Source organism: Halichoerus grypus, chromosome 7 (assembly GCF_964656455.1).
Source record: "Halichoerus grypus chromosome 7, mHalGry1.hap1.1, whole genome shotgun sequence".
Classification (NCBI taxonomy): domain Eukaryota; kingdom Metazoa; phylum Chordata; class Mammalia; order Carnivora; family Phocidae; genus Halichoerus; species Halichoerus grypus.
The window spans coordinates 109,406,234-109,550,412 of NC_135718.1; the positions used below are offsets into that span (position 1 = coordinate 109,406,234).

The 144,179-nt window shown below is 37.6% G+C and overlaps 1 protein-coding gene and 1 long non-coding RNA gene across 2 annotated transcripts; one reads left to right on the forward strand and one right to left on the reverse strand.

Annotated features, from left to right (window-relative positions):
* The first annotated feature begins 16,853 nt into the window (after nucleotides 1–16,853).
* PTGS2 (prostaglandin-endoperoxide synthase 2) lies at nucleotides 16,854–23,932 on the forward strand. Its single transcript, XM_036070941.2, has 10 exons — nucleotides 16,854–17,075; nucleotides 17,853–17,969; nucleotides 18,089–18,232; nucleotides 18,919–19,062; nucleotides 19,485–19,666; nucleotides 20,308–20,391; nucleotides 20,497–20,743; nucleotides 21,043–21,329; nucleotides 21,569–21,716; nucleotides 21,857–23,932. Exons 1-10 carry the CDS (start codon nucleotides 17,024–17,026, stop codon nucleotides 22,264–22,266), a joined length of 1,815 nt encoding a protein of 604 aa, XP_035926834.1. The 5' UTR covers nucleotides 16,854–17,023; the 3' UTR covers nucleotides 22,267–23,932.
* On the reverse strand, nucleotides 20,598–99,144 carry LOC144382593 (uncharacterized). Its single transcript, XR_013449856.1, has 5 exons — nucleotides 99,000–99,144; nucleotides 77,171–77,354; nucleotides 75,314–75,452; nucleotides 21,290–21,342; nucleotides 20,598–20,736 (listed from the first exon to the last, which is right to left on the reverse strand). It is a non-coding gene; the product is annotated as an uncharacterized LOC144382593 (long non-coding RNA).
* Between the last annotated feature and the right edge of the window lie 45,035 nt (nucleotides 99,145–144,179).

Genomic DNA, 144,179 nt, shown 5'->3' on the forward strand with positions numbered 1-144,179 from the left:
CTGCTGGTAGGTACTTAATTTTGTAGAGCTGGAAAAACAAAGATGTAAATAATTCACTAGGTATGTGGTCTTAGTCCTCTCTGAGACCCAGTATTATTACCAATAGAATGCACTTTAAATTATGCATCTGTTAGAGCTATTGTGAAGATAAAATTATGCTCTATACTATGCTTCACCTCAAATAGATATTCAATAAATGGTATAATGGGGGTGCCTGGTTGGCTCAGTCAGTAGAGCATGTGACTCTTGATCTTGGGGTCATGAGTTCAAGCCCCACATTGGGCATGAAGCCTACTTAAAAATAAATAAATAACAAACAAACAAATAAATAGTATAATGAAATTAATAATCACACAAGTGTTCATGAAAGCACTATGATCCTAACTTCTTTAAATTATTTTAAATTGCTGGAACACAATAAACATTTTATACTGGATATTTTTCTCTATCAACAATTACTGGCCTAGAGAAGAGTGACGACTCCATGACAATAATGTTTTAAGTGTCTTCTATGAAACAGTATGAAAGAAGGAATGATGTTTTGTGACTTAAGTTGATAGTTTTCTTTGTCTTCTAACTACATAGCTTCTTACTATAAATTTAGTTCAAAAACTTTGTATTAAAATGGCCACATATAGTGTGTTTCAATTGCTCATCTATTCATAATACAGTTCACCAGAGAACAAAGGTGTGTTATCATCTGCATAAACAGATCATCTCTGACCAACCTGTAATTCTCAATCACTGAAACTTATTCAAGGTCTTCATATAGCTTACTTTAATTTGTAAATATATGTATTTCTTCCTTACTAGTTTACCTTCTGCCTTCCCCTCCATAATATAAGCTGGGCCCTTACTTTTGATAACAGTGATAATCGAATAGATGACTGAGTGACCATGGTTCCAAGAATAAATACAGAAGAATAAAAGCCAACATAATCTCTTATTTGCCAAACATCTATTGAGTAATTACAAAGAGCCAGAGATTTACAACTACCCACCTCCCCACAGGCATATTTATTCATAAAAGCAGTCCTTCACTGTCTGATTGATTTGCTGGATTCAAAACCAAGCTCTGAATTTTGACTTAGATAAAAGCTTTGTATCTCCTTTGCACATAATACATCTCATAAGTATTTTGTGAAAATATATACAGCAATCAAAAAGAACAGATATTGCATACAATAAAGAAATATAAAATAGATACAAGATTTAGCTTACTGTGTTAGGATTGCTTGAAGTTAAATTTTGAGAGTGGCTAATAAATGGTCTCATAAATATGAAATGTACCCATTATGTCACTTTACCATTTTTGTTTTGTTTTCCTAAATTATTTTTTACATAACAAAAATTGGTAAGGAAGTTGGGGGTGGACATCTTCTTTAAATAGATTTTTTCCATTTGCTTCTAAAATAGATTACATGCATCACTTATAAGTGAAAACAGCTGGTATACAGAGCAAGTTTTTGCTTAAATGCCAAATGAAGAATGTAAATTTAAAAACAGTATTTTCAGCTCTTCAAATAATACTAAAATGGAATCAAGTTAAACTGCAAAAAGGAGATATGTTCTGGACTGTTGAACATCATATCAGCCTATGATCATCTCTGTAGAAGATAAAATTTTTTACAACAGCCAGCAGCCCAAGGATTGATCTGAGAATAGTTCAAGGTATAAAATTAAAAACATGAAAATGGAACAGTGGAAATGCAAAGGCATGTAAAGTCTCAATGGCAGGGCACAATAATAACCAGATTGCATTTGAAGAAAAGGATGTCAGAAAACCTAAATGTACTGGAGTTAGATGCCTTCTGATAATTCAAAGAAGTCCACATATTTTATCTATCTTCACTACCAGCTTATGAGTAGAGGAAGAACTAAGGACTAACAAACAAAGATTTGTTCAAGGTTGTAAGGCCAGTCTCTAAAATTAAATGCTTCTTTCATTAAACTGTGTTGGAAATAATGATGGGGTCATTGCTATAAAGAAGATTTCAATATTTTAGATCACATCAAATTAGGCAATGAAAATAAGGAATACATGATAAGATGGAAGGACGAAATGTAAATATACTGCAAAGAATTGCCCAGCATTAAAGATTAGAGCATGATATTATGAAAAATTATATGCCAACAAATTGGACAACCTAGAAGAAATGGATAAATACCTAGAAACAGATAACCTCCCAAAACTGAATCAAGAAGAAATAGAAAATTTGAACAAACCAATTACCAGCAATGAAATTCAATCAGAAATCAAAAGAACTCCCAACAAACAAAAGTCCAGAACCAGATCGCTTCACAGTGAATTCTACCAAACATTTAAAGAAGAGTTAATACCTATTCTCAAACTATTCCAAAAAATAGAAAAGGAAGGAAATCTTCCAGTTTTATTCTGAGACTAGCATTACCCTGATACCAAAACCAGATAAAGACACTACAAAAAAGAGAACTACAGGCCAATGCCTCTGATGAACATGGATACAAAAATCCCAACAAAATATTAGCAAACTGAATCCAACAATATATTAAAAAAATTTGGGATTTACTCCTGGGATGCAAGAGTGGTTCAATATTTGCAAATCAACAAGAGAAAGAATAAAAACCATATGATCATTTTAGTAGATGCAGAAAAAGCATTTGACAAAGTACAACATCTATTCATGATAAAAACCCTCAACAAAGTAGGTTTAGAGGGAACATACGTTAACACAATAAAGGCCGTTTATGAAAAACCTACAGCTAACATCATTCTCAGTGGTGAAAAACTGAGACTATTGGGACTTCATCAAAATAAAGCTTCTGCACAGCAAAGGAAAAAAATCAATGAAACTAAATGGCAACCTGTGGAATGGGAGAAGATATGTGCCAATGATATATCTGATAAATGGTTAGTATCCAAAGTAAGTAAAGGACTTATAAAAGTCAATATCCAAAAATGAAATAATCCAATTTAAAAATGGGCAGAAGACATGAATAGACATTTTTCCAAAGACATACGGATGTACCCCTACGTTTATTGCAGCATCATTTACAATAGCCAAGATATGGAGGCAGCCCAAGTGTCCATCAATAGATGAATGGATAAAGAAGGTGTTGTGTGTATATATTACTCAGCCATAAAATAAGAATAAAATCTCTTGCCATTTACAACAACACATGGATCTAGACGGTATAATGTTAAGTGAAATGAGTCAGTCAGAGAAAGACAAATACCATATGATTTAACCCATAAGTGGAATTTAAGACACAAAACAGGAGTGCCTGGGTGGCTTAGTCAGTTAAGCATTTGCCTTTGGCTCAGGTCATGATCCCAGGTTCCTGGGATCGAGCCCTGTGTCAGACTCCCTGCTCAGCAGGCAGCCTGCTTCCCTCTCCCTCTGCTGCTAACCTTGCTTGTGCTCTCTCTTTGTCAAATAAATGAATAAAATCTTTAAAAAAAAAAAAGGAAACAAAACAAAGAAAAAATAGACAAACCAAAAAACAGACTCAACACTAGAGAACAAACTGATGGTTACGAGAGGGGAGGTGGGTGGGGGGGTGGGTGAAATAGTTGAGGGACATTAAGAGTACACTTATTGTGATGATCACTGAGTAATGTATAGAATTGTTGAATCATTATATTGTACACCTGAAGCTAATATAACACTGTATGTTAATTATACTGGAGTTTAAAAAATTCCAGTGTATATATGTGTATCCAATGAGTGGAACCATTCAAGTCCATTACCATGAAAAATTATCCTTGCAGCCCAATAAAGATGCAATTACCCCACCCCTCAAAAAAAGAAAAAGAAAAAGAATTGCCTATGAGGAAGAATAGAAGAATTTCTATGAAGAAAATTAGGCATTCTTAGCATCTAACAGAACACAATCTACTGTGTCACACTCTTTTGATGATATTTCATTTTTAAATAAATTTTTCTTAAAATACTTATTTCTTATCATAAAAGTAATATGCATTTGTTTAAAAAATATATAAAAAGATTAGCAAAAAGATAAAAATTAAAATTACCTTCAGTAGCACCACTAAGAGATAGTTACTCCTCAAACCAACATTAAGTGCTCACTGTCTACCATATATAACCTATCTCACAGACCTCATCTCCCAAGATCTCCTCGACTCCCTGCCTGCCAGGCATACTGGCCTTCTTATTGTTCCTTGAACATTTCTAACAGCGACCATTTTCTCTCCTTTACAGATATGTATGTAGGGATGCCTGGGTGGCTCAGTTGGTTGAGCGTCTGCCCTTGGCTCAGGTCATGATCCCAGGGTCCTGGGATTGAGTCCCACATCAGGCTCGTTGCTCATTGGGGAGCCTGCTTCTCCCTCTCCCTAATGCTCCCCCTGCTTGTGCTTGCTCTCTCTGACAAATAAATAAATCTCTTAAAAATTTTTGAAAAAAAGTTGCTTTCCTTCTAAAAAAAAAGGTATGTATGTAAAAATAGAAAAAGACTAATAGCTCTTGGAATATAGTGACAACTCAATACATGAACACTACTAAATTATTAATTTTTCAAACAATGATTTCTTAATTTTATTTGCATTTCTTTGTTAGTGCAAACTATATTTTCTTACGATTACTAAGCAATTCTTTATTGAATTAGTTGATCGTGGCTTTTGCCTGTATACCTATTGGTATGTTTAGATTTTTTTATTCATTTGTGAGTGTTCTCTCTTTACTAAATATTACAATTATGTAACAGATAAAATTTCCTTAGCATAATTTTTTTTTGTTGTGGGCATTTAAAAAATACATTAAGTGTTTAAAATGATTTTATCTAGTTAACATGTTTTTCATATAACCTTTGTCTTGATCATCACATATTATTCATTTGTTCAAAAAATATTTTGAGCACAGACCATGAATTGGATACATGTATTAGGTGTTAGAGATACAACGGTGAACTGAAGAGACAAGGATGATACTCTTATAATGAGTATATTTGAGAGAGGAAGACAATAAGCAACTAAGTAAATTTAAAAAGTTAGATTGTAAAAAGTACAATGAAGAAAAACAAGAACATATAATGGAGAAAGTAACTGGGGGTACAATATTTGAGCTGATAGCTGAGAATTAAAAAACCCTCCAAAACTCAGCCATATAGAGGAAAACCACTCTGGGTAAAAAACAGCAAATGCAAAGGCTTTTGGGCAACAAAGTTAGATGTGGTTAAGACACACAAAACCAGTGAAACTGGATCATAGTGAGTGAGAGTTTATAGGCCATTGTAAAGAGTTTAGATTTTATTTCAAGAGTAATGAAGAGCTGTGAGACTTAACAGATGGGACATGATGGTTATCATCACTTTTAAGACTATACATTTAAAAACAAGGAATAGGGGCACCTGGGTGGCTCAGTCGTTAGGCGTCTGCCTTCGGCTCAGGTCATGATCCCAGGGTCCTGGGATCGAGCCCCGCATCGGGCTCCTTGCTCAGCGGGGAGTCTGGTTCTCCCTCTCCCCCTCCCCCTGCTTGTGTCCCCTCTCTCGCTGTGTCTCTCTGTCAAATAAATAAAATCTTTAAAAAAATAAAAAATAAAAAAAATAAAAACAAGGAATAGTAAAATTGATGTATGTTGAGCTCAACACAATTCAATTCATATGTGTAGCTATTGGAACTCATTTAGCAAGAAATCCAGTGGTAGGGCAAACTCTAGGGGAAATCGACCAGGACTCTATCTCAGTAATGCCATCAAGGACCCAGGTTCTTCTTAACCTTCCTTTGTTATATCATTAATATATACTGACTTGTACAAGACGGCCGAAGCAGTTCCAGGTATCACACAGCTAGATGACTCCCCCAGTGTCTGCCATAACCATTGCATTTTACAAAGAGCCTTAAAAATGTAGATTCCCTTGATTTGGAAACTCCAACTTTAGGAAATGATTACAAGACGAAATAAAGGTCATCTCATTTTTAAAGTTGATTTCACAGAAGATAGATTCACCCATTTATTCAACAAAAGATTTATTGATCACTAGTAGCACCGTTCTACACATTTGAAATAGAACAGTGAAAAAAGCAGACAAACATCTATATTCATAAACTTCACATTCTTGGTGGGGGAGAAAGACAGTAAACAAAATATTCAAGTAAAATATGTAGCATGTGAGATGCTGATTAATGCTAATAAATAATAACTCTGGGTGGATTGTAAGCCTGTTAACTCCAATGGGGAATATGAAAGGAAAACAACTTTTTGTTGAGGATAAGTTTGGCTTTTAGTATGGTCAAACGAAAAGATCCAATTGGAAAAGTGGGTTTGAGATTCGGCTTCGATTACAGGGTACAGCTATAGCTTTAGAAGCAAGAGACTCCTGTCGAAGCAATTGGAAAGGAAGCAAACCTCTAAGATGAGAGAATAGATTTTCAACAATGGGAGAAAGGGGCCTTTTGTGAATGCTATCTCTGGATAGGAAAGGAATGAAAGAAGGAACAAATTCTTCAGATATTTGCAAGGGAATCATTGTCCCTAGGGTAGAGAGAGATCTTAGTTAAGAAATGAGCATCTGACATTATTCATCCTGCAACATTCAACCTTGAAGATGCTTACCAATGATAATGAATAATCAGTAAACAAATATGCATTGCTTCCAGCAAAACAGTCTTGTGGCTCTTGTGGTGGAGGATGTTTTCTTATATCACTAAAAATGAGGTGAAACATCTGTGAGGTGAGTAGAATTAATATGTTAACAAATAAAAAAGAAAACAGCTAAAATCAAAAGCCCTTATTTATAGGCTGAGGTTCTTTTTTTTTTAATTAATGAATTTTAATTTTTAGAGCAGTTTAAGGTCACAGTAAAATTGAGCAGAAAGCACAGAATTCCCCTATACCCCCTGTCTACACACACACACAATCTCCTCCACTATCAACATCCCCCGCCAGAGTAGTACATTTGTTACAATTGATGAACCTACATTGAGACATCCTTATCATCCAAAGTCATGGTTTACATTAGGGTTCATTTTGGTGTTGAAGGTTCTATGGATTTTGACAAATGTGCAATGAATGACATTAATGAATGAATCCGCCATTGTAGTACTATATAGAATAGTTTCACTGCCCTGAAAATCCTCCGTGCTCTGCTTATTCATCCCTACCTCTTCCTTAACCCCTGGCAACCACTACTCTTTTACTGTTTCCATAATTTTGCCTTTCCAGAATATCAGATACTTGGAATCTTACAGTGTGTAACCTTTCCAGATCAGTTTCTTTAACGTAATATGCATTTAAGTTTTCTCCATGTCTTTTCATGGCTTGATAGCTTACCTCTATTTAGCAGTGAATAATGTTCTATGGTCTGGAAGTACCATTCAATTACTGAAGGACATCTTAATTACTTCCAAGTTTTGGCAATTATATATAAAGCTGCCATAAACATCTGCATATAGTTTTTGGGTGGACGTAAGTTTTTAGCTCAATTTGGCAAATACCAAGGAGTGTGATTGCTGGATCATATGGTAAGGGTATGTTTGGTTTTATAAGAAACTGTCAAACTGTCTTCCAAAGTGGCTGTACCATTTTGCATTCCCACCAGCAATATATGAGAATTCCTGTGGCTCCAGATCCTTGCCAGCGTTTGGTGGTCAGGATTCTAGATTTTAGCCATTCTAATACATGTGTACGGGTAATCTCACTGTTGCTTTGATTTGCATTTCTCTGATGGCATATGATGTGGAACATCTTTTCACATGCTTATTTGCCATCTGAGTATCTTCTTTGGTGAGGAATCTGTTCAGATCTTTTACCCATATTTTAAACTGGTCATCTGTTTTATTATTGATTTTTAAGACTTCTTATTTTGGATAATAGTCCTTTGTCAGATGTGTCTTTTGGTAATTATTTTCTCCTAGTCTGTGGCTTTTCTTCTCATTCTCCTGACAGTGTCTTTTGAAAAAGCAGGAGTTTTTAATTTTAGTAAAGTCCAGATTATCAATTATTTCTGAGTTCATGGATCATGACATTAGTGTTGTATCTAAAAAATCATTGACATAAGAGAGGTCATCTTGATTTTCATTGACATAATAGAAATCATCTCAGTTTTCTGCTGTATCTTCTTTTGTATCTATCTTTTATAGTTCTGCATTTTACATTTAGCTCTATTTTGAGTTAGTTGTTTTTTTTTTTAATATTTTTATTTATTTATTTGACAGAGAGACACAGCGAGAGAGGGAACACAAGCAGGGGGAGTGGGAGAGGGAGAAGCAGGCTTCCTGCTGAGCAGGGAGCCCCATGCGGGGGCTCGATCCCAGGACCCTGGGATCATGACCTGAGCCAAAGGCAGATGCTCAACGACTGAGCCACCCAGGCGCCCCTTGAGTTAGTTTTTGTGAAGGAAATTAAATCTGTGTCTGGAGTCTTTTTTTTTTTTTTTTCTTTCTTTCTTTCTTTCTTTCTTTCTTGCATGTGAATGTTTAGTTGTTCCAGCCTCATTTGGTGAAAAGACTATCTGTTCTCTATTACATTGCCATTGCTCCCTGTCAATGATGAGTAGACTCTATGGGGCTCTGTTCTGGGCTCTCTATTTTGTTCTATTGATCTATTTGTCTATTCTTTTGCCAATATCACACTGCCTTGACTACTATAGCTATATAGTAAGTTTTGAGGGCCAATAGTGTTAGTCCTGTGACTTTGTTCTCTTTCAACATTGAGCAGGCTAGTCTGGGCCTTTTCCTTTCCATATAATTCTTAGAATCAGTTTGTCTACATCCACAAAATTACTTTCTGAAATTTTGATTGGGATTGCATTGAATCTATGGATCAAGTTAGGAAGAACTGACTAATTGACATTAATAAGTCTTTCTATCCATGAACACAGAATATTCCTCTATTTATTGCTTTTCTTTTATTTCTTTCATCATAGTTTTGTAGTTTTCTTCATACTGATTTTGTTTAGATCCTAGCCTTGCATATCTGGGATAAATTCCATTTGGTCATGGTATATAATTATCTTATATGTTGTTGGACTTCATTTGCTAATATTTTCTTGCAAATTTATGCACCAATATTCATGAGAGATATTGATTTGTAGTTTTACTTTTTTGTAATGTTTTTGTGTGGTTTTGGTATTAGGGTAAAGTGGGCCTTATAGATTGAGTTAAGAAGCATTTCTTCTGCTTCTGTCTTGTGGAAAAGATTGTAGAGAATTTCTTAAGTGTTTGGTAGAAATTATGAGTGAATCCATCCGGGTTTAGTGTTTTCTGCTTTGGAAGGTTATTAATTATTGATTTGATTTCTTTAGTAGATATAGGCCCATTCATATAGTCTAACTCTTCTCGTGTGCGTTTTGATAGATGTGCCTGTCAAGGAATTTGTCCATTTCATCTAGGTTTTCAAATTTGTGGTCGTACAGTCATACATAGTATTCCTTTATTCTCCTTTTAATTTCCATGGGATATGTGGTAATGTCCCCTTTTTCATTTCTAAAATTAGTAATTTGTGTCTTCTCTCTTTTTTCTTAGCCTAGTTAGAGACGTTGATTTCATTGATTTTTAAAACAACCAGCTTTTGGTTTCATTGACTTTCTCTGTTGATTTCCAATTTCCAAGTTCATTGATTTCTGCTCTAATATACATTATTCCTTGTCTTCTGCTTACTTTAGATGTAATTTGCTCTTCTTTTTAGTTTCCTAAGGTAGAAACTTAGATTATTAATTTTAGATCTTCCTTCTTTTGTAATATATGCAATCAATGCTATATATTTCCTTTTAAGCACTGCTTTTGCTGAATCTCACATTTTAAATTGTATTTTCATCTTCATTTACTTCAAAATATTTTTAAATTTCTCTTGGTATTTCTCTTTTGACTCATATGTTATTTAGAAGTATGTTGTGTAATCTCCAAGTATTTGGGGATTTTCCAGTTATCTGTTATTGATTTCTGGTTTAATTCCATTGTGGTGTGAGAGCACACATTGTATGATTTATATTATTCTAAATTTGTTAAGGTTTTTTTTTTATTATTTATTTATTTGAAATAGAGAGACAGAGAGCATGCGCTACAGAGAGCACAAGCAGGGGGAAGTGGGAAAAGAGAGAGAGAGAGAGAGGGAGAAGCAGGCTCCTCACTGAGCAGGGAGCCTGACCCAACCCGCTATGCAGGGCTCCATCCAAGGACCCCGGGATCATGACCTGAACCAAAGGCAGATGCTTAACTAACTGAGCCCCCCTGGCACCCCTGTTAAGGTGTTTCTTTATGGCCCAGAATACAGTCTATTTTTGTGTATTTTTCATGTGACCATGAGAGGAATGTGTATCCTGTTGTTGTTGGATAAAGAAGTCTATAGATGTCAATTATATTCAGTTGATTGATGGTACTATTGAGTTCAGCTCTGCTCTTACTGATTTTCTTATCTATTGGATATCTGTTTTCAATAGAAGATTGTTAAAATTTCCAACTATAATAGTGGATTCCTCTATTTCTCCTTGCAGTTCCATCAATTTTTGCCTCATGTATTTTGATGCTGTGTAGTTAGGTGCATACACATTAAGGATTGTTATATCTTGTTGTAGAATTGACTCCTTTACATTATGTAATGTGCCTCTTTGATCATGATAATTTTCCTTGTTCTGAAGTCTGCTGTGTCTGAAATTCATATAGCTACTACTGTGTCTCTCTTTTTTTTTAATAGTATCTTTTTTTTTTTTTTTTTAAGATTTCACCTATTTATTTGACAGAGACACAGCGAGATAGGGAACACAAGCAGGGAGAGTGGGAGAGGGAGAAGCAGGCTTCCCGCAGAGCAGGGAGCCCAATGCGGGGCTCGATCCCAGGACCCTGGGACCATGACCTGAGCTAAAGGCAGACGCTCAGTGACTGAGCCACCCAAGCACCCCACTACTGCATTCTCTTAATTAGCATTAGCATGCTGTATCTTCCTCCATCCCTTTACTTTTAACCTATATGTGTGTCTTTACATTTAAGATGGATTTCTTGTAAAAATTACATAGTTTGGTCTTCTTTTTTGATCTACCCTGATAATCTCTGTTGTTTTAAGTAATTATTGATGTAGCTAGATTAATATCTGCCATATTTGTTACTGTTTCCTACTTGTTGCCTTTGTTTTGTATTCCTATATTTGTCTTCCACTCTTTTTTCTGCTAATTGTGATTTTAATTGAGAATTTTACAGGATTCTATTTCCTCTTCCTAATGTATCAATTATGCTTCTTAAAAAATTTTTTTAGTGGTTGCCCTAGAATTTGCCATGTACATTTACAACTAATCCAACTCCATTTCAAATAACATTATACCACTTCATGGGTAGTACAAGTGCTTCATAATAACAAAATATTCCTAATTGCTCCCTCTCATCTCTTGTATCATTGCTGTCATTTATTTCACTTTTACATAAGCTCTGATCTTCAAATACATTTTTGTTATTATTTTGAACAAACTGTTATCTGTTAGATCCATTAAGAATAAGAAAAATAAAAGTTTTTATTTTACCCCCACTTACTCCTCTAATGCTCTTCCTTTCTTTATATAGATCTTTATGTAGATCTGAGTCTCTGACTTAACATTTTCCTTTTCTCTAGAGAACACTTTTTAACATTTCTTGGAAGGCAGACCTATTGATCACAAATTCTATTCAGATTTCGTTTGTCTGAGAAATCTTTTCTTCCTGACTTTTGAAGGATAATTTCTCAGGGTACAGAATTCTAGGTTGGTGATTTTTTTTTTTTGTTTCACACTTTAAATATTTTCCTGCATTCCCTTCTTGTTTACATGGTTTCCTAGTAGAAGTAGAAAGTAATTCTTACCTTTGTTCCTCTAAATGAAGGTGTTTTTTCCTCTAGCTTCTTTCGAAATTTTTTCTCTTTTATTTTCTTCAGTCTATGATATGCATAGGTGTAGTTTGATTGGCACTTTCCTACTTGGTGTTCTCTGAGTTTCCTGGCTCTGTGGCTTGGCATCTGACATTAATTTCAGGAAAATATTCCCATTATGCATATGTTACATTTTTTGCAGTTGTCTCTCAGTTCTTGGATATTCTGTTTTTTGTTTTTTTTTCCAGTATTTTTTCTCCTTGCTTTTCAATTTTGAGAACTTCTATGACATATCCTAAAGCTCAGAGATTCTTTGCTCAGCCATGTCCAGCCTACTAATAAGCCCATCAAAGGCATTCTTCATTTCTGTTGCAGTGTTTTTTGATCTCTAGCATTTCTTTTTGATTCTTTTTGGAATTTATTTCTCTCTGCTTATATTGTCTGTTTCTGCATATTATCTACTTTTTTTTTTAAATGAGCAACCTTTGCATGTTCATCATAGTTGTTCAAATTAATAATTTGTTACTTCCAACATCTCTATTCTGTCTGAGTCTGGTTCAGATGCTTGTTCTGCCTCTTCAAACTGTGTTTTTTGCCTTTCAGAATGCCTTGTAATTTTTTGTTGAGAGCTGGACATGGTGTGTGGGGTGAAAGGAACCCTGGTAAATTGGACCTTAGCAATGTGGTGGTGAGGTGTGAGGTGAGGAGAAGGGGTGTATAGTCCCATGATTAGGGCTCAGTATTTTAGTGAATCTATGCCCTTCATCTGTAAATGTCACAAGTGTTTTTCAGGCCCCCAATCCCATATCTTAGGTGGGACGGATTGCCTGAGGGCTGGAGTTGAGTAATTGGATGGGTGGAAGGTTAGAGGCAGCTGGAGGTGGGTATTTCCTTTCCCCCAGCTTAGTCCCACTCTGATACAACCCCAATAGTTTTGGCTCTGGCTCTGATGAAATAGTTTCTCTCCAATGCAGGCCTTATTGAAAGGAACAGAATGCTCTGGCATATTTCAGAATGGTTACTTTTCCTCTTTCCCTATCAATCTCTCAAGGGTTCTCAGTGTCTTCGTTTTTTGTTTTTTGTTTTTGTTTTTTTCTTCTGATGGTCACTGTGGGAACCTGGTAGAGCTTCAGGAAGTGAAACACAAAAGCAGGGGTCCCCTTCTCCTGGAGTTTTTAACTCTCAGACTTATCCACATTGAGCACCCAGAATTTGTCAATTACACCTTGAGTTTTCCAATCCTGGTACTGGTTTCCATAGAGGTTTCTGCCTATGAGTTTCTGCTCTGCTAAGTTGTGCTTCTCTGTATGGACTATCTCTCAAATGTTGGGGGCAGCATTTTATCCTTGTCACCTCACTGCTCTAAGAGATCAAAGAAAAGTACTGAGCTTTCTCTTTGTTCAGGATTTGATTTGTTGTTAGGATGAAGTGGCAACTTTGAAGCTCCTTCCAGCTCTCCTCTGTAACAGACTAGAAGTCCTAATCCTGCTATTTAATTGGTGAGTGTGTTCTCACAGTGCCCACCCCTGTTCACCCTGCTCACACTCCCCTGCACTTCCTTAGTCTCCTTTGAGATTTCTAACTCTAACACAAGGACTGTGTTCAGTCTACCTTGGCTCGTCTGAGTACTTAATGCTATGCAACCATGAAAAGTAAAGAAAAAAAATCTATCAGGGACTTGAGTTATTTGACAAAAATAAAGGAGACCAACTTTTTTTTTTTAACAGAACTCAGAAATGGATATTATCTGGTATTTTCTCATTGGTTTATGTGACAAGAATTTTTTTTAATTAAAAAAAATGTTTTAGAGCTTTTGAAACTTCTATCTTATATAGCCAGGAATGGGTGCACAACCAGGATTTACTAAAGGCTAAACTAGAGGCCTTTTGTAAGTAGCATTTCTGTCTTTCAAGGTACAGATATACTCTGTGGCATAACTTTGCTAAAATATCTCCTAAGAATAACCCTGCTGCAGGATGGCAAAACTCTTCTATCCAACATGCCATGAATGAAAAGACATGGGGCAATCTCCACTCCCTCTGAATAAATCACTAAATCAACCAAAGCAGAAGGGAGGGAAATGGGAAGAGGCTCCATGCCTGAGATAGTGGATCAGAGAATTCTTGCATGTCTGAGTGGTGGAACCCTGCTCAACAATAAGAAATGTCTCTCTCAAAAATGTTAGCTCATTGGGGGTGCGCCCGGGTGGTTCTGTCGGTTAAGTGTCTGCCTTTAGCTTAGGTCATGATCCCAGGGTCTGGGATCTAAGCCCCCCACATAGCTGGCTCCCTGCTCAACCAGGAGTCTGCTTCTCCCTCTCCCTCTGTACGTGCCCCCCCCATGCTCTCTCTCTCTCTAATGAATAAATAAAATCTAAAAAAAAAAAGTTAGCTCATTTGGAATTTGGGGTATTAAGAGTCTTTATTTTTTATTTTCTTTTAACTCATATAAATGGCTTATCACTTCAATTAATATTTCATTCCTTTTCAGTATATTCATGAGTTAAATCTAAAATGAGCTCTGCACATGTAGACTTTTGTGAACATTATAACCTCAGACCCAAAATCTACCTAGCAATCCTCACAGCATAATAAAGAAAAAGAAGTTGATAGAAATTAAAGCAGCAGAAGGGGGCAGTAAAACTCAACAGAATGCTCTGGTAGATTTTTAATATGCTTTCTTATTTTTCCTTCATACAGAGAATTTCCCAACACATTTTAGAGACTAATTAAAAAAAAAGACTGTACCATAGATATATATATTTATCTAAAATATACACAGAAACACTAAATGTATATAAAAGTGAGAGCTATGATTTTACATAATCAAAACCTTATTTTTTATGGTGTGATATATCAAGGCACAATAATCCTGGTACTTTTCCACATAAAACAGGTTTAGCCCTTTGGATTTGGTTTGGGACATTTAATATCTCCTCATGACCAGCATCCCCAAATGTACTATCCATTCTATTTCATGGTCTCAGACTTGTCAAAATTATTTAATAAGTCATATCATAATGGTTTTTCCTCAAGCCCATATTTGGACTTCCTTTCTAAACTGTGCCCATCCTTAAAGTGTCATTTTCTCTTTGAACTCTTTTCTGACTGCGTAAGTACATGGAAGCCTCTCCACTCTACCATGTCATTGAAATTACAGGTTTAACCAAGTAGGTTAGCTAAATAGATTTTTTTCATTGAATTTTCACTATGAGAGAGAGTTCAATTTCTTTACATTCCAAGTAGTCTAAATGTGATTATTCTCTACACACTGTTTTGTCCTCACCTTTGAATTCAGTCTGTCTGCGAACAAGAAATGGTACACAGTAAGTATGCAATTAAGACTTGATAACAAGGATATCGATGATGATGACTTCAACATGAATTCAGGATTGCAATGTAGAATTTGAGTGCAGTACCAGAGTCAGAGTATGGAATCTTACATGACACCTAAAAAACTCAAATGCATGGTCCTAAATATCACTTTAAAACTTGAGTAGATACAACTTACTCATTTAACAGAAAATTGAATTATTACAAAAAAATTAGGCTTAGTTAAAATTTCATGTAAGACTTAGCACAATAAATGGGAGTGTCACAAATTGAATGATTAAATATGACTAGAGGAGGAGAAAGGCTTCTTGGATGAGATGGAATTTTAGTCATTTGTGTCTCATGTAAAATCAGATAATGTGTTCCTTAAGCAAAATGGTAAGAAAAAAAAATTTCAAGTGAGTCTTTTTTTTTTTTCTTTAAGACTTCTACAGATTGAGGTATCTGGTGTAGTTTTTCCATTAGAACTAAGAATTTATGGCTTAATTACTTTTTATTCTCCACTTTGATGCTGGTAACTTTCTTTCTTCTTTCTTTCTTTCTTTCTCTTTCTTTCTTTCCTTCTTTCTTTCTTCTCTCTTTCTCTTTCTTTCTTTTTTTTTGAATTTCACCCTCACACCACCGAAAGATACTAAATAAAGGCAAGGGATGATGAAATTCAAAATTGTCAAACTCATCCATGTTTTCCATCCATTCCACTCAATTCCTCATCAAACTATGTTCCAAAATGAAAATAGAAAATTTGCACTATTAAGCCTGGACAATTAAAAAGTAAATGCAATGTTGTAGTTTGATCCATTGCCATATTCATCATCTTGGAAAAGCGGGCAGAAAAGATCTAAAAAAAAAAAAAAAAAACACCGAAACTTTAAAAACCTAGTGTCTTCTTTGAGTATCTCCTGTGAAGGGCTGGTGACCAAAGTGGTAAAAACCGCACAGCAGAGAAAGAAATGCATTAAAGCAGATGTTTTGAACATTTAGCATCCCAGAAAGATCCTGGGCCCTTTCCCTTCCCTTGTTCATCAGAGGAGAGGAAACGTTATAATGGTGGTCGTTCAAGCCTCAGATGGACTATTTACAGGATAACTGGTAAGGAGCTATTGTGGAGAGGAATTCACATTTTACAGATATGTACACCGACGATAGCTATTATAGTTCATTCGGCCAAATAAAAAAAATGTAATGTATGTATGTGCTGCATATACACTAGGTCATGGCTCGTCACTAAAATCATGACATGTTTGAAATACATGACGTGTAAAACAGTCTTTCTTGGCCCAGTCTGTCCAGACTGTGACTCCTCGGCCCCCCAAAGACCTGGGGATGAGACATGCGGACGGCCGCGCAGGGAGATTCCCTGCGCTCTGGGACCTCGGACCGCTCGGATTCCGGGAGAAGCAGCGTAGTATTGTCCCTCCCCGCAGTGGGATCCGCCGAGGCACCGTCTCTCGAAAGCTCCGGGTCAAAGACTAGGAGAAAGGGAATCTGGCACAAATCGCACTCCGGAGCTGAGGAACTGGGGGAGAACCAGGAGATCGCAGCGGGGAGGGGGGCAATTCGCTTTGCACCCCCTTGGGGAATCCGAGGGCAGCTTCCCATGTTTCCGATTTTCTCATTTGCGTGGGTAAAAAATCCTGCCCCCACCCGGGTCTTACGCAATTATTTAAGTAGACAGGGGGAGGGGGAGAGTTGTGGGGGGAGTGGGTAAAAAAAGGCGGAAAGAAACAGTCATGCTGTCACGTGGGCTTAGTTTTCACGCATAAAAGGAAGGTTCTCTCCGTTAGCTTCCAGTTGTCAAACAACTTGTAGCGAGCGTCAGGATTACGCTCGGGGACTTCGCACAGCGCCTGCTCCAGCACCGCAACCCGGAGCCCAAGTACGGCAACGCCTCCGCCCGCCCGCGCTCCTCCCGCCGCCGAGATGCTTGCCCGCGCCCTGCTGCTCTGCGCCGCCCTGGCGCTCTGCCGTGCAGGTGAGTACCTGGCGCCCCGCAGCGGGGACTCCTCCGTTCCGTAATCCCCGCCGAGGTTCCGCTCTGACCTCCCGGATCCTCCCGGTACTTTGAACAGTCCCGGAAAGGAGACGATGTTTGACTGGGTAGAGAGCTTGGACCATTTTGAGTCCAAAAGAACGGGGTGAATACCCCAGCTTTGCCACCAGCTCTGATCATCCTGAGCCAGTTACTTAACCGGTGTGGGTCTCACTTTTCTCATCTGCTAAATAGGAACAGTGTATAATTTGCAGATTGTTATTATGATAAGACAGGATCGATCAATATATGTGAAATGTTTGTGTGTGGTGCCCACTGTTAGGGAATGGGAGTCATTGTTTTAAAATTAGTGCTTTTCTGACCCAGGAAAGCCCAGGTTATTTAAGATAAGCAAAATATTTTAACAATGATCTGTTTTTACACTGAAATTTCCCCTAAATTTGATTAATGTACTAGATACGTCTACTTTATGAAAATGCCACTTCTTTGAGCTCTTTAAAAATGCTAATTCGAACATCTAAAAAGTTACTAAAGAAAAAACTGAGCAACATCACTTCCCTGGTTGAATATTGTTACCGACTTCGGGTATTTTATTCATTATAATCATTCTGTGCCACAGGTTAAAGAAATTGTTTTCCCATGACTACCTGTATATTTCTTGAATTTATTTACGTAAACTTGACCCATACTATGTGAAGCAATTTAAATCAAGATTAAGGAAGTAAAGAATGACTTACTTACTGTCTATTTTTATTGTAGCAAATCCTTGCTGTTCCAACCCATGTCAAAACCAAGGTGTATGTATGAGCATAGGATTTGACCAGTATAGGTGTGACTGCACTCGAACAGGATTCTATGGCGAAAACTGTTCAACACGTAAGTTTGCCCTTGGGTGCCCTTATTTGGACTGGGGATACGTGTAGTATCACTTTACACTCTAGTGTCTTAGAATGGATCCTGTTAATCTTTCCCTCTTTTTTTTTTTCTCTTTGCAGCTGAATTTCTGACAAGAATAAAATTACTCCTGAAACCCACTCCAAATACAGTGCACTACATACTTACCCACTTCAAGGGAGTCTGGAACATTGTCAATAACATTCCCTTCCTGCGAAATGTAATTATGAAATACGTGTTGACATGTAAGTACAAGTCTCTTTCAAGGTTTTCAGTTTCCTCAAAGAAAAATGTTCTTTATAAAACTTGAGATTATTAAACCTAATCCCGAAATCTCTTTTCAACCTTGTCAAAATGACTTACTTTAAACAGATCTTTTTAGTTTGCCTTCTGTCTTAATGGCCCAAAATACATCTCAGTCCCGTTAAGTTTGTAAAGTTCTGTCTCACAGTCAGAATTCTACTTAAATCCTGTACACCTCTTCTAAATTCACTGCTCTTGCCAATCTGTGAAGGAAGTGTGGTCCAGTTTACTGAATGTCCATGGACCACAGAATTGCACCCAGTAAAATAATCTGGTTAATCTGGATTTGGGTCAGCAAGAAAATAACTTTGTTACTAAAGCAAGTGTCTTGCCCAGACATTCCTTCATAGGCCTCTTAAGCGGTAGGTGGATGATTATTTGAAAAATCAAGATGGCTAGATCATGTTTTATGTAAAAGTATATATACTTTATTAAAGATGCATTTTAGTGAATCATTCTGATTTTTTTTAGTAGAAGTGGCAGACTTTGAAGTGTAACTGTTTTACAATAGGTTATCTTTGTTGGTATTAAATTCAGTCTTTCGTGGCACTTTGCACATTTTACAATAAAAAGGAACATTGATGTGGACACAAATAAAACAAAGTTTTTTTTTTTCTTTTAATTTCAGCTAGGTCACATTTGATTGAGAGTCCACCAACTTACAATGTGGACTATGGCTATAAAAGCTGGGAAGCCTTTTCTAATCTCTCCTACTATACCAGAGCTCTTCCCCCTGTGGCTGATGACTGTCCAACACCCATGGGTGTGAAAGGTGAGTGTCGGGAGGCAGAGCGGTATTCACTGCAGTAGGGATTGGATTGCTACCTAGAAAATTCAGCCCTGAACTATCATTTATTTGTTAATAAAAGCATATTGTTGGCTTTCTTAAGGATTATCTGTGGAGATTTTTTTTTGAAAGTGAATCTTTGTAAACTATTCCATGAAAGTGAATGGACATTTTGGTATAATGTCTTCACTTTCAAATTCTTTCATTAAAACCAAATTAATACTAGTTAAACAAAATAGGTAAAGTTATTCAGTAAGAAGGTGTTTCCCCATTTCTTAGAACTTCCATTTATATTATAATCCTGTTCACACTTGTATTTCTCCTGTAAGTGAAGAAGGCCCCATAGGAAATAGCTGCTTCCTTGAATTTGTAAATGAATTCTTATCTTAAGCTTTCTCATTTTTCAGGCAAGAAAGAGCTTCCCGATTCAAAAGAGATTGTGGAAAAATTTCTTCTAAGAAGAAAGTTCATTCCTGATCCCCAGGGCACAAATATGATGTTTGCATTCTTTGCCCAGCACTTCACCCATCAATTTTTCAAGACAGATCATAAGCGAGGGCCAGCTTTCACCAAAGGACTGGGCCATGGGGTAAGACAGAGTTAAACTGAAATTATAGCAAAAATTATAACTGAGTGCTCTGTGTGTGTGTGTGTGTGTGTGTGTATTTGCTATACCAGATTCACCCTCTTTTTAAAAAATGCTCTGTCTCTATAAAAACCTTAATGGAATTTCCATTTTTGATTCATTGGTTTAGTAAAAATACACATGCGTATACATATAGACATAATATTTGTAATTCGGCTCTTACATTTTAGTTTAAAATACTAGCACTGCAAAAAGTGGTGTCTTCAAAAACATTTGTACCCTGATTATACTACTTGAAATATTATGAGATTTTTGCAGCATTATTATCCCTTGGAGTTCAATGACAGTTTCAGTTTGCCAGTAAGAATTTTATATTAATAATATATTTTCTGATGCTTGTTAAAAGAAATACAGTTATAGTGAAGCATATTAGATACTTACAACTCCATATGAGATACTAAATACCTTTTCATTAAATATATACTATACTTCACTATGAGATACTAAATACACAAGAGACATAGGTTTGTAGTGTCAGTGGATAATAAATTTAGTATTTTGTGGCTGTGAGAAACATGTTTATTTAATGATAAATTATAGACACTTCAACAGCAACAAATTAAAATTTTCCCATAATATTCTAGGTGGACTTAAGCCATATTTATGGGGAAACTTTGGATAGACAACATAAACTGCGCCTTTTCAAGGATGGAAAAATGAAATACCAGGTTTGTTCTATTTGAATATTAAGAATTAGTTATGACTCACGACTTACCCATTTTAAAAACTTATACTGATTAAAATTTAACGTTTTTATTACTGTTGTTTTTCAGGTAATTGATGGAGAGGTGTATCCTCCCACAGTCAAAGATACTCAGGTGGAGATGATCTACCCACCCCATATTCCTGAACACCTACGGTTTGCTGTGGGCCAGGAAGTCTTCGGGCTGGTGCCTGGTCTGATGATGTATGCCACAATTTGGCTACGGGAACACAACAGAGTCTGTGATGTGCTTAAACAGGAGCATCCAGAGTGGGATGATGAGCGGCTGTTCCAGACGAGCAGGCTCATACTGATAGGTAAGCAAGAAGAGAAGATAATTTAAATAAAACCCTCTTCTGCTGCAGAGAAAACTAACTTGATATCTTTGATATGTTTTAAGTAATTCTGGGAGAACGTGGTGAATGTAAAATCACATGCTCCATATTAATTCAGTTCAATCCTTCAGCATGATTGGAAATACAAATACCTTCTGTTTTGATGGTACAAAGGACAAAAATAGAAGTGAAGGAAGAGCGGATTCACAGCATCTCAGTTGCGTGAAAGTTGGTAATCAGAGAATTAATGCTCTAAATTTCTTTTTATTTTGTGTAAATAGGAGAAACCATTAAGATTGTGATTGAAGACTACGTACAGCACTTGAGCGGCTATTACTTCAAGCTGAAATTTGATCCAGAGCTGCTTTTCAACCAACAGTTCCAGTACCAAAACCGTATTGCTGCTGAGTTTAACACACTCTACCACTGGCATCCCCTTCTGCCGGACACCTTGCAAATAGATGACCAGGAGTACAATTTCCAGCAGTTTATCTACAACAACTCTATATTGCTGGAACATGGGCTTACCCAGTTTGTGGAATCATTCAGCAGGCAGATTGCCGGCAGGGTAAGCCTTGTTACTGGAAAACAAAACAAAGGACTACTCAGTCACTAGAATTTCCGCCATTGAAATGATTGTTCTCAGACTTACCGATAAGGAGTAATATTTCTAACTTGGATAGTTTAGGTCTCAGCTGGGAACATCAGTCTTCACTACTCTGTACCCAGGGAGTGAGTGCTTTCTTTTAAAATAGAAATCATCATTAAGATGCCTAAAAATCTTGTTCTACCGTTTATTTGCCGCAGGTTGCTGGTGGTAGGAATGTTCCAGCTGCAGTACAACAAGTAGCAAAGGCCTCAATCGACCAGAGCAGACAGATGAAATACCAGTCTCTTAATGAGTATCGCAAACGCTTTCGGCTGAAGCCCTATGCCTCATTTGAAGAACTTACAGGTGAGAGAAACTTCTTTGAAGCATCAGGGGTCAGATGGAAACAACAAAGAAGTTGAAAGGGAACTGAGCAAAGGGTTAAAACTTTTTTTTTTTCCTGTAAAGTTTTTTACATTGGTTGTATGTCTTTGTCACGTTCACAGGAGAGAAGGAAATGGCTGCGGGGTTAGAGGCCCTTTATGGTGATATTGATGCCATGGAACTGTATCCCGCCCTCCTGCTAGAAAAGCCTCGTCCAGATGCCATCTTTGGTGAGACCATGGTAGAAATGGGAGCGCCATTCTCCTTGAAAGGACTTATGGGTAATCCCATCTGTTCACCAGACTACTGGAAGCCTAGCACTTTTGGTGGAGAAGTAGGCTTTGAAATCATCAACACTGCCTCAATTCAGTCTCTCATCTGCAATAACGTGAAGGGCTGTCCTTTTACTGCGTTCAGTGTTCAAGACCCACAGCTCACCAAAACAGTCACCATTAATGCAAGCTCTTCACACTCCGGACTAGATGATATCAATCCCACAGTCCTACTAAAAGAACGGTCCACTGAACTGTAGAAGCCTGTTAATCATACTTATTTATATGGACGATTTCTTTTAACTTAATTATTTAATATTTATGTTAAACTCCTTATGTTACTTAACATCTTCTGTTAAGAAGAGAGGGGTCATACTTGGTGAAGATTTTCATGTCACTACTTTAAAGATGTCTTCAGGCTAAAGGGGAAAACAGTTTTCATTCTGTTTTGTAAATGAGTTCGACATCCTTTTACTTGAATTATATTATTTATATATAATAAGAAAAAAGCGATGATGTTTGGACATTTAAATGTTGTTCCAAGATGGCAAAATGCTGCAAGTTTTTTTCCCACACTATCGGGATTTTCTAGTGTATCTTCCATGATACGTTAGAAGCAACTACCTGCACACTGTTCCTTTTCTTCCGTTAGCCACTGCGCTGGGAGAAACTCTCTTCTGATTAGTTTACTTCTTTGTTTTCTTGGTTTTTAAGATCTGAGTTCATCTTTCTTCGGACTCTCTGTACTTATCTGAACTTTTGCAAGTTTTCAGGAAAACCTCAACTCAGGACTACTAGTAATTTAGCTCCTCTTAAGAGGAATGAAAGGAAAAAAAAAAAGAAAACAGCCCTTAAAGGCCTCTACACAAAGGCATTTTACGTGAAAGGCAGAGAATTTATCATTTTAAACTGTGTGTAACAGAAGAAGCCTGCAATAAGACTAATGCCTTACAAAGAACTGTAGGGGGTTGTTGTAGAAGAAAGCTGTATTTCTATTCTAATGAATGTTCTTTCCCATTTAAAAGCAAAACCAAACAAATCCTGAATAGTTCCCGGGAAGATAATGTTTCTTTTCCACATCTCATTGTCAGCTGACATTTGCTGGTACTGTATACTACTTAATTTATTGAGGATTATTATTTATGTTTTGTTAGGACATTATTATAAATTAGGTTTAAGCTGCAATGATTTTTTTTTTTTTGCATTATGTGAGAATCAGTATATCTTCTTTGAGATAACTGAATTAATATGTAAACTATAAGAAATTATTAGATTAAGATTCATGAATAAATTTTCAGGAACCCAACTCTGGTATATTGAAATATGGAAAGTTGGAATTGAAATACAGAAGATTTACCTATATACCAGCTCACAGAGAAACATTGTGTCTCATTAGCCTAGATGTACCATAAGACTGACCTTTTATACATTTTTAAAGGACCTATGGATCCTTCATTAATTCATTCAGCCTGAGAGACAAGTGCAGAGCACTGTAGGTTTTAATATTTTTTGGGTTTTAATATTTTTTAAATCAAGCACTGATTACAGATAACATCAGTATTTGTAAGTAATTGAAAAAGCAGTGTCTTAGGTAGAGAAAGAATGAAATTTCATTAAAGGAAATAACTCAGGGGAATTTTTAAGATTTTATGCTTCTAAAAACTTTATAGTTAAGAAAGAAATAGTCAATATTAGAAGGGCTTATATAAAAAACTTTAACTTCACTGATTAAAAAACTTGTATTAACATAACCTGCTGACTGAACCTGGGAATTCGGAATATAATATGAATGTTTTGGTGCCTCAGACAAATGTGTATTTAAATTAACTTATGTAAAATGTAAGTGTTGAAACAAATGCCTGTTTATTTTTATACTATTTAAGAATGGAATAATCTCTTCTAAAATAAATTTTGGCTGTTTCCAGATATCTTGTCATATGACTTATGATTTCTCTAAAACACTGTATATGTACCATTGTCTTTATTCTATCTATTCTGGACTAGACTAGCTATTAAATGGTTCTTCCCTCAGTCATAGAGAGGCTTACTAGAGGAAGAGGTAGAGGAGATAGCAACAAACTTGTTTTCATTGCCTAATCTGGAAGAAGGAAAAAACCAAGCACACAGAAGGCAAAGAATAAGATAAAATGGCTAAGGCGGTACAAAATTGTAAGTTCAAAAGAGTTGGGCAAACCATCGATACCTGGCTCATGGGCTTCCATTGTACTCCTAATCTTGATATTTCAGTAATAGCACTATCCACACGGACCACCTATTTAACATCCTGCCTGGCTTTTCTCTTCCTTGGCCTTCATTCCTGTGATGGCTTCTTCCATATTCCTAAGACTATACATACCTTGATCTTATCATCAATTGCTATACCATTACCAAAATCTTGATTTCAAGCATCTTCTTGACTCACCTAACTCACCTCTCTTAGTACTCATACTTTAACATGTAAACTCTAGTTTTACTGAGCCTACTGATCCATTGACCTCTTTACTATTCATTATCCCATTTATCTCATTTCCTTACAATCACACCTTCATTCCCTGTCTACTCTCCCTCCATCACACAACTTCCTTTCAGCCATCCTCCTAATTTGACTTCTTAGTAGCATTCAGCACAAATGTCAATAGTTCCTTTACTGAAAGGTTGTATTTTGTTCTTGGTTTCTTGGTTTGATACTCTCCTCGTCTTTCTCTGCCTTCATGTAGTGCTGTTTCTCAGATTTTTAAAAAAATCTCTTCATCCTCCATTGTATCTATAAATTGAAGTGTCTTCATTCCCCTCTTTATCTGCCCTCCCTTCCAGGTTAATCCAAGCTCATAAATTGAAACATTATCACTCCCAAACTTATTTCTCCAGAACAATCTCAACTGACAACTTACCCACTCAAATACATAAATTTAATGGCTTATTTTACAATCTTTGCCCACTTTGCACCTTAAACCCAAAATAATAATCATCCAAAGTTAAGGACGCCACCATCTCCTTGTTCTCAAGCAGAATCCCCTGTTTTCTTCACGCCCATAGCCAATCACGCAGCAATCTTGTTGACTATAACCTGCAAACAAATTCTGCACCTGTCACCTTTTCTCTAACTCCAATACTACCAACCTAGTTGATGTAATTATCTCTCAATTGGCTTTCCTTCTTGCCTCATTCCAAACCATTCTCCTTATGATGAGAGGGGTCATTTTCAACCATACATCAGATAATGTTCCTCTCCTGTTTGAATGGCTTCCTATTGGCTTCCTATTGCACAATGGACAAACCTAAACTCCTTATCCTGTCCCAAGTGTCTCAGTGATCAGTCCTCTGCCTAACTATCTAATCTCATTTACCATAATTTCCTACCCTTGTTCACTGTGCTCCAGCCACATCTGCTTTCTTCTGATTTGCTTACCAGCAGGGGTTCTCAAGCTGTTGCCCCTGTTTCGAATGTTCCTTCTTTGTATTTCCACAAGGCTAGATCCTTCTCAACATCCAAATCTTCGCTCAAATTTCTCCTTTCAGAAAGGCCTTCTCCAGCCACCTAAAAGCCAACTACTAAAGCTCTTTCATCTTCTTTATGGCATTTATTTCTGTTATTATCTTGATTTGTATGTTTATTTATTATCTGTGTCCTCTCAGAATTTCATGTATATGAAAGCAAGGACCTTGTTTGCATTATTCACTGGTCTCAGAACAATGTCTGGTACTTAAAAGGCAAAGTAGTTTGTATTACAAAATACTCAATAAGTGAATAAGAATAAGCTTCATGAAAGAAGTAGAATATGTGGCGATACTTGAAGAAAGAGTAAGATCTTAGAAGACAGAGATATCCACTCCAGAAAAATAGTTCGCAGTTTCTTTTAAACTAAAAATTCCCTTACCATGTATATTAGTTTTCTATTGATGTTATGACAAATTACCACAAACTCACTGGCTTCAAACAACACAAGTTTATTATTTACAGTCCTGGAAGTTCAGAAGTAAGATATAGATCTTATGAGTTAAAATCAAGGTGTCAGCAGGGCTGTGTTTCTTCTGGAAGCTCTAGGGGAGAATCTGTCTCTTGCCTTTTCTAGCTCCTAGAGGCTACCTGCATTACTTGGCTCATGGTCCCTTTCTCTACCTTCAAAGCCAGCAGGGTAGCATTTTCTAATATCTCTGACTCTGATCCTCTTGCCTCCCTCCCATAAGGACCCTTTTTTATTACTTTGGGTCCATGAAGATAATCCAGGAATATCTCCTTTCCTCAAGATCCATAATTTTTTTTCACATATACAAAGTCCCTTGTGCCACGTAAGGCAACACACTCACAGGTTTTGGAGCTTAGGGCATGGAAATCTTTGGAGGACCATTATTTTACCTACCACATGATACAATCTACAATTGTACTCTTGGGCATTTATCCCAGAAAAATAATCTATATTCATGTAAAAATCTGTATATGAAGCTTCATAGCAACTTTATTCATAATAGCACAAAACTGGAAATAACTCAAATATCCTTCAAAAGGTTAATGGTTAAACAAACTGTGGTATATCCATACCGTGGAGTACTATGCAGCAAAACAAACACAACTAATCACTAATCATACATGCAACAACTTGGATGGAACTCAAGGGAGTTATGCCGAGTGAAAAAAAAAAGCCAGTCTCTTAAAGTTACCTATTCTATGATTATATATATATATATATATAACTCATTCTTTATTTTTTTAAGATTTTTATTTATTTATTTATTTGACAGAGAGATAGAGAGCACAAGTAGGCAGAGTGGCAGGCAGAGGGAGAGGGATAAGCAGGCTCTCAGCTGAGCAGGGAGCTGGACACGGGGCTCGATCCCAGGACCCTGGGATCATGACCTGAGCCGAAGGCAGCTGCTTAACTGCTTAACCAACTGAGCCACCCAGGTGCCCCATATATAAAGCATTCTTGAAATAATAACAAAACTATAAGGTTGGAGAACAGATCTGTGGTTACCAGATTAGAAATTGTGGGATAGCTATCTATAGCTATAAAGGAGTAGCATGAGGGAGCCTTGTGCTGATTGAATATTTTTATAACTTGGCTGAGGTGGTAGTTACACAAAGCTACAGATGTGACATAATTGCATAGAACTGTGCACACACACTCACACAAATGCATGTATAAATGGTGAAATCTGAATAAGCTCTATGGATTGTACTAAGGTAAATTTCCTGATTTTGACATTGGACTATAATGTAAGATGTCAACATCAGAGGAGGTGGTCTGGAGGTTGTATGGTACCTCCCTCTACATTTCTTTGCAACTTCCTGTGAATTTATAGTTATTTCAAAATAAAAAGTTTTGTTTTGTTTTTAAAAGGAAGAGATGCTATTCTTGGTGGCAAGAATAGGTTTATAGGCCACTTTTGTATCATTTGATTTCCCTGACCCTTATCCAAACTGCCACAATAGACTGTCCTAGAACGGACACCCAACCAAGCAGAGAAAAGAAAATTCTCTTTCCAAAAAATTTAGAATTAGGATGGAGATTCTAGATCAGTCTGACAATTGTATAGTTGACAATGGTGGCAATGCAATCTAATGAATAAACAACAAAAAAAGTCTTTTCAATAAGTGGTCTGAGAACAATTGAATGTCCACATAAAAAGAAGGAAACTCAATTGTACCTCACAACACACACAAATTAATTCAAGATGGTTCATAGATCTATAGGTAAAAACAAAAACTATAAAGCTTCTAGAAAAAAATATAGAATAATATCTTCATGAACTGGGGTAGGCAACAAATTTAAGATCCATCAAGTACTAACCCTAAAAGATAAAAAGATTAATGAAGTTTACTTCATAAAATTAGAAAAGTTGCTCATCAAAAGATGATCCTAGGAAAATGAATAGACACGCCACAGACTCAGAAAATAGTCATAACACACGTCTAACAAGGACTGGAATATAGAACATATAAATAACTCTAAATAGTAAAAATAATAACTTAGGAAGAATAAGCAAAAGACATAAGCAGAAACTTACTGAGGAAGATATATGAATATCCAATAAGTACATGAAAATATGTTCAACATCATTAGTCATCAGAAACATGAAAATTAAAACCACAGTAAGATACTACTAGACAACTATTAGGTTCACTAAAATTTAAAAGATTAACTGTAATGGTTAATTTTATATGTCAACTTGGCTAAGATATGGCACCCATTTGGTCAAACACCAGTCTAGATGTTGCTGTGGAAGAATATTTAGATGTCATTAACATTGAAATCAGCAGACTTTGAGTAAAGCATATCATTCTCTATACTATGGTGAACCTCATGCAATCAGTTGAAAGCCTTAAGAAGCAAAGACTGACATTCCCCGAAAGAGAATTCTCCTTAAGACTGCAGTATAGGAGCTCTACTTGAGTTTCCAGCCTGTTGTCCTGAAGAATTTAGACTTGACATCAACTTCTATCTGAATCTCCAGCCTGCTGGCCTGCCCTGCAGACTTCAGATAACCTAGCCTCCACAATCCCTTAAAATCTCTGTCTCTGTCTCTTATTTGTAAAACTGAACTCCTGAGGTTCCCTCACTTTCCTTCTCAATTTTGCAAATTAGCGAGAGATTGAGAAAGAGAGAAAGAAAGAGAGAGAAATAGAACCAATATGTATTATTGATTCTGGAGAACTGCAACTAATACATCGACAGTACCGCGTGTTTGCAAAGACTGGAATAAGTGAAACATTCTCATAATTGCTGATGGTAGTATAAAACATTATAGTTACTTTGGAAACCATTCTGGCAGTTTTACATAAACACAACTGGACCCTATGATCTAACAATTCCACTTCTAGTTATTTATCCAAGAGAAATGAACAGAAGTATACACAAAAGACTTGCACAGGAATGTCCATAGCCACTTTCTTCATAATACCAAAAAACTGAAAACAAGGCAAAATTTCCATCAACAAGAGAAGGGATAAATAAGTGGTGGTATCTCCACACAATGGAATGCTATTCATCAGTAAAAAGTAATGAACTACTGATACATTCAATAACACGGATGAATCTCAAAAACATGTAGAGGGGAAAAAAAAGGCACAAAAGAATACATACTGTGTGATTCCAGTTATATAAAGTTCTATAAGGAGCTATCTAGAAGGAAAGTAATCAAGAATCATGGTTGAGGGAAGAGGGAGTAGCAAGGATTACTTGGGAAGGTGAATAAATAACAAAGCTTTCTGCAGTATATATGGGTATATCTGTCTTAAAAACTCATTGAACTGTCCACATAACCATGTGCATTTTGATGAATGTAAATTATATCCCAATAAAAAATGAAAATATGCTGGGACTGAATGGATAATTCCCAACAATACTTTTTTGGTCTACATTTATTTCCTACTATCTATTATACTCATCACATTATTGTAAATGCTATTTTTATTTTGCATGACAGTCCCATGGAGAAAATATTGTTACTATCATTTTACTAAGGTGGAAACAGGCTTAGACCCATTCTGTAACTTACCCAAGTACCCACAGAGCTCAAATCTGTTTAATTTCAAAGCTCTTTCAACTACAAGGCACAGCGTGGACAAAATTGATCCTTTATTAATATTTAGTTACATAAATATTTCCCTGCCTGAAAAAAAAGATCATGTTTTCACCTTGCATCCTTCTTTTCTTGAGAAATATTACAATTATGTAACTGTATGACTGTATTAAAGATAATTGAATAAAGAGATGACATGACTTCCTTCAGTCACTGGAAACATCGGTTTTTAAAACTTTGTCTCACAAGAGACTTATCAACCCTCAAACCACTTCCTTTTATTCTGCCTTTAGAGATATGAAAAAATAGCTAACAAGGGAAATCAATGAAATGCAAATCTCATATATTTGAATGCAGCTATTATCATATCTTTCTGTTTTCTTCTTATCAGGAGAAATAATGATTTTCCTTTTCTATCTTTTTTTTTTTAGGTTCCATTATGTAAATGTGACTGCTTTATATCCACTTACCTTCCCTAACACAGCTTAACAAACGAGTTAAAACACATAGGCACACACACAGAATTATGTCCTCAGTATCGGCCTTCTTCCAAAAAGCTTAGCTCCATAACTTAAAGTGGGGTCCTACCTTATTTCTCTATCCCTCCTCCTAAAAACATGTGGATTAATATCTGTACTTTATGTGTCCTGGATGTCCTATACACTAAATATCAATTTGGGATTGGATTTGATGATTTCCAGTTTACGCAGACATTTTTTCTTAATGTGAAATATTAGAACTGTAGTATGTTAGACCTATAGCTAAGATTAGGTGGCATGTACATGGGCCACCTTATTCTTTATAAATGGAAATGTTCCTGGCATATTGTAACCAATTCCTGTATATAGATTTAAGTATGCACATCACTTATATGAAAACAACTTATTTAATAATCACAACAATTAAGTGAGTGAATAAGGAAAATTCAAAGCAAACTGTTACAAAGTTAAAATAATTGCTATAAATTTCATGTGCTACAGTTCATGTACTTTGTTCACAAGAAGGCACATCAAGACCCCAATGAAAGGCAATTTCTGTTTGGTTGTGGCACTTGCTGGTAGCCTGGTAGTTAGGAAGACTAAAAAAAAGAAAAGTAAATACACCCTTCAAAATTAAAATCTAGAGTTATATGTGGCTGTTCCATATTTCACACTATCTGCATGATCACTTTAGTAATCAAGAAACTGTTACCTATCACTTTCAAAATTGACCTTCTGATGTTCCCTCACTTTCCTTCATTCATAGATATGGATAGGTATCTTTGACATGTGTTAGAATTTATTTAATAATTATATTTTAAGAACTTAATATCACAGACTTAGGGAACTCAGAGCTGTTTTATTTCCTATATACCTGAGGTTAAAAAAAAAAAAAAAGTTTTGAAATCACAATTGTCCCCCAACTCATCTCTAATTCCAATGTACTATTAAGGACTCAAACTTTTGTGGAGTTTAGCCACAGTCTGGCTCTGAAGGAGAGGGGAGTCGTTTAAGATAAACAGTAAATGGTTTGGTAAATCATTCTGCTTTTTAAGCCAGACATAAATCACTACTTTCAAGAACCCCCAATAAACACAATTGGCATTCAAAAGTGATCAGATTGCTTTCACTATAATAATTAAATGCCTAAATTAAGTAAAATTTATTTCAGCGTTCTATGTAATTCACTCAGAAAAAGAAATGGTCACACTACCTATGAGCTGAAGCCATGGAAAAAACTTTAGAGAAAAGATCGTTATTTGATAAAATAAAGATCACAGGAAGAGTTATCTTCAGTTTACGTCCCCATTTCTTTCGTAGATATCTCATCACTGAAACCAAACAGAAGATGTTTAAGATTTGAGTTGGTCTTGTGCCTGGGCCTCTAATGCTTTGGCTCCCCCTGCCTCCGTGTCTTTGTGTGAGTGAAATCTGTCCAGAGAGCACTCACTTGCTCTTTCATGTTCCTGATTGTTCCTAATAGGTGAAATAGAAGCATCATTGCGTGACTTTCCCTGGCTATTACTCAATACCTGTGCACAATGACAACATTCACAAAACCCAGGGTGGGATATGTTTTACATTCCCTTGAAGGAGTGTTTTCCACTCACACAGTACTCCGAAAGAAGCAAGGAAGCAAGTCCAAGCGGTAAACAATCTTTCTCTGTAAGCAAAACACAGTTGGAGGTGATGCAAAGGACAAGAATGTTTCTTTCACCCACACCCTGAAACCTACCATTAAAATGTAAATTTTCTGTAACATTATCATGGTATATTTTACTTAGACTTGACTTAACACTATTGAGTAATGTTCTAAACATTGGGTTACCTGAAATGCTGTTTAAGTTGGAAGAAGGCTGCTTCAAAGAGAGAGAAAGAATGAGAGGCTTTGAATGTTAGAAACAGTATAATTGTATTAAAAATCCAACTTTGGGGAATTTAACACCAAATAGATTGATGCAGCAGCTCTCCCTTTTCTCATGTTAATTCTCTTTATTATTTAAAATGTGATATATATAATAAATATTCTTAATAAAGTGAATTTGCATAAATAGGTTAATTTAGAACATGATTTCTATTTTATGTTTAGAAATTTACAGCATCAGTTGAAATACCTAGAGATATGCATGGGAATTATAAAACAATTGTGAATTTCTAGACTAAATTTACTTAACTCAGATCTTACAAGCCAAGAACATGACTTTTCACATTCCTGATGATAATGACATGGTGGTGGACTGGCTAGATGCTTGCATCCAGAGCGTGGGCTTTGGAATTGGGCACATCTGGGCTCGGCCACTTTCTGGGCAGTGTGGTTAATAAAAGCTCCAAGTTCCTTACCTTTAAAAGGTGAAATGGAGACAGTAATGCCTACGGTAACTCACTGCAAATGACTGTTCTTTTTTTTTTCATTTCTCCAGTCATATAATAAATAGTGTTAATGATAATATTGTACTGAGAAAATAAATCAGAGAAAGTGGAAGTAATTTGAGGCTCTAACATTGACTATCTGTGACATGAAGAACTAGAAATCCCTCTGGGTTTCATTTTCTTCAATTACACTATGAGAAGTTTTAGAGAAGGCTACATAACTCATCTCACATCTGACTCCTAAATTAACTTAATATCTACGTGTCCTACGGTAACAATATAGTTCTTTGTTTTTCAGTCAGTTTAATGGGTATAAGAGACTGGGGATAAGAAGCTTTACAGCTCAGAAAGGTTTACCCTGTCATATTATTATAGGAAACATTACTTAGAAGGTTTTTTTTTACCTTGGTAGTTGTGGTAGACAGAATCATGCGCCCCACCTCGGCAAAGTTGTCCAAGTCCTAATTACTGGAATCTGTCCTATATTACATAACAAAGGCTGCAGAGGAACGAAGGTTGCTAATCATCTGACCTTAAAATAAAGATCATCCTGGATTATCCAATGTAATCCCAAGAGTCCTTGTATGTGAAAGAGGGAGGCTGGAGAGTCAGTGCCAAAGTGATGCAATGTGAGAAAGACTCAACCAGCTATTACTGGCCTTGAAGATGGGAGGAACAAGGACACAGGAAGTTGGGAAGCCTGTAGGAGCTAGAAGAGGCAAGAAAATTTATTCTCCCATTGAGCTTCCAGAAAGGAAGGCACACTTTGATTTTAGCCCTACATGACCCATTTAGGACTTCTAAACTACAGGCCTGTAAGATAAGAAATTTGTATCATTAAAACCACCAAACTGGAGGTAATCTTGTTACAGCAGCAATAGGAAACTAACCTAGTAGTTAATGAGGACAAGAGAAGATAGATTGGGAGTAATGGGACCCACCTCCTAGACTGGAAAGTATGCATATACATTACTCAACATAGGTATATATAGATGGTTCCCCACTTATGATGGTTCAACTTAATGATTTTTCAACTTTATGATGGTGCATTCAGTAGATACTTCAAATTTTGAATTTTGATTTTTTCCTGAGCAATGCTCTCTTGTGATGCTGGGCAGCAGCAGAGAGCTGCCGCTCTCAGATGTAACTCCGTTGTAAGTCGAGGAAAATATGTACAACAAATTATGTAGTGCATTTTGAGCGCAGTCTCTTTCTAGTACATGTTAATGTTATGGTCCTTTTTGAACCTTCTTCTGGCATCCCAATAAACTGGCAGGGTATGTGAATCTTGCTTCAAGGCCCTTATTACTTATTTGTCTTAGATCTTGTCTTACACATTTGCTTTAAGTACAGTCTTTAGTACAATCATCACTGAATTTCTTCAGAGATTTTCCCCTTTTTTGGATTTTCTCTGCAAATACTGGCTGTAGAGTTGATTAACTATCTTTCTTAACTGTATGCTCATTCTCCGCTGTATCTCTGTCAGGATCAACTCTAGTCTATTGTGTATGAATTGGAGATTTTTATTTTTTTTTTAAGGTTTTATTTATTTATTTGACAGGGGCAAACACAGGAAGAGAGGGAAACACAACCAGGGGGAGTGGAAGAGGGAGAAGCAAGCTTCCCGTGGAGCAGGGAGCCGGATGCAGGGCCCGATCCCAGGACCCTGGGATCATGACCTGAGCTGAAGGCAGACGCTTAATGACTGAGCCACCCAGGCACCCCTGCACTGGATATTTTTAAAAAGAACATATAATTTCTTTCTTGGAATTAAAATTGAAAATGAAAGCTTCTATGTTTATTGCAGCACTATTTATAATAGCCAAGGTATGGAAGCAACTCAGGTGTCCATCGATAGATGAATGGATGAAGAAGATGTGTACATTTACACAATGGAATATTACTCAGCCATAAAAAAGAGACCTTGCTATTTGTGACAACATGGATGGACCTAGAGGATATTATGCTAAGTGAAATAAGTCTGACAGAGAAAGACAAATATCATGATTTCACTTATATATGGAATCTAAAAACCAAAACAAATGAATAAACAAACCAACAAAAAGCAAAAACAGACCCATAAATACAGAGAACAAACTGATGGTTGCCAGAGAAGAGGATGGGCAAAATGGGTAAAGGGCAGTGAGAGATATAGCCTTCCCGTTATGGGATGAATAAGTCGTGGGATAAAGGGTACAACATAGTGAATGTAATCGATGGCATTGCATGGTGGCAGATGGTAGCTACACTTGTGGGAGCATGGCATAAGGTATGGAGTTGTTGAATCACTATGCTATGTGTCTGAAACTCATGTAACATTATGTGTTCAACTATACTTCAATTTAAAAAAAGATTGAAAATGAAAGCCACCAATTGTCCACTTGCAAAATAAGTGCAACACCACTAAATTTCATCCTTTTCCCAACATAATGTCAGCTCAGAATGAGAAAAAAACTGGTTAGATACTTCATGCCCAATTGCCTGCAGCTTTAATAAGATTCAGAAGGAGGAGGCAAGTCAAATTGGGGATTATCATAACATGGTGAAATTAAAAAAAAAACACACACCAGTTTTTAGAGCCAGAAAAACTTGTGTGTTCAATAAATTTACTTCTCTTCAACTCTTCCTTATTCTGTCTTTCACTAAGCCTTTATTACAGAATTGTAGTATTCATTTTTCTATTCTTAGCATGAAGCTCAGTACTTTGAACATCCCAAATACTTCTTACTACTTTGCTTTTGTTGTTTTTTGTTTTGTTTTGTTTTGGAGTTGATATGCCATATCTAGCATCAAAAGAGACTTGTAAATTGGAAGACAAAGTCACTCAGGTAAGAAAGTTAAAGAGAAAGTTACTGCTTAGTGGACGGACTCTTCTGTTATCATCGACTGTTTTTAAATCTGATAAAAGCTACATATCTAAAACAAAAAATAACAACAACACAAAAATTGTCATAAAACTTCAAATAGTTCTTTAAGCCCCTGAACATGATCCAAGTTAAGAACCTCAGAGCAGTGGATTCTCCCGCCATAAATGGGAATCTGCAACAACCTGGAAAAGACTTAAGAGACATGTCCAAGGAGAGAGGGTAGTAATATCACAGAAAAAGTTTTCAACTGAGAATCAAGTAACTAAGTAATCCAGTTTTGCCATGAATTTATTTAACAAGTTATTTAAAAGGTTTTGGTAGAAAACATCAGAGGAAAGGTGAATTTTCATAATCTTTAGGTCTCTTTTAATCTTGAGTTTCTATCATCCTCTTTGGATCTTTTTCTGCTTTATAAAATAAGAGTGTTGGCATTATGGACTGAATGTATTTCCCCAAAAATCCATATGTTGAAGTTCTAATCCCCAACGTGGCTGTATTTGGAGATGGTGTCTCTAAGGAAGTCATTAAAATTAAACAAGGCCAGGGCGCCTGGGTGGCTCAGATGGTTAAGCGTCTGCCTTCGGCTCAGGTCATGATCTCAGGGTCCTGGGATCGAGTCCCGCATCGGGCTCCCTGCTCCTTGGGAGCCTGCTTCTCCCTCTGCCTCTCTCTCTCTCTCTCTGTCTCTCATGAATAAATAAATAAAATCTTTAAAAAAAATTAAATTAAATTAAATTAAATTAAATTAAACAAGGTCATAAAGTTGGGGTCCTGATCTAATAGGATTATAGTTGGTACATCCAGACAACGGAATGTTATTCAGTGCTAAAAAGAGATGAACTATTGAGCCATGAAAAGACATGGAGAAAGCTTGAATGCATAATACTAAATGAGAAGGTGGCCTTCTATAAGCCAGGAAGAAAGCCTTCTGAAGAAACCAAATTTGCTGGCCTTGAACTTCTCAGCCTTCAGAATGTTGAGAAATAAATTTCTGTTGTTTAAAATAGTCTGTAGTGTTTTGTTATGGCAGCCCAAGCTGACTAATACAGTTGGATAAGCCCTAAGGTTTTAGTATCTTTCCTATTTCCATAATGTCACGAATCTCTAAACAGTCCAATTTAGGCCCATTGTAAGAAACAACTAGAGATGGGCATCCTTTGCCTCTTTTGCAGAATGATTCCTTGGGGTATCACGTATTAGGTTTCCTATATTTGGCAAACTTTCCTATCTCTGAGTGTACCTTTACCAATGAGAGAAAAAAAAATGTGTACTAGATTGACTAAAGATGATCATTTAAGGGAGAAGAAAGCATCATTTAAAATGCCTTTCAATGTATTGCTTTAAAACAGTGGTCTGAATAAAGCAATGTGAATCACTGTTCCTCGTTGGCATTTGTGATCAAAAAGTTGAAAAACAGTATTGTTCTTACATCCACAGTCAGGGCTAAGTTAGGACATCCCAATGCCTTAAATTAAGGAAAATATGATAGCCCGAAAAAAGAAAAAGATTATTGTTACAGAAAAGGCATCAATAAAATGAACAACATTTAATATTCTACCAAGTGCCTCCTCTTTTAGCTACTTTGACAGTATCTTAAAATTCTTTTTTTTTCTTTGCATTTTGAGAAAATAAATCTAAAACAAAAGATTTTTTAAATTGCTAAAACACATCCTTGAACTATGCCAACAACTTTTGTGTTGTAAAATGGCCTCAACAATTATATTTTCACCTCCCTAAATCTTTTCAAATTTTGGGTAAAAAAACTTTCACTACAAATTTCCAACCTGATTACAAAAATTGTCCAACTTCCTGAATAAAGCAGTAAGCCTACAGAATATCTTTATACCTTGGACATTCATTCACTCTATCACTCAAAATAAGACATTTGGTTGCCATTACCTTTATAAGACAAGATACTGATTAATTTATAATGTCTATTTATTTTCTCACATAAAATAAGTAAAAGAACATAATTTCACACAAAAATTATAAAACCACTAATTATAAAGACATCTTCATAAGAATAAATGTAAAAATTATGTTAAATGTTCCTGACTCAAGAGTTATAACTATGCACAAAAATAATAGAAGGAAAAGTAAAAAAGGACATACAGCTCTGTTCAAATGGCAGAAAGCACCTCTTAAGTTTGTTGGAAAAATTAACAAGATGCTGTGTCCACATGTGCAATTTTATTCAATATTTATACAATTCAATTTGTTAGAAAAATAATTTGACTTTGTTTTGTCCTATTATAAAAGTTTCATTATACATTGGGTGATATATAGATTTACACATGCTTTGTGTGAATTTTTTTTTTTTAAGATTTTATTTATTTATTAGACAGAAAGAGAGGGCACAAGCAGGGAGAGCAGCCGGCAGAGGGAGAGGGAGAAGCAGACCCCCGCTGAGCAGGGAGCCTGATGCGGGGCTCCACCCCAGGACCCTGGGATCATGACCTGAGCCAAAGACAGACGCTTAACCGACCGAGAAACCCAGGCATCCCTGTGTGAAATTTTTTATAGTCTATATTAATTGATTTAAACTCAACATGTTCCGGGGCACTTGGGTGGTGTAGCTGGTTAAGTGTCTGCCTCTTGGTTTTGGCTTAGGTCCTGATCTCAGGGTCATGAGATTGATTCCCATGTCGGGCTCTGTGATCAGCATGGTGTCTGCTTGAGCTTCTCTTTCCTTCTTCCTCTACCCCTCCAGCTTGTGCTCTCGTTCTCGCTCTCTTAAATAAATAAATAAATAACCTCAACATGTTCCCAAAGATAATTTGATGCCGCTTACAACAATTAGGAATGATGAAAAAAAGTTTAATAATAAGCAAATGAAACTAGTAATACAAGACTAAAGTAAAAAACAGAAAAAGAAAAAGGAAAAAAAACAAAATTAAGCTAACTCTACTCTTCGACAGGATTTTTTCAGTATGTTTTCCATTAAGTGTTTTTTTTTTTTTAAGATTTTTATTTATTTATTTGTCAGGGAGAGAGAGAACAAGCAGAGGGAATGGCAGGCAGAGGGAGAAGCATGCTCCCCACTGAGCAAGGAGCCCGATGTGGGACTCAATCCCAGGACCCTGGGATCATGACCTGAGCTGAAGGCAGATGCTTAACCAATTGAGCCACCCAGACATCACCATTAAGTGGTTTTGAACAACCTAATTTGTGATGGCCTGGGGAAGAGTTTGACCAAAGACAGAGATTGTCCAAAGATAGTTGTTGCTTAGAAAACTTCAGAGCAAAAATTATCTGTATAATATTAAAATTTATTTCTGTTAAAGTAATTCTATCCAGAGCTAGAGTTGTATGGTCCAGGTACATAGATCTCCAAGAATAAACATTTCTAAATTAGGAACAGGTTGATGCCCTATTTCTCAATTATATGAGAAAGGAGTCAAACTAGAAAAGAATTCTGCATTGCTGTAATGAGATGTGGAGCTTCTGTAACATATAAATCTTTATGAAGTATATATGCCTATGATGCTTGGCAAGAAATATCAATGGCTTTACTCTTGCAAAGCAGCAAGTATATAACAATAATAAAGTATCCGAGGTCTTGTGAATCAAATTTGTATCCTCTCTGTTTTAGTCAGGGTTTGCCAGAGACACAGACCAATAGGAAATTATATTTATATTATTCCTGGAGACCCAGGAAAGCCCGTGATGTAATTCAGTCTGATTCCAAAGGCCTGAGGACCGGGGAAGCTGAAGGTGTAAATTCCAGTCTTAGGCCTGGAGAAGATGAGACGAGATTTCTCAATTTAAGCAGGCAGGCAAGAAACATAAAGGGGCAAATACCTCCTTCCCCAGCTTTTTGTTCTATTTAGGCCTTCAACAGATTGGATGATTCCACTCATATGAGGGAGGGCAATCGAAGGAGTACATCAATTCAAATACTAATCTCATCTGGAAACATCCTCATAGACCAGAAATAATGTTTAATCTGGCATTCTGAGGCCAGTCAAGTTGACATATAAAGTTACCTATCACACTCTGTAACACCCTAAAATTTTGAAGAACCAAAGGTACTGAAGAGAGATCCAAGTACTGGTAATAAAGACCACCTTCTAATACCTGCCATGTTTCATAGAACCTAAGATGCTATGGAATCAAAGATGCACCATTATTTTCTGTATAACCAAGAAAATGAAAACAATGCCAGTCAACCATAAAATAAATACTAGTTTCTGGTATGTAAAATGCAAACCTAAAATGTGCATCTAAGAATCTATGAAATACTGCTATGAAATTCATACTTACTGTTTGAAAATTGCTATCTGCACAAATCACTGCAGAAACAAGAAAGCAAGGGCATAGAAATCTCATAAAATATGAAGAAATGGGACAGAAACCTGTGGCCTAATTGATGCTTCTAAAGTACTGAAGAGGCTCTATCAACCAAAGGGATGTGCTCTGTTTATAGTTCAGAAAGAGGTGACCTGACAAGCAAAAACGTGTCTGCAGCATTACTGACACAGTTTTAAGGTAAAACAGAACTCTGACCCACTGGGAAGTTCCCAGAATGCCATATTAATATAATTCCCCTGAATCTGTGCTTCTATTAAGAAACTCAAACTCACATTTTATCAAGGACAAAAATATAGTTGTAATATTGAGGGGATATTGGCAGACTATTAATTTTCTAACTTGCAGAAGCTAAAAATTGCTTTTTGAAAAAGTGTGTACATAAGGGCACCAGGGTGGCTCAGTCAGTTAAGCATCCCACTCTTGATTTCAGTTCAGGTCATGATCTCTGTGTTTCAGGATTTCTTTTCCTTTGTTGCCTGTGGTTCTTCGTCAGCCGCTTGGAAGAATGAAGAAGTGGACCAGATGAAGAGTGGTGGGCAGCAAAGCAAAGTTTATTGAGTGACAGTACAAAGCTCCCTAAGAGGGAGGGGACCGGAGAGGGCTGCCGTTAACACTTCTAAATCTAGGGGTTTTTATGAGAATGTTGGGGTGGGGATTGTCTTAATCTGATTAACCCTCCCTGCACCTGTCACCCAATCAGATTTTTGTTTTTGTCCACATGTTCATCTACCTATCAGGTAGTTATTTACATGGGAAAGAGTGGAGGGCTCCTTCCAGGGTGGTATAGAATAACAGGATGGGGTCTTTTTCCTTTTAAGGGTAGTTTCCTCTTAGGCCGGGGGTGGGGGGTGGGGGGAACCCTTGCCCTGCCCTGCCTTCCTTTCTTCTGACTCTCCTCTATTATCAGGGTTGTGGGATAGAGCCCCATGTTGGGCTCTGCACTCAGCATGGAGTCTACTTGTCCCTCTCCCCTTGCTCCTCCCTCTGCTCCTCCCCTTGCTCACATGCACGCTCTCTCTCTATCTCAAATAAAAAAAAAAAGTATGTACATATGCATGTATGTGTGTGTGTGTATTACATATGAAAATCAGTCTGCATTTTCATGAATTTGGGGGACTTGAAGTCAGTGGAATTGAAAGAATTCCGGTAGCAAATGGTTTCCTCTGGATGTTTTCCTAACTTAAAGCAGGTAATTCAACCTATTTAAACCATACGGGTTCCTGGACCCCATTAGGCAGAATCCTAGTGCCTACAAAATACCGAGTGAATATTAAAGGACTATGGAATTAGAAGAAGAAATGAACTTCAGGACTGAAGGGAGGGGTATACTAGCAGGATCACTTTTACTGCATGTTATGAGAGGAAAAAAACAGTCCTAAACTCTGCACTAATTGTGGGCACTGATCACAAACATAGGACCACCCATGGAGAACCAGAATTTTCATTATAACTCCAGGGTTTCGTGTTTTTTTTGGAGGGGCTGCAGTGTGAACAATTTAGGTAAAGGGTGGGTGTGGAAATATTTATAAAGGAACATAAATAAAATGAGTTCTTAAGTAACTTCCTCTGAATGAATCTGCCTAATCTTGCCAATGTTTTCTTGGCTTCCAAGCAATCTTTATCAAACCAGAAGTGGGTCAGCCAGACCTGGGGCAGACAAGACAATCAGTTGGCATGTAAACAACTGAAAGACTTCTGTAAATCAGTAGGGGACTTATAAAATTTCTTAGACTTGAAAGGTTGCTCATCATATCTCAGAGCCTGTCCCCACCTTTTCATTTTCCTTTACCCTGAATTCATTGATGCAATTAGGTATGCACGCAAATTAAGCGTTTGAAATACTAAAGAGCAATTTAGTAAGAAAGTAGAGATTTGGGACGCCTGGGTGGCTCAGTCAGTTAAGTGGCTGCCTTCGGCTCAGGTCATGATTCCAGAGTCCTGGGATCGAGCCCCACATCGGGCCCCTTGCTCAGCGGGGAGCCTGCCTCTCCCTCTCCCTCTCCCTCTACCTGCTGCTCTCTCTCTCTCTCTGTCAAATAAATAAATAAATAAAATCTTAAAAAAAAAAAAAGTAGAGATTTTCCTCTTTTTTTTTTTAAAGGTTTTATTTATTTATTTGACATAGAGAGAGAGAGAGCATGAGTGGGGGAAAGGCAGAGAGAGAGGGAGAAGCAGACTCCCAACTGAGCAGGGAGCCTGATGTGGGGCTTGATTCCAGGACCCTGAAATCATGACCTGAGCTGAAGGCAGATGCTCAACCGACTGAGCCACTCAGGCACCCTGAAAGTAGAGATTTTCAACACTACATAAAATGTCTACCACATAGATGAAGCTAAACAGAGGAGAAATATAATAATAATGCTTTGTTAAAAATATGATTCTTCCTAGATTGATCCTAAGAGCTGCCACTTACAAACAGCTCATTTTAGTTACAGGTGAGTACAATGGGATATTTCATTGAATAAAGTAGCAAATCCTAGAGGTGTGGTCTACCAACTCTGTAGTCCACATTATCTTTGGACAATTCTTAATTAGACATGAAGTATTTTAATACATGGCTCAGGCTCTTGTACATCTGCCCCACCTACCCCCCTGCCAAAATTCTTGCCCACCTTTTAGAAGATTATAAGGACTGTACAGATAACCCATTCAATGGTCCATGGTTTTCAGTACTACTCCATTTCAGTCACCATCCCCCCCTTCCAAGGCAGCCATTATCATCATTTAGCTCTTACTAGAACACCAGATTTAAATCATGATCTTTCCACTGATTTCTGTACCACTTCTCTCCCACCTTAACTCATACCTCATTACATTCTTACCTCATATAGGCCTCATCCCTTATATCTTGATTTTATTTTGGCCAATCTTCTTTTGAGTTTTTTTTTCCTCCCTGATCATACATTCTCATCACCCAGAGATAACTATTCCTAATATTTTGGTCTATAAGGACATTACAATAGTATCTTAACTTGAACAGAAATTTTATTTCTTTTTTATGAACTCGAAACCATGAATTCTTTATTGCTTATAATTTTAAATCTTGATGAAAACTACCTCAACTGTAGAGTCTACATCCTATCCCACTAATTGGGGTGAGATAGGATTTCACAAATAGGCCTTCAACGCATCAGGAATTCATTGAGAGAAAACTGTTTTGCAAGCTAATAGCTGAGAAGCAACTGAGAAGGAGGTGGCCTAGGGTAGGCAGATTAATAGGACATCAACTGGCTCACTCCCCCACCCTCTGCAGCCGTCCCTCCCTTAGCAAAACCTCTACCTTAATTAATATGCTCAGATGAGAAATTTTGACTTTCTTAAAACAAAAGATAATGCTATAGGATGAACCAATCATCAAATAAAAAAGACTTTGTAAAAACAAACCACATGGCCTACAGTAAAGAATTCAATATGTGTAGAAAGTTAAACTCAAGATAATCTAATCTGGAAAGTAGCATAAAAGATATGTGAGGGAAATGGGAAATAAAAGATGAAAGGATTAGAGAAATCCAGGAGATCCAATTTCTCATAAATAGGAGGTTTGCAAAGAGAAAGCAACAACAATACAGGGAAATTTTACTTTATAAATTTTAAATTATAAATAAAATGTCCTATAGTGACAAGAGGTTAATGAGTGCCAGCCTAGAAATGAAAACAGACCCAAACCATAGTGTTATGAAATTCTGGAATTTCATAGTGATGAAGTGATGAAGAATGAAGTAATGAAGAAGAGAACCTAAAAATTTCCAGAGAAAAGGTGAAAAGTCAAGTTACAATTAAAAGAAAACAAAATCAGGGGCACCTGGGTGGTCAGTTGGTTAAGCATCTGACTCTTGGTTTCAGCTCTGGTCGTGATCTCAGGGTGGTGAGATTGAGCCCCACGTTGGGCTCCAGCCAGGCTCTGAGCTCCAAGCTCCATGCTTAGCGCTGAGTCTGCTTGAGATTCTCTCTCTCCTCTCCCTCTGCCTCTCCCCCTGCTCATGCTCTCTAAATGAATAAATAATCTTTAAAAGAAAAAAAAATCAGATGGCATTGGACTTCTCAGAAACAGCATTAGACACGAGGAATCAGTGGAAACGTACTGTTAACTTCTGAGGGAAGGCTATTTCCAAGATGAAATTCTATAGCTAGCCAAATTCCAATCAAATGTGAGGCTAAATGAGGCTTTTTCAGACATGCAAGAACCAAAAAAAAAAAAAAAACCAAAGTGAAAAAAAAAATGGACCTGTTAAGTACTCCTTTATAAGAAGCTATTAGACAATTGCTACAGTAAAATAAGGGCATAAAACAAGAAAGAGGAATACAATGGGTCTTGTTAAACTAGATATCCAATATAGCAAAATGACAAAATTCAGTTCTACTCTGAAGATAAAGCTTAAAGGGCCAAGATGAGACACTCAGCAGGCCTAGAAGCAACTGCTTAAATTGGAACAAGATGACAAAGGGCTTAGGGGTTGTCTCCAGAAGAAACATGGAATTGAGAGATTATATGACATGTTGGAGATTTTGAAAAATAATATTAATAGCAGTTTATTTAGAAAGGACAGTGAAAATTCAATAAACATAATGGAATATTTACAAAAATGAAGAGTAGATATTTTAAAAAAAAAAGCCTAAAGCAAATGAAAAAGCTAAGTAAATTTGACATAAAAGCTAAATTTGGACCAAACAAGGAGAGCTAATTACGCTGTATGTACACTGCTTGGTTCTGAAGTTTTTATATAGTCACAAAAATGTAAACATTCTGTTGATGTGACCACAAATTGTGATAAAGCTAGATTAGGATGATGGGACTGCATTACAGGAAATTAATAGAAAATGTGTAAAATGATAAACCAAGAAATAGTATAATATCTAGAAATTTAAAGATTAATCCTATAATTAAAAACCAAAAACTAAAAGAGGTTGTTTCAGGGGAGTAATAATGGTTCAGATAGGGACACAGTTTTTCTCTTTGTGACTTCTTATTTGATAAGCAAACTTTGTGCATTTACATTATCAGTAAAACTATACTTAATTTAAAAATGAGTTACTTCAGGAGCACCTGTTTGGGTCAGTCAGTAGAGCATCTAACTCTTGATCTTGGGATCATGAGTTTGAGCCCCACGTTGGGTGTAGAGAGTACTTAAAAAAAATTTTTTTTTTTTAGTTACTTCACATATCTTTCCACTCATAAGATGGTGAAACCTGAATATATTGCTCTAGAGTAACGCAGAAGGAAGAGCAAGGGCAATTTTAGAGGAATGGTGATGATTTCACTGGGGGGCATTTCACAGGTTGGAATTGTTGGACATGACAGCAAAATCTAAATCTGCAGACCATGCCTTTGACCTTCACCCTTATATGTCCAGTGGTCTGCTGACCATATTTCCTCGAATGTCTTCTTCACCATTATCTCAAGTCTGTCTTGCCAAAACTAACTTGATGATTATCACCACCTGCACATCACCCCTCTTGTATTCTCTCTCTCAACTGGTAACATTATCACCAACCATTCACTCCAACCTAGAAATATGGAGTCACTCTTAACTATTCCCTTTAACTCATTCCTGACAGACATTTCCCAAGTTCTGTTGATATTACTACCTACATTTTAAAAATATGCACCTTTTCCATTTTCACTTGTCTAATTCAATATTTATTCATTCAAAGCTTGAATTACAACAGTCTGTTAACAATTTTATCTCCCTCAATTCTATCCTTCATTTAATCACCAAAGTGTTCTTAACTATGTTTACCCTTCTAAGAAACCAGTGGCTCTTAAACCTGTGTATGGGTGTGTGTGTGACTGATTTTAGAAAATGAAAACGTTTAGTGATGTTAATTTAAGAATAAAAAGACTCAAAGAACTTCTGAATAATTCAGCAATAATTACAAATCAATTATTAGCAATTATCACAATGAATATCAAATTACATTCATTTATCCAATCAAAGAGTAGTTACCGAGCACTTACTACTATGTGCCAGAGGATTGGGGAAGGGGGTGGGGATCATGGCCAAAGCAATAGAGTCCTTGCTTTTATGGAGCTTACATTTCAGTGAAGGGAAACAGACCATTAGCAAATAAACAAATAGGTAGTGATAAGTACTATAAGGAAAATAGTGCATAAGTTTGGGTAGGTTTTTTATTTAGGGAGGACAGTAAAAGCCTTAAGGATTTGGTGACATCTGAACAGATACTTGAAAGATGTTGAGAGTGCCATGTGGGTATTTGAGAGAAAGGTGTTTCAGAAAGAGGAAACAGAGTGTACATTCTGAAGTAGGAGGGCTTGGAGTGTTTAAGAAACAGCAAGAACCCAGTTGGTTGGAGTGGAGTGGGCAAGAAGGAAAACAGTAGAAGATGAGGTCAGAAAGGAAGCCACAGACTTGATCATCTACGGCCTTGTAGGACATGGTGAAGACTTTGGATTTATCCTAAATGTGATGGAGAGTCTCTGGGGGCTTTGAATGGAGGTGTGACAAGCACCAGTTACACACTGTGGATCTGTCTACTTTTTTCATTCTTACAAATCACAGCCTCTGACATCGCTTCTGTCCTGTTTCTGCTGACTTTGTAAAGCGAAGGATCTTTGTTGATTTAATAGGGTGAGTTTGGAGGAGAGAAAGAATGGTAGATGGAAGTCTTCAGTCCAGATGGAGGACCATTTTGTCTTAATGCACAAATAGCTCAGAATAGAGAAGACAGATTTTCTTTAGGGAACTTATTGCTGATTGAGAGATTCTACCCATTTACAAGTCTTTGACTTTATATTGTGAGTGCTAATATTAATATGCCTCATGTAAGTATGAAAAGAACATTCATTCCATCTTTCCACCCCTGCTCTAGGTTATATTACAAAGCATTCTTGAATTGACTGACAATAAAGAGTGTTACACCCAAATTATTTTTTTCCCATTGTGGACTAGTTTTTCCATGTGGCAAGAAAGATGATTGATGGTATTTCCTGATTATATACTTCCATCTCCAAGATCCAGAAGAGAAATCCTCTTCTCTAGTTTCAATAAAAAACTCCCAAGTGAAAGCCTCGGGTTGGCCTGGCTGGGATCACATGTTCATTTTTGGCTCAATCACTGCAGCTAGAGGAATGAATGAGTCACTCTGAGAGGCCAGGTACAAATCAGGTACCCAACCCAGCCCTGGGGAGAAGGTACTATGATGGATAGCTGAGCAGGAAGGGGAGGGAAAACGAGACAGATGAAATATATAAGCATCTACTATATATGGCATACAAAATCTTTGACAATCTGAAGACTGCCTACCTCTATAGCCTTATTTCCTTCCATTCCAGAATTATATCATACTCTGGAAGTACAGCAGAATAGTTCATGGAATGTGGTTTGAGATGAGCAAATCTAGATTTGCATCAGAAATTTGCAATTTACTATTTATGACTTTAGGTAATTTTTGTAACCTCCCTAAGCCTTAGTTTCTTAATTCATTAAATGTGGTAAATAATTGGACCAAATGAAATGATGCAAGAAAAACACTTGGCATGGGGTCTTCTAGGTACCAGGCATGAGATTTTAGGGAATTGATAAATAGCATCCTTTTTTTCCCCTTTTAAGTTTGTTTAATTTAAAGAGATATTAAGGAATCATAAAATGGAAATACCTTAAAAAACATCAAGTCATTTTTATGCTTAAAAGCCTCAGAGATTTCTCATCTCAGCTAGAGTAAAAGCCAAGTCATTATAGGTCTACACAGCCTTAAATTCATCCTCCCTACTCCCCAATCTCTGTTACGTCTCTGTCTCTCTGCCTTCATTTCCTATGGTTTCCCTTGTGCTCACTTTACACAGATACACTGGCTTCATTACTCTTCTTCAAACTTCCAAGAAATCTTCTATCTCAGATTCTTTGTCCTTGCTTTTCCCACTTTTGGCCAAGAGCACTGTAGGCCCATGCATGCACATGGCTTCCTCCCCACTTAAGGAAGGAAATAGACAAGGTCTCTGTCCTCATTGGGCTCATGGTTTAGTGAGGAGATGAGCCTTAAATACATAAACAAACAAGTATGATATGAGTACAAAATGTGGTGAGTGTGACGATAGAAAATACCTGTACTCTTACTCCAAGAGAGAATGATGGGGCAGAATTGATGAATTTAGAATGGTAAACAAAGGAAAGGCCCTATAAGGAAAGGCCATTTAAGCTGGGGATAATATGCAAATAACATAATCAGGAAGTACAGACTTTGTACTTTCCATTATCCAGCCTAGTAGAGATGGAACAATAATAAAGCATCAGCTGACAGCCAGAGATGAGTGGTCAGGGTCTGGAATGTTCAATCACACCCAGACATTGGCAAATGGAAGTTTGGGAGCAGAAAATTCAGTAAATGAGGGAATCCAATTAAAAGGGAACCAGTCTAATAGGATCAGAGTGTAACCAAGAGCAAGATTCATTCAATGCTCTACTGAGAGCTATTCTCTGCACTTTCTTATAATCTTAGAGAGAATTGTTCTTAGAACAGAGTGGGGCCCTTTACCTTTCAATCAGAATGAAAATAAGTAAAGATGATATTATTTTAGAAGTAATCTTAACTCTTTTTAAACTGACTTGTAAACTTTTTTTTTTTTTTAAAGATTTTATTTATTTATTTGACAGAGAGACACAGCGAGAGAGGGAACACAAGCAGGGGGAGTGGGAGAGGGAGAAGCAGGCCTCCCGCCGAGCAGGGAGCCCGATGCGGGGCTCGATCCCAGGACCCTGAGACCATGACCTGAGCCGAAGGCAGACGCTTAACAGACTGAGCCACCCAGGCGCCCCCTGACTTGTAAACTTTTAAAAAAATAATTGTAGACACAGGAAGTTGCATAAATAGTACATACAGTCCTGTGTAACCTCTGCCTAACACCCCCTAATGGTGACGTCTTATATAAATATCTTACATACACAATATCAAAACCAGAAATTGACATTGGTACAATACTGCTGTGATGGCTAATTTTATGTGTCAACTTTATTGAGTCACAGGATGCCCAGATAGCTGGTTAAATATTATTTCTGAGTGTGTCTGTATTAGTCTTTCTGGAGGAGATTAGCATTTGAATCAGTAGGCTGAGTAAAACGGATGACCCTCTCCAACATAAGTGGGCATCATCCAATCCCTTGAGGACCTGAATAAAACAAAAAGATGGAAGAAGGTGGAATTCACCCTCCCTCTTCCTGACTGCTGATTGAAGACAAGACCCTCCTGTTCTCAGTGCTCCTGGTTCTCAGGCCTTCAAACTACATCACTGGCTTTCCTGGTTCTCCAGCTTCCATACATATATGTGAAATATATAAATACTGGTTCTTTCTCTGGAGAATCCTGACTAATACAACTGCTAATTGGACTACATCCTTATTCAGTTTTTACTAGTTTTTATATGCACTCATTTGCCTGTATGTGTGTGTTTATGTGTGTGTGTTTACTTCTATGTAACTTTGATACCATAAACAAATTTATGTAGCCACTGTTAAAATCAACATACAGAACTACTCGTACAACTCAATTCCCCCCCCAAAAAATTTTTTTTGATTAAAAATGTGCTGAGGATCTGAATAGATATTTTTTCAAAGAAGACATACAGATGACCATTGTCATATAATGATCTCAGCGTCACTATTCAGTAGGGAAATGCAAATCAAACCCACAATGAAATATCACCTCACACCTGTTAGAATGGCTATTATCAAAAAGATAAGAAATAACAAGTGTTGGTGAAGATGTGGAGAAAAAAGAAGCCTTGTGCACTGTTGATGGGAATGTAAATTGGTGCAGTGTTATGGAAAACAGTATGAAGTTTCCTTAAAAAATTAAAAATACAGCTTACCATATGATCCAGCAATTCCATTTCTGGATATTTATCCAAAGGAAGCAAAGATACTAACTCGAAAAGGTATTTGTAGCCCCATGTTCATTGCAGCAGTATTTACAATGGCCAAGACATGGAAACAACCTATGTGTCTAGTGATGGATAAATGGATAAAGAAAATGTGGGGGGTGCCTGGGTGGCTCAGTCATTAAGCGTCTGCCTTCAGGTCAGGTCATGATCCCAGGGTCCTGGGATCGAGCCCCGCATCGGGCTCCCTGCTCAGCGGGAAGCCTGCTTCTCCCTCTCCCACTCTCCCTGCTTGTGTTTCCTCTCTCGCTGTGTCTCTGTCAAATAAATAAAATCTTTAAAAAAAAAAAAAAGAAAATGTGGAATACACACACACACACACACACACACACATATACATACACACGCAAAATGGAATATGATTCAGCCACAAAACAGGAAGGAAAAATCTGCCATTTGCAACAACATAGATGGACCTTGAGAGCATTATGCTAAGTGAAATAAGTCAGAGAAAGACAAGTACCATATTATCTCACTTATATGTGGAATCTAAAAAGAAAAACACAGACCTCATAGATACAGGGAACAGACAGGTGGCTGCCAGAGGGAGGGGGTAGAGTATTGTATATTTGAAAGTTGCTAAGAGAGTAGCACTTGAAAGTTCTCATCACAAGAAAAAATTTGTAACTGTGTGTGATGATGAAAAACAATAAGATACAAAACTGTTCCATCAGCATGTAGGAATTCTTCATGCCCCTCTCTCATAGTCATACCTCTCCAACTCTCTCCCTGTCCTTTAATTTATTCTCCACCTTCATAGTTTTGTCACATGGGGAATGTTATGTAAATGGAATTATAAATTAGTATATAGGCTTTTAAGACTGGCTTTTTTTTCACTAAGCACAATGCCCTTGAGATCCATCCACATTGTTGCATGTGTCAATAGTTCATTCATTTTTATTGCTGAACAGTATCCCATTGCATGGATATACCAGTGTTTGCTTAACCATTCACCCACTGAAAGACATTTCAGTTGTTTCATTTCAAACTTATTTTTTAAAAAGTAAATCTTTTGTAAACCTTGGGTCTTTCACTTTTGTAAATAACTTTCAATCCACCTCAGGAGTGATAGATTCATTAAGAGTTTCTGAGCAATGGGATGCCTGGGTACTGCAGGCAGTTAAGCATCCAACTCTTGGTTTTGGCTCAGGTCATGACCTCAGGGTCGTGAGATCAAGCCCTGCACTGGGCTCTATGCTCAGGAGTCGGCTTAAGTTTCTCTCTCCCTCTGCCCCCCACCCCCAATAAATAAATAAATCTTTAAAAAAAAGTTTCTGAGCAAGAGAAATGCAGTCAGCAGTGGGAGCATCAGATGGGATGTCACTCTGAATAAATATGACTTTATAGGGATTTTAATTCTCTAAGCACCAGTTAGTTGATAGCTTAATCCTAAACTATGTGTCAAGTCTCAGGATGCTGTGCAGGGAGTGGACCAGAGATGGTGGGCATGAGTGAAAGAGGGCTGGTCCAACTGAAATGTTATATAGGAGTAAGGAGGAGGGATGACAGGGAGAAATGTGTGCAAATGAGCAGAGCATCATCTTTCCTGTGGTTCTGAAACAGGAAAGATGACAACATGGGAGTCATTTATATTTCTCATTTCCCTCAAGTAACAAGTGGCTAGACAGTCACTACCTTTCAGTGCCACACCCCATTGAGTCTGCACTTTATGCTGAGTAACAGCCATTGCATTATTGATTTTACGAAGCCATGTATGGAAAGAAAACAAACAAATGAAAAAAGGAAATGCTCTGTGTTATAACAAATTCAGAAGAACGTGTTCTCTTTTAATTCAATGAAGTTTCTATATATTTGAAGTTAGCTTTAGCTCACCTTGGGTAAATAATTGACCCCATCTAGACCTTTAGTTGCTAAAGCTGCAGAGAATATTCATATCTTATCATCCTGAAGGCAATGAAACAGGTAAAAAAAATTCCCTTAGGGGCGCCTGGGTGGCTCAGTCAGTTAAGTGTCTGACTCTTGATCTCGGCTCAGGTCTTAATCTCAGGGTTGTTAGTTCAAGCCCCAGCATGGAACCTTCTTTAAAAAAAAAAAATTCCCTGAATTGCCATTTTCACTATTTTATTAAAATATTATTCTTTCAACTACAGGCCAATATCTCTGATGAACATAGATGCAAAAATCCCCAACAAAATATTAGCAAATGGAATGCAATGATATATTAAAATATCATTCACCACGATCAAGTGGGATTTATTCCCAGGGTGCAAGGGTGGGTCAGTATTTGTAAATCAATCAATGTGATACATCACATCAATAAGAGAAAGGATAAGAGCCATATGATCATTTCAATAAGTGCAGAAAAAACATTTGACAAAATACAACAACCATTCATAATTAAAACCCTCAACAGAGTGGATTTAGAGGGAACATACCACAACATAATAAAGGCCACATATAAGGAATTCACAGCTAATGTCATCCTCAATGGTGAAAAACTGAGAGCTTTCCTTCTAAGATCAGGAACAAGACAAGGATGTCCACTTTTATTCAACACAGTTTTGGAAATCCTAGCCACAGCAATCAAACAAGAAAAAGAAATAAAAGACATCCAGATTGGGGCACCTGGGTGGCTCAGTCGTTAAGCGTCTGCCTTCAGCTCAGGTCATGATCCCAGGGTCCTGGGATCGAGCCCCACATCAGGCTCCCTGCTCGGCGGGAAGCCTGCTTCTTCCTCTCCCACTCCCCCTGCTTGTGTTCCCTCTCTCACTGTGACTCTCTGTCAAATATATAAATAAAAAATCAAAAAAGAAAAAAAAAAAGACATCCAGATTGGTAAGGAAGAAGTAACACTTCTTTGCAGATGACATGATACTATACATAGAAAAACCTAAAAATTCTACCAAAAACTACTAGAGCTGATAAATGAATTCAGTAAAGTTGTAGGATATAAAATCAGTGTGCAGATATCCCTTGATCTCGGGGTTGTAAGTTCGAGCCCATGTTGGGTGTAGAGATAACGTAAAAAAAAAGAAGACAAAATCAGAGAGGGAGTCAAACCATAAGGGTGGGGAATGGGGTAATTGGGTGATGGGCATTAAAGAGGGCACTTGATGTAATGAGCACTTGAGTGTTATATGCAACTGATGAACCACTAAACTCTACCTCTGAAACTAATAAAATAAGTAAATAAAATTAGAACCTCATCTAAAAATAAAATTAGAACCTCATCTAAAAAATAATAAAATAAATTTTAAAAATCTAAAAAAAAAGATATGCAATGGGAAAAAGACAGTCTCTTCAACAAATGGTGTTGGAAAACTGGAAAGCCACATGCAAAAGAAGGAAACTGGACCACTTTCTTACACCATACACAAAAATAAGCTAAAAAAAAAAATTAAGGACCTAAATGTGAGCCCTGATATCATAAAAATCCTAGAAGAGAGCACAGGCAGTAATTTCTTTAACATTAGCTGTAGCCACATTTTTCTAGATATGTCTCCTGAGGCAAGGGAAATAAAAGCAAAAATAAACTATTGGAACTACATTGAAATAAAAAGCTTCTGCACAGTGAAGGAAACAATCAACAAAACTAAAAGACAACCTACTGAATCAGAGAAGATATTTGCAAATGACATATCTGATAAGGGGTTAATATCCAAAATATATAGAGAACTTATACAACTTAACACCAAAAACCCCCCCAAACAAACCAATTAAAAAATGGGCAGAAGACATGAATAGACATTTCTCCAAAGAACACATGCTGATGCTCAACATCACTCATTATCAGGGAAATGCAAATCAAAACTACAATGAGATATCACCTCATACCTATCAGAATGGCTTAAAAACAAAAAACACAAGAAACAAGTGATGAGGGTGCCTGGGTGGCTCAGTTGTTAAGCGTCTGCCTTCGGCTCAGGTCATGATCCCAGGGTCCTGGGATCAAGCCCCACATCGGGCTCTCTGCTCGGCGGGAAGCCTGCTTCTCCCTCTCCCACTCCCCCTGCTTGTGTTCCTGCTCTCGCTGTCTCTCTCTCTGTCAAATAAATAAATAAAATCTTAAAAAAATAAAAAAGAAACAAGTGTTGAGGGACGCCTGGGTGGCTCAGTCAGTTAAGCATCTGCCTTCGGCTCAGGTCATGATCCCAGGTCCTGGGATTGAGTCCCACCTTGGGCTTCCTGCTCAGCGGGGAGACTGCTTCTCCCTTTGCCTGCCGCTCCCCCTGCTTGTGCTCTCTCTTTCTTGACAAATAAATAAATAAATAAAATCTTAAAAAAAAAAAGAAACAAATGTAAGCAAGGATGTGGGAAAAAAGGAAACCTCGTGCACTGTTGGTAGGAATGCAAACTGGTGCACCCGCTGTAGAAAATAGTACGGAGGGTCCACAGAAAATTAAAAATAGAACTATCCTATGATCTAATAATCACACTACTATTTACCCAAAGAACACAAAAACATTAATCTGAAGGGATACACTCCTATGTTTATTGCAGCATTGTTTACAATAGCCAAACTATGGAAGCAGCCCGTGTCCACTGAAAGATGAAGGGATAAAGGTGTGCTATGAGTGTATATAACATGGTGGGTGGAGGGATGGGTGAAATAGGTGATTGGCATTAAAAGTACACTTATGATGATCACTGAATAATGTATAGAATTGTTGAATCACTATATTGTACCCCGGAAACTAATATAACAGTGTATATTCAGTATACTGGAATGAAAATTTAAAAATTAAAAAAATGTAGGGTGGGCGGAGCAAGATGGCGGAGGAGTAGGAGACCTGGATTTCGTCTCCTCTCAGGAATTCAGCTGGATAGGGATCAAACCATTCTGAACACCTACAAACTCAACAGGAGATCAAAGAAAAGAAGAGCAACAACTCTCTGAACAGAAAAGCGACCACTTTTTGGAAGGTAGGACGTGCGGAGAAGTGAATCCGAGGCGATATTCGGGAGGATAGACGGCGGGGGAGGGGCCTCCGACGGCCGCTTCTGGCAAGTGATAGAGCCACGGAGCACAAAATCGGAACTTTTAAAAGTCTGCTCCGCTGAGGGACGTCACTCTGGTGGCGAAGTGGGGGGTGGAACCCTCGCGGGACAGTGTGGTCTCAGGACCCTCGGGGTCACAGAAAGACCGGGGGTGCCTGAGTGCGGCAGAGCTCCCAGGTATCGGAGCGGGGAAGCCGGCTGCAGAGACGGAGCCCAGGCGCAGGCTCTCAGCTCGGGGTTGCCATAAACCGTGATCCGCGGCACAGTCGGGCCACTGCTCCTCCAGCAGGGACCCAACAAGCGGCAGATCCGGGGAGACTCACCTTCTTCCCCCGGGAGGAGAGGTGCGGGAGTGCACCGCGGGGATCTGCTGGGCTTGGAGACTCCACCCGGGGTCGGGTGCCAGATAGAAAGGCGCGGTCACAGGCCGGGTGAGCGCGGAGTGCGGCCGGAGACCGGGGAGACGGGAGTGACTGACTGCTTTTCTCTGGGGGCTCGCTGAGGAGCGGGACCCCGAGTTCTCGGCTCCGCCGGGGCGGAGACTGGGAGGCCGCCATTTTCACTCTCTGCCTCCAAAGCTGTACGGAAAGCTTGCAGGGAACAAAAGCTCCGGAGAGCAAACCCGAGCAGATTACTTAGCCCGGACCGGCAAGGGCGGGGCAATTTTGCCTCCGGCAAAGACATTTGGGAACCACGGCAACAGGCCCCTCCCCCAGAAGATCAGCGAGAACAGCCAGCCAAGACCAAGTTTACCGATCAATGAGAACGGCAGAACTTCAGCGCTAGGGGAACACTGCACATAGAATTCATGGCTTTTTTACCATGATTCTTTAGTCTTTCAAAGTTAATTATTTTTTTTAACTGTCTTTTTTTCTTTTTTCCTTTTTTCTTTTTTTTTGAATTTTTCTTTTTCCCTTTTTCAACCAACATCTTATCAATCCCTTTTTTAAAAAAAAACATTTTTATTTTTCATTTTTAAAGTCATATTCTATCCCTTCATAGTAGTTACCCGTATTTTTGGCATATATATATAAGTTGTTCTCTCTTTAAAATCTTGAGATAGTTTCTTCTAACAGATCAAAATATACTCTAAATCTCTAGTGTATGGTTTTTTTCTACTCCCCTGCCTGATCACATTCTCTCCCTTTTTTCTTTCTTTTTTTTTTTTTTTTTTAATCCTCTTCTTTCTTTTTTCAAACAACTTATCAAATCCTTTTTTAAAATTTTTTATAATTTCCATCTTTACAGTCATATTCCATCCCTTCATCATATCAACCCTTATTTTTGTACATATATAAGTTTTTCTTTCTTTAAAATTTTGGGAGGGACTTTCTTTTAACAGACCAAAATACACCCAAAATCTAGTGTGTGGCACTGATCTATAATCCAGCCTGATCATATTTGATCACATTCTGTTTTTGTTTTGTTTTGTTTTGTTCTGCTTTTGTTTGTTTTTATCTTTATCTTTTTCTTTTTTCTTTTTTTCTTTCCTTTTCTTTTTTCTCTCTTTCCCTTTCTTTTCCCACTGCTTCAGGTCTTTTCTGATTTGTTTAGAGTATATTTTCTGGGGACGTTGTTACCCTGCTAGCATTTTGTTTTCTCATTAATCTATTCTCCTCTGCACAAAATGACAAGACGGAAAAAATCACCTCAACAAAAAGAACAAGAGGTAGTACCGACTGCCAGGGACCTACTCAATACGGACATTAGTACAATGTCAGATCTAGAGTTCAGAATCATCACTTTAAAGATACTAGCTGGGCTTGAAAAAAACATGGAAGTTATTAGAGAAACCCTTTCTGGAGAAGTAAAAGAACTAAAATCGAACCAAGTAGAAATCAAAAAGGCTATCAATGAGGTGCAATCAAATATGGGGGCACTAACTGCTAGGATAAATGAGGCAGAAGAAAGAATCAGTGAGATAGAAGACCAAATGATGGAAAATAAAGAAGCTGAGAAAAAGAGAGATAAACAACTACTGGATCACGAGGGCAGAATTCGAGAAATAAACGATACCATAAGACGGAACAACATTAGAATAATTGGGATCCCAGAAGAAGAAGAAAGAGAGAGAGGTGCAGAAGGTATAATGGAGCAAATTATAGCAGAGAACTTCCCTAATTTGGGGAAGGAAACAGGCATCAAAATCCAGGAAGCACAGAGAACCCCTCTCAAAATCAATAAAAATAGGTCAACACCCCGACATCTAATAGTAAAACTTACGAGTCTCAGAGACAAAGAGAAAATCCTGAAAGCAGCTCGGGAGAAGAGATATGTAACCTACAATGGTAGAAACATTAGATTGGCAACAGACTTATCCACAGAGACCTGGCAGGCCAGAAAGGACTGGCAGGACATATTCAGAGCACTAAATGAGAAAAATATGCAGCCAAGAATACTATATCCAGCTAGGCTGTCATTGAAAATTGAAGGAGAGATCAAAAGCTTCCAGGACAAACAAAAACTAAAGGAATTTGCAAACACGAAACCAGCCCTACAACAAATATTGAAAGGGGTCCTCTAAGCAAAGAGAGAGCCTAAAAGCAACATAGACCAGAAAGGAACACAAACAATATACAGTAACAGTCACTTTACAGGCAATACAATGGCACTGAACTCCTATCTTTCAATAGTTACCCTGAATGTAAATGGGCTAAATGCCCCAATCAAAAGACACAGGCTATCAGATTGGATTAAAAAACAAGACCCATCGATATGCTGTCTGCAAGAGACTCATTTTAGACCCAAAGACACCCCCAGATTGAAAGTGAGGGGGTGGAAAACCATTTACCATGCTAATGGACACCAAAAGAAAGCTGGGGTGGCAATCCTTATATCAGACAAATTAGATTTTAAACCAAAGACTGTAATAAGAGATGAGGAAGGACACTATATCATACTTAAAGGGTCTATCCAACAAGAAGATCTAACAATTGTAAATATCTATGCCCCTAACATGGGAGCAGCCAATTATATAAGGCAATTAATAACAAAAGCAAAGAAACACATCGACAACAATACAATAATAGTGGGGGACTTTAACACCCCCCTCACTGAAATGGACAGATCGTCTAAGCAAAAGAGCAACAAGAAAATAAAGACTTTAAATGACACACTGGACCAAATGGACTTCACAGACATATTCAGAACATTCCATCCCAAAGCAATAGAATACACATTCTTCTCTAGTGCCCATGGAACATTCTCCAGAATAGATCACATCCTAGGTCATAAATCAGGTCTCAACCGGTACCAGAAGATTGGGATCATCCCCTGCCTATTTTCAGACCACAATGCTTTGAAACTAGAACTCAATCACAAGAGGAAAGTCAGAAAGAACTCAAATACATGGAGGCTAAAGAGCATCCTACTGAAGAATGAATGGGTCAACCAGGAAATTAAAGAAGAATTAAAAAAATTCATGGAAACCAATGAAAATGAAAACACAACTATTCAAAATCTTTGGGATACAGCAAAGGCAGTCCTAAGAGGAAAGTATATAGCAATACAAGCCTTTCTCAAGAAACAAGAAAGGTCTCAAGTACACAACCTAACCCTACACCTAAAGGAGCTGGAGAAAGAACAGCAAATAAAGCCTAAACCCAGCAGGAGAAGAGAAATAATAAAGATCAGAGCAGAAATCAATGAAATAGAAACCAAAAGAACAGTAGAACAGATCAACGAAACTAGGAGCTGGTTCTTTGAAAGAATTAACAAGATTGATAAGCCCCTGGCCAGACTTATCAAAAAGAAAAGAGAAATGACCCAAATCAACAAAATCATGAATGAAAGAGGAGAAATCACAACCAACACCAAGGAAATACAAACAATTATAAGAACATATTATGAGCAACTCTATGCCAACAAATTAGATAACCTGGAAGTAATGGATGATTTCCTAGAGATGTATCAACTACCAAAACTGAACCAGGAAGAAATAGAACACCTGAACAGACCTATAACCACTAAGGAAATAGAAGCAGTCATCAAAAATCTCCCAAAACACAAAAGCCCAGGGCCAGATGGCTTCCCAGGGGAATTCTACCAAACATTTCAAGAAGAATTAATACCTATCCTTCTGAAACTGTTCCAAAAAATAGAAATGGAAGGAAAACTTCCAAACTCATTTTATGAGGCCAGCATTACCTTGATCCCAAAACCAGACAAAGACCCCATCAAAAAGGAGAATTACAGACCAATATCCCTGATGAACATGGATGCAAAAATTCTCACCAAAATACTAGCCAATAGGATCCAACAGTACATTAAAAGGATTATTCACCACGACCAAGTCGGATTTATCCCTGGGCTACAAGGTTGGTTCAACATCCGCAAATCAATCAACGTGATACAATACATTAACAAAAGAAAAAACAAGAATCACATGATCCTCTCAATAGATGCAGAAAAAGCATTTGACAAAGTACAGCATCCTTTCTTGATCAAAACTCTTCAGAGTATAGGGATAGAGGGTACATACCTCAATATCATAAAAGCCATCTATGAAAAACCTACAGCGAATATCATTCTCAATGGGGAAAAACTGAGAGCTTTCCCCCTAAGGTCAGGAACGCGGCAGGGATGTCCACTATCACCACTGCTATTCAACATAGTACTGGAAGTCCTAGCCACAGCAATCAGACAACAAAAAGAAATCAAAGGCATCCAAATTGGCAAAGAAGAAGTCAAACTCTCACTCTTTGCAGATGATATGATACTTTATGTGGAAAATCCCAAAGACTCCACCCCAAAACTGCTAGAACTCATACAGGAATTCAGTCAAGTGGCAGGATATAAAATCAATGCACAGAAGTCAGTGGCATTCCTATACACCAACAACAAGTCAGAAGAAAGAGAAATTAAGGAGTCGATCCCATTTACAATTGCACCCAAAACCATAAGATACCTAGGAATAAATCTAACCAAAGAGGCAAAGGATCTGTACTCAGAAAACTATAAAATACTCATGAAAGAAATTGAGGAAGACACAAAGAAATGGAAAAACATTCCATGCTCATGGATTGGAAGAACAAATATTGTGAAGATGTCAATCCTACCTAGAGCAATCTACACATTCAATGCAATCCCCATCAAAATACCATCCACTTTCTTCAAAGAAATGGAACAAATAATCCTAAAATTTGTATGGAACCAGAAAAGACCCCGCATAGCCAGAGGAATGTTGAAAAAGAAAAGCAAAGCTGGCGGCATCACAATTCCAGACTTCCAGCTCTACTACAAAGCTGTCATCATCAAGACAGTATGGTACTGGCACAAAAACAGGCACATAGATCAATGGAACAGAATAGAGAGCCCAGAAATGGACCCTCAACTCTATGGTCAACTAATCTTAGACAAAGCAGGAAAGAATGTCCAATGGAAAAAAGACAGTCTCTTCAACAAATGGTGTTGGGAAAATTGGACAGCCACATGCAGAAGAATGAAACTGGACCATTTCCTTACACCACACACAAAAATAGACTCCAAATGGTTGAAAGACCTCAATGTGAGACAGGAGTCCATCAAAATCCTAAAGGAGAACACAGGCAGCAACCTCTTCGACCTCAGCCGCAGCAACTTCTTCCTAGAAACATCGCCAAAGGCAAGGGAAGCAAGGGCAAAAATGAACTATTGGGACTTCATCAAGATAAAAAGCTTTTGCAAAGCAAAGGAAACAGTCAACAAAACCAAAAGACAACTGACAGAATGGGAGAAGATATTTGCAAATGACATATCAGATAAAGGGCTAGTATCCAAAATCTATAAAGAACTCATCAAACTCAACACCAAAAGAACAAATAATCCAATCAAGAAATGGGCAGAAGACATGAACAGACATTTCTCCAAAGAAGACATCCAAATGGCCAACAGACACATGAAAAAGTGTTCAATATCGCTCGGCATCAGGGAAATCCAAATCAAAACCTCAATGAGATACCACCTCACACCAGTCAGAATGGCTAAAATTAACAAGTCAGGAAATGACAGATGTTGGCGGGGATGCGGAGAAAGGGGAACCCTCCTACACTGTTGGTGGGAATGCAAGCTGGTGCAGCCACTCTGGAAAACAGTATGGAGGTTCCTCAAAAAGTTGAAAATAGAGCTACCATATGATCCAGCAATTGCACTACTGGGTATTTACCCCAAAGATACAAAAGTAGGGACCCGAAAGGCTACGTGCACCCCGATGTTTATAGCAGCAATGTCCACAATAGCCAAACTGTGGAAAGAGCCAAGATGTCCATCAACAGATGAATGGATAAAGAAGAGGTGGTATATATATACAATGGAATATTATGCAGCCATCAAAAGGAATAAGATCTTGCCATTTGCAACGACGTGGAAGGGTATTATGCTGAGCGAAATAAGTCAAACAGAGAAAGACATGTATCATATGACCTCACTGATATGAGGAATTCTTAATCTCAGGAAACAAACTGAGGGTTGCTGGAGTGGGGGGTGGGGTGGGAGGGATGGGGTGACTGGGTGATGGACACTGGGGAGGGTATGTGTTCTGGTAAGCGCTGTGAATTGTGCAGGACTGTTGAATCTCAGATCTGTACCTCTGAAACAAATAATGCAATATATGTTAAGAAAGAAAAAAAGAAGAAGAAGAATGTAGCAGGAGGGGAAGAATGAAGGGGGGGAAATCGGAGGGGGAGAAGAACCATGAAGAGACGATGGACTCTGAAAAACAAACTGAGGGTTCTAGAGGGGAGGGGGTTGGGAGGATGGGTTAGCCTGGTGATGGGTATTGAGGAGGGCACGTTCTGCATGGAGCACTGGGTGTTATGCATAAACAATGAATCATGGAACACTATATCTAAAACTAATGATGTAATGTATGGGGATTAACATAACAATAAAAAAATTAAAAAAAAAAATGTATATTGTTCTTTCAAAGTATTCTATGGGAAAGATGTTTTGTGAGGCTCTAGATGAGCAAAACATATTTTAGACACAGACCCTGCTCTCAATAGGCTCACAATTTAACAGGAGAAAACTAATATTGGATGTATAAAGCAATGAGCATACACACAAGGCTTTATCCCAGCAATTAGAAATAAATATTTCTTGATTCCTTGACATTCTCTTCTTCAATAAATTTTCCTCTACCTGAGTGGCCCATTTCCATAATCATCATTTAAAGTCCTTGTGCTCTGTGACCATATATCCCTTCTATCCTTCCAGATTGCTTATCTCAGTGCCTGCCATGGGGATCACTCCTGAATCTCTTTGGGCTCTCCAGTCTTTTGAGTCTGCTGTACCCCTTTTCTTCAGCTCCCTTCTGCCTTTTGTTCTCCCTTTTCCCAGAATATAATGGTTTGCCACCTCAATAATTCTTTTGCCAAAACCTCAAGCTCTCTTGTCCCTCTCCATCCCCCTTTTTCGAAGAAACTAAATATCCGCTTTCTCCACGCTTTCTTCACATTTTCTCCATGCTAACTCCACACTTTCTTCATACTTTCTCTGCACTTACTCCACACACTCATGTACCAGAATTCAAATGAAAAAGGTACACAGGAGAGAAAGCTGGTACCCTTACAAATTTATGATTACTAAATTTAAAGGTGCCTTCACTATTTCTGGTAACCCCATTGTGTTTCTTTGACCACCTTTCTCTCTCCTTTACAAGAGGGCTTTTCTACACCTTCTCTCTCCTCAAACTTCCGCCATAGACCTACTTCACCCCCTTCCTCCCTGAAAATGACCTACCTTCATCTTAACAGAGAAAATAGAGGTCAGTATAGGTAAGCTCCAACAAGTTCCTGCACCTAGAAATCGTCCCTGCACCTCCTTCTTCACTCCTATTTCAGCAAATGTGCCCTGCCTCCTATTCAAAGCTTAGCCTCAATCTAGGTTCCGACTCTCTTTTGAGCTCAACAACATCCATTATCTCTTCTTTCTCTGATCCTTTTGTCTCTGCATGTAATTTAGTCCTTCCTATCAGCGTTTATCTCAGAACAGAACTCTTCCCTTACTCTCACTCTCTACTTTTCAGTTACGATTCTCCTTCTTCCTTTCCCTAATTTATCATGAAAAAATACAAAGCTATTTTTTACTATGATAACTGTAGTTTCTGTCTCATAGCTGTCCTCTAGTGCCATCTTTTTCTAATAAAAGATCATGCTCTCAGCTACAGAAGTCCCAGGCTTGACCAACTGTGGTCACTCTCTGGCTTTAGCAATTGGTGATTGGCCCCTTGACCTGTGTAACTCAGAGGCCAATAAAGTAATCGGAAACCACACTGGGTATTTCAGAGAGAGAGGAGTTAAACCAGAGAACTCTTTCCATAGCATGGAGCAAATAACTCTTGGTCTGCAGAAGCAAAAAGTGGTGAGGAGTAGAGACACAGGAGTTCACAGGAGGAAACTTTGTAGACCTGGTGCTCTAAGCTGTAGGGGGAAGATCTCCAACTAGGGTGCGGACTTTTGAGATGTGGCTGGCCACACCTGCTGGCCTGGTAGATAACATGAAGCAGAACAATTGTTAGCTCCAACTACTGAGGGAATATGTCCTGGTAGCTGCTGGTTCCTCTAAGGAACATGGTGAAGGGAGTTCAGAAAGAAGCTGGAAGCTGGAGCCACTTTCCCTAGCTGCTGGAGTGATGAACTGGCAACTGGGGAAAGGGGAAGAAATTCCTTTCTTCTCTCCTGTTGCCTTCTAATGTTCTCTAGTGCCTCTCATTCAGAGAAGCTGGTAAGAAACTAGCTGACAAAAGAATCTGGGAAATGTCATTTGCTAAGTCCCAGCTCCCACACCTCAAAGCAGCATGTAAGTTTAGAGTTGCTAAAAACCTGGCATATGACCTAAGCTGGAATTGGCTTGTAAATCCAGATCAATAGGAATTTCTTTTTCCTCTCAACTCCTGGGGCTATAAGGATTGATCTCAGAGTGCAGGAAGCAGATGGAAAAGCCTGACCAAAGAGAACAGTGGAACAAATCAAGTAGGAACAGGTGAGTCCCAGCGTTATCACTGCTCACCTTCTAAGTACCTAAAATTCTAAGACGTAGCAGAAAACGGGTGTAAGCGCCATCAATTTCCATCCAGGATAGGGGAAGATTACCCTACAAGTATAACAAAAAAGTTATATTTTGATTATGCCAAGAGGTGTGCTTATTCAATGTATTGGTTACTCCAACGGCTTTGACAGAAGCCTGGAAGAGGGGTGCCTGGGTGGCTCAGCTGGTTAAGCGACTGCCTTTGGCTCAGGTCATGATCCCAGAGTCCCGGGATTGAGTCCCGCATCGAGCTCCCTGCTCAGAGGGGAGTCTGCTTCTCCCTCTGACCCTACCCCCTCTTGTGCTCTCTCTCTCACTCTCTCTCTCAAATAAATAATAAAATAAAATGTTTAAAAAAAAAAAAAAAAGAAAGAAAGAAGCCTGGAAAAGGAAAAGCAAGGGAAGGAGACAGAGAAGCTCTTGTCAAGGAGGTAAGAGAGATCAAAACAATGTTGTAGAAGTCAAAGTTGGAGAGTCTTTCAAGAGCTAGACAGTAATGTCCAATGTCATTGAATGAATTACCCAAAGAGGGGTTGATTGGGCTCACACTCCTTATTACTAGTGGTGCCATGCTAAATTTTAATCATCTTTGTATAAATTCTTTCTCGATTACTGATTCAAATAGAGGGCAAGATTCTTGGTTTATAGTTAGCAGAATTCACTTTCTTCTTTATGAAAAATCAAAGAATTAAGTTCAACAGATCTTAATATATGCCATCACCCAGAGAATGCACAGAAAACAAGAACATGGCTCAGCTCCTTTTTTAAAGGAACTTACAGTCCAGCCAGGGAAACCCTTATTTAAATTGAGGAGCTCTGAATCTTTAGCCAACTTTAGAAGAAAGTTGTGAATTTTATTCTTTTTTTTTTAAAGATTTTATTTATTTATTAGACAGAGAGAGAGAGAGAGAGAGCGCGCAAGCAGGAGAAGAGCAGGCAGAGGGAGAAGCAGGCTCCCCGCGGAGCAGGGAGCCTGATGCGGGGCTCTATCCCAGAACCCTGGGATCAGGACCTGAGCAGAAGGCAGATGCCTAACTGACTGAGTCACCCAGGCGCCCCATGAATTTTATTCTTTAAAGCAGACATACTGAAAATTATTCTTTTAAAAATCAGAAATACTTGCTAGGTCATTTTTTTTATATCACACCCTGTGTGTTCATTCTCTAAGGCTGCCATAACGAAATGCCACATGCTGGGTAGCTTAAACAACACACATTTATTTTCTCACAGTTCTGGAGCCTGGAATTCTAAAATCAAGGTGCCAGCAGGTTTGGTTTCTTCTGAGGCCTCTCTCCTTGGCTTGCAGATGGCTGCCTTCTCCCTGAGTCCTTACCTGATCTTTTCCTCTGTGCATGTACATGTCTGTATCCTAATCTCCTTTTCTTATAAAAATACCAGTCATATTGGATTAGGGCCCACCCCTCTGACCTAATTTTACCTTAATTACCTCTATAAGGTCCTAGTTCTAAATACAGTCACATTCTGAGGTACTAGGGGTTAGAATTTCAACATATGAATCTGGGAGCAACACAATGTAGGCCTTAACACTCTGAACACCAATTCTCCAGAACGTGGTGATTTGTACAGTCAAGTTAAGATGATTCAAAAGAGCAGTGGATATTCCAACTGGATGAAGATAGTGTTCTAATCTAATAAAAAAACCCAAAAAACTTGTTGGTTTTTTTTTTTTTTTAATCACATTACTTCAAACCAAACTATTAAAAAATATCTGGGAGGAAATATCATCTACCTAATAAATATTAGCTCTTATAATAGTGTTCCCTTAACTTTTAGCCAAGCTATCAGTTGACATGAATCTTCTCGGCTTGGGTTAGTTTCTCTGCTTTTCATGGCAACAGTTGGCTGTGATATCTGCTGTTCTCATTCCAATGCAGATTCTTTTAAAGAAAAGCCCTTGGGAGTGTGTATACTGTTTACTTTTTCAATCCTGCATGGCAACAGGATTTAGTGTCTCCCTCATTTTAAAAGCTCCTTTCCACGCCCCTCACAAGGCCCTCTCTGAGTAAAAACATATTCTGCTTATGTATCTTAGTAGCTGATTATACCTGTATGTTTGTTTCCAAAATACTACCCGTTACAACTTGCACAACTTGGAAGCTTACATATCAGTTCATTATGCAAAAGTCTACATTTACACTAAAATCTGTGTCCTTTTCCTGCAGGGATCAAGTTGCAGCGCTCTGCCCTTTCACACCATTCATAGGGTTTGGAAGTGTGGGCCAATGAATATGTCTTACCAAAAAATTCCACTAAGTTATATTTGTGTTTAGCCCCTTTCCAAATTGTGCAGAACACATACTCATACATAATTGCCACAGCTGAAGAACTGGCTGGTCTTCACACTCTCCAAGGGAAATCATGTGTCTTCTATTAGAAAGCAAGGAGGGAAGCCCTACATCTCCTACTCTAAGAAATTCCTTTGGAGAACTGGATGATGCTGTAACCTGCCACATAGAATGAGACCATGCCTAGAAACAGTGAAAGCCAAACAAACATGTAAACAAAATCCTCTTTATTAATGGCCCATCATAACGTTAAGTAACACCAAAAGTGAATGACTGTGCAGATATTAACTGTGAATCTAAGAAATCTATTCTAATTTATTCTCAATGTGATAAATGTAGTATTTTAGAATTTAGATGTAGGAAAAGTACTCCCCCCTCCCCCCAGGGAAACTAGGAGACACCCTTTCATAATGTAAACTATGTAACAGATTTTCCAACCACCATGCCTTGGCTCATGAGTATACCCTGGAGTGTTTATAGGTGTGCCCAAATACTACTGATCTTTTCAGCCCTCAGGTTATCTGGATCCCAGGGTAGATAAGGCAGGCGCCTGTTCCCTGCCATGTCCCTTAAAATAATTATAATGTTTGCTTTGTAATATAATGTCAGTTTTGATATAATAGGTAAAAAGCCCTATTGTAACTGACCATATTTTCCTTTTCTCCCCCTTGTATGTCAGGAAGCTCTGAAATAAATGTGAAGTTCAACTGCATAAATTATTATAGAGTTAGGATATTTTCATTTTCTTTTCTCCCTTTGCTCTGATTTTCTATTTTATTAACCTTATTTTGCATATCTTTTATGCAGATAAATCCCTTTGGAAAAAAATCATGATAAAAATTTCTATTAGTGGCGTTAGAGAAGTTGAAATATAAAATGTAACCATACAAACATTGCCCGGGCTGCTTTATGTTATTCATCAATTCATGATCGTCCTAACAAGAAAAATGACCTTTGATGAAAATCCTACACTAGACTGTAGTTAAGCACATGTCTTCATACCCAATTCTCAGTTGTTTCTTCCACAAGGTCATTTGTTATATTTCTAAAAAAAAAGTATATTTAATGGCTCTTAACAATATTCATTTGATATGTGCAGTGCATTCCTGAATGGAAACAGTTAATAGGTGATGATATACAGCAGTGGAGGCGATGGAGCTTTTAGGGAGCCTCTAAGATGAAGAACTTGAAACTCATTATTAAAAATAATCTCTATAATTCTACTATATTGCACCTTTAAAGAATCTCTCCATTTCACCAAGTTATTATAGATAGCATTACTGATCAAGATCTTGACATGTCAAAGAAATAATTGTTAGAAATATTTCTACCAGAGTCCAGAGTACCAAAATATTCCATGACTCCATTTCTCCTATTACTGGTACACAATAACACTGGGACACTATAAATCTGCCTAATGGCTATAAAACTCCAATCAAGAAAGGCCCAACTACTCCTGGTTTTGAGTTCATAAATGAACCCTATGTGGTGTGATAAAAAAGGAATGCTTTGCTAATACTTTTCAATGTAGGCTAATGTATAATTCCAAAGATCAGCTTGGTAAATCTGGAAGGTTTCACTCAAAGAAAAAAGGTCTTCAAAAATGCACAGACTACATATTCTTAAGAAAATAGTCCAGAAATGTATAGCAAAGAGTATGATGTTTTTATATATTAATAAATGCTTGGAGTTCAGATACTATGCACTAAAAGAAACCCATAGGCTTTAATAGTAAGCAGAGCTAGAGGCAAAATTGAAATTCAACAATTTATACCTTTAATTAGGATATAAGTCTAAATAAAAGAATACTGTATCTCCAAATAAGGTAGATGCCTAAGTCAGTATTTTATTTGAATGAATATGTCTTACCAAAAAATTCCACTAAGTTATATTTGTGTTTAGCCCCTTTCCAAATTGTGCTTGTACTATTGATGAGAACATAAATCTCAAAACAAGATTTATAAAGTCATCACTTTCCTTTCAAATGCTCAAATTAACATAATACTGAACACTAGTGTCATTTTGGACCTTAGGAAAATTACCTAACTTTTCTAGCCCTTAGGTTTCTAATCTATGTACCGGAAAAAATAGTACCTACTTCATAGAGTTGTTTTGAGAATTTAGTAAAATTGCATATATAAGACAATGACCACAGAGTCTGACATACACTAAATATCCAAGAAGTGTCAGCTGCTTAATGTTATTATGATAATGATCTTTACCATTATTATTCTGTCACTATCCTTTCCTGGTAGCCTTATACTTAAAGCTATCTCAGGGGAGCCTGGGTGGCTCACTCAGTTAAACAACTGCCTTTGGCTCAGGTCATGATCTGGTAGTCCCAGGATTGAGTCCTGCATCAGGCTCCCTGCCCAGTGGGGAGTCTGCTTCTCCCTCTGACTCTCCCCTCTCCTTGTGCTCTCTCTCTCTCAAATAAATAAATAAAATCTTAAAAATAAGTAAATAAAACCATCCCCAAAAACTGGTTATGAATGATCATGTGAGTTCGGGGGATTCTTATATGGTATTATAGCCAAGAAACCCAGGAATGCTTCAACCTAGTCTTTGTTTAGTTGTTTCTTCTCACATGATTTCCACATAGAAGAAATATTCACAAGGATCCAGGGGAAATGGCAAAAAAGTTACCAGTCTATTATTAGCTGCTCCCGTACTTAAATTCCAATGGAGAGATCTCTGGTTAGCTGTGTTAATGAATGTGACCTGGTAAAAAGGATTACTTTAAGTGCTTTTTTCACTAGTTTAAGTATAAATCCATATTTTAGTGTCTTACTAACTTCAGGTTGACCATTTGGAACAAAAGATTAAAGAGATGAGAATGTTTGTGGTTGCTGCAAAGAAAGAGAATAGGATGACTAGGATTACCTTTGGAGAAGACCCTTCAACACTTTCTCTGGCTCTTGCCTCCTGGTACAAGAGGAAGAAGGGAGATTCACAATTAAGTACAGGACCTTATATACCATATACCCCCATCTATAGTTAAATGTGGTCCAACAATGTTTAAGATTTGGCTCCAATTAGATTAATATTCCCTTGGAAGATTAGCATTTCTTTAGAAGAAGGAAGAAGAGATCCTTCTCTACTCTATTTCCCAAACAGTGATTCAAGAACCTGTTAAGCCTATAAATAGAGAGAAATAGAATGTAGCTCTAGGGGTGCCTGGGTGGCTCAGTTGTTAAGCGTCTGCCTTTGGCTCAGGTCATGATCCCAGGGTCCTGGGATTGAGCCCTGCATCGTGCTCCCTGCTCCACGGGAAGCCTGCTTCTCCCTCTCCTATTCCCCCTGCTTGTGTTCCCTCTCTCACTGTGTCTCTCTGTCAAATAAATAAATAAAATCTTTTTTAAAAAAAAGTAGCTTTATAACACATCAAGAAATAATAATTGCTCAAAAATGTCTGAAAAATAATAATGAAATTTTGAGTTCTTGCCTTTAAGCACTCTAAAAAATTATGTTTTTAGGACCTAACTAGAAAGGCCTAACATTTTTGAAACTATATCTCTTCCTGAAAATGAGAACTCTGGATAATAGAAATGAGTAGATTTTTTTTTAAAAGACCTTGTTTATTGGTTTAGCTCTCAACTAATCAAAGAAATACAGTTATTAATCATCAATGAATATTTTTATATATACAAAGATGGAAAACCTCCTCTATGACAGCATGAACTAGAAAAGGACAAAAATCAAATGTTTTGGTTTTTTTTTGTAAAATCAGCATAACTGACAGTAACTAAAGGATCACAGATTCCTGAAAATACCAGTTACATTTCCATGGTTCAGTTTTAAACTACTTTTATATCATAAAAGGGAAATAAAATTGGCTCAGACTCCCTCATTCCTTCATCCATTCAAGATCTGAGTCTCAGGAAGATACAATCTATAGAGCAGAGAGTTATTATATAATGAGGTAATTAATGCAATATAGATGTTAAAGAAGGTATTTGGGAGTAAAGAAGAGGGAGCAAGTCACTCTGCCTGGGGGAAAGGGAAGGAGGTGTGGGAAGGATTCATGGAGAAGATGGAAAAGCTGTTTTCAGTATGACTAAGGAGAACCAGGTGGACGAGGCAGGTACGAGGTGTGGCAGAGGTGGAGGAAAGGACATTCTAGGTGGAAGGAAAATCTGCATACATGCATGGAGGCATGGCAAAATATACATGTTTGGTGAGTTGACAATCCTTTTTGCCTAGAAATCACAAGAGAAATAAAAAAAAATATACGGGAGAGAATGCATGTAGATGAAGCTAGAAAATTTAGCAGTAAACAGGTGGTGAAAATAAGGCACAGTAAGGAGTTTGAAACTGAGTCTCTGATGATTTCTAAAGGGGGAATTAGTTGTAGTTTATTTGAAAGTGTATTTTAGATTTTTTTTTAAAATTTATTCATTTGAGAGAGAGAGAGCACACATGAGCAGGGGATTGGGGGTGTGGGGAGAGGGAGAAGCAGACTCCCCACTGACCAGGGAGCCCGACGTGGGGCTCAATCAGTGGACCCCAGGATCATGACCTGAGCCGAAGGCAGACGCTTAACCATCTGAGCCACCCAGGCACCCCTGAAGAGTGTATTTTAAAAGAAAGATTAGTAAAGAAGCCATTGTAAAAATCAGTGTGCAACTCAACATTGGCAATGGGAATAGAAGGAGATGTTTAGGAGATTTAAAAAAAGCAAACAAACACAGGTTAGAGGAACAGATTAGATGTTGAGGATGGAGGAGAAGGAATCATCTAAGATGAAGCCCTAGCATGCTATTAACAAATTGTAGAGATACAGGAAAGATCCAATTAGTAGGGAAATCTATGAGCTCAGCTATTAGTTGGAGGTGCTTCTGGGACAACCAGGTGAAGCTCTTCCATTGTCCTTTAGGTGGAATCTGTGGCCAAGAGAGAGGTTTGGGCAAGAGATAAAGATTTGCTAATCATTGCCACTCAGTTGGCAGTCTAGGCTATGGAATAAGACAGCCCAGAGAGAAAATGTAGACAGGAGAGAAGTGACTCACTCTCATTGCATAATAACTGAGATGGGATATCAGGTCTGATTACTTACTGATTGTACTTTAAAAAGACCTGGGCAAGGCTGGATTGTCCCAAAAGGCAAGGAGTGATCTCCTTAGTGGCCCTCTGGCAAGGGTGGAAAAGTTGTTTCCTGGTCATTTTTTTCCCCTTTGAATTCTCATCCTTTCTATCCCTTTGGTTTCATTGCTTCCCCCGGTCTACTGGTTCCTCTCATACCTAGTCTCTCTACATAAGCCTCTTCTCCAATCCATCCTACACATTGTTTCCAGATGTGTCTTTATAAACACCTCTTTGCCTCTTCCAGTGGTCCTATAGACTGCAAAGCAAAATATCAAAAAGACTAACTCAAGATTTTCCTTATTTAACCACAGAAAATAAGAAAATATACTTCTCAAAAATGGCCAGTCAATACATTTCAAACATTTTGCAGAAACAGCAATGCTACACAGTGAAAAGAGCCAAGCTTTGGAGCTAGACTCAATCTGAACTCGGTCCATATGAGTACTATGTAGAATCATATGCAACCTCCAGCTTTATAGGCTAAAAATGGTTGGATATCAGCAGTTTCATATGGTTCAACCTAATAACTTTATGAGTCAGGGCTCACTAGCAAATCAAGTTAATCTCTCAGAATTTAATTCCCATTTGTCGCGTATGTGCACAGAGCCAGTGAGCCCTAATTGTCCCAAAGATGCATTCCCAGGTCATTGCCTTGGGAAGCGATGAAAGATGGCTTTAACCAATCTAATTATCAATTCCTTCTTCCTTTGGTAGAAAAATTTCTTCACTTTGGGTCAAGGCAGTATGTCAGGAGGTAAGGAGAGTATTTTGAGCTCAACAAACTTAACCTGATGGATCCATGTGTTTAGTTTTTCTGTTCGAGACCGGAAATGGAGAAGTTTTCTCTTTCATTTTTTCCATGGTCTATTACCGATCACCTATCCTTTCTTCAGTATTTTCTGAGGGGCACATTATTTCTTTAGAAACATAAATATATTACTTGGGTGAGTCAAATATTATTCAGACCTGAGAACCATCCTCTTTCTTCAAAATGATTTTTATTTTTTGTCTCATTCCTTAGTTTGGATTTCATAGTTTAACTCTCAGAAGTCAACCTCGTTTCCAAGTTCTTGGAGACAGCTCACTATGTTCTCATGTATAGTTTACATTAGTGGCTCTTGAACATTTTTAAAGCAGGAGTTCTGGTGAGGTGGGGGAAGAGGTTAAAACACACAAGAGGAGCTGCTCTAGTTGAAGCAAGAGTAGGACTGGGAGCACAGAGAGCCCCTAGACCTACCTTTCTCTTGCCCATGATGCACCTAGAGCTCCACAGAACATACCATGAACTTTACAGTAATATCTGAGAAGTTTTCAGTTTAACCTTTTGATTGAATTTCTACCAGGTGCATGTGTATGCATGTGCATATGTGTATATATGTGTGTGTGTTCATGTGTGTTTTGCATAGACCCAATTCAGGAACTGGTATGCAGAATCCATTGGTAAAACAATACTCCAGTGTCATCTTAAAGAAATGTTATGATAAATTGGAGAGCTATTAATGATGGAAAAACTTAACAATTTTAAAAGTCAGAAAACCAGAGTATTAATTAATTTAGAAATTTGTACATAGTTACTGTTTATTAAACTCTCCAAAACAGTGTTCTCTCCAACTCACATCCTGACTAGCTACTGTTTACTGGTTAATGTTAAGTTGTCATGCAACTATATTCACTGATGTAGGAACTTATAAATATCAGCTTCTATAGTGGCTGTTCTTAATTTTGTATATGTTATGGGCTTCTTGAGGAACTAGATAAAAATTATGAACAGTTCTCACCAGAAAAAAAGTTGCATGGCCACAAAACTCAAAAACAAATTTTATAGTTTAAGGAGGTGACAAACCTTCTGAAATATTTTACAAGATATTAAGAGGTCCTTTCTATAGTAAGGAATATCTGTCTATTAATTGACAAAGATTTCATGGTAAGAGGGAAGGAAAGAAAACAGCTTCTAATTGTGCCCTTGAAGATACTGATGTATTAAATGCTGGTTTAAACCTCAATTATTGTATTAGTAGAAAGTGCTAGGTTATGCCGTATTAACAAACAGTACCCAAATCGCAGTGGCTTGGCATAACAAAAGTTTCTCATTTACCTGTGCAGTGTAGGTTTGTACATGTCTTTGGTGATTGCTGTCATTCAGACACACAGGCTGATGGGACACCACTATCTAGGCAATGTTTTCTGATCAATGAGATAGGAAAAGCCATTGTAGTTTATCACACACTGATTTATCAGTGTGGAAATGACAAGTATCCTTTCTACTCAGATTTCATCAGCCAAGTAAGGGATACTCCATGTGTGACTTTAAGAGGTAAGGAAGGGAAGGAGGAAAATGAGAAATAATGAATATGCCTCTTGTCTTTGTTTTAAGAGTTAGTTCTAGGTGTTATTCACTATTTCTTAGTTTTCATAAACATGATCATCTGTCCCTGTTTCTTTGTAATCAAAACCTTAAATTTTTTAAAAGATTTTATTTATTTATTTGAGAGAGAGAGAACAAGAGAGAGCATGAGCAGGGAGAGGGGCAGAGGGAGAAGCAGACTTCCTGCTGAGCAGGGAGCCTGATGCAGGGCTCGATCCCAGCACCCCGGGATCATGACCTGAGCCGAAGGCAGACGCTTAACTGATTGAGCTACCCAGGAGCCCCAAAACCTTAAACTTTTAAAACTTGATAGGCTTCAAAATGATTCTCATTAAATATTATCTATAATTATGTATGGGTTCTACTTCTAATACTTTATAATTTGAAGCTATATTCTGACTAAAACCTTCCAAAATTGGAAAATCTATCCCTTAGCCTTATGCAACTGCCAATATAAAAACATGCTAACATAGTCTGGGGAGAGATGCCACACTGTCAATTTCAATGAGGGAATTGAGTCAATGATGTAAAAATTATGATTGTTGTGGTGCCTACTTTCTACCACTCCAGAGGTGTGCAGGCCTATGTAAATATTCAACTATCATCTCTTGTTGAAGCCATCCCTAGCCCTCCAAACCTTCCCAGAGGACTCTGTATGCCTTTTTGCATTTGCTTCACTGGCCCATAATTGTCTATAATGACTTTCTGCCCCATTACACTATAAGGTCATTCATTCATTCAACAAATATTTAATTTTAATCTACCTTATATTCTTACTCTTAAAACAGGGCCTGGACAGATGGCAGTTTATAAATTATAAATAAATTGAAGAATACTATTACTAATATTAGTGTTATTTATTTATTTATTTAAATTTTATTTATTTGTCAGAGACAGAGAGAGCACAGGCAGAGGGAGTGGCAGGCAGAGGGAGAAGCAGGCTCCCTGCTGAGATTAAGGAGTCCAATGTGGGACTTCATCCCAGGACCTGAAGGCAGATGCTTAACCAACTGAGCCACCCAGCCATCCCTATTAGTGTTATTTTTATAGTAGTAACTGTTATTTATCGAAAGGAAGCCAGGATCCTTAACCATTTATTGAGTACTTTTCATATAGTCTGGGTTTTGTGCTAAATGTTTTATATGTATTATCTCCTTTAATCCTCATAATAACCCTAGGGCTTGGCATTATTATTCTTAAGTGATGGCTTCACTCTCCACTTCTGCCACTCTAGTTTCAGCTGCATCTAACACAGTATTCACCCCTTCCTGAGATAGAGGGTTTGCTGTTAGCAACTTTCCATCCCCTGGCATCTAGGAGTGTCACTCTCTTATGGTTTGAATCGTGGCTCCCGCCCCCACCATTTCATATGCTGAAGTTCTAATCCCCAGTACCTCAGAATCTGACCTTACTTGAAACTAAGGTTATGGCAGATAAAATTAGTTAAGATGAGAACATACTAGAGTAGGGTGGGCCCCTAATATGGTGTCCTTATAAAAAGGGGAAATTTGGACAGAGACACACACAGGGAGAAAGCCACATGAAGCTTGGAATTACATTGCTGTAAGCCAAGAACCTACCAGGAATTAGGAGAGAGATCTCAAACAGATCCATTCCTAGTTCCTTCAGAGGAAACACAGATCTGCTGACACTTTGATTTTAGACTTCTGGCCTCCAGAGCTATGAGACAGTGAGCATCTGTTGTTTAAAACCACCTAGTTCGTGGAACTTCAATCAATTTCACCAGAAAGTAATTGATCTGTGATATTAGTTTAGAATCAAATATTCTCAACTCTTCATGAATACTGTAACTCATTAGGTGTCTCCTCAATTTAACAAAGAGACTTTTCTACTTATACATATGGGAAAAAAGAAAATATCAGTGAGCTTTTTTCTTTCTTTCTTTCTTTCTTTCTTTCTTTCTTTCTTTCTTTCTTTCTTTCTCTTTCTTTCTTTCTTTCTTTTTCTTTCTCTCTTTCTCTCTCTCTCTCTCTCTTTCTTTCTTTCTTTTTTCTTTCTTTGTGGTGGGCAGCAAAGCAACGTTTATTGAGTGATAGCAAAGTGATAGTACAAAGTTCCCATGGAGGAAGGGGACCTAAGGGGGTTGCCCAGTGGGCTTCTTTCAAGCTCATGCCTCACCATCCAATCTTACCTGCATCTAGACCCATCCTTTACTATTTCTTCTACAATAATGGAAAAGGTGTCCACGGAGTGCCTGGGTGGCTCAGTCGGTTAAACGTCCAACTCTTGATCTCAGCTCAGGTCTTTATCTCAAGGTTATGAATTCAAGCCTGGTGTTGGATGGAAAAAAGGCTGGAAAAAGTGTTTTATTTCTCACCCACAGCATTCCTTCCACACCTGCACTGGGTTCCATTTCTTCCTGCCCTCAAGAACCATCTTCCATTACTTTTTGCCTTTCCTTCTATATTTCAACTTCTCAATTCCTTCTTATCATTCCCACTGAATATTTAAATATTCTCAACTCTCTTACCTTAAAAAGAGCAAGAAAAATAATATTTATTTGCTTTCCCCCAAATCTACTTTGAGCTAATACGTACATCTATTCTATAGTTTTATGGGCAAAGTTACTACAGTTGTCTATACTCCTTGACTCCTGATTCTCCTCCTTCTTCAACTCACTGAGTCTGGGACTCTCCTACTCCTATCACTTAACGAAACACCATCACCACCAAGGTTATGCCTTTTTTCTTAATCCAGTTACCATCTTCAATCCTTTCTTACTAAATTTTTATCAGTCTTTGACTCTGTTGTCACCTTTTTCTTTTAATGCTCCCTTCTTGTACATACCAAGACAACACACTCTTCTTGGTTTTCTTTCCACTTCTCTGGTCTTTCCATTCCAGCCTTCTCTGGGAGTTTCTCTTCCTCTGCTTATCCCTTAAATTTGGTTTGGTTCTGTCCTCCATACTTTCTTTCCACTGCCCTCTTTCCCTTGATTACATCCTCTCCTTGGCTTCAGTTACCATCCTTTTGCTGATGGTTCTCATATCTTACCTAAAGTTTTTTTCATATTTTCCTTATTGTAATTAATTTTCAGTCAGCATCTATCCCTCCATTCATCCAGTGTGTCTCTGTGTACCACAGAGGCTGGAAAGTAAATAATTTCCCAGACTCCCTTGCTTCTTGGGTTTTATATGTGAGTTAAGTTCCAAATAAAAGCGTTAGCAAGAGATTTGGAAGGCAGAAGTGAGTGAAAACCATCCTCTGCGGTTTTGACGGTTTCTTCTGACAAGCAACACTGTGGAAGCGTGGTTTTTCTGCATCATCGCTCCAGCTCCAGGGATGATGAGAAGCAATGTGACCTCAGTAGTGATAACTTCCTGGTTTCGGTTTCCTATTTCTGGATTACAGATAGAGGGGTGTCTTCTTGGACTCAAGATCTCCAGTGAGAGAGAGATCTCTAATTTCTTCCGGATTTCATCAGAGTTAAGAGCTTCTCTAGAAAGTCAGTTCTGCCTGCAATCTATTTCTGTAGTCAATATAACAATTTGTTAATCTCCTTGAGTCTTGTCTAATTAAGTGGATTCAATCACTTTCTGTCTAAAATAACTAAATGTTTTCTGCTTCTTGCATTAAAATTTTATTGACAGAGAATTTGAATCCTAGAATCTGGGCATTATTGCAACAAAAATGAAAATGTGTAGTACTAGCTTGGTGGCTGGGTAGTTGGGGACAAAATGGTAGATATCACAGAGTGAAAACTTAGGCATACTTGTTTTATAGTGCAAAAAGTTTTGGTAAAACTGTCACTTGCAACATCTTGCATGCCAACCATACCAACCATATGCTGACAGAGCCTGTAATTCAAGTGAAAATAATTGGAAAAACTCCTGTTAATGGGAGTCGGCTGCTTCTTGCCTCTTACCAAAGTTGTGAGAGAGTCATGAATTCATGCTAGTTAGAAGAGGTGGTTCTAGCTCTAAAGAGGAGGCATGGAGAAAACTAAGCCATATCCCAGCCTTTCTCAAGCATCCCCATTAAGACTTACCAGGCAGATAATGGGAACTTCCTCCTGGTGACAAAAGCCAGACCGAAAATGCTGCCTTCCAACTGAAGGTTTTGATCCAGACAGCTTCAATTTGGGGGTAAATGGCAGGTGTGGAGTGAGCATGAAGGGCAGACCAGAGACTTGAATCACCCTATGCCTAGATGATCTGCTTTGCTGTGGTTATCTAGAAACACAAGAAGCACACCAAGTTTTTGAGGGAAATTTATTGCTAAAAATAACTTGCAAGCCTGGCTCACAAAAGTGTGTAATTTTTTTTTTTTTTAATCTCTAAAGCAAACTCTGGATCTCCAAATCTGCACCATCAGGAAGCAGGTGTGAAAGATGTTTAGCCTTCTAATGAGGGCATGGCCCCACTACCTACTTCAGCTATAACCACAGAAAACAGTGGACAGGGGAATCCCTCTCAGAGAGCAGAATGGGGGTTGAAAGATAGAGTAACCAACCTTACTTTACTGTCAGAGTAGGGAGTTTTTCTAATTTCTGCCACTAGAATTTGAAAATTGTAGAAATCAGTGATTTTCATGCATTTCCAATTGTTTCATTTTCCGAAAAGGAGTTTTTATTGTAGTTATTTGATTCCTATCCCATCTTTGTATACTGGTCTGGGCAGAGGTTTATGGAGAAAACTTTTTTTTTTTTTTCAGTTTTTAGTTTTTAGGTCACTGGATCATAAAATCCACATTCAGTCCTAATTAAAAGGACACATATCACCCAGAGACTGGATTTTGTATTACTCAGCAATCCTGGATTTTGAACTAATGCAGCAGACAGATAATACTTAGGGATTCTCTTTCTTGCATAGGGGTGACTGTGTTCTGTGTATAAAAAAATAGTACACTCAGAATTTTGGGTCACCAAAGTGCCAGACTTTGGCAGAGGCTGTAAGTTGTGTCCTCGATACCTGTTCTTTGCTTCTTCTATAGCAATAGAAATTTCAGGTAGGAACATGGCTGCAACGCTAAAGATTCTATTTCTTAGCTTCCTTTGTAGCTAGGTGTGGTCAGCCATGTAACTAAGTTCTGCTAAGGGATGTGAACAGAATTAATGTATGAAGCTTCTCTTCATGTTTTTAAAAACAGAGTATACCCAACTTTCTTCTCCATTTCCTGCTGGTCAAATTTGAAATAGTCACCTTGGAACACAATACAAAAGCCATGCCCAAGGAACCTGGGTCCTTGGGTGAACTTCATGGTACAAGCGGCTCTATTTGTTAGGGACCACCTACCTTGGAACTTTAGATGAGAGAGAAATGAATTAAACCTGCTTCAGTCACTGTTGCCTGGTCTTTGTTACAGCATAGTCTCCCATTACCCAGTGCCTTCCCCCAGCAATTCCTCTTGCCCACCACCACACTCTGTCCCACCCCATTCACAGACTCCGCTGACATCATCATTATTTTTTTAATTACTTTTTTAAAAGGTTTTTTATTTATTCATGAGAGAGAGAGAGAGCCAGTGAAAGCAGAGCAGGGGGGAGGGTCAGAGGGAGAAGCAGGATCCCCCCTGAGCAGGGAGCCTGAAGCAGGCTTGATCCCAGGACTGGGCTCCATCCCAGGACCCCGGGACCGTGACCTGAGCCAAAGGCAAACGCTTAACTGACTGAGTCACCCAGGCACCGCTGACATCCTCTTTAAAGCTCCTCTTCTTTCCATACTCATTTAGAAGTGGCTCCCTTTCCCTACTGCCACCAGCACCCAAGGTTTTCTCCCACTACTCTTCTGCATTTCATATGATAATACTTAATTTGCTATATCATAATTTTTTTTTAGTTTTGTGTTCTTATGCATCTTCTTCATTAGAATATATCCCCTTGAGGCGGTTGAAACAATCTCTTGTTCATCATGGGTTTCCTAGTGTCTGCTGCTTGGGATATAATAAGCAATAAATAGATCCTAATAGGAGTAAAAGGTCCAGTTTTGGACCTGATCTAAATTTCTTGAATGGCTTTCCTTTGACACTGCTTCACTTGTAACATGTTTCTACTGCATTGACCCCCGAAGGATTGCAGTATAACAAGATTAGAGGGTATGTAGGGTTTATTTACCTAAGTCTATAGCTGAACCTTACTTTTGTATACAGGCCATGATAATCGCGTATTTCTCAAAAAACAAAACAATGAATACAGAGATAAAAAGTGTTGAGGGGCGCCTGGGTGGCTCAGTCATTAAGCATCTGCCTTTGGCTCAGGTCATGATCCCAGGGTCCTAGGATGGAGCCGTGCACTGGGCTCCCTGCTCCGCGGGAAGCCTGCTTCTCCCTCTCCCACTCCCCATGCTTGTGTTCCCTCTCTTGCTTTGTCTCTCTCTGTCAAATAAATAAAATCTTTAAAAAAAAAAAGTGTTGAGAAAAGCCTGAGGGCCATCAGAAGACATGGGTGTGCATCTCAGTACTATCACATACAAGTCTTGTGTAAATAATAGACGATTATAGAAATATTCATTTTCACTAACTGATAGAAACTGGCCTTCTCTCACACACATTACAGTTTCTGTGAGGCAAGAGGAGAGTAGATATGAGAAATGTCATACTTTTAGGAAGTTTTATAAAAATGGAAGAAAATTAGGAAAACTGTTTTGCACTCAGTTTTTGTTTCATACTCTGTTTATTTTTCTAATACATTTCTTTAGAAATAATATGATAAGAAAAGACCTGAAGGGGGGAAATGGAGATCTGTTATTAAGTTGTATTAGGAGCACATTTAACTTTTCACTAAATTGATAGGGAAAAAAGTTGTTTCCACTCTCAGCTTTATTCTCAGTTATATTTTACACTGAATTTATGCTATTTAATAACTATTTTAAAACTAATAAAGTACTTAAAGGTGTATATATTTTCCTATTGCCTTCTATAAAAACTTTGTTTAAATAAATGATCTGTTTTTATATTCTAAAAAAAAATTTAGTAAAATCATCATCAAGAAAAAAAATCAAGTCTTTCTCAGGAGAAAAAAGTAAATTGATGGCTTGAAAGAAAAACTAATACATTCATTGAGTCATATTTCATCCAAGCAAAAAAATCGTGCTTCCATGAACAACTTTAGTAAAATTCTTGTCTAGTTTACATAGAAAACTAGACAGGAAATGTTCAGTAATTTTGATCCCAAACTATTCAAAATACATAATAAGTCAATTATTTTATTGATATTTTTCCATCATTTTGAAAGTAAAAACTGTAGTCAAATCAATTTTCCTGATTAAACCAATTACTTGGTTCACTGTATCACTGTTTGTTTTGGTATCATACAGATAAGGAATTTCAGAAAAGAATTTAAAATCTGTAAGAGTCGTTGTGATCTACCCTGAAAAATTCCAGGTTCGTTTGACTGTAAATTTAGGACCAAGGCTAGAAGAGCCCTAGCATCTCCTACGAGAGCATATGAGCAGGTCTGGCTTTTGTCAATGAAGCACAAATAAACTAGGTCATATAAACATGCTGAGCAACTGGAAGTGGGGCTGCCCTAAAATAGCAATAGCATACCAGTTTTACTGAATATCCCAAAAAAGGATAGACAACATTAAATGTCCCTAATTAGGGAGGGTTAAAAATAAAATATTATAATTAGAAAAAGAGGTATTTTTAATCGAAGAGATACTACTCAAGGCATCTATAAAGTGATTATGAAATGATTTTATAAGCAGTGGCAGAAGAGCAATAAAATGTGAGTTCACAATCAGAAAAATAATTGAGAATAACTGCAGCCAAGTTCAGAGATCTAGAGTCACAGCGCTGGGACTTAATTGGTATGAGTATTGTTCATTGACCTAGACTATGTTGAGAATTTGTATTTAGATTTTAATACTTCTATGTTGCTAAGAAATAGACAAACTAAGGAACAAGGTTTTTCTGAACTGTAGTGCCACGCTGGACAAGCAGATAAGAGATTGGCAGAAGCTCAGCTGGAGAAGAGATTAATGCAAAAGAAGCTTGCTTAGAATTTAATTCTTGGGATGGCTACAGAGGAAAGAATGGAAAGAAGGGAGGAAGTTTTGATGGAGAAGGCTTTGAGAGATAGGTGTTCCAGGGAAAACCTTTCTAAATCTGTGACTCTTAAATGGTGTGATTTGGGGGAGAAAAAATAATATATATATATATAAAATATAATTTGCCTGCACTATTCTTTGAACATTATTGCTTAAACTTTGACTATATAAAACCCAGATAATTAGCTGAAAGTAATGTAACTTGTTTAGAATTAAAGTAAATTCATTAGTCCATCACCCAGCCACCCTATCCCTCCCACCCCCCACCACTCCAGCAACCCTCAGTTTGTTTCCTGAGATTAAGAATTCCTCTGAAACAAATAATACATTATATGTTAAAAAAGAAGAAGAAGAAGAAGAAGATAGATGAACCATGAGAGACTATGGACTCTGAGAAACAAACTGAGGGTTTTAGAGGGGAGGGGGGTGGGGGGATGGGTTAGCCTGGTGATGGGTATTAAGAAAGGCACGTATTGCATGGAGCACTGGGTGTTATACACAAACAATGAATCACAGAACACTACATCAAAAACTAATGATATAATGTAGAGTGACATAACATAATAAAATAAAAATTAAAAATAAGGGAATTCATTAGTTTCTTTATTAATAAAAAATTTTAACCAATCCATAATCCATTGGTTGGGATTTACCAGTTCTCAGATCCAATCCGAATGGCTCTGTTCTGTACTAAGCTTTATATCTCAGGCCAACTCACTATTAATTGGCATTAAAGAGGCCAAGGACAAAATCCAGAGACCTCAGATATGTTCCTTTAAAGATTTATTTCAAATTACAGAGAAGCATCCCTGATTTATCAAAAATGGTTACAAGTGAGGAAAGCAGAAAGAAGTAGAAAGTATTTGATATGACAGTTTTGACACAGTAACAAGAATTTTATGTTGTATTTTGATAAAACCTTAAAAGAAACCCACTACTTTAAAAAATCATTCAATAATGTATGCTGCAAACACCTTCATCTCTACCCACATCTAAATCCCATTCTTAAATTTTACCATTAAGACATGGTTAAATTTGTGAAATGAAGTGAGACTTGGGAAGCTGGTAGGGTCAGGAATAGGGAGGGGAGCGGATGAAGCTCTCCCTGGAGATGGGAGGAGAAACTAGGTGTGGCTCAGGGAAAGCTCAGGGACAGTGGGGGTCAGAGATGGGCTGAGGCTCACAAAGGGGTAGGCTAGCATGAATATTAATCCATATTGAAACAATTACCCACATGGTTCAGTTGGGAACAGTGTTGTATTCATAGAAGAACAGGAAAATAAGAATTCTGATTTTTATTTATGTTGTTTCCCAAATCTTAAGGGCAATTCCAATTCTGCATAACGCTCTCCATGTGTAGAGTGGGTGAGAGCCTTCTCTAGTGTACATGAAAAGGGCAAAGTCTAAGAACAGTCATATATTATTAATTTTCAGCTAGCCACCCATACATTAGAAAAACTAGAATGAGCTTATCTCTTTATGCCACATGGTAATGAATCTACATATTTAAGAAGATACAAAACCACTGACATAGAGAGAGGGCTATAAAGATGTTTTATCCTGGGGGGCCTGGGGGGCTCAGTTGGTTAAGCATCTGACTCTTGATCTCAGCATTGTGAGTTCAAATCCAGGGCTGGGCTCCAAGCTAGGCATGGAGCCTACTTAAAAAATAAAAAAAAATAAATACAGATGTTTCATCCTATCAAAGCATTATCTTGTGCCCAAAATTTGCTAATGCGATCAATCTTAAATATAAATCTGCATCAGCTACTCTCTTATTTAGGTACTTTGTAATAGCAGTACTCCACATTCATTAACAAATTATGTATTAATCAGCTTTGCAGAAGTGATAAGCAACTCAAAAGTCTCAGTGGCTCAACGACAAACATTAAATTTTCCTTGTGTAACATATCAATGATTGTGGGTCATCTGCTGTGGCTCTGTTCCACATAGCTGCCTGTCAGAGCACCCAGGATTAAGGAGCAGTCCTTATTTGGGACATGCACTCTCGTTGCAGGAAGCTGGACATACGCAATGGTTCTTAAAGCTTCTGCTTGAATGAAGTAAACATTTCATTTGCTCATATTTCAGTAGCCAAAGCAAGTCACGTGAGCAAGCCCAACATAATGGACTGGGCATGTAAACTCATCCTATAGAAGACACTGTAAGTCACACCCAAATGGTGGGTTATATTATCCTTTTACAAGAAAGGGAAGTATGCAACTGGGATTGATAACACAGAAACTTTATACTGTAAGCTTTGGGGAGTTAATGAATGGTTTCTATAAGGGTAGCAGCAGATTCACATTTGTGTTAGACTGATCACCACAGCAAATTTTGAAGGGAAAAGAATGCTTCCAGGACAAGGTAAGACATTTTCACAGCTCCTATCTACTTCAGTAGTTCCGGTTTTCTTGGTGAGCATTCAGGCTCACTTGTTCATGCCTTTCTATTCTACTGAAAGTACCCTCTGAAAGGCATCCATAACCCATGATTTCCCTTTACAATCCGTCCATGTCTTATCTTCATATTCTTCAGCATTTGACATTGTTGATCACATTCTCTTTAAATCTCTCTCATCCCTTGGATTTTAGGACATAACTCTCTCCTGCCTCCTGTCTGGCCCCTCCTGTTTACTTTAAGGGTTCTTTTTGCTTCTCTTGCAAAGTGGTGTGGTTCTTTTGAGTGCCATCCTTGGCCACAATTATCTTTCTTCTGTATGTGCTCAGTCTGTATTCTCTCATCCATAACTTTAACTGTCTCCAGAGTTACAATAATTTCACAGCTGTGATTCTAACCCTGATCCTGCTCCTGACCTTCAAATTCATGATTCCCTCCTAAGGTATTTCCCTAAATAGTCCACGTTTCCATGAGCCTCCAGAACCTCATAGTCATGTACTTCTATCTAAACTATCTTTCCCCTTTACAGTCGAACCATTATTTATATTTTTATAGTCAACTTAAATATTCCCTCTCTAGATAGCTTGCTCCCACTCCCCTTTGTGGGTTGACAGGCTCTTCAATGAGAGTCCTTTGCACAGCTCCATCATGGCACTCAACCCACTGCTAGTTTGCTTGCTTCTGTCCCCTTTTAAAAACTCAGATCCTTTAAGGAAAAGACTGTTACTTGTTTTTGTATACATGGCAACAACCCCATGTCTAGCACATACCAAATACTCGAAAATGTTTTATTTAAATGATTGGATGAATAAAGAATGACTGAGTTAGTGAGAGATAGGTAAGATTCCTTTGACTCAGGAGGTAAGTTTGGAGACTGAGAAAAAGTCAAGGAATCTTATCTATGATATATATATATTTTTAAAGATTTTATTTATTTATTTGACACAGAGAGAAAGTACAAGCAGGGAGAGGGGCAGAGGGAGAGGGACAATCAGACTCCCCACTGAGCAGGGAGTCTGATGCGGGGCTGGATCCCAGGACCCTGGGATCATGACCTGAGCCGAGGGCAGACGTTTAACCAGCTGAGCCACCCAGGCGTCCCTTTATGATATTTTTTTAGAAAAGTTCAAGGTTACAATGTCTGCTACAAAGGTAATAAAATCTAGGACACCTTATGAGAATTTTTTTAAAATGCGAAGTTTCATTTTCATAATAACCTAAAAATTAATTTTACTCAAACTTTGTAAATGATCTACTTATAATCAGATATTCATGTGTTTTTATTGTTCATGTTTTCATTTGTGTTTATGACCATGTTGTTGTAAAGTGGAACTATTTTAATTATTCCTGGCTTTATCAGACAGGGGTTCATTCAGAGAATCGGGGCCATTAGGGACCTGTCTATGAGTCTATCTATCTATCTATCTGTATATGGATTTGTTATAGAGATTTGACCCTACACAATTGTGGGAGCTGGTTAAAAAGCAGTCTCTATAAGTCTGTTGTCTTTCTATCCAGTGCTGGAGCTTAACATCCACGAGGCAAGCAGTCAGGAAGAGAAGATGGATGTAAAGTCAGGGAGACCAAGAGTAAACTAGCACCCATAAGCACAAGCAAGAATCTGCAAAGTTGGACTGAAACTGATGTCAGTTTTTGTTCCTCTGCCCTTAGTGATATGGGTATCCTGGAGTGGTTAGGGGACTCCACCATGAAGCTAAACAAATACATCTGTCCCAGGAGTCAAAGAAGCTGTGGGAGGATCTAACGGGAGGTGGAAGAGTTATAGACCCAGCACCTGGCTTACACGAGTTGCGTGAGCCAGCCTGTAAGTGACAATGTACGTGAGCTACAAAATAATTGCTGCTTCACTCCTGCCTTCCAAATCTTGCACAAGAATATCCCTTGTGGTTTACCCTAACCACAGACATGCAAGAAAGGTCATTCTGGGAAATGTAGTTCAGGCTAGCCAAGCTGACACATTGCAAAGCCACCACACTGGCTTATGAAAATTAAGTTATGTGTGTTTGCCAAATGACATCACAGCCTAGTGTATTTATGGAATATTTTTTTGTGTTCTATTCTTTGGGCATTAACTCACAGAATTATCACAAGCCAGTGCTGTAGGGACTGTTATTGTTCCCTTTTTCCAGATGTGGAAACTGAATCACAAAATGGTTAAGTAACTTGCCTAAGGTCATAGAGCCAATAAGTAGTAGCAGAAAGAGGATTTAAACCGCCTGGGAAATATAGCTCGAGAGCCTCTGCCCTTGCCCATTATGCTTTGTCACCTCTCTTTGAGACAATGGGAGAAAAGCTCTAGCAGAACTGATTCAACAGATGGCAAAATGTAGTCTAAGCCTGTCAAATGCAAAAGGACCTGGGCCATAGCAATCAGCACTGATTTTCCATTGTGCACAACACAACATTGTTCATCTGATTAAATTAATGATTGAAATTTTGCTTGAATTTACTTTTTATAGATTTAATATTTTGGTTTCATGCTATATAAAAGCTACAGTGAAGTGTAAGGAATTTATATATCATTTATATTTGCATATATAATTTTTATGATGAAAATAATTAAAATCTGGGATGGCTGGGTGGCTCAGTCGGTTAAGCGTCTGTCTTTGGCTCAGGTCATAATCCAGGGGTCCTGGGAAAGAGTTCCACATCGGGCTCCTTGCTCCGTGGGGAGCCTGCTTCTCCCTCTGCCCTCGTTCCCCCTATTTGTGCTCTCTCTCTCTCTCCCTCTCTCTCTGACAAATAAATAAATAAAATCTTAAAAAAAAAGAAAAACAAAGAATTATAATCAGTAGGGCTCTCAAATAGTGAACGCTCTAATTCATCTTGAGGCAAGCTGGGCTATTTCTGAGAAAGAAAGGAGATGTGAGGAGCCAACATCTCTGAGTATATCACTAATAAATTAAAGGATGAACAAGTGCACTAAAAATAAACAAAATGAATCATTAGTTAAGCCCGTAGAGAAATGTTTTTTAAAAACCCGCAATCCCACAGCTCCTGGGTGGAGCAGTCAGTTAAAGTGCCTGACTCTTGGTTTCAGCTCAGGTTGTGATCCTCAGGGTCCTGATTTCAGGGTCCGGAGATTGAGCTGAGCATCGGGGCTCTGTGCTCAGCTCAGAGAGATTCTCTCTCCCTCTGGCCTTCCCCACCTCTAAAATGAATAAATCTTTAAAAAAAACAACCAATAAACCTCAATCCCTACTATACGAAAGATGTTTTTGACAGATGATACTAAGTTCGTGAATTAAATGTACATGCAGATCTCCTTGTCCAATCAAAAAAAGCCAGATTTTCACAACAAAATGCTTCCTCTTTGTCTCTGGGGGCAGATTTTTAAAATGTCCCAAATGTGCTCTTGGAGGTAAAAGCAGTGGGAATCAAGGTACGTCAGGATGATCATGGTTGTTTGGTTGGGGGCCTTCTGAGACTGTCCTTGTGCAATTCTCTGTGTAATTCAGCATTTGAAAATTAAAATGCATTTGGAGTTTTCCGTGACCATGGCTTTGCATTGCACAAGTCCTGAACTGCTTTCAATCACTTAACCACTTCCCCCTTCCATGGGCTGCCTCCATTTCCTTCACAGTGCATCATGCACTAGGAGAGGCATCTTGTCTGTAATGCGTGTCTCACCTGCCAAAGGCTGTGGAACCACACTTGGCACTGGGTCTGCTCCCAACAGACTCACCACGGCTCTATCCTGAAAATCTAATTTGAAATCCTGAAACTACAATTATCTAAAAATACATTCAGCTTTAGATAAAGTGTATTTTCCCAAAACTGTTTATTTTTATTTTTATCTTTTTAAGATTTATTTATTTATTTGAGAGTGGGAGAAAGAGCGCGGGGGACGGGGCAGAGGAGGGAATGTCCAAGTGGGGCTGGATCTCACAAGCCATGAGATCAGGACCTGAGCTGAATCCAAGAGTCGGATGCTTAACTGACTGAGCCACCCAGGCACTCCCCAAAACTGGTTTATTAAAAGCCTTGCCTGCAGATCACCTGCCTGCCCTGACCCTAGATCATCTCTCAGCCTGTGTTAGATTCTGCCTGCCCCAAACACAGGTCCTGCCAAGCCCATCTTCTGCCTTGCCTGCTGTTTGGAATCCTCTCTCATCTTTTATGGAATCCCTGTCAATTCCCCACAAAACTCTCTCACTTTTTTTTAATCTCCCCTCAATCAAATCAGCTCCCTCTCTTCTCACCAAACCCTGACAATCCCCATCCACTGATGTCTATCCTACTTCAAAACACTCTGGATGTACACGCACTTTCTCAACTTTTATTTTAGTCTCAGAGAAATAGTCACCAACTCAGATGAAATCCTTTCCTCACTCCGCCGGGCAGTTAATTGTTTTTCTCAGGGCACCCATACTCTGGCTTAGATTTCTTCTTTCATTTTCTCCATTTATTTCTCCTTCTCCTTCTCTTCTTTCTCCTTCTCTTCTTTCTCTTTCTCCTTCTTTCTCCTTCTCCTTCTCCTCCTCCTCCTCCTCCTTCTCCTCCTCCTCCTCCTCCACCTTCTCTTCTTCTTTCTTCTCTTCCTTCCCCTCCTCCTCCTCCCCTCACCCTCCCCTCCTCCCCTTCCCCTCCCCTCCCCGCCTTCTCCTTCTAACTTGACACAAGGTATTACTATTGCCTCTTGTAAAAGTTTAAAGTCCTGGGTTCCAATTCTGCCTCCTCCACTAACCATGTAACTATTCATGTTACCTAATCTTTCTGACAATGTTTTCTCATCTGCAATGTGTTAATAATTGTCATAATAAAATATAACATAGTTTTGATAAGATCTAGCACACAGAATGCTTACTATGTGCCAGGCACTCTTTTAAGAGTGAACATATATTAATTTTTTAATTATGCAGAAGAGTGGTGAAATAATTTCTAGCAAATTATGTAGCCATTGAAAATAAGGAGGTCTAGGGGCACCTGGGTGGCTCAGTCAGTTAAGGGTCTGCCTTCAGCTCAGGTCATGATCTCGGGGGCTCCCTGCTCAGTGGGGAGTCTGCTTCCCCTCTCCCTCTGCCCCTCCTCCTCATGCTCTCTCTCTCTCAAATAAATAAAATCTTAATAAATAAATAAATAAATAAATAAATAAATAAATAAAGGAGGTATAATAATATGAAACTATATTGATGATATAATATTACATAGAAAATCAAGTTGCAGAACAAAACATGTAGCATGATCACCTACATTAAAACTATACACTAGATATATTAATAATAGCTCTCGTTCTTCCTCTCTCTCTACACACGGTTTGAAGTCTTACAAAGCATGTATTTATATATCCATATAGTTTAAAAGACATTTTAAAACAAAGTTACACATTTAAAAACAAAATAAATAGGGAAATATAACTATATAAAAATAATGATTTTAACAAGCATACCAGAACTGGAAATTTAAGTAAATTAGTGTTATATTCATGAAAATAGAAACTTGGCTAGGTAGGGTGGGTGGCTCAGTTGGTTGAGCATCTGCCTTTGGCTCAGATCATGACTCTGGGATCCTGGGATCAAGTCCCGCATAGGGCTCCTGGCACAGCGAGGAGCCTGCTTCTCCCTCTGCCTGCCGCTCCCCCTGCTTGTGCTCAATCTCTCTCTGACAAATGGATAAATAAAGTCTTTAAGAAAAAAAAGAAAGAAAAAAGAAAAAAAGAGACTTGGCTAAATATTATCCTTATTTCAATCACGATTAAAAAAACATTTTTGATAAACACCATTAAGAATTGCCAACTAGGGCGCCTGGGTGGCTCAGTCGTTAAGCGTCTGCCTTCAGCTCAGGTCATGATCCCAGGGTCCTGGGATCGAGTCCCATATCGGGCTCCCTGCTACGCGGGAAGCCTGCTTCTCCCTCTCCTACTCCGCCTGCTTGTGTTCCTGCTCTCACTATGTCTCTCTCTGTCAAATAAATAAATAAAATCTTAAAAAAAAAAAAAAAAAAGAATTGCCAACTAAGAGGCGCCTGGGTGGCTCAGCCGTTAAGCATCTGCCTTTCGCTCAGGTCATGGTCCCAGGGTCCTGGGATCGAGCCCCACATCAGGCTCCCTGCTTGGCGGGGAGTCTGCTTCTTCCTCTCCCACTCCCCCTGCTTGTGTTCCTGCTCTCGCTAACTCTCTGTCAAATAAATAAATAAAATCTTTAAAAAAAAAAAAAAAGAACTGCCAACTAAACCAACATTGTGTTTTTCTTTTTTTTTATTATGTTCAGTTAGCCACTATATAGTGTACATAATTAGTTTTTGATGTAGTGTTCAATGATACATTAGTTAAGTATAACACCCAGTACTCATCAGAGAGGGAGGCAACATTGTGTTTTTCTGAATATCCCCGATGAGAGTATAGATTTCTAATTTGGGGATTTTTTTTTAACTAGACAGTGGCGTTTGTCATCGTGGCTGATGAATAAAATTGCTACTGAGCCTGGGTAATGCCGATTTTAGTCAAAATTGTCACAGACTTCCCTCTCATTCAAAGCACTGTAATTTTTTTTTGTTTTTTTTTTTGGGGGGGTAGCAAAGCAAGGTTTATTGAGCGATAGCAAAGTGATAGTACAAAGCTCCCAAGAAGGGAGGGGACCCGAGGGGGTTGCCCCAAAGCACTGTAATTTTTTTTTTTTTAAGATTTCATTTATTTATTTGAGAAGAGAGTGAGCGAGAGAGAGCACAAGCAGGGTGAAGGGCAGAGGGAGAAGCAGACTCCCCGTTGATCAGGGAGCCCAATGTGGGACTCAATTCCAGGACCCCAGGATCATGACCTGAGCTGAAGGCAGACATTTAACTAACTGAGCTGCCCAGGTGCCCAAGCACTGTGATTTTTAAAGGATGTTTTACAGGTAACAGTTCACTCCTTTTATAGGATATAGACACCTCAAAATGTTTCCAAAGTCTATTTCAAAATAATAAGCTTACTTAGGCTCTGTGGGAAGAAATCTGCATACTTACCAAAATTTCACTGCTGAGGTTCCATTCTTCTAGTTAGCTGCCAATTGGAATAAATCTCTAAAACTTTTCAGTAATTTCACCAGTAGTAGAAGTTACTAGAAAATGCTTTACTTATCACCTGAGATTTTTCTTCTTCCTTCTTTTAACAGTACATCTGTCATTTTATCTCTATAAGTAACTTTTGAATGTAAAGGATCTCACATACTTTATAAGTTATTCTTGCATGGAATGAAAATAACCTTTTATTATTTTTGCCTATAATTACCGTCACAATGAATATCAGATCTTAAAAGTGTTGTTACTTCAAGTTGAAATCCAGTACAGCAACACTCAGAACTTCCTTCCCCACCTCCAACTTGTAGCTGCACAGTGGCTTAGCTGCATCTCTTTCATTCAATAAGAGGGTAACTCCCTCTGGTCCAAGATTAATCTCCCAACCCTCTCAGAAACTTGTTCCACTATTTAGATTTGTTCATCATTATCATCAGCCCCTCTTTTCACCCAGCTTTTGCTCCTCATCATTTAAATTTAAGTCAAGTCTCTCCCATAGAAACTTGAGAGACAGAAACAGAGAGACAAAGACAATGTCTATGGAGAGAGATAGAAGACCTAGATCCCTATATCACCTTCTAGTTTCTGACCAATCTTTTGCTTCCATTTTTAAAACAATCTTGGTCTCTTAAGTTATTCACTCTCACAATCTTCTCAAGCCATAGCATTGAGGGTTGGCCCCAGTCACTCCAGTGTAAGTTTTTGTGATGGTCACTAATGACCATCCATTTTTCTAAACCCAAGGGATCATTTTCAGCATCTTACCTGAATTTCTCAGCATCATATATTTTGCAACTCTTCACCACATTTTTCTTGAAACTCTTACTTTGGCTTGTGTCAAACCACACTCTTCCTGTTCTCCTTTTACCTCCAGGTCCTTTTTGTGTACTTTGGACACTCGTCATTTAAACTTGATGCTCTACAGAATTCCATCATGGGCCCCTCTCTCTTCTTGATCTACATACTTATCCTGATCATCTCTTCCTTGGTTATGGCCTCAACTAATTTTTCTACCTTTTGGCATCCTAACCTTTGGGCCTAAGCTGACCTTTGTCCCCTGAATGCCAGTCTGAAATCATCATGTGACTCCACAGACTCTTATTCTCTATGTTCTCCCCTTTTGGCCAATGGCACCGCCCAGTTGCCCAGGTAAAAAACATGGAGTCCTCCTAGAACTTTTCTCTTTCCCTCATTCCCATATCTATTAACCTTTAAGTTCTGCCAATTCTATTTATTAAGTGCTTCTTAAATATTACTTTAGTGCTTTTCACTTCTTATCTAGATTCCTATCATAGTCTCACTGGACCGCTGCCTTTAGTTTTATTGCTTCCAACATAACTTCCCTAATGCCATCACAACAAACTTTCTAACGCACAAATCAGTAACTCCCTATCAATTTCTAGATAAAATCCAAACCTAAGGCTGTACAAGATCTTGTCCCTCACTACCTCCCTTCCCAGTCTTATCTTCTGTCTAAATGCCACAGGCATCCTAAGATCTGGCCACAGTCAATAATCTGTAGTTTTGTAAACATGCCATACTCTCTCTTCCCATATCTTTCCATTATTTTCCCTTTCTCCTTTCTTCTCAGTTAATAATTTCTTCTTTGAAAACATCTTTTTCACTTCTATCAAAATTTATCTTATTGGAAACTCCCTAACCCCATTACCCAGAATTAAAATAGGTGAGTTCCTTCGGGAATCCATAGATCTTTGTCTCCCTTATTACGTTTGTTATGCCAGGACTTTTGTTTGCAAGTTCTGAAACTAAACCCAAAACAGGTTTAAAAATAGGGAAGGGGGAACTAAAGAAAATGCATTAAGTTAAAGCCAGTGGAGGGGTGCCTCAGTGGCTCACTTGGTTAAGCAGCTGACTTTAGCTTGGGTCATGATCTTGAGGTCCTGGGATCAAGCCCCCATCAGGTACAGAGTGTCTGCTTTTCCCTCTCCTTCCCCCTCTCCTTCTGCCCGTTCCCCAGCTTGTGTACTCTCTCTCTCTCTCAAATAAATAAATAAAATCTTAGGGGCGCCTGGGTGGCTCAGTCGTTAAGCGTCTGCCTTCGGCTCAGGTCATGATCCCAGCGTCCTGGGATCGAGCCCCGCATCGGGCTCCCCGCTCCGCGGGAAGCCTGCTTCTCCCTCTGCCACTCCCCCTGCTTGTGTTCCGTCTCTCGCTGTGTCTCTCTCTGTCAAATAAATAAATAAAATCTTTAAAAAAAAAAAAAAATAAATAAATAAATAAAATCTTCTTTTTAAAAAAAGTTAAAGCCAGTGGAAAGACCAAGAAGTAAATTTTAAAGCATAGCTGAATATAGTGGCTTCACCAATGTCCTCAGGAGTCCATGTATTTTTCTCCATCTTTATCTTTATTTTTCTCTATGTTGGCCTTATTCTCAAGTAGGCTATCACTGCATGGTAACAAAGAAGGTCACCAGCTGCTTTCTTAAAATTTCCATCAAAAGTCCTAAGATAAAAAAAAAAAAAAAATCCTAAGATAGCTTCTCATTGAACTAGCTATGGCCACTTGCCTGTTTTACTGAACACTCACATTAGTTAGGACAATGAGATAACCTGACTGACGAGGCCTAGGTCACATACCCACTCTTAGTGCTGGGGTATGAGGTACAGTCAGTGTCCTCCTAACTATGAACTGAGAATAAGAGAAACTAATCCACCTGAAATGTGCTGGACATAGAAGGGTACATAAGTCTACTATAACTCTTGTCATACTATATTATTATAGTGTGTTTGCTCACTGATTTGTGGGCCTTTTCAAGGTATATATTATGTTTTAACTATGTAACCCAATCACTAAGTATACTTATATTAGTGTTCTTGTGAGAACTTCATGAGATAACGTATTTATAATATTTATAATACTATTCAACCATAAAAAAGAATGAAATCTTGCCAATTATGACAAAACGGGTGGACCTAGAGGGCATTATGCTAAGTGAAATAAATCAGACAGAAAAAGACAAATACCGTACAATCTCACTTATATGTGAAATCTAAAAACACAAAACCAAAATGAAAGCAAACACAACAAAACAGACAAAACAAAAACCAAGCTCTTAGAAAAAGAGAACAAATTGGTGGATGCCACAGGCAGGCGGAGGTGCACAAAATGGGTAAAGGGTGTCAAAAGATTCAAACTTCCAGATATAAAATAAATAAGTTATGGGGATGTAATATGTAGCATGGTGACTATAGTTGACAATACTGTGTTGTATATTTGAAAATTGTTAAGAGAATGAATCTTAAAAGTCCTCATCACAAGAAAAAATATTTTATAATGGTATGGTTATAGATGTTGACTGGCATTGTGGTGATTATTTTGCAATATATACAAATATTGAATCATTATGTTGTACACAATGCTATATGTCAATTATATCTCAATAAAAAGCACTTATCATATATACAAATATATAATAGACAATAAATATTAGCTATCATTACTGATATTATTGTTTCACATATAGAGTGAAAAGGGTAGTATGAAATAAGCTTTGTTTGTATAGTCAATGTACAGAAAAGGCCATATGCATGATTGTCATAAGACACAATATTTTCTCCTTCAAGTTACAGAAAGTCCACCCAAGAGTGAATTAAACCCAAGAGCATTTTTTATCTCACAATAGCAAGGAGTCTAGAGGCCATGTGGCTATAAGGAAATGGTTAAATCTGTGGCTAAAACAAGTAATCAAGGATCCAAAGTATTGCCATCTTTCTGTCTTGTCATGCTCAGAGGGTGGGTTAGTTCTCTTCATGGTCACAGGAGATTGATGAAGCTCCTAGCAGCACATCCTCACACACCAGTGGCGTAAAGGCAGAAAAAGGGATATTCTCTTTCCAAGGATTCCTCTTTTTAAAAACAAAGAGTCTTCTCAGAATCCTTCCTTTCCCAAGCCAATTACTGCTACATATCATTGGTCAGAATTGGATCAGAGTGAGACCACTTCAATTCTCAATGGACTAAGCAAGATGTTTTCAAAGGAGGAGGATGTGTTTTCTAACATTCTGGGGAGCCTGTCAATATGAAGGCAGAGGTGCGGAGGGGAGGGTGTATGTAGCTTTAGTGCTGGCAAAAAATGAAGTCTGTACATTTTGTAGGTGTTTCCAAAGTAATACTGTTACGGAACCTGGACTGGATTGCCTGATGGAAGAACCAAGCTGCACTTGGAGATCTTGGAGGACAGGAGGTTTATTTAATGCCGGCGGGCTCAGAGGAGAGTGATCTCCAAAGGTCTGAGCCCTGAGCACAAACAGAGGGGGTAATTTATACACTTTAACTTCTGCATACTGGGCACTCTTGGCGCATTCGCGAAGCGGGGCAGGGAGAGGAACCCGGATTGGCACCCGTGGGAAGCAGAGCGGAGAGAACTCAGAAGAGCCCCGGGGCAGGGGCTGGGACTTCCTTGCTAGCTCGGTCAGCCATCTTAGGACACAGATTTTTCCTTATCAATATGTGCTCATCATTGCAATGTAATACATCTCTAGTGTCTATAGTAAAATTACTCTTCTCCCCTTTTAGGCCCTAATTTTATCCTCTAGTACATACACAGTTAACAGTTTGGTATGCTTCTTATTTGCTCAAACAAAAACAGGATCATGCTGGTGAGTTGGCTCCTCACATTGAAACATGCCAAATGTATTCTATAACGTTTTCTAATAGGTGCATATTCCTTCCACAGTATACCATGCCAGTTATCAATTTTATTGCCTTTCAGGTCGAAGACCACTCTTTGCCCTATTTTGTGATCCTGAAGCTGTCTCTCCTTAAACATTTCTTTTTTGATAGCTGGCTCAATCTTTAGGGTCTGTCAATAGAGGGTGCTGGAGAGACACCTCAAGGCCAGAGTAGGAAGAAGGGATTTCTCTTCCTGCTTCCTGAGTGTCATTTTGGCATGGCAGCCAGTTGATGGGCCTGGAAAAGGCCTACAAGTGCTTGTATCAGCAGCTCACCTCACGGACACTCTGACAAGGTTTTCTGCCACCCTGAAGGTTGGTCTGGGGACCAGCAGTAGTGCCCTTAGCAAGTTTCTTACCACCAGCTGGCTGCATGTTCCTGTGGCAGTCTCACCTTCACTGGAGGTCTGAATCTCAATCTTGGGCAGAGGGAAGACGCTCTTATAGATTCTTCCTTCCTTCCTTCCTTCTTCACTCTCCTTCAGCCCAAGGAATAATAGATGCTTTAAGCATTTGCTACTTCTCTACTTCTTATAGTTTTCTTTCTGTCTTTTAGTAGATAACCACCTTTTACTGGTTAGCAATTCTTCATATCAGATTTTGTGTGTTCAAATTACTATTGTGGTTTCTTTCTTCTCACTGGATTCTGACTGATACTGATGTATATACTACTATTTAATTTAACCATGTCCCAATTCATCCAGTATTTATGGTTTTGCTTGTGTGTCTTGTTTTTCTATTTATTATTTAATAAATATTTATTGAGAACCTACTGTGAGCCACATACTAGTTTAAACACTATTATGTTAATATAATATAATATTATGGTAAACAAGACTAATAAAGTCTTTATGGAGTTTACAGTCTAGAGCAAAGATTCAGATAATAAAAATAAACATAAAACAAAGGATAGTGATAAATGCTGTGAAGAAAATATGAATGTTTAAGAGACTAGAGAGTAAAAATAAATCGGGATAGTGAACTATTGGGGTAAGCAAGATCAAGAAGGCCTCTGAGGAGGTGGCATTTGAACAGAGATCTGAATGATGGTAAAGAGTTAACAACAAACCTCCATTGTGGCTGGATCATGGTGTAAAAGGAGTAGAGTGATAGGTTATGGGGTGGGTAGTCAGCAGATAATGCAGGATAAGGAGGTAATTCTGAAGGTGATGGGAATCCATTGGAATGTCTTAAACAGAGGAATGAAACAATCTACCTTATGTCTTTAGAAGGGCACTGTGGCTGCTGTATAAAAATAAACTCTCCAAATCACTATATTGTATGCCTGAAACAAATGTAACTTTGTGTGTCAACTATACTTCAATAAAAATAAAAAATATATAATAAACTCTCTGGAGTCAAGAGTAGAGATAGGTTATGCAAGGCTGGAGGCTACTACAGTCATCCACAGAAAGATATTGTTGACTTGGACCAAAATGGCAGCAATGGATGCTGTGAACAGTGAAGGAGAATGAATATAAGATAGAGCCTATAGATGTTGCTGATTAATTATACGTGGAGAATGAGAAGTGAGGAAAGAGAGATAACTCCCAGACTGGGCCTGAGCAAACGATTAACTTAGGCCTTCCATTAGCAGTTCTCAAACTTTTTGGTCTTGGGATACTTTTCTATTTTTAAAAATTATTGAGTAATTTAAAAAATACTTTTGTTTATGTGGGATACACACACACATATATATATGACAAATAAATAAATAAAATCTTTAAAAAGAAAAAAGTAAACAGTGGGCCTTCTATAGAATAGCACTTTAAAAAAAAGATTTTATTTATTTATTTGTCAGCGAGAAAGAGAGAGAGCACAAGCAGGGGGAGCAGCAGACAGGGAGAAGCAGGCTCCCTGCTGAGCAAGGAGCTGGATGCAGGACTCGATCCCAGGACCCTGGGATCACGACCCGAGCCGAAGGCAGATGCTTAACAGACTGAGCCATCCAGGTGGGCTTAAAATCTTAAAAAATAAAAAAAAGAAAGAAAGAAAGAAAGAAAGAAAGAAAGAAAGAAAGAAAGAAAGAAAGAAAGAAAGAAAGAAAGAAAGAAGAAAGAAAGAAAGAAAGAAAGAAAGAAAGAAAGAAAGAAAGAAAGAAAGAAAAAGAAAATTGCAGATACTATTCTTTGAAATTATACTAAAACTTGATAAATGGTAGTTTCTGAGGTGAGCTGCAATGTGGACTCTGAAACCATATCAATGAACTTTTCATAGTGTTATATTAAAATCCATTAGTTTACCTTGCACTTTGAATAAATCTTTTATCTATACATGATTTTGATCTCATGTTTGTCCAGGGTTCCCCAGGCCACACTTCGAGAAAAACTGGGCCACATAACATTATTCATTAATTTAACAAATATATATTGAGTTGTTACCCTATGTCAACACTGTTCTATGAGCTAGAAATACAAAGAAATGATTGAACATGACCCTTTCCTTCTTAGAACTCATAGTTTTGAGCATATTACCGTGGAGGGGTCTTGGCCCTTTAAAGATAACACCTAGGAGACAGTTCCTCCCCGAAACAAAAATATTTTGTAAGCCAAAAAATTAAAATCCCAAACCATAGAGTAATACTTACTCTGCAAAGAAAAAGACAAATGGCACTTTCTCAGCTACCTGAGAAAGTATGCAAGTAAATGTAAGACAGTAAAACATGTTTATACACATACTTCCTGTGTTTGGGTTATCTTCCAACATCATGATAACCCGCCCATAGAGATTACTAACTCTGACCTCTTCACATGTTTTGGTCAGATGCCAACACCTTTCTTTAAAAAAATTCCAGAATCCCCTGTATCATCTCCAACCTTCTTCATTCTTCCAGGAATAAATTAATAACAAACTATTGCTTCATAAAGTGACCTCACACATCAACTCCTTGAACTCTGTATACATTAACACAGCCAGAATGATGTGAGATTAGGGGAAATCCCATATACTTTCTGTGGCTGATCATTTCCTTAATCTTGCCAACTTTTTTTTTTTAACTTTCATCAACACTATGATATAATTATAATGTTAAACTATAGTTTAGCTTCCTAATCTGGATATGAAACTGGATAGCTTCATCAGAAAAATGGAAAAGTTGGTTTTAGGCTGTATTCCTTAAAATTTGGTCATAAAAACTCTGTCAAATAAATAAATAAAATCTTTAAAAAAAAAAAAAGGGGGCGCCTGGGTGGCTCAGTCGTTAAGCAGCTGCCTTTGGCTCAGGTCATGATCCCAGGGTCCTGGGATCGAGCCCCACATCGGGCTCCCTGCTCCACGGGAAGACTGCTTCTCCCTCTCCCACTCCCCCTGCTTGTGTTCCCTCTCTTGCTGTGTCTCTCTCTGTCAAATAAATAAATAAAATCTTTAAAAAAAAAATTTGGTCATGAAAATACGGTTCAAATATTACTATTCAGAAGCATGACTGCCTTATTCTAGAGAGCAGGAATTTTCTTTGTGTTCATATATGCAACTGCTACATTTTCTACTTTAATTAAAGCAGATGCTATATAAACATTTTTCAGGCTGAAAACAATAGGGAAGCCCAAATATGAGGAAATAAGGTTTCATAACTTTAACTGAAAATTTCAGAGATAAAAACTTATCTGGCAAGAAATTACAAGATGGAAATGACAGTTAAAATTGTGAGTCTAGTTAAAGAATAATCTTTAATAAATCACTGAAAAATAATTTCAGTCCCTCATCTTTAAAATGAGAGAAATAATACCTTATAGCTCCAGCTGTTAAAGGACTATATGTGAGAGTGAATATGAAGCATCCAGGGCAGTTCCAGCTCTTTACTGGGACTCAACTAATCTTGGTTCCTTTCCTCTCTTCCTTTCTGCACCTCCTCCAAGAATGATATCCTTGGAATCCGCTCTTCTTGACTGGCTAGAACAAAATAATAAATATTAATCACACTGTTAATGATTCTAAGCTTTTTCAAAATGTTTTTCTCTGTGTGCTTCACTTATCCAGTGAATATTTACTGAGCACCTACTACATGTGAGGTCCTGCCAGGTCCTAGAGATATGGCTCTGAGTGTATCTGACACAGTCTCTGAGTCTCATGGGGAAGACAAGCATCCATCATGTAATTATGCAAATAATTAATGATAATCATCCCTATTTTGTACCTTTTCTCCTTAAACTCTTTTCATTGAGTAACATACGATATATGTAGCTTATTTACCTAGATTTTTTTTAAATTTTTTATTGTTATGTTAATCCCCATACATTATTAGTTTTAGATACAGTGTTCCATGATTCATTGTTTGTGCATAACACCCAGTGCTCCATGCAGAACGTGCCCTGCTCAATACCCATCACCAGGCTAACCCATCCTCCCACCCCTCTCCCCTCTAGAACCCTCAGTTTGTTTTTCAGAGTCCATCGTCTCTCATGGTTCTTCTCCCCCTCCGATTTCCCCCCCTTCATTCTTCCCCTCCTGCTACATTCTTCTTCTTCTTTTTTTCTTTCTTAACATATATTGCATTATTTGTTTCAGAGGTACAGATCTGAGATTCAACAGTCTTGCACAATTCACAGCACTTACCAGAGCACATACCCTCCCCAGTGTCCCTCACCCAGTCACCCCATCCCTCCCACCCCACCCCCCACTCCAGCAACCCTCAGTTTGTTTCCTGAGATTAAGAAGACCTCATAACAGTGAGGTCATATGATACATGTCTTTCTCTGATTGACTTATTTCGCTCAGCATAATACCCTCCAGTTCCATCCACGTCGTTGCAAATGGCAAGATCTCATTCCTTTTGATGGCTGCATAATATTCCATTGTATATATATACCACCTCTTCTTTATCCATTCATCTGTCGATGGACATCTTGGCTCTTTCCACAGTTTGGCTATTGTGGACATTGCTGCTATAAACATCGGGGTGCACGTACCCTTTCGGATCCCTACTTTTGTATCTTTGGGGTAAATACCCAGTAGTGCAATTGCTGGATTATATGGTAGCTCTATTTTCAACTTTTTGAGGAACCTCCACACTGTTTTCCAGAGTGGCTGCACCAGCTTGCATTCCCACCAACAGTGTAGGAGGGTTCCCCTTTCTCCGCATCCCCGCCAACATCTGTCATTTCCTGACTTGTTAATTTTAGCCATTCTGACTGGTGTGAGGTGGTATCTCATTGAGGTTTTGATTTGGATTTCCCTGATGCCGAGCGATATTGAACACTTTTTCATGTGTCTGTTGGCCATTTGGATGTCTTCTTTGGAAAAATGTCTGTTTATGTCTTCTGCCCATTTCTTGATTGGATTCTTTGTTCTTTTGGTGTTGAGTTTGATGAGTTCTTTATAGATTTTGGATACTAGCCCTTTATCTGATATGTCATTTGCAAATATCTTCTCCCATTCTGTCAGTTGTCTTTTGGTTTTGTTGACTGTTTCCTTTGCTTTGCAAAAGCTTTTTATCTTGATGAAGTCCCAATAGTTCATTTTTACCCTTGCTTCCCTTGCCTTTGGCGATGTTTCTAGGAAGAAATTGCTGCGGCTGAGGTCGAAGAGGTTGCTGCCTGTGTTCTCCTTTAGGATTGTGATGGACTCCTGTCTCACATTGAGGTCTTTCAACCATTTGGAGTCTATTTTTGTGTGTGGTGTAAGGAAATGGTCCAGTTTCATTCTTCTGCATGTGGCTGTCCAATTTTCCCAACACCATTTGTGAAAGAGACTGTCTTTTTTCCATTGGACATTCTTTCCTGCTTTGTCAAAGATTAGTTGACCATATAGTTGAGGGTCCATTTCTGGGCTCTCTATTCTGTTCCATTGATCTATGTGCCTGTTTTTGTGCCAGTACCATACTGTCTTGATGATGACAGCTTTGTAGTAGAGCTGGAAGTCCGGAATTGTGATGCCGCCAGCTTTGCTTTTCTTTTTCAACATTCCTCTGGCTATGCGGGGTCTTTTCTGGTTCCATACAAATTTTAGGATTATTTGTTCCATTTCTTTGAAGAAAGTGGATGGTATTTTGATGGGGATTGCATTGAATGTGTAGATTGCTCTAGGTAGCACTGACATCTTCACAATATTTGTTCTTCCAATCCATGAGCATGGAACGGTTTTCCATTTCTTTGTATCTTCCTCAATTTCTTTCGTGAGTATTTTATAGTTTTCTGAGTACAGATCCTTTGCCTCTTTGGTTAGATTTATTCCTAGGTATCTTATGGTTTTGGGTGCAATTGTAAATGGGATCGACTCCTTAATTTCTCTTTCTTCTGACTTGTTGTTGGTGTATAGGAATGCCACTGACTTCTGTGCATTGATTTTATATCCTGCCACTTGACTGAATTCCTGTATGAGTTCTAGCAGTTTTGGGGTGGAGTCTTTGGGATTTTCTACATAAAGTATCATATCATCTGCAAAGAGTGAGAGTTTGACTTCTTCTTTGCCGATTTGGATGCCTTTTATTTCTTTTTGTTGTCTGATTGCTGTGGCTAGGACTTCCAATACTATGTTGAATAGCAGTGGTGATAGTGGACATCCCTGCCGCGTTCCTGACCTTAGGGGGAAAGCTCTCAGTTTTTCCCCATTGAGAATGATATTCGCTGTAGGTTTTTCATAGATGGCTTTTATGATATTGAGGTATGTACCCTCTATGCCTATACTCTGAAGAGTTTTGATCAAGAAAGCATGCTGTACTTTGTCAAATGCTTTTTCTGCATCTATTGAGAGGATCATATGATTCTTGTTCTTTCTTTTGTTAATGTATTGTATCACGTTGATTGATTTGCGGATGTTGAACCAACCTTGCAGCCCAGGGATAAATCCCACTTGGTCGTGGTGAATAATCCTTTTAATGTACTGTTGGATCCTATTGGCTAGTATTTTGGTGAGAATTTTTGCATCCATGTTCATCAGGGATATTGGTCTGTAATTCTCCTTTTTGATGGGGTCTTTGTCTGGTTTGGGGATCAAGGTAATGCTGGCCTCATAAAACGAGTTTGGAAGTTTTCCTTCCATTTCTATTTTTGGAACAGTTTCAGAAGAATAGGTATTAATTCTTCTTTAAATGTTTGGTAGAATTCCCCTGGGAAGCCATCTGGCCCTGGGCTTTTGTGTTTTGGGAGATTTTTGATGACTGCTTCAATTTCCCTAGTGGTTATAGGTCTGTTCAGGTTTTCTATTTCTTCCTGGTTCAGTTTTGGTAGTTGATACATCTCTAGGAATGCATCCATTACTTCCAGGTTATCTAATTTGCTGGCATAGAGTTGCTCATAATATGTTCTTATAATTGTTTGTATTTCTTTGGTTTGGGTTGTGATTTCTCCTCTTTCATTCATGATTTTGTTGATTTGGGTCATTTCTCTTTTCTTTTTGATAAATCTGGCCAGGGGTTTATCAATCTTGTCAATTCTTTCAAAGAACCAGCTCTTAGTTTCGTTGATCTGTTCTACTGTTCTTTTGGTTTCTATTTCATTGATTTCTGCTCTGATCTTTATTATTTCTCTTCTCCTGCTGGGTTTAGGCTTTATTTGCTGTTCTTTCTCCAGCTCCTTTAGGTGTAGGGTTAGGTTGTGTACTTGAGACCTTTCTTGTTTCTTGAGAAAGGCTTGTATTGCTATATACTTTCCTCTTAGGACTGCCTTTGCTGTATCCCAAAGATTTTGAACAGTTGTGTTTTCATTTTCATTGGTTTCCATGAATTTTTTTAATTCTTCTTTAATTTCCTGGTTGACCCATTCATTCTTCAGTAGGATGCTCTTCAGCCTCCATGTATTTGAGTTCTTTCCAACTTTCCTCTTGTGATTGAGTTCCAGTTTCAAAGCATTGTGGTCTGAAAATATGCAGGGAATGATCCCAATCTTTTGGTACCAGTTGAGACCTGATTTATGACCTAGGATGTGATCTATTCTGGAGAATGTTCCATGGGCACTAGAGAAGAATGTGTATTCCGTTGCTTTGGGATGGAATGTTCTGAATATGTCTGTGAAGTCCATTTGGTCCAGTGTGTCATTTAAAGTCTTTATTTCCTTGTTGATCTTTTGCTTAGACGATCTGTCCATTTCAGTGAGGGGGGTGTTAAAGTCCCCCACTATTATTGTATTGTTGTCGATGTGTTTCTTTGCTTTTGTTATTAATTGCCTTATATAATTGGCTGCTCCCATGTTAGGGGCATAGATATTTACAATTGTTAGATCTTCTTGTTGGATAGACCCTTTAAGTAGGATATAGTGTCCTTCCTCATCTCTTATTAAAGAAGAAGCCCCAATCAAAAGACACAGGCTATCAGATTGGATTAAAAAACAAGACCCATCGATATGCTGTCTGCAAGAGACTCATTTTAGAACCAAAGACACCCCCAGATTTAAAGTGATGGGGTGGAAAACCATTTACCATGCTAATGGACACCAAAACAAAGCTTTGGGATGGAATGTTCTGAATATGTCTGTGAAGTCCATTTGTTCCAGTGTGTCATCTCCAGAATAGATCACATCCTAGGTCATAAATCAGGTCTCAACCGGTACCAAAAGATTGGGATCATTCCCTGCATATTTTCAGACCACAATGCTTTGAAACTAGAACTCAATCACAAGAGGAAAGTTGGAAAGAACTCAAATACATGGAGGCTAAAGAGCATCCTAATGAAGAATGAATGGGTCAACCAGGAAATTAAAGAAGAATTAAAAGTCTTTGGTTTAAAATCTAATTTGTCTGATATAAGGATTGCCACCCCAGCTTTGTTTTGGTGTCCATTAGCATGGTAAATGGTTTTCCACCCCATCACTTTAAATCTGGGGGTGTCTTTGGTTCTAAAATGAGTCTCTTGCAGACAGCATATCGATGGGTCTTGTTTTTTAATCCAATCTGATAGCCTGTGTCTTTTGATTGGGGCATTTAGCCCATTTACATTCAGGGTAACTATTGAAAGATAGGAATTTAGTGCCATTGTATTGCCTGTAAAGTGACTGTTACTGTATACTGTTTGTGTTCCTTTCTGGTCTATGTTGCTTTTAGGCTCTCTCTTTGCTTAGAGGACCCCTTTCAAGATTTCTTGTAGGGCTGGTTTTGTGTTTGCAAATTCCTTTAGTTTTTGTTTGTCCTGGAAGCTTTTGATCTCTCCTTCAATTTTCAGTGACAGCCGAGCTGGATATAGTATTCTTGGCTGCATATTTTTCTCATTTAGTGCTCTGAATATGTCCTGCCAGTCCTTTCTGGCCTGCCAGGTCTCTGTGGATAAGTCTGTTGCCAATCTAATGTTTCTACCATTGTAGGTTACATATCTCTTCTCCTGAGCTGCTTTCAGGATTTTCTCTTTGTCTCTGAGACTCGTAAGTTTTACTATTAGATGTCGGGGTGTTGACCTATTTTTATTGATTTTGAGAGGGGTTCTCTGTGCTTCCTGGATTTTGATGCCTGTTTCCTTCCCCAAATTAGGGAAGTTCTCTGCTATAATTTGCTCCATTATACCTTCTGCCCCTCTCTCTCTTTCTTCTTCTTCTGGGATCCCAATTATTCTAATGTTGTTTCGTCTTATGGTATCGTTTATCTCTCGAATTCTGCCCTCGTGATCCAGTAGTTGTTTATCTCTCTTTTTCTCAGCTTCTTTATTTTCCATCATTTGGTCTTCTATCTCACTGATTCTTTCTTCTGCCTCATTTATCCTAGCAGTTAGTGCCCCCATGTTTGATTGCACCTCATTAATAGCCTTTTTGATTTCTACTTGGTTAGATTTTAGTTCTTTTACTTCTCCAGAAAGGGTTTCTCTAATAACTTCCATGCTTTTTTCAAGCCCAGCTAGTATCTTTAAAGTGATGATTCTGAACTCTAGATCTGACATCGTACTAATGTCCGTATTGAGTAGGTCCCTGGCAGTCGGTACTACCTCTTGTTCTTTTTGTTGAGGTGATTTTTTCCGTCTTGTCATTTTGTGCAGAGGAGAATAGATTAATGAGAGAACAAAATGCTAGCAGGGTAACAACATCCCCAGAAAATATACTCTAAACAAATCAGAAAAGACCTGAAGCAGTGGGAAAAGAAAGGGAAAGAGAGAAAAAAGAAAAAGAAAGAAAAAAAGAAAAAAGAAAAAGAAAAAGATAAAGATAAAAACAAACAAAAACAGAACAAAACAAAACAAAACAAAAACAGAATGTGATCAAATATGATCAGGCTGGTTTATAGATCAGTGCCACACACTAGATTTTGGGTGTATTTTGGTCTGTTAAAAGAAAGTCCCTCCCAAAATTTTAAAGAAAGAAAAACTTATATATGTACAAAAATAAGGGTTGATATGATGAAGGGATGGAATATGACTGTAAAGATGGAAATTATAAAAAATTTTATAAAAGGAATTGATAACTTGTTTGAAAAAAGAAAGAAGAGGATTTAAAAAAAAAAAGAAAAAAGGGAGAGAATGTGATCAGGCAGGGGAGTAGAAAAAAACCATACACTAGAGATTTAGAGTATATTTTGATCTGTTAGAAGAAACTATCTCAAAATTTTAAAGAGAGAACAACTTATATATATATGCCAAAAATACGGGTAACTACTATGAAGGGATAGAATATGACTCTAAAAATGAAAAATAAAAATGTTTTTTTAAAAAAGGGATTGATAAGATGTTGGTTGAAAAAGAGAAAAAGAAAAATTCAAAAAAAAAAAAAAAAAGAAAAAAAGATAGTTAAAAAAAATAATTAACTTTGAAAGACTAAAGAATCATGGTAAAAAAGCCATGAATTCTATGTGCATTATTCCCCTAGCGCTGGAGCTCTGCCGTTCTCACTGATCGGTAAACCTGGTCTTGGCTGGCTGTTCTCGCTGATCTTCTGGGGGAGGGGCCTGTTGCCGTGGTTCCCAAATGTCTTTGCCGGAGGCGGAATTGCCCTGCCCTTGCCCGGTCCGGGCTAAGTAATCTGCTCGGGTTTGCTCTCGGGAGCTTTTGTTCCCTGCAAGCTTTCCGTACAGCTTTGGAGGCGGAGAGTGAAAATGGCGGCCTCCCAGTATCCGCCCCGGAGGAGCCGAGAACTCGGGGTCCCGCTCCTCAGCGAGCTCCCAGAGAAAAGCAGTCAGTCACTCCCGTCTCCCCGGTCTCCGGCCACACTCTGTGCTCACCCGGCCTGTGATCGCGCGTTTCTATCTGGCACCCGACCCCATGTGGAGTCTCCAAACCCAGCAGATCCCCGCGGTGTGCTCCCGCACCTCCCCTCCCGGGGGAAGAAGGGGAGTCTCCCCGGATCTGCCGCTTGTTGGGTCCCTGCTGGAGGAGCAGTGGCCCGACTGTGCCGCGGATCACGGTTTATGGCAACCCGGAGCTGAGAGCCCGCGCCTCGGCTCCGTCTCTGCAGCCGGCTTCCCTGCTCCAATACCTGGGAGCTCTGCCGCACTCAGGCACCCCCGGTCTTTCTGTGACCCTGAGGGTCCTGAGACCACACTGTTCCGCGAGGGTTCCACCCCTCACTTAGCCACTGGAGTGACGTCCCTCAGCGAAGCCGACTTCTAAAAGTTCTGGTTTTGTGCTCCGTGGCTCTATCACTTGCCAGAAGCGGCCGATGGAGGCCCCTCCCCCGCCGTCTATCCTCCCGAATATCGCCTCGGATTCACTTCTCCGCACGTCCTACCTTCCAGAAAGTGGTCGCTTTTCTGTTCAGAGAGTTGTTGCTCTTCTTTTCTTCGATCTCCTGTTGAGTTTGTAGGTGTTCAGAATGGTTTGATCCCTATCCAGCTGAATTCCTGAGAGGAGACGAAATCCAGGTCTCCTACTCCTCCACCATCTTGCTCCGCCCCCCTTATTTACCTAGATTATTATCTGTCTTTCCCACTATAATTCCCTGCTGAATCCACCAAGATTTATGCATGACAAATAAGACATTCAATGAATATTTGTTGAAGGAAATGCATGAATTATAATTTTAATAAAAAACTTTGAAAAAGTTAAGGATACTATATGAGCCTTTAACATGAGGGTTAACCTAGTGTTTCAAATCAGTGATAAAAGAAAGAAGTTTCATTGTATGTAAAAGAGAAATAAAGGATTGGTCATATAGAAATTTAAGGAGGTATTTGATGTCTTCTGAGAAGCCATAAGAAACTTAAGTGCTAAAGTTGAGATTAGAACATAGAGAAGAATCAGACCTATAAATACAGAGAACAAACTGATGATTTGCCAGAGGGAGGGGGATGGAGGGATGGGCAAATGTGTAAACGGGAGAGAGAGATATGCACTTCCAGTTATGGAATGAATAAGTCATGGGAATAAAAGGCACAGCATAGGGAATATAGTCAATGATATTATAATAGCGTTGTAAGGTGACACTTGTGGTGAATGTAGCATAGTATAATAGAGATGCAGAATCCGCTATGTTGTACACTTGACACTAATGTAACATTGTGTGTCAACTATACTCAGAAACAAACATACAGAAAGAGATTCTGGGGCGCCTGGGTGGCTCAGTCAGTTAAGCGACTGCCTTCAGCTCAGGTCATGATCCCATGGTCCTGGGATCGAGTCCCACATCAGGCTCCTTGCTCCGCGGGGAGCCTGCTTCTCCCTTTCCCACTCCCCCTGCTTGTGTTCCCTCTCTCACTGTGTCTCTCTCTGTCAAATGAATAAATAAAATCTTTAAAAAAATAAAAATAAAAAAAAAGAAAGAGATTCTGACTGAGTGAAAAAGTTTGTAACTTAGCATTGGTATAAAGAACTAAGATTAATATAAGAAAAGATATAAATAGTTCATTAAACCTTCATGGGAAGATACAAATCCTGTATGTTAGTTTGAAAGGATCATACCCTCTAATGAAGTGAGCAATGAGAGAAGAGGTTAGTTAGATAAGCCCATTTGACCATTATTTTAATTAAAAACTTATTTTTCACAGGCTAAACACATAGTTGAATTCTATGCTTGCAATTTCTCAAATATCTGTGCAGGAAAAAAGTACACCTTTTAGCCCATGGAAGTCAAATCTAAGATAGTTTCCCAAGCTGTGTGTATAGTGTGTAAGAGTCAAAAATCAGTTTTTATGGGGCTCGTCTTAAAACAAAAATGAATGTTAAACAACATATATGACTATATCTAATCTATGTGATCTTAAGAAAAGTACATAAAGGAAACCTTGGACAAATGGAAATGTGCTACTTTCTCTAAAAGTTCTGAGAAAAAATGTTCAGAAACACATTTTCTTCTTGATGTCCCTGAAGGGAGATTTTCACATATAACAAGCTACCCTCTTACTGGGAATCTTATTACATTCTGATACTAGCCTGTGTCCATGTAGTCGATCAAAAACAATATAATTTCTTAAAATATGAGACTACTATAATGTAAGATTCCTTTTTTTTTTTTTTTGGTGAGGGAGAGAGGGAGAGAGAGAATCTTAAGCAGGCTCCACACCAAGCAAGGAGCCCAGTCTCATGACCCTGAGATCATGACCTGAAGCCAAAATCAAGAGTCAGACGCTCAACTGACTGAGCCACCCAGGTGCCCCTAGAATGTAAGGGACATTTACACTTTGCTGAGAACATTTTATTGTGTAATGCATCAAGGCTAATTCATCATTTAACCCTTTATGGTAAATATGTTGGATAGAGTTCTGTAATTTCATCATAAACACAGCACATATTTTTTTAAGATTTATTTATTTATTTATTTGTTTATTTCGGTGAGAGAGAGAGTGCAGGGGGGAAGGGCAGAGAAAGAGGGAGAGAGAAACTCAAGCAGACTCTGCACCAAGCCCGGAGCCCACGCAAGGCTCAATCCCATGACCCTGAGATCAGACCTGAGCCGAAACCAAGAGTCAGAGGCTCAACCAACTGCACCATCCAGGCACCCCACAGCATATTTTTTGTCAAAGATAAGGAGAGACTACTAATTTTTATATTTGTTTGCTTCTCTAAATCAGCTTTTGGATCACATCAGCTGATCTTGGAATAACAAGATCTGTGCCTGGCACCATGGATAGGACAAGCAGAAAACCAGTTGATACCAAGACTTACTCCTGGCGCAAATGGTCAAAGTTAAAAAGCTTTTTATGGGGGTGCCTGGGTGGCTCAGTCCGTTGAGCGTCCAACTCATGATTTCAGCTCAGGTCATGATCTCAGGGTCATGAGATCCAGCCCCCATTGGACTCCGCACTCAGTGAGGAAAGTTCTTGTCCTTCTCCTTCCCCCTCTTACTCTCCTTCCCCCTGCACTCTCTCGGTTGTGCGTGCTCTCTCTCTCTCTAAAATAAATAAATCTTTAAAAAAAAGTTTTGTATCTAACAGGCAGCAACCTTTTTGACCTTTGCCATAGCAACTTCTTACTAAACACATCACTGGAGGCAAAGGGAAACAAGAGCAAAAATGAACTAGTGGAACTTCCTCAAGATAAAAACCTTCTGCACAACAAGGAAACAATCAACAAAACTAAAAGGCAACCTATGGAATGGGAGAAGATATTTGCAAATGACATCTCTGATAAAGGGTTAGTATACAAATTATAAAGAACTTATCAAACTCAACACCCAAAACCCAAACAATCCAATTAAAAAATTGGTAGAAGACATAGACATTTTTCCAAAGAAGACATCCAAATGGCTAACAGATGCATGAAAAGGTGCTCAACATCACTCATCATCAAGAAAGACAAATCAAAGCCACAATGAGATACCACCTCACACCTGTCAGAATGGCTGAAATTAACAACACAGGAAACAACAGGTGTTGGCAAGGATGCCAAGAAAGGGGAAGCCTCTTATACTATTGGTGGGAATGCAAACTGGTGCAGCCACTCTGGAAAACAGTATGGAGGTTCCTCAAAAAGTTAAAAATAGAACTACCCTACCATCCAGCAATTGCACTACTAGGTATTTACCCAAAGGGTACAAAAATACAGACAGAAAGGGGTACATGCACCTGATGTTTATAGCAGCATTATCAACAATAGCCAAACTATAGAAAGAGCCCAAGTGTCCATTTGTCCATTGACTGATGAATGGATAAAGAAAGTGTGATTTATATATATATACACATTTATATATATATACTTATATATATATGGAATATATATATGTATATATATGGAATATATGGAATACTACTCAGCCATAAAAAAGAATGAAATCTTGCCATTTGGAACAACATGGATGGAGCTAGAGTGTATAATGCTAAGTGAAACAAGTCAGTCAGAGAAAGAAAAATACCATATGATTTTACTCATATGTAGAATTTATGAAACAAAACAGATGAACATGTGGGAAGGGAAAACAAGGAGAGATGAGAGAGGGGGAGGCAAAGCATAAGAGACTCTTAGCGACAGAGAACAAATTGAGGGGTGATGGAGGGAGGGAGCTGGGGGATGGGTGTTAAGGAGGCTAGATGGGTGATGGGTATTAAGGAGGGCACTTGCTATGAGGAGTACTGGGTGTTGTATATAAGTGATGAATCACTAAATTCTACTCCTGAAATCAATATTACACTATATGTTAACTAACTAGAATTTAAATGAAAATTTGGAAGAAGAAAAAGCTTTGTGTCTAATATTATGTCTATTTACTGTGAATAACATTTTTCCTTCTTCATTTAGTCTAGACAGAAAAATATTTACCTGGAAGGAGAAACTATTCAACTTATATTTAGTCCATCCTCTGCAAGGTTAAGAAAATAACAATGAAAATAATATTAGCTAACATTTATTGAACACTTGTTAGGTATCAGCACTTGTGCCAAGACTTATATTACTGACTTCTCATAGAAACCTTTTTGAAATCATAAGCCTACAATTTTCCATGTGGTCTTAATTAAGTTAATCAGGGAACACAAATTTTAATAATATGAACTTTATCATATTGAAAAACTAGAAAATAAAACTTTAAAATTAAAATTATACTGCATTGAACTAGCTGTGATATCTTGTCATATAAATAAGGGTAAAAGCTAGAACATATTTATATGACTGATACTTTGAAAACCTAAGAATATAAACATTAGCCAGTTTAGAGGTGAAAGTCCTTTCTTACAAAATTATATGTATCCTGATTATCATAAAATTGAGTAGTCTGTTCACATGAAATTCTTTTGAGAATGTTAGTTATTATATAACTTTAATTATGAGACCCTAAATACATATGTTTAATTTCTAAAAGAAAATCATAGTTACTCATGGTACTGAGCTTTACAATATTTACCGTCCCAACTACGATTTCTCTGATCTTATTATAACTAACTTTAAAAAGTATAAAATCTAGTCAAATTCTTTTGGAGTTTGGCAAAACCATCTGCTTTCCTTTGTAGGTCAATTAAGTTCTAAGTAAAAATAAATGGTGCTTGTGGCAGAAATACTCTCAAAACACAATGAAGAATCTTGAACTTCATTTCAACATAACTTTTGTTAAATCCTGAACTTACAGAGGTTAAAGTGTGTTTGTTAGAAACAGGCTGGAGAGGTAAAGCTGTGGCATGTCACGAAACAACTTTCTTTCCAAGCCTTCACTGGTATTACAGAACCAGAGAAAACCAGTTAGAAAGAGATAGCTCAGAAAAAAACAGAACAGCTAACTTTTAAAATGGACCTATTGGAAGAAAGAGAAAAACATTTCAGAACATTTCAGATTTATATTCTCAGCAAGATTCAACATGATAGTGTTTCTGTATGCAGTCCAGAGATGGGAAAGAGCTGAAAATGAGGATTAAAAGAGAAAGTATTTTTCTAAAACATGTTATTTAATGTAGAGAAGTTGAATCACTGTATTGAACACCTGAAACTAATGTAATATTGTTTGTCAACTATACTCAAAATATTTTTAAATGTGTTAAGATAATACCAGAGACAGTGAATAACAGATTGCTGTGTCAAAAATTAAAGTGATAAATTATTCTCAAGAAATTATGCCACAGGGGCACCTGGGTGCCTCAGTTGTTAAGCGTCTGCCTTCGGCTCAGGTCATGATCCCAGGGTCCTGGGATCGAGCCCCGCATCGGGCTCCCTGCTCCGCGGGAAGCCTGTTTCTCCCTCTACCAGTCCCCCTGCTTGTGTTCCCTCTCTCGCTGTGTCTCTCTCTGTCAAAAAAATAAATAAAATCTTAAAAAAAAAAAAAGAAATTATGCCACAATCCAGAAACAAAAGGAATTTTTGAAAAGTATGACAAGATATAATGAAATGGAAGTCAGAGAACTCTATAGGATCTTAGGAGTCATCTAATTCAAGGAGCTGGGTTGGGGCAAATGTACCAGAGATCAAGGATATGGAACTTATTTTTACTCACAAAATGACCTATCTATGGTCATTCCAAGACTATCTGAATTTTATTCAAATATATTGATTTAGAACTGTTTCATCTTCTATTCAAATAAAGTTTCAAGCTAAGCTTTAGTATTTACATACCTAATGAGATTCTTTGCCTTCTTACATTCAGTCTTGAGACTAAAAGACAGTAGCTCTTCAAATTCATTTTTATCCATTATTCCTGTGATAACTATTGATATTTCCCATTTCTTTGGGTTTAACTGGACATTTTATTTGTTGTTTTTAAGGTAGTATCCTGTCAATGAAAATATCCAGAAACTCTAAATGATATTTATTAAGTTTATTTGTTTATTTATTTAGAAGATTTTATTTATTTATTTGAGAGAGAGACAGAGAGAGCACAAGCAGGAGAAGTTTTCCAAGTACCTTCCATGTCTTCATTCAGTTAAACTTTACAATAACTATATAATGTAGACCCTACTATTATTCCATTTTAAAAAAGAGGAAACCAGGTCCCAAAGTTTTAAGTAATTTCTTAGTAGGATTAGGATGTAATTTAAATCCAAGTAGTCTAGCTGTAAAATCCATATAACCACCATTTTATGTGCCGTGAAGAAATTCTAGAAAATTTATTTTGACCAATTAATTATAACTGTGAAGAATTTTAATTGCCCATAGTGTAGTATCTACTGAAATTTTTACTAGTTGACTTTTCAGTTGACTGATTAGTTTGGTTGTATATTGGAAAGTAATCATATAAATTTGACCAATTTTGATACTCTATTGAAGAAGAGCATACTTACTAAGTTTGATATGAAGCTTGGTAATCTGAAAATAAATTGATGGTCAATATAATTTTATACTGTCCAAATTTTCTTTAAAATAAATCTATTGGTAAAATATCTATTGATATTCAATAGATGGTGATGAAATTTATTACAGAATTTGGAGTCATGATATAGATGATTGCACTAAGTGAGGCCTGTTTCACACAAAACTTAGTTTATAGGTTTGTAACTCTATCTAGTAAATATAGCAGTAGCTAATTCTAGAATTGAATGTTGAACCTGGATGGGGCAAATTCAACATCTACATATGTTACTTTGGAGTTCTATCCCCTCAATGTAGTAGAATTTAGATCCTCTGTTCTCTCCCTCTTTTTGTCTCTCTCTCTTTTTTCTTTAACCATCTGGCCTATAGTATGGATACTACAATATGGTAGTGATAAGATTAACTGAATCTCACGTTCAACCCAAAGATAGAGAGTTGAGGGGGGCTAGGAAGCCAGAGAAAATGAGATGAAATTGAGCAACTTCAATTAGTTTTGAAGGGATAGAATGTAAGTGTATTGGGGAAAGTGTCAAGGTATGAAATTGGAATAAGCAGGTATATATATTATTAAAGTTTGTTTATTTATTTATTTATTTTTGTATCCAGACATATATTATAAAGACAATGAAGAGCCACTGAAAAATCTTGATCAGGTAACTTAATATGAACGATACAGTAGAAAGAATCCTGGAAAGAGTGTGGTGTGAGTGTTGAGATAGGAGTAGTAGAGGGAGGACTGTAGTGGAGAGAGAAAGCTAATAAATAAGGCATTTAGTAATAAGAACACAAATTAAGGCAATCATATCAGAAGGAAAAAGTTGGAGCATATCTGGGAAAAAGTTAGATATACAAATACATAATTATTTTTATCAGAATCTATATACATTGTTCCTTTTATTTTAAAGAAATTTGCTAATGTGTCATGCAAACTTTATCCTCTTTCTTTATTATATTCCCAGAATCTTCACTCGTCTCTGTCATTCTCCATGCATTCTTTTTTCACATTCCTGGTTTCCAAATCTTCCCAGAAAGTTACAAACCACTTTAACCATCATGATGTCAAGAAAACTATACTGTATGTATCAGCTGGAGTTCTTTGTTGCTAAGCATAGAAACCATCTCTGAGGAGATGGTGAGGAATCAAGACTCTGGGTTTAAAATAAGGAAAGAGGGTCAAAGTCCTATGGCTAATTAGCAGGGTTTTAAACTAAGCAATGAAATGTATTGTAAGGCCAGTGGGAGATCACAAAATCTATAGGAAAGCTAAGGAAAACTTGGAAACCAAAACAAATCTTTGAGGGCTAAAAGCTAGGAAATAGAGAAAATTCTGGTTTGGAACATTAAGGCATCAGCAATGTTGAATGAATGAAAATTCATTTTTTTCAGAATGAAAAAGTCCAACTCTGTCACTTTGTTCAAGATCAAATTACAAGGTAAGCATCTAATTGGCACAATTTGTGTGAAATGCCTGTTGTTAAGGGTAAAATTCTAAAAATCCCAGCATCTAGAACACAGCCCAGACAGAGTGAAATCCTCTCCATGTACTTGTTCAATGTTCAAAAGATGCTCAACCTTTGTTAGGCACAGTAAAGCTGATTACTGTCCAGTCATATTATATCCAAGGGGAAAAAGGTTAATTCTCTAAAAGCGAATCTCTTGTTAGAAATAGAACAAGGTATCAGGCAGCCAAAAATAATAAATATTCGTCATATCTAAAAAATGCTAGGACACCTGGGTGGCTCAGTCGGTTAAGTGTCCAACCTTTGATTTTGGCCAGATCATGATCTCAGGGTTGTGGAATCGAGCCCCAAGTTGCCCCAAGTTGGGCTCTGCACTCAGGTGGAGTTGGCTTGTCCCATTCTCACCCCCTCTACTCCTCCTCCATGCTGCCCCATGCTCACACACGTACTCTCTCTCAAATGAATAAATAAATAAAATCTTAAAAAAAAAATGCTGGGGTGTCTGGTGGCTCAGTGGGTGAAGCATCAGATTCTTGGTTTCAGCTCAGGCATTAATCTCAGGGTCGTGAGATCCAGCGTCACCTCGGGCTCTATGCTCAGGGCAGAGTCTGCTTGAAATTCTTTCCTTCTCCCTCCCCTTCTACCCTACCTCCTAATCACACGTGCTCTCTCTCTCTCCCTCTCTAAAATAAAATCTTTTTAAAATGCTAAGAATTCAGTAGTTTTCATTATATTCAGAGTACTCAGGAAATTCTGTAACTAATGCTAGGGAATCTAGTAGTATTAAATAAATAAATAAATTTTAAAAAATAAAATAAACTGCTGAAATCAAATTACCTTTTAACAATAAAATTGGTATGTTCATTCATTATTTCTCCACCCAATTTCTCTATTTCCTTATTTGTTGATTTTTCCTTATTTTGTGCAAAGTTAATGTGGTTTCTAAGATACTACTTATATGTCCTACTTTTTATTCTTTTTTTTTTCAAAGATTTTATTTATTTATTCATGAGAGACAGAGAGAGAGAGGCAGAGGCAGAGGGAGAAGCAGGCTCCCCGCAGAGCAGGGAGCCCGATGCGGGACTCGATCCCAGGACCCTGGGATCATGACCTGAGCCGAAGGCAGACGCTTAACTGACTGAGCCACCCAGGCGTCCCCCTGATTTTTATTCTTGATTGCACCTGTTCATATACTCCTTTTATTCCCTATTCCTCTTTGGAAAGCAAGAAGAGATTATTTTCTAATCTGATGATCATCTTCCTCGTGTCATTCTTTCTTTATTTCCTTGCTTCACTCTGGAATTCATCTCCTCTCCCCCGGTCTAACCCAGCCTGGGTTTATTAACCTTCAGGGTATGGTGTAATACCAAACACTTCCCCAACTCAGTCATGTAAGTAAGGGTAGCTTCTACTATTAAAGTTTAACAATTCGCTCTTTTGAAACCTTTGCCTTTTGCTAGGTCCACATAAAATGGAAAGAAATAGAATACTGTGAAGAGTAAAATTCACTTCTCACAAAAATAAAAATGCATTATATTATTTAAATGTATTATTTGTGTGGTGTTGGTATAATAGCCGTAATATTTATCCAGAGCCCTGCAATGACTGATTATTATAATGTTATCTCTAACTCATTGAAAAGCAACATAAAAGGAAATAAGAAAACTCATAATAATATTCATAGTTCAGGATTTTGTCAGGAAAACCTCCCAGTGAATAATGCTTAGATGCAGATATTACAGGATTAACTTCTGGCTATAAAGGAACAGGGCAGAGTGAAAGGGACACATTTCTAGTTTAATGGTGGAAGTGTCTCCCAAGCAGTGCCCTTGGTGGAGAATCCATTACTTCCAGTAAACAGGAATGATCAAGCGTCTTATTTCAGAGTGGCGGAAAAGTAAAATGTGTAGCAACATTGAAATTTTGACGTACTTGAGACACATTTAATGACTTGTCTGACTGCAGTATAGCAAAGCCATGAAGGGCTAGATGAACTTGGCTTAAATTCTTGCTCTGCTATTTATTAACTGCATGGCCCTGGGTAAATATTCACCTTCTAATCCTCAATCTCTAACATGTATGTAACAATGCTTTCTTTTCAGAGTTGCTGAAGGAATTAATCAGACAATATGTGTAAAGCTCTTTAAAAGTTACTGAGACATCAGGAATTCTTAATATGTGAACTGAGTATTTGTTTCCAGAATACTATCCAGAGGGACACCTAAGGGACAATGTGATTGAATACTTAAAGGCTTTGAAGGACCTGCTAAATGAGAAGATAAAACTTGCAGTAGGTGCAACACTGAAATAAAGTACATCAACATGAGTAATAGTAATTTTTTTTTTTTTTTTGCGAGAGAGAGAATGAGAGAGAGCACGAGAGGGAGGAGGGTCAGAGGGAGAAGCAGACTCCCTGCTGAGCAGGGAGCCCGATGTGGGACTCGATTCCGGGACTCCAGGATCATGACCTGAGCCGAAGGCAGTCGCTTAACCAACTGAGCCACCCAGGCGCCCGAGTAATAGTAATTTTTTTTTTTTTATCAGAGTGTAATTTCCTTAGACTTTTCAGAGAATATATCAACTGTCTGAGTCTCTCCTGATTCGGGAGAAAGGGAAGTGGTAAAGTTCTCCGTTTTTTGTTCTTGTTTAAGTTGATTCTATGAAGATAATTATACACATAGGTTTTAAAAATAGAGCAAGGAGAGCATTTCCCCAGATTAAACAAAGAGGAAAGGCCATAAAAATTGGAATGAAATGGTATTTCTCTGCCTTTGTCTCTCAGCCACAAATGCAGGGGCTCCAGATTCTCTCAATTCGTGCTTGGAAGCATCCGAGTTTGTCACATTTGTGTTTCACTATTAGCATAGACACCACAAAGCTTTTTCTTTCTTTACTCCTTGGTTTCTGTTGTCTCTGAGTGTTTACATCTCTCCTGCATCTTCTCCTTTCCAGGTATTGTGCCTGGTCCGTAAGTCAACCTGCTCCAAAAGCTACCCCGAGTGGAGAAATTTCCCTTATTCCATAGCTTTGCTACACGCTTTTCCATAGGATGCAAAGAAATGTTTCTTGGCCCCTCAATTTCTTAAATATATCTCATATTTTTATCATCTCTTCTTTTAGGGCTCTGGCACAAGTCTCTGGGGACAAGGGTAAAATAAAAGGACAAGCTCAGCAGCACATCTCTAGCTTTATGCAGAATTACCTTTCCATTATGACACTGACCCTCTGACTTGGGACCAACTCACCCTTCTCTGAGAATGAGTTCTGTTCATGATGGTCCCTTAATCACCTATGCAAATAGACTCCTTTGGGTATTTCTAAACCAGTCTTACAGACAACCCAAGTATGGGATTCTTGGGATCCTATTGGGAACCCAGGAGATAGGCTCCACAAACTAAGATTTTTTGCTTCACAGAAATGGGAAAATTATCTATAGAATGCCCTAATGCTAGCATAGGATGTCTACTGTGTCTTTCCCAACTACTGCACAATTTCAGTTTTCATCTTGCTTGACCTCATTGTTGTATACCTGACCCCATCTCATTGAAATTTTTTTTCCCTTGTCTTTGTCAAAGTCATTCTCTCTAGTTTTCTTTCTGCTTCGTTCCTCAGTTGGGGGTGATGATTTCCATGTTTCTACTTCTTATCCTGATTATTTTTATAACAAGGAGAATATTTATTACTATACATCTGGCTGCCTATTTTAGATGTAAACCTGGGTCCTCCAAAGCATCACAATCTGATGTTCAAAACCAACTTCTATTTCCTTCTTCATTCAATTCTGTATTATGTTTTTATATTAATATCATCATCCTTACACCTCTCTGTTTAAGGACCTCAGACAACTTCACCTTCTCTCTCTCTCACTCCCAACATCAAATTCTCAATATCAGTTATTACACTATGCTGATTATATCTCCAAAGTGACTCTGAAATACATTCTTCTTGTGAATTCTACTGCTGTAGGCCTAGTTTGGTTACTCATCATGTCTTAATCAACAATAAGGCTTTTTGTTCAGTATCTTCTCATTTGCAGATACCTTCACCGTAACCCCAAAGTTATCTTTCTAAAAATGCATCATTTGTGTCCCTCTATTGGTTAAAAACCATTACAAATTTCCATTGCCAATGGCCATTTGTAATCTGTTTTCAACCAATCTTTCCACAGTCATATCATTCCAATTTCTTACATTCTAGTCAAAGAGTCCATTCATCATTTCCTGAACATACTATTAACTTGTATACCTTACTACCTTTCTTTGTGCTGGCAACTCTCCTGGAATGCCTCCTTCCCCTTTTCTACTACACATCCTTCAAGTTTCTATTCAAATTCCACCTTCTTTACAGAGTCTTCTTCCATTGTGCTTCACAAATCCCATGTTTTTAGAGATCTACGCTACTTGTTGCAGCAATTCAGGCTTACATATTGTTATTTCATTATCTTTATCTAGAATATAACAGCATCTTATTATTAATGCCTGGCACATCCAGAAGAGGAGAAGGGGAAAAAAGCAAGAGAGCAAAAGCAGACTAAACAGAAGATTGAGGGTTTTTTAATAAAAGTATATGCTCAATATTTTTGTCAATTGATTAAAAATATTAGTTTCCTCAAAATTAAAGCTTAGCTAGGATTTTATATAAATCTTGCCCATTAAAAAGACCTGGATTTAAATATTAAATTCCAGTTTAAAAAATAAAATATGAATTTTCTATGGATAGTAGGATTGCCATAAGTTAGATGTAAAGCCTCTGATTTTATTCAATAATTGAATGTTTATGCCTAGATGAAGTAATTATAATTTTTTTGGTTATAAGTAACTGAAACTGACTCTCGTTAGTTAATAAGCAAAAGGGAACTGCATTATTAGTAACCGGTTTTTTTACTGAACACGAGGACAGGCTATGGCTACCACAAGCACAACGGAAATGGGAATTAACTCAGTCAGGAGTCTCCCTCCAACTTTCAGCTTTGCTCACCTTTGTGAAACTGCTTCATTGTTCTCCCTCTTCTCATCTTGCCTACTCCCCTTCCTCTTTCCCTCTCTCCTTCCTTGTTTTCCTCCCTCACTTCTCCTGTTTCCAAGTCTACGTGACAGAAAACACCATTGCCAACAGAGCCCAAGGTTGAAGTTTAGGAATTCAGTCATTCGGTAAGTAAGTGTTTTCTCTTTTTCCTACAGTCTTATATTCTTTTTGACCCAACTTGGGTCAAGTGGCTACCTACAATCTAACAACTATGGCCAAGAAACACGAGTTTACTGTAGAAACAGCATAGCTCCCATGCTGTAGTGGAGAAGGGAGAGGCACTTCTTAAAACAAACAGACGAACAAACAAAAACAAAACAAAACCAAAAACAAAACGGAGAGAGAGAGACAGAATGAAAAATTGCTAGAAAAAGCAGGGCAGTTTCTAATCAGCCATGCAAGTAAGTGCCCTATTCACCAAGTTAAGACCAAAAAGGAACAAAGCTAGAGCTACAAATAAGTAGCAAAATAAGCTGCTTCATATTTTCTCTTTTCATTTCCCTAACTAGGATTTAGTTGAAATGACTTGTTGGCATGATTAGCAATATGAAATAAACGATGACCAAAGAGACAGGATATCTTAAAGTTGGCCAATCAGTACCTAAATAAGCAAAAGTTGATAGTTACAGCAGAATTTACTAAACGATATGCTTTGAAGCACTAGTCCCATGAAATGTCCCAGCGCAAAATTGTTCCATGGTCAATTACATTTTTAAAAATCAGTTTACTACAGCCCTCTCCTGGAGAAACACAATACATATTTATGTTCCAAGGGCTTTAGAGAAATAATTCTCTATAAACACCAGGAAATTGTTCACATTCTAAACTTATTCCTTTCTAATGAGTTTTGAACTTACTGTTTTTCTAGCTACCACTTTATGTTATCTTTATAACTATTTCTATTGAGCCACAAGTCCTTTCATGCTCTTCAGTCTCTGGATATTCCCCAAACTTAGGATGGGTAGGAGGTTTGGGTTCACTAGGCAATTTCCAACAGGTTTAATGTGTTCACTCAGGGGCAAGGTCAGTGTCATCATGTTTAATCAACTTGTTGTCAGACTCTTTAATAAATCCTACCTTATTTAAAGTTCTGGGTACTTTCCGATCTTTGTCTTATTTCTGAGGCAACTATGATTTTGGAGAAGTGTGATGTAATTTAACAAAAGAATATTAAGCTAGTTTTCAGGCTTAAGGGTTAAAAATGTATCTTGGTAGATTTGTTTGTAAGAATGCTAAGTTTACTTCTGTTTTGGACAAAGATTTTATTGTCCAAACTTTGAAACTTATTAAATCTTTATTATGTTGATTTCTTCTAATGAACAGAAAGAAATTCATGGCATAAATTATTTTTTATAGGGCAAGTCAGGGGCAACAGAATCATTTGCTACCTTTTGCTTTCTCATTAAACTCCCAATTCTGATGGGAATTTCCAAGTCTATACCTTCCCTAAAAAGCTTTATTTTTTAAAACTTTTTGAATAGTTAACATGGAAGGTGATCTCTGTTAAAGAATTAGGCATAAGGTGTATTTCAACATATATTAAGTCATCGTCTTATAAAGCATGCTGACACAAAGCCTCTAGTGTCATAGGAAACTAAGAATTAATGTATTTTGCATAAAAAGGAAAATGGAATTTAGCCAAGACAGCTGTAGTTGCGAGACAATTTTATAGTTAAGTTGGGTAGCTTCTCCTTTACTGGTGTTTAGGTCTAAAATGTTACTTGTGAGTCAACAAGTATAGACAAGGATCTTAGTGACCCCGAGAATACTCCTTGTCAGGTGTTTTCTAATGTGTCATTAATAAAATGGAATCATGGGACCATCCCACAATGTAATTATGTCATCATGAGAAAGTTAAAGGGAAATATTTGAAGATTAAAGATTGGAAAATATCAAATGCTTCCATTGTGATGGAAAAATCCCGTGTAGCTGAAAAATAAATAAAGGATATATCCAAACAGGAGTTACAAATAAGTCATCAGCACAGGTATAAATCATGCCCATGTAGATATTGTAAGACAAAGAAATCCATGTAAGAATGCAGGGAAGTTTTTCTTTTCTTTTCTTTTCTTTTTTTAAAGATTTTATTTATTTATTTGAGAGAGACAGAGAAAGAGCATGAGCTAAGAGGGAGAAGCAGACTCCCCGCTGAGCAGGGAGCCAGACCGGGGGCTCCATCCCAGAACCCTGGGATCATGACCTGAGCTGAAGGCAGACCCTTAACTGACTGAGCCACCCAGGTGCCCCCAGGGAAGTATTTCTAAATATGAATATATTTGCAATCAATAAAGAAAAAAGACTTTTGTTCTAATCTATATTTGTGGCTCTGTAATAAAAAAGTATAAAATTAATTGCAAAAAAGTGTTTTACAATAGATATTAGGGTTCCTATGGAGTCCTGTGATGTCCTAATACATTCAGAAATATGCTGTAATGGTTAGGTTTTATCTATTTCCTCTATTTATTTTATGACAACTTTGATCCAGCTTTATTCTTTTTGAAACTGAAAATTCTTTGGCTAAACTTCAGGAATTAATTTAAACTTCATCTGCATCTGAATCTAGCAACTTTTTATATTCAAATTCTTTATAATCTGTGTGTTAGAGGGTAAGGGAATGAATGGGAAAACAATTTACTTTTATTTATATATTCAAATATATATAAACATACTTTTGGGGGTCTCTACCTTACTATCTACCAGTCAATATTCTTGACGCTATGGAAATAGAGATGAACAAGAGGGGCAAGTTCCCTTTTCTCACAGAGCTCACTTTCCATTGAGGAAACCAAGCAGTTAAACATGGAAACCAGCACCAAATTTAAGCAAGATGATGAGCTAAGAAAGAAACAAATAGGAGATGTAATACATGCAATCTCTGTAAGAGGTGATGTTTGAATTGAGGCACAGCTCCAGCCATGTGAAAAATCCTGCCTAAAAGGGCACTATTTATAGGGAACAGCAAATGCTAAGATCTCAAGAAGCAAAAGAATGTGAGTCTATTTTAGGAAGAGAAGAGAGACCAGGGTAACTAGTACCAAGAGCAAAAAGGAAAGAGGTATGAAATGAGCCTTCAAGGAAAGCAGAGACAGGTTTTTGTAAGGAGTTTGCATTTTATTGGAAATGCAATGGTAAACTATTGAACCTCCTGGTTAGACTCAGTGGTTAACATCACAAAACTAAATCATAAATATTTCAAGATGTCAGATAACACTTAAAAAGATTATGAATTATTTCGTGGAAGATTTTTTCATCATAACGTCTAACATTTATCTTCCATACTCTATGTCATTGCTAAAGAGATGAGGAGATCTTAGTTATGAAGTTAAGTATGGCTATTATTTTAAAGGATAAAATTTGGAAAGTTAATAGTTTACATTTTGAAATGATTAATTTTATAGATCATGAATAAGGAGCAATCTACATGGAGGAAGTGATTGTGGGGTAAGGAGGTGATTTAAGAAGCTAATTCATTTTTATTGTTTTGAGATGAACTGAAGAAGGCTTTCTGAAATAGGGGTTAATAATACTCATTATTTTATACCTGCTTCAAAATGCAGATGCTAATTTTAATAAATTTGGCAACTATAGAAAGGTACAAAGAAGAAAATAATAATAACCCATAATAACATTACTTTCCAGTCTTTCTTAATTACTGTAATATATATTTGACAAAATTGAAATTTTATAGGATATGAAATTTTACAACCTAATTATTTTCATGTAACATTATATTTTTGGTAATTTTTCATGTCAATTAATATTCTTTGACAACATCATTTTAATGTTTGTATAATAATTATTCTTGCGGTTCTACAATGATTTGCTTATTTATCTGTTGTGATTCATTTTTTCTTCTTTAACCTAGAAGGGTGTTATGAGAAATTGTTACTCATAGCACTTTTTTATTTTAAAATTTGTCCCACTATGTTAGAAGACACAGGAACAAATGCTTGGCAAGCAGAAATATAGGAATTCTTGGTGATGGAACATTTTTCTTTTAGTTCTGTTACTAAGCATCACAGTGACAAATAACACAACCTCAACAATGACAACAAAAATTACTAAGGGCCCAAATATTAGAGTGTATTTTATATGGGTATGTCAGAAAAATATTTTTTCTGAGGTGTTTTCCTCCTTACTTCATATCTAGTGCAGCTTTAGAAGTTATGCTTAGCGTGGGATGAAATGGGCAATATACATTCATTGATTCTGAATTCAAAGTATAATTCCCAACCACCGAGAGGATTCTTATATTTCTGCTTGCCAAGGATTGGTCCTATGCGTTCTAATGTAAAGAGATACATTTTTTTTTTCTTAGAGAGAGAGAGAGCATGAGCAGGAGACAGGGGGTGCAGGGAAGAAAGGGGCAAAGGGAGAGGGAAAGAGAGAATCTCAAGCAGGTTCCACACTCAGCTTGAGCCTGATGCAGAACTCAATCTCAAGACCTGAGATCACAATCTGTGTTGAAACCAAGAGTCAGACACTTAATCGACTGAGCCACCCAATGCCCGGTAATGGGACACATTTTAACATAACTGTCATGAGGGGCGCCTGGGTGGCTCAGTCAGTTAAGCGTCTGACTCTTGGGTTCGGCTCAGGTCATGATCTCAGGGTCGTGAGATGGAACCTTGCATTGGGCTTCGCACTCAGGGTGGAGTCTGCTTGAGATTCTTTCTCCCTCTCCCTCTGCCCCTCCTGCTTGTGCTCACTCTCACTCTCTCTAAAATAAATAAATAAATCTTTTTAAAAAAACTGTCATGAGTAAGAAGATCTTTCTGGAGGCCAAGATTGATGCTACAGTTTTATTAGAGATACTGGCTTCAGTCTAAAGATCAAATGCCATTTATATATTTTTAAAAATTATTTATCATCTACTGTTTGCTAAGAAAGGTGATCTCTGCCTGGAAGGAGCCTTTGTTCTAGTGAAGAGACAAGTATCAATCAAGTAATCAAATAATTGCAAAGTGTCTTAGAAAACACAAACATTATTATGAGAAAGCCTAACAAGGGACTTATCTTAGCTTGGGGAGGGTCAGCAAAGTCTTCCTTAAGGAGTGGCATCTGAGCTGAGATCTTAAAGAGAAACAGAGGTTAACTAGGTATAGAGGAAAATCTTCCAGATAGGAGGAAAAATAAATTAAAAACTCATTGCTTAAATAATAAGTGTTATGAATCCTGGGAGGAAAGTGTTTTAACTAGCTCAAACTACTGCTTAAGCTTTCACTAGAGTCTAGTCAGTTTATTAGTCATATTTTATGCATTTACATTAAATGGCAATATAATCTACTAGGCAACCATCACTGACTCTAAATAGTGAGATATAAATATTAAAAGAGAACAAGAAACAGCATTGGCTTTTCAGTGTTCTCTCACTTAAAACATTTGAACCAGAAGTTCATTTAAAAGAATAAAGACCCAGGGAGTTTGGGTGGCTCAGTCGGTTAAGTATCTGATTCTTAATTTCTGCTCAGGGTAATGATCTCAGAGTCATGATATCAGGGTAGTGAGATCGAGCACTGTGTCAGGCTTCACACTTAGCGTGGTATCTGCTTGTCCCTCTGACTCCCCCTCTGCCCCTCTGTGTGCTCTTCTCTCTCTAAAATAAATGAATAGATCTTTTTAGATCATATGATCTTTAAAAAAAGAATAAATACCCATGCTTTGTACCATATTACATATCATTAGAGTGTATAGCAATAATTGTGGGGAATTGGGAAGTAGAAACACAGAATCACTACTTTTAAGACGGTTTTTAGCTACAAAGACAGATTATTTAGCTTTTTGCTTACAGTTTATCAAATAAGTTAGAAAGAAAACAAAATGACAAGTCTTTGTCATGGGTAAGTAACATCTAGAAATATGCTCATGGTCATTGTCAACGTGGAAAGTCCTTTAATGTGTATTTTAACCAAAATATCCCAAATTGCCAGTTAATAGAAGTAGTAGTAGGATTAACAGTAATAGTAGTGTTAATTGTAATAGTTACTATTTACTCTGAGTTTTCCATGAATTTACCAGGCTAGTGCTTTATTGCTAATACTTACAATTACTGTCCAAGACAGACACTGTGATTTCTGCTTTACAGAAAATACAGTTTACGTTCAGAGAGGTTAAGTGAGCCATTCAAGATCACATAGAAAGCAATGGAGTGAAGTAAAACACAAAACTATAAAACTCTAGAAGATAATAGGAAAAAAACCTAGATGACCTTGGGTATGGTGATACCTTTTCAGATGCAATACCAAAGACATAATCCATGAACGAAATATTTAATAAGCTGGACTTCTTTAAAATTAAAAACTTCTGTTCTGCATTGGAAGATAAGCCACAGACTGGGAGAAAGTATTTGCAAAAGACATCTGATAAAGAACTCTTATCCAAAATATGCAAAGAACTTTCAAAATTCAACAATAAGAAAACAACCCAATTAAAAAATGGGCCAAAGACTTTTGAACTGAAACTCCACCAAAGAAGACATATATAATATGTACAATATGCAAATTGTGTGTATATATACATAAAAATATGTACAATATACTACATATATACACAAATAAGCATATGAAAAGATGGTCCACATCATATGCCATCAGAACAACACAAATTAAAACAAGATACCAGTACACACTTATTAGAATGGCCAAAATCTATAGGGTGCCATTTATATATTTTTGCTCAGGGTAATGATCTCAGAGTCATGATATCAGGGTAGTGAGATCGAGCACTGTGTCAGGCTTCACACTTAGCGTGGTATCTGCTTGTCCCTCTGACTCCCCCTCTGCCCCTCTGTGTGCTCTTCTCTCTCTAAAATAAATGAATAGATCTTTTTAGATCATATGATCTTTAAAAAAAGAAAACAATAGCACATGCTGGTGAGGATGTGAACCAATAGGAATTCTCATACATTGCTGGTGGGAATGTAAAAAGGTACAGCCACTTTTGAAGAAAATTTGGCAGTTTCTTACAAAACCAAAGTATACTTTTACTGAATGATCCAGCAATCTTATTCCTTGGAATTTATCCAAAGGGGCTGAAAACTTACGTCCATACAAAAACCTGCACATGTACATTTACAACAACTTTATTCATACTTGCCAAAACTTGGAAGCAATTAAGATGTCCTTCAGTAGTACATCCAGACAATGTAAGATAATTCAGTACTAAAAAGAAATGAGCTATCAAGCCATGGAAATTCATGAAGGAAACTTAAGTGCATATTAGTAAGTGAGAGAAGCCAGTCTGAAAGGTTACACACTGTACCATTCCTACTGTATGCTATTGTGAAAAAGACACAACTGTGAACACAGTAAAAAGATCAGTGGTTGCCAGGGGTACCAGTGGGGAAATGAATAGTGGGGAGAGATGAATAGGCAGAGCACAGAGGATTTTTAGGATAGTGAAAATACCCTATATGTTATAATGATGGATATATGTTATTATATACTTTTGTCCAAACCCATAGAATGTATAACACAAACAGTGAATCCTAAGATAAACTATAGACATGGAGTGATTATGATGTGTCAATGTAGGTTCATCCTTGATAGAAAAAAAAAGTAGCACTTTGGTGAATGATGTTGATAATGGGAGGGAGGCTTTGCATTTGTCTGGGAAGGGGATCTATGGGAAATCTTTAGTTTCAATTTTGTTATAAACCTAAAACTGCTTTAAAAAAAAATGTCTTAAAAAAGAAAACAAGTTTTCAGTTTGAAAAGGCTCAAAGTGCCAAGGAAGGTGAATGAAGAAAAACCCATACCTAAGTGATGACAAGCCCTCCTTGATTTTCCCCTCTAAACCTGTAAGCCTTTCTGCCTCTGTGCCATCTTTTCCTTCTTCCCATCCAGTTACAAAGGAGAATGCAACCATTCCCCAAAAACTTACCTCTCACTTGTACCCTGGTCTGAGAACTCACATCTGCTTAAGGTCTTTTCTCCTTCAGTTAGTCCCTTTCCCTCCAGCTGTATCATTTCCATCAATAGGCAATTATGTTCTAGAATTCTTATCCTAAAGCAACAATAAAATCCTCCTGTTATGTACATTCTGTCTTAGATCCTCGTTTCTCAGCTCTACTTGAGAATTTTCCTTTGTTGTCATTTTTTAAAAATAAGGGATATTACTTTCTCACCTTTCTCACTATTTCTCAATCTTTCCAGTATTTTTTTTTTAAGAATTGTTTACTTAGCTGCATCCAATTCCTTTCTTCTCCTTCACATCGCAGCCCACTTCTGTCTGGATTCCACCTTCAGAAGTCCACTGGCACTGCTTTTGTCAAGGGTACCAGAGACCAGATACTGATAAATTCAATGGATTTGGTGTTCACCTTAATCAGCCTCTCATCAGAGCTTGACACAGCTGATCACTCCTTCCTCCTTGGAAACTTATGTGCTCTTAATATTTTTTCCTTAACTCATTGGCTTTTACTTCTCAGTCTCTTTTGCTGATTCCTCCATTCTTACCAACCTCCTAGTAGACTTCTTCAGATTTTTCACTCTTCCTGATGTCTTTCCTTTCTGTACTCTCCCTAACTTATCTCATAGTTCCCTTGGTGTAACTACTACAGATGTGTTGTCAACTCTCATATCTATATTTCTGGTGTAGACATCACCACTAAGCTCTAAGCTCTAGATTTGTGCATTCAACTTCTTCCCTGACATCTCAACTTACATATCTTAGCATTTCAAATTTAAAATATTCAAACCATGAAATAAAACGTGGTTCTCACAATCTACCCAGTTGCTCACACCAAAAACTCTAGGAGTCATACCTGGTTTCTTGCTATATCAAGTCAAAGAGCAAACCCTGTTGATTTTTTCTCTAAAACATGTCTTCTTCATCTCCTTTATTTTTAAGTAACCTCTAGGTTACTTCTTTTTTTTTTTTTTTTTTTTTTTTTTTTAAAGATTTTTATTTATTTATTTGAGAGAGAGAGAATGAGAGACAGAAAGCATGAGAGGGAGGAGGGTCAGAGGGAGAAGCAGACTCCCTGCCGAGCAGGGAGCCTGATGCGGGACTCGATCCCGGGACTCCAGGATCATGACCTGAGCCGAAGGCAGTCACTTAACCAACTGAGCCACCCAGGCGTCCCTAGGTTACTTCTTTTAAGTAATCTCTAGGTACCTCTCTTCATCTCCTTTATTTTTAAGTAATCTCTACACCTAACATGGGGCTTGAATTTTTAACCCCAAGATCAGGAATCCCGTGCTCTACTGAATGAGCCAGCCAGGTGCCCTCTTCATCTCCTTTATTACAAATAATCAAGTGACTTATTATGGTCTCCTTCAGTTACACTATACTTTTTATAAACATAATCTCACTCAGTCCTGCTAATAATCATGTAATGTGGACTAGAGAGGAAATGGACTCATTTAAGGTAATTAATTTGACCAAGTTCACACAGTAAGTAGTACAGATGAAATGCCAAACTAGTGGTCACAAGTATATGAACAAATGATCACTAACATTTTGATTACCTGCTATGTGTTACACATTTTCCATATTTACTTTAATCCTCATAACAAGAACATGTAATTGTTATTATATTACAAATAAAACAGGAGATTTAAGCCAGTTGTCTCAACTTAGAGTTCTCTTTGCTTCCATTTTCAAATTCCTTTTAATTTCTTTCCATTCTTCTCAATACCACCAAAGACATTTTTCTATAAAAGCATGATTGCCATCATGTCTTTCCTCTGCATAAAATCCTTGAACAGTTCAGAATTGGTTACAGAATAATGTCCTTACCATGATGTTGAGATGCTTTTATAACCTGGCCACTGCCTTCCTTTCCAACTTCATTTCTTCCTACTTCTTACCATATCACCTGGATTTCAGCCATATTGACTGCTTTAGAGATCCAGTTTGAACAGGCTGCACTCTTTCTTTCCTCTATGTCTTTATCTGAGCTGTTTCTTCTGCCTTGAAAGTTTATCCCACATACAGTAGACACTGTAGTTGCTTTGCTATCATCTGTTTTGTTTCTTTCAATAGCTACCCCCACTTTGTTTACATATCCAATTTCCCTGGTACTATGGTTTGAGCTCTCAGCTCTAGCCAATCATCATGATTTTACACTCTGGTTTCAGTTTCTAGTTCAGATGACCCAAGCAGAGACAGTAAGACATGAAGTGAGGTTTATGTGAAAAATATTTCCTGACTCTTCTCAGGGGATTCTGGAATTCTTCTCTTGCAATTGATGTGTAGTTAGTAAGCCATCTTATGAACATGAAGGAAAATGGGTCTTCAACTGAAGCTTGACATTCGGGAAGGCAGAGGAAAGAAAGGATTATGTTAGGTCTTTCCTTAATGACATCACTAAGCTGCTGAAACAAACCAACATTGAAGCTAACTTTACCTCTAGACTTTCCAGTTATATGAATCTCTTTTATTGACAAATTTTTCTGCTAGTTGCAACTGAGAGCAGCTAAATATTACACATTTTATCATATAAACAATTTCACTAACAACTGGCCTTCCTAATATCTCAGTTGAAGTATTTTTTTTTTTCTCGGTGTAAGTTTCTTTTGTACACCTTTATCAAAGCCTGTAGCACATTGCTTTAATGATTAGTTTGCTCCCCCAGGAGACTGAACACCTAAAAGGAAAGGCGTTCATGTTTTTTGCTGCTCTATGAGTTTGTTATCAGACTGAGTGTGCTCATAAACAGCCCACCATCCATCCCGAAAACACTTTCATTTAATGCAATTTCTCAAGCTCAGCACTATTGATATTTTGGGCCAGATACATCTTCATTGTAGAGGGCTGTCCTGTATAATGTATAATATTTAGCAGCATCCTTGGCCTCTACTCATTAGATGCCGGTAACATAACCCCTTCCCCCAATGTGTGACAATAAAATGTGTCTAGGAATTGATAAATATTCCCTTGGAAGTAAGATTGTCCAATTGAGAACTACTGACCTAATATAGTGATCAAGAGTATGAATTTTTTTTTTTAGAGAGAGAGAGAGTGTGCACTGGAAGAAGGGGAAGAGGGAGAGAAATAATCTTAAGCAGGCTCCATGCTGGGCTCCATCTCACAACCCTGAGATCATGACCTGAGCCAAAATCAAGAGTCAACACTTAACCGACTGAGCCACCCAGGTGCTCCAAGAGTACAAATTTTATTACAAACATTTTCTTGGGCTTTTAAGCTAATGGCAATTCATAGAAGTTAATTCTTACAGGATCATATTATATCCATCCTTGAATATACACAGAAAGAGCTAAAAATCCGAGAAAGGGCAAAGTATAATGGTTTCGTGAAAACTATTGTTTTGGTATGTATTAAAGGAGTGTGAAGGTAAACTCACCTTTACTGGGTACAGGATATGATCTCACACACCAAACCTGCTTTTCTCATAAGCCAATCCCCCTCCAGAAACTTCTCATTCCAAAAGGATGGGTCACTTTCATCACTGAAAAAGGAAGGACCAAAAAGAGGAGAACATTTCTTGTAGGTAAAGAATATTATATTAGGTGCCTGTAACAGAGCTTCACACAAAACCTCTTTCATCACTTCCTTGTTTCTTACACATACCCAGCCTAATCCCTAAATGGTTTCTCTCCATGTAGAGTGAGATCTTTCAAACTGTTACTAATTATAAACTTCTTCAGAAGCAAGGTGTTTTCACTGAGGGTGAACGTGCAGGTACTTGAGCCCACACAACCTCCTTGGCCTCGGGGCAAGCACTTCTGCCTGAACTGCCTTCTCTAACAGACAGGATGATGAAAACGGAAGCTATAGAACTGGGTGAGCCAAGCCAAAAACCTTGTTTGGATGATTAAGTGTTCTATAATACATAAAGAATTCAGAGAAAGGGTGCAAAGTGAATGCACCTCACCATGATCTGACAGAATAATCTATAGTCCCTATCTTTATGTCTAAACATACTTTTATTTATACCAATCACTACTTGAATACATCATTTTGGTAAATGTGAAAACTAATTACTGAAGGTGAAATCTGTAACTTACAATCATGAATTTTGACTTTTCTTTTTCCCCATCTCTTCGGTTGAAGCAAACACGTTTGCCTTTGAATCTAAATGTAGTTTTAATATTAATTTTCAGATATATTTACTTAAAAGTTTACAAGACTTCAGTTAGAAGTCTTGATTCCAAGAACAAGGACATTAATGAAAGCCATAACAATTATATATAATGTTAATAATTAAGGTCACTGATATGATTAAGAATGATCATGATGTATGGTATGGTTCATTTCTTCAGATACTCCAAAAAACAATATAATTTTAAGAATTGATCTAGCCATGGATGGAATGTCTATATTTCCTCTATAGAAAAGAGATTTTTACATAAAAAATTAAGTCATGACCATAATAGAATTCCCCTGGAGCCTGGAATGGAAGACTGTAATGGGTATTTTTTTTTAAAGATTTCTTATTTATTTATTTGTCAGGGAGAGAGAGAGAGCACAAGCAGAGGGAGAAGCAGGCTCCTCGCTGAGCAGGGAGCCCTATGCAGGACTCAATCACAGGACCCTGGGATCGTGACCTGAGCTGAAGGCAGCCACTTAAGGGACTCAGCCACCCAGGTGTCCATGTAAAGGGTATTTTTATTTTTGCTTTGTAGATGGTAATATTCTTTAGGATTAGCTTGGGGGTAGATACCAAGTCTAAGATTGTGGTTTTTTTTTTTTTTTTTTGAAGTTTTCCTAGGTTTCTATGAATATTTTGAATAGTTAACAGAGCCAAAATATTAACTGATGTAATAATTTCTCACTATTCTGATTCTATATCCTAATGCATGTGGAGCCACTTGTCTCTATCTTTATATCCTGCCTAATAATACCTATCCTATCTACTAAATTCCTATAATATACTATGCATATAGTATGCCAATAAATTACCCTCCCCCCAAAAGAACTCTGAGACAATACCATTATTCCTATTTTATGGATGAGGAAACTGAATTTGGAGAAGTCGGGAACTTACCCAAAGTCACATAGCTTGCAAGAAACAAATCGTGTTCTTTCTACGAAGAAAGGCAATTAGGTACCTCATCCATCAAATAGTCATAAGACAGAAGACAGAAGGGATCATCTGGGTCTTTGTGTTCCACTAAAAGAAGAGTCTTTTTTTTTTTTTCTTAAAGAGAGAGGGTGCACAAGCAGGGGGCACAGCAGGCAGAGGGAGAAGCAGCTCCCCGCTGAGCAGGGAGCCTGATGCGGGACTTGATCCCAGAACCCTGGGATCATGACCTGAGCTGAAGGCAGACACTTAACGACTGAGCCACCCAGGCACCCCAAAGAAGAGTCTTATTATTGAATATGTAGGTGGCAGGCACAAAGCTGGAAGTGAAAGCTAATAAAACTTCAAATGAACTTAGCAGGTTAAAAGAACAGATATCCCAAATCAACAAGATGAAATTATTATAACAATGGATGTAGGGGCCTAGACTTACCTTTAAAAAAACATCCATTAAAAAAAAAAATCCGTAAAGAATGGGTGGTTGATTTGGGGTGAAGCCTTCTCTCTCAACAATCATTGGTCATAAGCAGCTTACAACTGTCTCTTTGTCAAATATCTTAGGCCATTGGAGCCACATGGTGTTCATAGCGTTCCCCTTATCTATCAACCTAGTAACCCTAGCAGAAATAAAACTGATTTGTTTAGCCTGATCTGTTTTTTTGGAACTCATGCTGGATTCTCACTGGAAACTACATGACTCAAGTTTTCCTAAGCTATCCATTTAATAATATATTCTAGAAAAATTTCCCAAGGTTTGATGCAAAGTTTACTAGTTAGAAATCCCTGAGCTCTATCATTTTCTTCTTTTTAAAAATATCAGAACAACCCTTCTTTGGCCTTCTGCCATCTTTACACAATTTTTCAAAGACAACCAATGGAGAGCTTTATGTTCATGTATCCAAGTACTTTCAGAAACCAAGTTACAACCTGGACCTGTAGTTTGAACGCATTTTAAAGTTATTAGTTATAGGTTAGGAAAGGAAAAAAGTTTTCTTTTTGTGACTTGTTGATTTTAGTTCCCCATTCCTAAATAGTGGGCCTCTCTGCCTAATTCTTATTATTCTGAAAATCTAGAAAGGAAGGAAGGTAGGTAAAGAGAAGAGAGAGGAGAAGAAGAGAAGAGAAAGAAGAGAAGAGGAAAGGAAAGAAAAAGAAGGAAGGAGGAGAAGGAGAGGAGGGAGGCAAGGAATAAAAAAAGAAAAAAATTTTTGTTTAGCATCATTTTCCAATTCTTCATTGATTATGAACTTCAAGACACCATAGATAAAATCTCCCAAGCTTCACATTATTCATAGATTTCTCAAGAAGTTCTTCCTTGTCTTAATTAAACCCAGAGAGTTTCTCTTACCACTTCCATTTAAAACATTAAATTTTCAAAAGAATAAGTCAAGAATTTTCATAAACTACTTTTACTCTAATCATAAGGACAGAAGATACCTGATTAATGGAAATCACCTATAAACACTATATCTTGTTTATATACAATACTATGTAGCAGTGCCTTAATGCAGAGAATCTGTTTCAAAATCATCTTAAAAATAGCCAACCTACTCAAAACATGTTTTTACTTCTAAGAACACAGGTGCAGAGCCAAGAAACTAAGAAGTTCTGGTGCTAATAGTTAGAAAAGCCATTCACAGAGAAAACATTTGTGATTAGTTAGTACAAACTTTCCCTTAAAAGGTATCTGGTTTTGTTTGCACTTGTAATGAAGTATTTTCCCATCTTGTCATAAAATTATTTTAGAGCTTCTGTTTAAAGGCAGCATTGATTTTAACACATTAACTGAGAATGTCTCATATTTGGCATATGAATGTAACAGAATAGTTGGCCATTTAAAAATACAGTCATGGAGCACTGGGTGTTATACGAAAACAATGAATCGTGGATCACTACATCAAAAACTAATGATGTATTGTATGGTGACTAACATAACATAATAAAATTAAATTAAATTTAAAAAAAAAGAGCTTATATGAAAAAAAATACAGTCATGGGGCGCCTGGCTGGCTCAGCCAGTAGGGCGTGCAAGTCTTGATCTTGGGGTTGTGGATTCAAGCGCCATGTTGGGTGTAGAGATTGCTTACAAATAAAAAAAAAATCTGAAAATACAGTTGATGTTTATTTAAAATCTGAAATGCAATGTAAAGGTACTCTTTGGAAAAATATAGTGGTATTTCTTCTTTTCTATATACCCACTCTAATTTCTTAGGTTCTTCCTTGTCCCTAGCCACATCTTCCATTCTCAATCATCACATTATATCAACTCTCACTTTAATAAGTGATTCTAAATTCCATTTCCAGTTTTCTTTTCTTGCCCAAGAGTTAGGCCTCTAAAACAATCTCCTCCTCACTCCACTCTTCGACTAAGCAAGAAAAAAGGAAGGGAATCCTATTGTTTCTAACCTAGAAAGATTTCCTGTGCTGTACCTTCTGGCCCACTACCTTACTTTAGGCCTCTCATAATCTGTCACCAAGATAATAAGAATAGCCTTTAATTGGTCTCCTGCTAAATAAATTTTTCCCATTCTTGTCTAATATCCACACTGCCATATCTGATAACTTTCTAATTTTCATCTTCCGTTGGATCCCTGTTGCCTTCAAAACAAAAGTGGCGCTCATTGGCATCAGAATCCACACTTGGTCCCCACTGATATCCTGAGCCTCGTATGACCCACCCCTATGCTCCTATCTCTGGATAAACCATGAATATATCCTCACCTGAATATGCCATGCTCTTTCACAACAGGGTATTTTTGATTATTCATTTCACTGGGCCTGGAAATTTGTTCTTCTCTTCTCCTCACATAACTTCTAATTCTTCAAGCCCACTGCAAATATCACTTCCTGTATGATTTGATTTTCTTACTCAGAATTAACCATCTACTCCCCTTTGCCTATAGCACTCAGTGTTCAGTATACTCTTCTTAAATAGTCTCTCTAAAAAAAGTTAATTACTAACCTTTATCAATGTTTTAACATTGGATTTCATGTACTTATATTTTCCTCCAGTTGTCTAATGTGTTCAAGCCTAGTCTGCCCAATAGGAAGACAATAAATAAATTCCTAGAGGTAAGGCATCGAAAGATTCATAGCCTGAACTAAATAATAATCTTAACTAAATAAACTACCTTTACCTCAAAGTTAGTTTCCTGAATTAAAGTTTTTATCATTTCTGTGTAAAAATACCAAAACTTGATGTAATCTGTTATGTGGTCATTGCTCAGTCTATTTGGAATGTGATTTGAATATGTTAATAATTTGGGGAATTTTTTCCAAGATGATACATAAGGTGGATGAATATCACGGAGCTGACACAAGAAATTGAAATAGATCTCATTTAAAGTTACAGTGCAAATCATAAGTTATATGGCTTTCATCAGTTTTACAATAATCAAGAATAAAGTAGAAAAAGCAGCTAGTAACAGTCACCATTTTAGAGTTTCCAACATTACCATAGTTATACCAATTTTAACAATCTGAATAAAAACCTAGCATACTGTATATGCTTCTTATTCATTTGTTTTTTTTTTTAATAATGTGAAGCTAGGTAAATTCTATTCTTTTATGTAGTTTATCTAAAGTTGACAGATTTTAATCTTTTTTAAAATCACTGAAAATACTTTAAAATGACTCCTGAGTGGGTTTAGGGACTTTTCAGTTTTCTTGATATAAGTTTATGAGAAATATTGTTTTTAATAACAGAATTTTTTATTGTTTAACTTTGGCTGAAAATTAACTTACTAGTTTCTTTGCCATCTAACATTTCTAATTAGAGTCATTTGTAATTTGAAGTATCTGATTTATATAATTACATTGTCCAATATCTAAAAATAAAGTTTGTGATCCATTGTAAGAAAACCATTCCAAACAACAACAAAAAAATATGTGCAAAGTTGTTCATCACATCATGATATATACCACAAAGTTTCATAGAACTTCAATTTCTAAAAGTAAATATTATAAATAATAGACTGAATCTAATATTACAGAGTTTGAATGACTCTATAGCAAAGTAAAAAATGCTTGTGTAAATTAAATTTTTTAAAAGCAGAATATAAAGTTATATGTTTATTATGATTACAAATATGTAAAAAAAGATTATTTAGAGGTAAAAAGAGATGAAGGAAGAGATTCCAAAAATGTCAGTGATGGTTGTGTTTAATTTATCCATTTGGGAAGATAATTTTTCTCCCTTTCTTTATTTCCCAAGATCTATAAGGCTGTGTCATGATTATTTTAAACTTATAATTTAAAGAATTTTTGCAATAATACATATTCAGTAAAGTATTCTAGCAAGAAATCTATTTGGTACCTAAATTTACCAATTAGTTTATTACTTTTAGGTACTTAAAATAACCTAAAATTGTGTTATCTATACAATATTAATAAAGATACAAATACTGCCATCTCACACATGTTCTTATTTTATTTGCAAAAAAAAAAAAAAGTAGATCACCACCATGCCTATTCTGCTTGTTCTCACAATTTCTATTCTACTTTTCTTCAATTTCAATATGTTTTCTTTTCTTTTTTTTTTCTTTTCTTTTCTTTCTTTTTTTTTGTCAGAGAGAGAGAGCACAAGCAGGGGGAGCAGCAGGCAGAGGGAGAAGCAGGCTCCCCGCTGAGCAAGGAGCCCGATGTAGGACTCAATGCCAGGACCCTGGGATCATGACCTGAGCTGAAGGCAGATGCTCAACTGATTGAGCCACCCAGGCATCTCAAATTTCAATATATTTTCTTAGGTTCATCTTCAATTCATCACAGATATGAATGGGTGGATGAGTCAAGACCTGGCAAATGGAAAGGATCTAGCTTACCTCTAGAGTCTCTCTCAATGCATGGCTATGCTGGTTATCTAAAAAATCATCTTTGAGGGGCACTTATATGTGTTTCAGACACAGTGCCAAACATTTAAGTTCGGTATTCTCCAAACAGACCTATTAAATGACTTTTATTATCCCTATTTTATGTATAAGAAAACCACGTATCACAACATTCAGTAGGTAACATTCACATAAAGCTTCTGACTTTGGTAAGGTGCTTGTGTCTTCAAGGGTAGCTATTGTCCTCTGGTCCACAGATCCTCATTCTATCCTCTCTCTGTAACTCCCCTAGTTTTCTGCCAAGGTTTAGCTGCAGAAAGTGAGGAAAGTAGTCTGACTACTTAAACAGAATGTCAACTAGTCATCCTGTTTCCTATCTCACCTTCACCCCCACTTTCATAGGTATCTGGTGCCAATAGCTTCTGAGCCTATAGGGATCTACAAAAAATTTCTTCCTGAATCTCTCATTGTTTGTTTCAGATTGAAGTACCACATACTTCAATATTTCAGTTTTTAAAATACTGAGCTCTTGCTGCTGTTCCTTCCTCTTCTCCTTTTTCTTCTCTTTTTTTTCTCTCAATATTTTATTTTGAAATATGATATACACACCTAAAAGTGAATAAAACATATATACGCATCTATGGTGGGCAATACAATGGCTCCAAAGACATCTATGTCCTAATCACCAAGACCTTTAAATATATTATCTTACATGGAAAAAATATAGATGTGATTAATGATCCTGAGTGGTGCCTGGGTGGCTCAGTCAGTTAAGTGTCCAAACCTTGGTTTCGGTTCAGGTCATAATGTTGTGGTCATGAGATGGAGCCCTGAGTCCAGCTCCTTGATGAGCATGGAGCCTACTTGAGATTGTCTCTCTCCTCTCCCTCTGCCCCTCTCCCCAACCCCAGCTCTCTCTCTCTCTCTCAAAAAAAAAAAAAAATCTGGGGCACTTGGGTGGCTCAGTTGGTTAAGCCTTTGACTCTTGATTTCGGCTCAGGTCATGATATCTCAAGGTAGTGAGATCAAGCCCCACATAGGGCTCCACACTGAGCATGGAGCCTAGTTAAGATTCTCTCTCTCCCTCTCCCTCTGCCCCTCCACCCGTCCACTCATGCTTTCTCTCCCTCTGAAAAGAAGCTCAATATGCGGATTTAATTCTGGATTACCGAATTGGCTCAATATATCCACAAGGGTTATTACAGGTGGTCATAGAGAGGATGTGACTGCCCATTGACCTGTGAAAAGGATTCCAGCAATCAGAGGCTTCTCACTCCCTCACCTGTCCTTGGAATGTGCATTCAGCTTGCCTTCCCTGCTCCTAGAAGTTGCCCCAAGGACAGCCTTGAGATAGTGACTGGTGTTGAGAACATCTGGATAGCATATATGAGTGAACCCAGTTAAGGCCTGTATATAAACTTTTAAGATTCAATGGGCAGACATGGAGATCTACTTGTCTTATGGCCACCAAAGTCAAGAATTGTATAAGTTCCCATGCTTATTAAAACCGCCACCTACCAATCTGAAGTGGCCTGCTTCTTTCCTTGGTCTTTCCCTGCTCTTTGATTATGGGGACCAATTTCAGATTATACTAAGGAAGCTCCCTAGGAGGTTGCAAACCAAAGAGGTGAGTAAAGTGAAAGAGGAAGGAAGGAGATGAAGTCAGAATGATATGTGAGAAGCTGCTGCTGCTTTGAAGATGGAGTAAGGGAACTAGGAGCCAAGGAATGCCAGTGGCCTCTAGAAGCTGGAAAGGGGAAGAAACAAATCTTCCCCTAGAGCCTTCAAAAAGTAACATAGCACTGTTGACTCCTTAATTTTTGCTTAGTGAGACCTATGTTGGACTTCTAACCCACAGAACTATAAGAAAATAAATAAGTGGTGGTTTGGTTTTTTTTTTAAAGATTTTATTTATTTATTTAGAGAGCACATGCTAGCAGGGGGAGGGTTAGAGGGAAAGGGAGCAAGAGAATCTCAAGCAGACTGCACTGAGTGTGGAGCCTGATGTGGGGCTTGTTGCAGGGCTAAATCTCACGGCCCTGAGATTATGACCTTGAGATCATGACCTGGGCTGAAATCAAGAGTCAGATGCTTAACTGACTGAGCCACCCAGGAGCCCCATAAATTTGTTTTAAGTCACTATGTTTCTGGTAATTGTTAAAGTAGCATTAGTAAACAAGCACAGCATAATATAAAAATAATTAAAAGTTAATACCCATGCAACCATCATCAAAAAATAAAACACTACCAAGCCCTTAGCAGCAACTGCCCTCTCTTCCCCTTCCATATGTCCTTACTCCAAGATATCCCCTTTGTACTAAATGTAACTACTCTCTTGATATTTATGTCATACTATTCCTTGTTTTTCTTTATATTTTTACATCCCATGAATGTATACAAAAAATATACTTTAGTTTTGCTTGATATTTTTAGTATAATAAAGATGTATGCATTGTGTCTCACTCCTTTAGTTCAACAGTATTTCTACATGATTCATGCACATTGCTGTGTATAATTCTAGTCATTGTAATTTATTTTTTTATTAAAGCCTATTTTATCTGATATAACTATAGTTATACCAGCTTTCTTTTAGTAGTGCTTCTGTGCTATTTAATTTTCCATCCTTTTCAAATTTTCTGTATCCTTATGTTTTACATATGTCTGTTTTAAATAGCATATAGATAGGCTTTTAAAGCAATCTGATAATCATTGTCTTTAACTGGCATTTAGTCCATTTATACTTAATGTAATAAATGATAGATTTAAATTTAAATCTGCCATCTTGTTTTGTGATTTCTATTTGTTACCTGTTGTTTTTTTTTTTTTCCCCTATCTCTCTTTCTTGCCTTTTTTGGGAGGAGGAGCAGATTACTGAGTGTCTTCTATCATTCCATTTTTTTTCTTCTACTAGTTTGAAAAATTTTTTTTTATTCTTTTATTGTTGCATCCTTAAGTTGTTCAACTTAGATGTCTCCAATAAAATAATAGATTTATCAGTGGTTAAAAATGCTCATGGGAAATTTTACAGATCAAGTGGACATCATCTGATCTTAGCCTCAATAATGTAAGTCAACCAGACATATTCTTGTGGTGTGATGAAATGTAAGGCACACAATCTCACCTGTGCAGTACTATTACTGATAAACCAAGCTACTGATTGATATTCCTATGGACTGAACTGTGTCCCTCCAAGTTCACAAGGTGAAGCACTAATCCCCAGTGTGATATTTGGAGGTGTAGCCTTTGGGAGGTAAATTCATTTAAATGGTGGGGGCTAATAATGGGATTAGTACTGTTTTAATGAGACACCAGAGAACTTGTTCTACCTCTCTCCCTTTGTGTCCACAAAGAAGAGGTCATGTGCGCACACAGAGGGATGGTGGCCACCTATAAACCAAGAGAAGCAGTCTCAGGATGAAACCTCTTTCCAGCAATTTCTTGGACTTCCAAGCTTCCAGAACTGTGAGAAAAGTAAATGTCTATTGTTTAAGCTACCCTGTCTATGGTATTTTGTTGTGACAACCAGACCAAGAATAGATCTAGTCAAACTAATCAAGCATCTAGGTCTAATTATTAGTTTACAGGAAATTTGGGGAAAAAATGAAAAATTTAAGTAGTAACCATCCAAATCTAGAATATAGGCTATTTGATAGGACAAATACTCATTTTCTTCAACAACTCAATGAAAAGAAAAAAATAGGAGTTTGGTGGGAGTGGGTGGGTGAAGGACACTGTTACAGAATAAGAGACAAAACCAAATGTAATGTGTGGGTTTTGTTCGGATCCTGACTCTAATAAACCAACTGTAAAAGCTCATTTGGAAGATAATATGGAAAATATGAATGTGAACTGGGTATTATTAAGGAATTATAATTAATTTTGTTAGATATGGTAGTCATAAAGGATTGAATTTTTTTTATTTTATTTTATTTTTAAGATTTTATTTATTTATTTGACAGAAAGAGAGACAGCGAGAGAGGGAACACAGCATGGGGAGTGGGAGAGGGAGAAGGAGGCTTCCCGCCAAGCAGGGAGCCCAATGTGGGGCTCGATGTGGGGCTCGATCCCAGGACCCTGGGACATGACCTGAGCCGAAGGCAGATGCTTAATGACTGAGCCACCCAGGCGCCCCAAGGGATTGAATTTTTAAAAAAGTCTTTAGGGGCACCTGGGTGGCTCAGTTGGTTGGAGGTCTGACTCCTGATTTCAGCTCAGGTTGTGATTTCAGGATTATGGGATCATGCCCAGCATGGAGCCCACTTGGGATCTCTTTCTCCCTCTCCCTCTGCCCTTTTCCCCACTGTCTCTCTCTCTGTCTCGCTCGCTCTCAAAAAAGAAAAAAAAGGAAAGAAAAAAAAAAGGTCTTTATGAGGGCGCCTGGCTGGCTTGGTCAGGGGAGCATGCAACTCTTGATCTCGGGGTTGTGAGTTTGAGTCCCACTTTGGGTGTAGAGATTATGTCAATAAATAAATATTTTTTTTAATTAAAAAATAAAAGACACACACACAAAAGGGTCTTTATCATTAAAGATTCATATTGAAAGATTTATAAGTAAAATGACATAATGTCTATGATTAGCTATAAAATACTGTCTACTCCAGCAAAAAGAAAATAAAGGTGTGGGACAGGTGAAGGAAGATTGTTAAAATGTTAATTGCTGGAGCTAAATGACCCATACTAAGGAATTCACCAAACTATTATTTCTATATGATTGAAAATTTTGTGCATGATTTAAAAAATCTAAATAAAATATTTTTAAAATCTAGCATTAATCAATAACTCTATTCTCTTACCAGAAAATAACTTCTGGGATTCTATTAGTTTCTTATTAGTGCTATAAAAGATCACTACAAATTTAGCAGCTTAAGACAACACAAGCCTATCATCTTACAGTTTTGAGATCTGAAGTCCTAAAATCAAGAAGTCTGCAAGTCACCAAGGATGTATTTCTTTTGGAGGCTCTAGAAAAGAACCCATTTCCTTACTTTTTATAGTTTCTGGAGGCCATCTGCATTCCTTTGTTTATGGTCTCTTTCCATCTTCAAGGCCAGCAGTATAGCATCTTCAAATATCTACCCATCTCTGTCTCTTTCTCTCTCTCTGTCTCTCCGTCTTTTTCTCTCCTTCTTTTCTCTCTCTCCTCTCTCATCTCCTTTTATGATTAAGACCTTACTGTCTCCCTCTTCTAACTTTTGTGATTATATTGGGCCCATCCAAATAATCCAAAATAAGCTTCCTGTCTCAAGATCCTTAATTTAATCACATCTGTGGAGTCCATTTTGCCATATAAGGTAGAGAATTAAGATGTAGACATCTTTTAGAGGTCATTATTTGGCCTACTATAAGGACTTGTATACTATACTTGATTTACTTTAATTCTACATATTTTTCAAGACCCAAAAGAGAGAAAGGGAAGAATATACACAACTGAAGTGAAAGAAGTTCAGAGTTAGGGGGAAAATTGCCTTTCTTCATCACATATTTTATTTAGGTATCTATAATTTGCCTTTAAGGATGTATTTCACAATTTGATTTCCTTCTTGATTTAACATCTATAAAAGCCCATAGCTAAAAACAGAAATATATATATAGAAAAATTTTTAAAGAAAATAAAAGTTATCCATAATTTTACTACCCAAACATAACAAATTTGGGAGAATTTATTTTTAGCCTTTTATTTTCACTTTTTTTGAACAGTGAGATTATAGGGGCACCTAGGTGGCTCAGTCGGTTAAGTGTCTGCCTTCGGCTCAGGTCATGATCTCAGGGCCCTGGGATCAAGCCCCATGTCAGGCTCCCTGCTCAAAGGAGAGTCTGCTTCTCCCTCTGCCTCTCCCTTCCCCCCTGCTTGTGCTCTCTTTCTCTCTCTCTCTCAAATAAATAAAATCTTTTAAAAAAATAAAGTGAGATTATATATTATAAAAATATTTGGATCTTTTTGTACTTATATAATCCTATGTAATGACCATTTACTTCTATCATGGAATATTTTCAAAAATGTCATTAATATCTTTGTGTTACCCTATTGTTGGGATATGACATAATTTATAAAACCATCAACCTATTTTGAATGTATTTATTGTCTTATGAGTGATTACTAGAAATAGCATTATTGGTTCAAAATATATAAACATTTTTTATGGTCTTGAAGCATAGCAAAAATTGCCCTCTTGAAATCTTTGGACTTTTCTGATTGTAATTTTAAAACAGACCCAGAAAATGACCAGTTATTGCCTATTATTTTCTTACAATTCAGTTATATTAGCAGCTCTTTACCTTGTTTTGTTTATTGTACTTCCCACATTTTCTTTTATTTTTCTCTTTCCCTTCTTTCATCTCTTGAGCATATTCACAGACACCAATCAGTATGGGGATAAACAAAAAATAGGCTTTTTAGATGATCAAGACTTACTCTTACCTCCTATAATGGAGAAAAGAGATTTAGAATAATGAATGGATGGATCAGACAATTAATCATTATTATACTTTAATCAAATGTTAACTGTAGGTGAAAGTACTATCCAGAAGAAAATAAAAAGTAATATTTTATAAAATTAGACACATTCGCAATGCTATTTATTTTTGCTTTCCTAGATTTCCTTTT

Bases quoted from the DNA above. Each gene is read 5' to 3' on its own strand.
- PTGS2 (XM_036070941.2), top strand. From the start codon at position 17,024: ATGCTTGCCCGCGCCCTGCTGCTCTGCGCCGCCCTGGCGCTCTGCCGT. The intron at 19,667-20,307 runs GTAAGACAGAGT...ATAATATTCTAG, and splicing joins CCAAAGGACTGGGCCATGGG to GTGGACTTAAGCCATATTTA. The intron at 20,744-21,042 runs GTAAGCAAGAAG...TTGTGTAAATAG, and splicing joins GAGCAGGCTCATACTGATAG to GAGAAACCATTAAGATTGTG.